This window comes from Centropristis striata, chromosome 2, assembly GCF_030273125.1.
Source record: "Centropristis striata isolate RG_2023a ecotype Rhode Island chromosome 2, C.striata_1.0, whole genome shotgun sequence".
NCBI classification, from domain to species: domain Eukaryota; kingdom Metazoa; phylum Chordata; class Actinopteri; order Perciformes; family Serranidae; genus Centropristis; species Centropristis striata.
The window spans coordinates 11038238-11182416 of NC_081518.1; the positions used below are offsets into that span (position 1 = coordinate 11038238).

General features: G+C 41.1%; 5 protein-coding genes across 16 annotated transcripts in view; 2 read left to right on the forward strand and 3 right to left on the reverse strand.

The window, feature by feature from the left end:
• Window positions 1-4110: 4110 nt before the first annotated feature.
• On the reverse strand, window positions 4111-21341 carry immp1l (inner mitochondrial membrane peptidase subunit 1). Its single transcript, XM_059356003.1, has 6 exons — window positions 21278-21341; window positions 13551-13661; window positions 13337-13425; window positions 13003-13129; window positions 5623-5733; window positions 4111-4249 (listed from the first exon to the last, which is right to left on the reverse strand). The coding sequence occupies exons 1-6, from the start codon at window positions 21311-21313 to the stop codon at window positions 4169-4171; spliced, it is 555 nt and encodes a 184-aa protein (XP_059211986.1). The 5' UTR covers window positions 21314-21341; the 3' UTR covers window positions 4111-4168.
• Window positions 21342-21463: 122 nt separating this feature from the next.
• Window positions 21464-80254, forward strand: elp4 (elongator acetyltransferase complex subunit 4). 2 transcript variants are annotated; one of them, XM_059355983.1, is made up of 10 exons: window positions 21464-21641; window positions 23328-23363; window positions 28801-28922; window positions 30174-30308; window positions 31771-31907; window positions 35400-35484; window positions 38447-38635; window positions 42771-42879; window positions 45595-45701; window positions 78751-80254. In XM_059355983.1, exons 1-10 carry the CDS (start codon window positions 21464-21466, stop codon window positions 78877-78879), a joined length of 1227 nt encoding a protein of 408 aa, XP_059211966.1. In that variant the 3' UTR covers window positions 78880-80254. The 2 variants fall into 2 exon arrangements, with proteins under 2 accessions (XP_059211966.1, XP_059211974.1); XM_059355991.1 differs by lacking the exon at window positions 78751-80254 and adding an exon at window positions 63145-63222.
• Window positions 80255-83575: 3321 nt separating this feature from the next.
• pax6b (paired box 6b) lies at window positions 83576-104659 on the reverse strand. Of its 8 annotated transcripts, XM_059356784.1 has the most exons (15): window positions 104517-104659; window positions 98224-98423; window positions 95606-95679; window positions 95332-95385; window positions 94557-94580; window positions 92124-92254; window positions 91778-91813; window positions 91477-91692; window positions 91059-91224; window positions 87899-88057; window positions 87401-87483; window positions 87144-87294; window positions 86457-86569; window positions 86016-86157; window positions 83576-85304 (listed from the first exon to the last, which is right to left on the reverse strand). In XM_059356784.1, the coding sequence occupies exons 4-15, from the start codon at window positions 95342-95344 to the stop codon at window positions 85219-85221; spliced, it is 1320 nt and encodes a 439-aa protein (XP_059212767.1). In that variant the 5' UTR covers window positions 95345-95385; window positions 95606-95679; window positions 98224-98423; window positions 104517-104659; the 3' UTR covers window positions 83576-85218. The 8 variants fall into 8 exon arrangements, with proteins under 8 accessions (XP_059212767.1, XP_059212750.1, XP_059212746.1 ...); XM_059356767.1 differs by lacking the exon at window positions 95606-95679; XM_059356763.1 differs by lacking the exon at window positions 95606-95679 and having other exon boundaries at window positions 94557-94592.
• A 17291-nt stretch (window positions 104660-121950) lies between these two features.
• On the forward strand, window positions 121951-128411 carry rcn1 (reticulocalbin 1, EF-hand calcium binding domain). Its single transcript, XM_059359298.1, has 6 exons — window positions 121951-122425; window positions 123889-124082; window positions 124180-124358; window positions 127251-127311; window positions 127467-127666; window positions 127840-128411. Exons 1-6 carry the CDS (start codon window positions 122202-122204, stop codon window positions 127945-127947), a joined length of 966 nt encoding a protein of 321 aa, XP_059215281.1. The 5' UTR covers window positions 121951-122201; the 3' UTR covers window positions 127948-128411.
• An 8054-nt stretch (window positions 128412-136465) lies between these two features.
• wt1b (WT1 transcription factor b) overlaps window positions 136466-144179 on the reverse strand; it is an 8772-nt gene continuing 1058 nt past the window's right edge. The window contains exons 2-9 of one of the 4 annotated variants that reach the window (XM_059356573.1): window positions 142487-142609; window positions 141031-141130; window positions 139466-139546; window positions 138854-138956; window positions 138581-138728; window positions 138318-138407; window positions 137763-137846; window positions 136466-137590 (exon numbers count right to left, since the gene is read on the reverse strand). In XM_059356573.1, coding sequence (XP_059212556.1) covers window positions 137469-137590; window positions 137763-137846; window positions 138318-138407; window positions 138581-138728; window positions 138854-138956; window positions 139466-139546; window positions 141031-141130; window positions 142487-142609 — 851 coding nt within the window. In that variant the 3' untranslated portion in view covers window positions 136466-137468. Of the gene's footprint in view, window positions 137591-137753; window positions 137847-138317; window positions 138408-138580; window positions 138729-138853; window positions 138960-139465; window positions 139547-141030; window positions 141131-142486; window positions 142610-144179 lie in introns of all 4 variants that reach the window. The other 3 variants (XM_059356556.1, XM_059356565.1, XM_059356548.1) reach the window with 3 other exon arrangements.

Here is a 144179-nt window from a genome sequence, read left to right on the forward strand (position 1 = left end):
AGCAAATAGATACTGCCTGTCTTCCCGTCTCTGCCCCATATCCAACTATTCTCCACTCCAGTTCCGTCCTTGTCCCTCGTGCCCCCTTCAGTTATTTCTCATCTTCGTCTTGTTTAACTCCTTTTTTTTTTGTGCAGCAGTTTTAGTAAACACGGTAGAAAGGGCAAGTATTAGGACCCTGTGCAGATTAAATAATAATAATAATCATCATCCTCATATAGTAATACACCGATCAAAAATGTTTATTTCAAAGGAAATCCTGTGAAATGAAGGGCCAAACCTGATATTAAAACCACTCAAATCCTCTGAATCTCGAATTCATCTGAATGTCTAAATTGCTCAGAAAAGATTAGATAATTGTTTCACAAAAAAATGGTAACTTCGCTTTGCTTTTTTTTGACTCATTACTGGGCTCTTTGTAAAAATATAAAAACAAGGCCAAGACAATAAACCTACAGCCACTGTTCATTAACTTAACATAATGAGCACTTTATCAGGGTAATTTGCTGTGCTAATTTTGTCACTTTAAGCAATAGGATTACAGTAGTTTAGAGAAACCATTGTCTTAAAAAGCTCATACACAAACTGACTGTGGCAGGGAAGCAACAAAGGGATGCATTTGTAATGACTGATTTGCTGAGGATTTGGACACCAAGTAAGTAATGTTGTGTATTTAAGTATATCAGGAATTATAGCCAAATGCAAAATGGCATGAAATATGAAGTGCCAAATCTGAGGAAACTGGCTCAAAACGCCCCCATGCCAGTGATTATTATTGTTCAAACAATATAAAGTAATTATAGCTTAAAAAATAAATAAAAAAATTCAAAAACTTCTGTTGAAACAGTGAAAAAAGTTGTGTAATTCCTTATTACCTACAGAGGGAGCTACACATCATCTGATAAAATGTCCCAAGTGATGTCACTTGAGTCAACATCAGTTAGGTCTGAAGATTACAAGTCAGAAGATGAAAAACTCTGGAGGTGTGCAGTTGTGGGGGTGTGAGGTTATCAGACATACTGTATGTAGCCCACTCCTCATCCTGCTTGAGGTAAGAACTAAAGGCTCAAAGCTACATTAGCTACTGCTAGCATAGCACAACCTTAATATTTTACTGAACTGTTGGTGCTTGAGTTGTATTGTTGGTAATTTGTGCATCAGGTCTTGACAATAGACTGTATAAAATAAATTAACATAGTCAAAGTGATGTCATCCATTGGTTTGTGGACTACTGATTTGAAGCCTCGAAACTGGCATTTTGGTCGTCATCATGATTTGTGGAACCAGCACATGGGTGGAACAGATATGGCAGCCAGGAAGATGCTATGTTATCAGCTAATGCTAGCTAGTTAGCTAGCTAGCTTGGTGTTTACATAATTCAAAATGAACTACTAACACCTAAGAGTGTCCTTTAGTCCAGCCAAATGCTGGAAAGACAATTTTAAGGGCATTTTATGTAGCTTACTGTAAATGAGACCATTATAACTGACTCCTTTTTGCAACCAGTGGAGTCGCCCCCTGCTGACCTTTAGAAAGAATGCAGGTTTAAGACACTAAGGCATTGGCTTTACTTTTCAGACCCAGATTGACACTTGAATGACAAAGAAGATTGCATGGAATAGAGAAACATGGCAACTCTGGTTCTTCTGCATCAACTTTGTGTTTTTGACTTTTTTTTCTCTCGATCATGAGTGCAATTCTAAATTGGTAGATTTACTTTCTTAAAGCTTTAGCTAAGCATAAACAAGCACTAAGAATTGTGAAGAATTTGCTTTTCACTATTTAGTTAAATTACATTTTGAAAATAGTAAAATGTTTAACACAAGATCTAACTTTAACTATGCGATCAATCTTCATGCCCATAAAACATCAGATATAGAGTATATTTTACTTAAACAGCTACATACAAACTGCAGCAACATTATGACGGTACACTTGTGTTCTGTCCCTGTTCTGTTCAGAGGCAGCAGACACACTTCAGCCCTGCTGACAGCCCACTGTCTGACTCTGTGGTGCTGCATAGCTCAGCACAGCTGTCTGTTGTCCGTTTCTTCCGATCTCTATCTCTTCCTGCCTTGCTCCCAGCTTTGTGCCCACTCAGCATGATAACGATATACACCTCTGCCCGGTCATCTCTTTGAAACTCTGGTCTCCTGACACAACTCAAAGCATGACAGCAAAAGCAACATGGGATGTGTCTGTATACTTCAAATGAAGGTACTATATGAGGAAAGTCTGGACAAGCATAATAGTGAAAATCGTCTCACTCTCTCATTGAGAACAAAAAATAAGACGTTTTTTTGTTCCACACTTGTTCCACACGGGGTTAAACCTTGTTAACATTACTTAAATCATAAACAGCTTTTCATCCACCAGTGCTTGAGTTACATTAGTAAACAGTCAGAGCTCCCTCTATGGGGCAGTATCTTTAAAGGGGCATGCTAAGATTACTTGTGTCAGCATTTCATCTGAACACTGGCACTGTGTTGACATGCAGCAGATGAATATTAAACCTTGAGAAACAAAGATGTGCTTCAAGCAAAACCCTGCATAAATATTTTTCATATGCACACACACACACAGACGCTCACACAATCTTGAGCGTCCCTCCCAGCAGGCACAATCACACTCAGGCAGATAATTCAGTGTCACAGGGAGCCTTGTCTCTGACCCTCTGGCCCCCTCCAGACAGAGGAAGCAGCTGGACAGGGACCCACGGCTGCCTGGAACTCACTTCCCCTGGGGAGCTCTAAGGAGAAGAGTCCCTCTCTGCCTCGGAGAATGACCAGCTGAGCTTCCACAGCTTAGTATGTGAATGTGCTGTTATGGCACTGTGTCCAGAAAGGTCTGAGCAGGCCTTATAAACAAGCAGTGTGGCTGGGCTTTTTGAGAGTTAGCAGGCTAATAATAAAAAATAGTATATCACAACCAGCTTAGCTTCTCCCTCTGGTCAGATTTATGTAGTTGTCGCTTCTTCTAAGTCCCTATGCTTTAGTCTGGGCTTTATTTTAACAGTGTGTGTTCTGGTGTATGAATTTTACCTGTTGGAAAACTGCAGACTTATTTTAGCTTTAGATTATTCAGATTTAGGATTTAATTATTTTGGATACAAAACAAGGCTACAGTAATGCTATATTTTTGCCACAAATAAATCTTCATCATGCACATGTGCTCCTATTTAAGTCCCATTTAAAACCTGGTAAAACATTTATATGACCAAGAAGTCAGGTATCTCTAAGGTAGTTGTGTTTACCAATTTTGTCTTTATCCCAAAAATGGAAACCATGTTTACATGACGTTTGGTTTCTACAGAAAGCTGACAATAATGCTGCAACTAAAGTGCATGTAACATACTGGGTGTGAGACTCTGGGTTTGGTTCCTTCCACACGCACACGCACACACACACACACACACACACACACACACAGTGTTTGCAGTGGTGAGTGAGGCCCTTACTAAGTGCTTATTAATATTGTATGGTTAAATGGGAAATGTTAACATTTTTTCAATTGCCCTGGCAGCCTAATGAAATATTAAACAATAAAAGAGCTTTTGTTTTACCATAATACTAAGAAAGGGTAAACATGAAATTAATAACATTTTTTTAAGGAAATGAGACACGTCTCTTCTGACATCATAGCTTATAAATTTAGACTGATATCCCCATTAAAAGCACATGTACACACATATCCAGCAAATATGTGATTTAAGTGCATTTCACAGCCAAAAAAACTAAATTCAACCACAAGTTATCATCCCAGTATATGTACTGTTAGGTATGATTTTAATGTGTTTATTTGTGTCTTATTAATGGATAAGCACCAACATAAACCTTGTGCATTCAATCTTTGCTACTGCCCACTCTGCCATTAGTAGTTCCACAGAGACACAGCTTTACTTGCTGCTCACGCAACACTGTTCCTATAGTGCTGCACAGCTACAGCCAACATACCGTACGCCACAGATGAAAAGGCTTTGTCAGTGATTAAACAGTAAAATATTCTAGAGATGAAGCATGTATGATTGCATGGTGTTTCCCCTTTCAAATTCTGTCCTGATTTAATCAGCATGACTAAAGAATAACCACGTTTCAAAACACAATATTAAATAAATATCAGCTTTATTCAAAAATGATTGGAAACACACTAACAATACAAAGTGAATGACTCAGTCTGAGTCACTTCGGGACTCAGTGATCCGTCTGGTTGGGCTTTCACTGAGAGTCCCAAAACTATCAGGCGGCCAGAGCTGTATAGGACAAAGAGTAGAATCAATGGGTTAAGAGCGAGACAAGACTCTCATAATAACAAAATAAAAGCCTTACAACCATCATATGCAACACTTTATCTCACATCTTAGACACATTTGCTAATGTGGCTTTTAATGATGTGTTTGACTTCATAGAAGATCTTGTTATTTCATCAGCTGTCGCAATAGGGCCTCCAGTGGAGTGCCGCTGTCCAATCAGATGGACAGAAGGTTGGCTGACCTGTTTCCAGGGTCGTGGTTGCTATGACATCCAGTGACATGACAACACAGCAGAATGGAAAGCTAGACAATATGTTGTCCAGGCTTTGGTCAATCAGACACACTTGCTTTGAACTTCCAACTGACTCACGTCTCTGAATTGTGCTTAAAAATGGCCATACGGGACTAATGAATGAGCAAATGAAGAAAAAATAAGAACTCAACACTGTCAGCACCCAAATATGAGAGATTGAATTAAAACTATTTTCTAGGGCTGTCATCGATTACATATTTAATCAAGATTAATCACTTGACTGTCCATAGTTAGTTCATAATTGTCCCATCACATATCTTTATCTGTTGAAAATGTTGTTTATTAAGTATTAAATACCCTTAAAAGGTTATTTTTATGTGGCCATTTACAGCTTTATTGATAGGCGAGAGACTAGTCGAGAGTGAAAGGAATGCAGGTGTGCCACTTGGATGCAACATTGGAGTGGACAAATTGATTTATCAATTGGAAATCAATAAACAACACAGTTATTAGAGGGCAACTTACAAATTGATAGGAATTGGATTTCTCATTTCTGGTCATAATAATGTTCTGTCACCCCGAGGTGACTGAGTGGAGTCCAAAAGGCTTTGGTGAATCCAACTCCTCCACTACTTGAGTGGTTCTTTATACAAGTTGCGTATCTCTGATACGGTATTGGTTTATTCACCCTCGTTCTCTACAGTGTTAATTGGCTACACACCATATGTTTCAGGGCTAATGGGACTGTCTGCATTATTAGTTTGGTATTTGGCTAGTTTCAGAACTCTGATGGTAACTCAGATCATATTGACAGTAACTAAAATAACTTTGGACTTGTCGATGGACTCATCTGGCAGGGCTTATAGCTAAACCTACATTCAGAATATCTTTGTTTTTAATATCAATTTCTTCTTGCCATCCTACTTAGGACAAAGGGTTTTCATTACGCAACCCCTGTCATGCATCAAAACAATTGGTGGAAAATTATTAATGTCGACATGCTCTTATCATGTAAACTTAGAAAGCCCTACTATTTTCTGCATTTGGCAAAATAACAAATTTCTTGCTAAAAACAAACAAACAAACTACATGACAACATACAGTACACCTATGCCATTACCTTTAAGCAAACACGCCCTCGGATGAGTGCATAGGGAACTGGGCCATAGTTCCTTGAGTCAGTGGAGTTCCTAAGGTTATCCCCTTCTAGCCATACATGGCCTTTTGGAACCTAAAAACATCACCACACACAGGGAAACAGGGCAAAAAATGATTAACAAGTAGACTGTAAAAAAAGCAATCAAATAGAATAGACATTTTTGGAATTGCAGGATTTCTTAACTCAAACATGTAAAAGTGAGTTGATTTATTAAGTAGTAAGTATCTACCTTAACCCCACCCCCTACCCCCAACGAGTCGCCTCAGCCATCCCTCCCTCCTCAGCCTATCTTAACGTCAACCTGCCTGTCCCTCCTTAACCCCGAACCGTCTTAGGAGAGGGGTCATGGGTAACAGGCAGGGTCGGGGGGGATTTAGAAGAACTTCAAACGGGGTCATTAGGCTGTTGGCTGAAATCTGCGCCCCTCTTACCCAGTGAGGGCAAAGCAAGAGAGGGGCCTGAGATAGCTGGGCAGAGAGAGAGAGAGAGAGAGAGAGAGAGAGAGAGAGAGAGAGAGAGAGAGAGAGAGAGAGGAGAGAGAGAGAGAGAGAGAGAGAGAGAGCTAAGCTGCGGCTAGCAGCAGTGTCCAAGGGTCTCCACCGCGGTCCGACCTGCCAGTGGGGTGGTCATCCAAGCGGGCTCTAATTCACAGTGACACCAATTATGATTAATCTCATCACTTTAGGAGAGTAGGCTTGTCAAGGCCCTAATTAAGTGCGCTGTCCCCCCTATATGTGCAGACAGGATCAACAACACATTATATTGTCATAATGGGCATCACAATCCACGAGTCTATTTTTGTGTTGCCTAACTTTTTAACGGCAAAAGTCTTCTGGAGGAAAGAGAATAACATGAATAAAGGAGGAGAATATTATCCACACTGAGGTGACGTCACGTCTTCGCCTCTGCTCGTGTTTCTCTGTCCCATCACCCGGCTCTCTGATTAGAGTCTTCAGTCCTACTGTGGGATGCTGCGTTTCGTGATAATTGAGACAGATGATGTGACATAATCACGAGCCAGTGACATGTTGACCTAACACGAGGTAAACAACTCACTGAATAACGACGACACAAATGAATATCATTAAAGGAGTCATCTGAGAACCATATGTCAGCATGCTGGATTCCCACCATTACACCTCATTAACATGGTAACATATGCTGGCTCCCAAGCACAGGAAAAAGAAACACCACCGTTTGTCATCTGCCAAACCAGAACCCCCTGTTTCTCCTCATTTTTTTTTTTTTTTTTTTTTTTTTTTTAAAGCATCATCTATGTAGTCCTCATCCTAAAGATGATTGGTAAGGAATTCCAAGTGGATGTCCAGAATTGGGAGAAACCACTGCACATACATTTCATTCTTTGAAAATAAGAAAGCTTTTCATCACTGCTCTTGACATCACTTCTGTCCTATTTAGGATCCACCCTCAGTAATACCACTATAGGCTCCATTTACACCTGGCATTATAATGCGTCTTGCATCCAGATTGTATCTAGATATGATTTAACCTGATTACATTACCACCTGGTAATAAACTGTGTCTCCACTGTCCACATTGAGACCTGATTAAGATCCAATCTCTCTGTCCAGTAGAGCTCGAACAGGCAAACGTTGCTCTAGTCTTAACTGTCACTTCCTTGTCTTCCCTGTCCTTCTGCTGTGGCTGTTGGTTGTTTCAGAGGCGAGGCGACTGTCTGGCTGCTGCCGCCTCACTGGTGATCCTTTTTATTTTTTAATTTCTCCGACTTTTGTCTTGTTGCTGCATGGAGATGTTCTCCCTGTCTGGGCTGTTTTGCACTGCCCGGCCGACTGGACCTATTATACTTCTTTTCAACCAAAGTAAACCTAGTTCTAGAGCTGGGCTGGTGCTGTTGCTGGTTCTAGCTTGCTTTTCCACAGGCTAGAAAGCCCCGTCATTACGTAACCGTATACGTTATTATGCACGTCTCCTTTCTCAACATGCATAATAACAAAAATGGCGGAATACATCGTCTCTCTGCCATAGTTGCTCATGGCTTTGTGACCCTACATTGTCACCAAACAACATGTACAACACATTTATGCTGCTTTTCTTGACAGCTATGGACAATGATTACTTTCTTATTAACACTGAACGTAAGATGTTAATGTTAGCCTTTGTTGTAAGCTAATGCTAGCCTTTTACGCGATCCTGTATGGATCACATTGCAGTTAAACAAATAAAATAACCTTTCAGTGTGGACGCTGCCACAGGCTGCTTTTTCCTCATCTGGATCCTCGGTGCCTTGCCATGTCTCTACACTGTCAATCAATATGTGCTGTGTGTGAGTCTGAGTGTGTGTTTGTGTATGTGCGTGTCTATGTGCGTGTGTGTGCATGTATGTGTATGTGTACATACAGATGTGTATGTGGGAATGCGAGGGGTAGGTTGTCATTTTTATTGTCTGTTTTAATTCTTATTTTTTGCAAAGCACTTTGGGTTGCATTTATATGTATGAAAAGCGCTATATAAATAAAGTTTGAAGTTTTGATTTGAATGATATACGTTTTAGATGGTCTTATTGGTCACGATAATCCGGCCCCCAGCCCCTGACTTAAGTGGTTCGTGGTTCAAGACCAGCAAAGAGTTGATGCTGCTCTAGAACCAGTTTTCCCGGCCGAGAGCCGGTTCTTTGGCTATCGAATCACGAAGAACTGGTTCAAGATTAGGCACCTGGTCCAAACCAGCCCTGGAACAGTCTTGGTCGAAAAGAGGTTTTGAGAGACTGGTGCTGGTAGTTGTTGTATCTGGATTGCAAATGCAGTTGCAGTTACACTTGTGTTCAATGTGGTCACTATGCATCCCTGACCACCACCAGAGGTGGTTTGGCCAATTTGAATACAATCCATCTTCAGTGCATTTTTGGCACATTTACAACTTTCATGTGGCCAAGTGTGGCCACTATATTGCAATTTGAACACAAAACACATTTTGATGCAAGGTGTAAATGGGGCCATATGGTTAATCAATCTAATCGACAATAGCTAAAGTAAGCACTTTGATTTTGAGTCCTTTAAAAGAAAAATGACCTCATAGAGAAATCAGAGCCTGAGTAAAGATAAAAGTACTTCAAGAATCAACCAAGCAGTATTTCAGAAGTGAGAAAGTGAAAAGGTCTGAAACTTGACCTGCTGTACTGTGGCCAGCACAAGGATAAAAGCTTATGTATATCACATTGCAAGTCGCAGGTGTGTGAACAAGGGGGGAAAAAAAGGCGAAGCTCTGAATTAAAACTAGGCTGATGCAAAGCAGCAGTGTAACCAGATAATGCACCATCCTTGACTCTGCTTTTCAAAGACAACTGCTGTTTCAAGCACCTGTAAATAGCCACAAAGCCATTAGCGTGACTCGATTTTTTTGCATGCACATAAAGGTTGTGTTTTAGAAGCTTCTCTCGGGACAGAGTGGAGTGGAATTACCCGCCATTTGTCCGTTTGGCTCATAAACAGTATAAACATGTGATTTTGACATTGAAACAGATGAAACTGTCATCAACAGATGTTTCCAACCACAAGTTTTCCAAAGATCCAGGTAGGTCTAACACGAGTTGTATTATTTAAATGTTGAAACACAGTGATTGGTTCTGCCAGAGGCTCTGGCGTGACGGACAGCAGAGGTTGCACTCATTCTGTGGTTGTAGGCTGGGTCGACGCGAGGCATTGTGTACCTGTCAGAGACGTGTCGAGAGGCAGTGAAACTGGAGCTCTCCTCGCTGTGGAGGTGTGTTGTTTAACAGCCAAACCATTAGAGTGCTCATTATATTAACATGATTGAGGTTGTGAATTATGTTCAGCTTAAATACATACAGGCTTATAGAGTTCATCTTTCAACATATATCTCTGTCTATCTTTGCCGCAAAGAAAAGAATGCATGGGGGCATTTTATCTCCCTCTCTGTCACCCTCTCTCTCCCTCTCTTTGCTGTAATATTAGGGATCAAGTGTCATTGTTTTGACACAATAGCTGAGACACAGAAATGATTCCTAAAAGGTGACAGGGCAATTAGTCTGCTGTTGGATCTCTGAGGGTGGAGAGGACCTGCCTGTCTGTCAGAACAAAAAAGGAGGTGATGACAGGGTCTAACACCGCCTTCCAAAATACATCTTTACAGGTCCACCCATATTGCCTCACACCATCCAACAGTCACACAGAAACACATACATTCTCTGGGGGAAAAAAACTCCCTGAGGGAGCCCAAACATTTATGTTAACAGCGGGTATTTTCTCAGTTACCTCAAATGCTGTCACACAAAACCAGTGATTTTGCTCCTGGGAGTTAAAAAATTAACATGGGAAAGCATATTAGGCTGCAGGATATAAAAAAGGCTTAGTGACAATCAGCATGTCTAGTGGATATTTCTCACCTACTTGGTTTGTAAAAACTGTGACAGTTTAGAGTAGCAAAATATACGAATACACATTCAAAAATGTGAAGAAAAACAAAACACAAGCTCAATTTCTTATGCCTATGAATGAGATCTCAAAGGGGAAAATTGTCCCAACCTGAAAACAAACAAACAAAAAAATCATAAAAACTGTCAGTATTTTTTTCCTCTCTCCGTCTCTCTATTCCTGCTGCATGATGCGCGCAACTCCTATTATCCACCAGATACAAAAGAAAATCCAGGTTCTTTTCTTTTACTAGTGTGGAATTTTTTTTTGTTCTTACGTTGGGGGTTTAAAAATAACACTTTCAGCCCTGCATTATTATTATTTTTTACTGCAAATGAAAACCAATAATCAACAGATAAAATTAATAAAACATGTAGGGCATGGATGGGCAACTTAAATGCTGGAGGGGGCCACACTTTTTCATGGACACTACCACAGGGTCACATATAGGACCGTGCACTTAACCAGATATGATGAAACTGCAATTTTAAATATGTTTACAGTGCGGTAACTTAACATATTTCATGCTCAAATGCATCAATAACCGTATAAATTGGAATACAAAAGGCTTGAAGCAAATAAAAAATAACCACTTACTGTGATTTCTTTTTTTTTTCTGTGCAAGAACAGCAGACCAACATTAATTTTTTTGCATTTTTACATTGCACCTTTAAAATTTCATGCTCACTTCAAATGAGGGTGCGGGCCGTATGCGGCCCCCGGGAGTCCAGTTGCCCACCCCTGATGTAGGGTATAACGACTTGAAAAAAAGAGAATATTCATATACAATGCTACAGTGTCAGGAATTGATACTTATTCATATTAAGCAGTTTATCATTAAAGAAATTAGTAGTAGTCTGATGTAACAGAGGTTACAATACAAAAGCATTGTGCTGTCCGACAGATTTATTTCTGTATCTACTTTAATCTGCAGCAATTTGATTATTCGATTTAATTGTTTTAAGGTATAATATGCAGCATTGCAGCAAGCACAGATGCTGTTTGTTAACACACAGCATTAAAAGTTGGACCCGGGAAAGAGCAGTGGTCGAGTGAGGTAGACAGTGAATGAAGAGAGCGAATGGCTCTGGCAAAAACAAAGCCGTGTCTCAGAGGAATAAACGTAATTTTCTGATTGTTTCATGGCTGTTATGTTATAAAGCACAGATAAATACATATAAAGACACCAATATCTCCACACAACCCTGCAGGAAGGTTCTGCAGTGACCGTAAACTGAATATTGTTACATTTTTGGACTGTTAGAAGAATAAAACAAACATAATTTTGGACACAGAGAAGTGGGTATGCACATTTTTGAGGATGTGTTAGACATTTACTCAACTAAAATGATTAATCAATTACTCAAAACAACAACAGAAACATCAACAACAACAGCTTAATATATAATAAATAGCATTAATAATTGCAACCTCATTCTAATTTAAAACCACATTGAACTGTTTAATTCACCACATGTATTGACTGAACCTTTGTATTAAATTCTACAATACAATTGTATTGATTTTAACAGTTGATTTGAGACAAGTTGCCACATGAGTTACATGCATGAGTGATATTTTTATCCTTGTTTTATTAATGGTTGAAGAAATAATGCATAAATGTGTTTTGTTTAGAATTTAATTTCACACTGGCTGTCTTTCAAAGTTTAAAAAGTTACATTTAAAACTGTACAAAGCTACACAACATTGTTTGACAAACACAACAGAGGTTTATGAGTTATGAGTGTCAGTAGGCGTAAGTTGTGGATCCCTAACACATGCATTAAACTGCATTCAAAACGAGTGTGAGGCAGATATCCATGGTCTTGACTTGGATTAATTGCATTTTAAGATTTACAGAAACACCTGCTACTACATGCCATCAAAATCGAATCATCTATGGATTGGTTTTCGTAGCTACAAGATAAAAGAAACTTAATCCTAAACTTAATGTACAAACCAAAAATAAAGCAGCTGTCCTACCTAGTGAGAAGTTTAAAAAAAGACTCAAACTGAAAGATCTATCACTACATCCTGGGTTCATGAATCACAACGCAAGATGTTACCTATTACAAGTTCAATCCTCTGTATGTGGGGGTGAAGCTAGTAGAAGAAGAAACCTCTTTAGTTCCTATTTCATTTGTTGAATGACACTTAGAGGTTTGGCCTTATGCTATGTTTTGCTGAACTCATTCAACAGTCTGCCCATAGTCTATAAAAACACAAGAAATTCAAAAACGTGCAACATGCGACGCAACCTTTGGTTTGTGAACGTATGCACACACACATACACACACAGACAAGCACAGACACACTCTCTCAGATACATACACCCACACACACACACACACACACCTCCGCCCACCCATCAGTCTGTCCATTCGCCTGGCACTAACTCTAACAGGCTTCAGAGAGATTGCAGGCCTGAGCTGTGGGCGTTGGGGAGAGTAGTAATAGAAAAGCAATGACAGTGGTTTCAGCAGCAGAACCCCTGCTCACTCTCTGGTTTTATCACTGTTCTGAGGAAATATAGGTGTTGTCAAAAGCTGATATTTTGACCAATGACACAAAATGGATGTGTGCGGTCTAAAATGTAAACAACTATGATAGTCTATAGACTGCGGCACACACACACACATACACAAAGAAAACCAAAAACCAACTGAAAGACAGTTTTGCATTATGCATAGAGATCCTGTTTGTCATTTTAGGGTGAAACAAACTATCACGTATTTTGCTGTAAACACATTCTTCATTTATTCTCTTTTTTTACTGTATCCTTTAAACCTTTTTTCTTTCAAAGAGACTCTAAAGCGGCTACCTGGAAGCTTCTTTGGTAAAGCAGGTAATCACAGGATACATCAGAAAAGCAGGTGGAAATAATGACACTTTTAACAAATATGAGCTTGTGGGATGTAAACATACTCACATATGTGTGGGCCTTGAACAGATCTGATGGGGAACTTGTGCAGACCTTGTCACCCTCCAGTCCAATTACCCTTTTACAAATGTTAATTTTTGGGTCAGATGGACTCTTTGCAATTACTATATCACCCCTGCAAAGAACAAGATAAACACAACTACTTAATTTGCATCAACACATTGTGCAGTAATTCACAGAAAATGATAAAAAAATATATCTTGTTTTGCATATAAAAATAGTCTCAAACTTTTTGCACATTTTGAAATGTTTCTACATTAACTACAACATTAACTATAGCCTATTTTGTCTAGTACATATGGATCACCTGAATGGAACTCACTTTCTTATTTTGCAAAGCTGACGGCTCATCCGTTCAGAGAACACAATATCATGGTTGACAATTGTGGGCTCCATGGATGGACCAGAACACTGAGGCAAAACAAACAAACAGAAAAAACACACCCCACAATTATTTTTTAATGCACAGATGAATTCACATAATTTGAGAATTAATAAATAGCAGTCATTAATTCTGGAATCCTGATAATACGAACCACCACAACTTCTCCAATGTATTCGAAGGCACAATGTGCAATGCAGCCATACTGGACTGTGTAGCCCACAAACCCCAAGGTCTTCCCCAGCACACTGCGGAACATCTCCACCTAGAGCACAAAACACAACCACAGGTTAGGGCATAATGTCAAATATGTCACTTGTTTGTAGGTAGACTTATTATCCCATATAATCACAATTTCAATGATCTAAAAACTTGGCAGCACATTCAAATTCAAGTATTTTCAAGGATTCCCAGCACCCGTAAGGACCCTTAAGAACTTTGGTGCAATAGTTTCAAGTCAAATTATAGTAATAAGTAGATGAATATACATACACCAGGTTTGTATAATTATCTATTATGTCCTTGTTGTCAATTTAAATGACGCAAATGTGTTTTATGATATCTCAGTATTATTTCACCACAGAATAAATCCATTGAAAGATGATTTGATCACATTCAATTATCGTCCAGGCCTGCTTCATACATACAGTGGTGAGGAAAGGACTCCGTGTTTGATCCATTTATGGTAGGCTTATGTCCTTTACAGGATTTCTAAAAACAAAAGCTGTTTGGGGTTTAATTTCTAAGGTGTGGACAAGGTTGTCACAGTTGGCCTACTGCTAAGATGGCACATTCCCTGGTGTTTCATTCTCAGAGGCTGAGCGGCCAGTTCACACCAGAAAACTGCCCTGAACTTTGATCCTGTGTAGGACGGACCAATCAACACCTTGCGCTCAGGTGATGGACAAACACAGGGGCTGTGACACATCCAGCCAAGCAGCTCCGCAGCGTCTGCAGCGAGTCCCTGACACTGTGCTGCCTCCGCTAGCACCACAATCATTAGAGCAGTTATCAACTTCTGTCAGCACCATAGAAACACAAAGACACCCCTCCACCCGCCCTGCAAACACTCTATCACACAAACACACACAAGGACTACCCGCGTGTCTTCTGAGCAAACATCCCAGCCACACTCAGGTTATTGACTTTAACTCAAGCTGCAACCTGTTGGATGGACAGAAGAAAGTAAGTCAATCTTTACACACTGTCGTGCACCGTGTGTACGCAGGCACACCTGCACACTAACACATGCAAATACACAAACAGATTGAAACGGTATGTTTTTTGAAAAGAAAACATACAGCTTGGCTTAGAGGTTAGACTGCACTTCAAACATTTTTAGCTCAGACTGCTGTCCTGCCAGTCCACCACAGGGTAAAGAAATCTTTTTCTCTGTCTCCCTTACTCCTTCTGTCTCTTTCTCTCTTTCTCTCTCCATGTCTTCTCTCCCTCCCAGGGTATTATTAACAAAAGCAAGTAGAGCGGAAACCAAAGCCCCAAATCCTCGGAGCTCTGGGAATGACTTCCCAAAGATGGACACGGATTAGACCCCCAATTTCTCCCTTGCCCCACCACCTCCAACCCCCCTTTCTCCCCAGGTCCCCAACAGACCGGGTGTCAGGTGGCTCTCCCAGCCCTGCCAAAGGTGTTACCCCTAATCCCATTACCCCCCCTCGGCTTTTCTCACACACACATACAAACACACACACAATGCTTTCTCATTCATGCCAACTATATTCCACCGATTAAGCCCTCTATATATTCTTTCATCCCTAGCATGGTTTGTCTCTTTGGCCCATTCACCATCCTCTCTGATCCAAAAAAGACCAACTCCATCCTTTCACCTCCCTGTGTGCTGCTACTCCACTCTTCCCCATATTCCCTGATCACCCTTGGCAACCCTCTGCTTTTTGCTGCCACTGTGAATAACAGCGCTTGAGCAGGTGAAGGGGGACACATACACGCTCAGCACAAGGCCGAAATGAAGTGCCCCTTTCCAGTCACATTCTGCTCTGGTCTCTTGCTCTGTTCCACAGAAATATAAACTCAGTCCTCCCACAGCTGGTACAATGACACCTCTGGCCCTATAATTCCTCTGTTGGGAAGCAAGTGGTCTAGAGGTTAATGTGAATCTCTAGGTCTGCACTAAGGCGACATGTTCAGCTCTATTTGTCTTGCCCTCAGCTTCCTCCACCAGCATCTCTGTCATTGCCGTACTGTAATGCACTCTCAGACATGATCTCACATGTACTCTTCCTTCTGCTAGGCTGCGGATCAGGAATCTTTGCTAGCACTCATTCGGGAAGCACAGTGGACAGCCTCCCTTACAGCTGCCCTCATATCTCTGTTTCAGCTCCCCCCTCCATTCCAGCCTGCATTCATCATAGGTAGGGATTAAGGGACTTTGCATAACAAGATCACACGGCCAGTGACTGATATCAAGAGAGTCCATATGCAGCCGCCTGGTTTTCTGAGGCACCCTCTGTCATTGATAGTGTGTGCCTGTGTGTGCGCATGTGGTGTGACTGTGCACAGACAAAAGCATTACCTATGTGTTTCATAGAAAGTGTATATATGAGCTGCAGTGACTCCTTTGGGATTCAGAATGAGGTGGACATCCACAGAGACCTCTGATTGGATCTCTATTAGCTCTAACTCCCCAGAGCAAAGAGTCAGGCAACCCACAATATGTGTTGCCCCTAATACCCAACACATGTGTGTGTTGGGAGCACCAACATTAACTGAATGCTGTATTACAGCTGTAAATTAACACTAAATCTCTCTGTTAATCCTGGATTACACGCCAAACATGTTCATGGGAAAACAAAGAAAGTCAGCGCAGCCCTCTCTGCAGAACCATCTGTGGCCACCGGCCTCCCGTGGTCACAGCACAGTGCTACAGTGGGGACAAGAGGGGGATCCAAAATGAATAGCTGTAGATGGAAACACCTCATTGTGTGTTTAACTCTGTGATCCGTTTACTGAGGGAGACTTTTTCACTCAGGGCAGAGTGATCACAAGTAGATGGATGGATTCGTTTTATTTATTTTTTTTGCATAAAGTGCAGCAATAATGGGGATGCCTATCACTGTGTCCACCCTGCTGTCAAAAACACTTTAAGTGTACAATTTGAGACACTGCAATAATAAAATGTGTACAAGGTGTATTTCTGCCATCTGTATTGACATGACTAAAGAGGCTTCCTGAACGTCGATATGACAGACGCTGCCACGAGAAAATGGAAATAGTTTATCTCAAAAGTTGATGAGCAAGTTGTTATTTTGTCTTTCAGACCATCAAAAGTGACACTTCTTCAGGATGAAAACAATGTAATGACCTTGGCAATATTATAATGTTTAAGTAACTTTTCATATCATCTAGATGCAACAACACATAAGACACATTAAAGGTTGAGATTTAAAGATAAATATACTATTGCTAATGCCATTAATACACTTTCTACATAAAATAACTGTCTTCTTTCTACCAATAAAAAAGTAAAATAAAAATATTTTTTTCTGCCGAAGTTATGCAGCCAGTTCCATTGCATTTTGCTAAATATGATTGAATATGATTGGAAAGTAATCTAATGTAGGAACAGCAAGAAAAAAAATAAAGTCAATAAATATAGAAATAATATAGAAATTTACACCTAATGTAATTGCAATTGTAATTGAAAAAGGTTTTATTGAAATCACAATATGGACCAGCACAATACTGAAATCAAAGGAGCCACAATATTTTTTGAAGGCAATATATGTGCCAAAATACCATTCAATTTTCAATCTTTATTCAACCTTAATTAAGTATTTAGGTGCTGCAGAGATGTCCAGGCCTACAAATCGTATTCTACAGATTAATCTTTTTTTAATTAAATAGAGCTCCTCATAAAAAAATGCACCATGATTTCTATGTATTTTTTAACTTAAGTGAGAACCATGATGCAAAAAGGAAAATTCTCTACATAATCGTGAATCATATCACAATTATACATATTTTTCCAAATCGTGCAGCCCTTATTCAAACACACATTATCGGAGCCATAAAGAAATATTCAAAAAGGAATTATGGCTCCTGGTCTCAAGAGAGTTGAACCTGCCACTGGCTGAGTAGTGTTAATTGATAAACATGGCCAGTCTATTAGAACCACAAAGAGAATCACAATCCAAACAGCACATAAGGGCCTTGCAGTGGACTCCTTACACAACTAAATTAGGAAAACATGGGCTGAGAGAGAGCTGGGCAACAGGGGGGCTAAGAGGCTTACAAGCCCCTTGTCAGATATTCTTTTTCTCCCTGAGGATCCCAGATGGAAGGGAGTCTGGAGGAGCAGGCAGCACCAGAGAGGGGACGAATCCCACCTCTGATGTCTTCCTCTGGGCAGCAGAAGGCAGAGTAGGGTGGGGCATTAGTCCTGTTGCGCAGAGCTTGATTTGATCTTAATGTGATCTATAAAAAGGAGGAGGTTTGGCGACAGGGGGGTCTGTTTCAACTATCAGTCCAATCAGAGATAATCCTGCTGATTTAGACACAGACACCTGGCTGGATGGAGAGTGACAGATGTAAAAGTCCCAGTCACAGAGTACTACATCTCGCCCCCAACTCTTCGGAGTCTGCCTTTTATCAGAGGCTTAATTGAAGCAACTGATCTCCATATTGCTCTTTTCATTGTTGCTAATGGCAACATAGCCGTGAAACAGCTGAGTGAGGTTACTATTTGAGGAGCTGAGGGTTTAAACCTACAATCAATGGGTCGGCCAGAGCAAATAATAGCCAAGTGATATGAATACAACTGCTATGAATTGAAAGGAAGTGTGGGTTGACAGAGTCCCCAGCCAATTACATGGAATGGAAAAATCAGCCACTAAGCCTTATTGTATTGACCACAAGCGAACGCATGGTGCTGGCCTGGTGCGGAGAGAATTGAGAGATCTTATCTGATGTTGTATCAGATTCACAAAGGACTTTGTGTTTTGCACTGACCCGCTCATGACAAAGCCTGATATATTTTCACACTAGCTAATGACAGACACCTCAACCTTAAAGCAAAGCAATGATATTTAAGAATGTGATTTCCTCTCATTCATAATGATACTTTTTCTTTCCTATAGGTCAAGCTAAATATGGCTTGGTGAAATTCAAGCCATATGAACAAAAAAAATCTCAGGAAATCAAAATAAAGCCATTCAGAATATGGGATGTTGATTAAATGGAAAGGCCCAATCCTTAGACAAAATTAGCTGTGTACAAAACCCATCCTGCGCTCATTGTACTTGTGCCCTTAGACTATTGCTTTGCTTTCAGCACTAACAAAACAAATATAATTCATGTTGATGATAATCTTGCATCCCCCGGACACAAGAAGTCTATTGCTTCTCGCAGTTGCACACTGATGGCAGCATTACACTGAAGAAACAAAAACAATCTGACCAGGAAAGGTCTGACATGTTATGACTGCTGCCATTATATAGCTCAATCAGATACAGGGACTGATAAAAACACTACAAAAAAAAGCAAAAACATGTACAGATGACACATTGAAAGAGGGGGAAAATTATGTTATTTTTGTACAATTAGGCTGCTGTATTTACACTACCACAGACTCAATTGTGCAACAGAGCCAAAAGGTTGAATTGGGATTTGAGACAATTGGAAATGAGGTGACTCTGCAGAGGATGTGGACAAAGTTTCCTACATCCTGCACATTGCACTGTTGAAGCAGGCTCTCCTCCATCTGAGATGCAGGTCAGTCAGCGCATCTTATTTGTTTCATATAGGCTTTCTACAATGCCCAGTGTTGTCAGTCATGATATATTCCCTTGGTCTCCTGTCAGCACATATAAATCTCAACCATGCTGTCAAAACAGCAGGACTGCCTCTGCTGAGAGCATTTGTAAAGTGAGCAGTTGGGCTATTGCCTCCTCTGGAGCCTAACAGTGTCCTGCGATCTTGTGCTGCCTCTGGCCTCTCTCTGCCACACTAAGCTTTTTTACATCTGTCTTAAGGAATACACTGATCGCTCATCAGTCAGACAGTATTAATAGTGGACATTATACAGTACAAAAGAAACTGGCCTTTCCCCTCCCAGCGGTGTGCCTGATCCACAAGAACATTCAGAGTTCATGGAATATATGAAAGACATTTTCATCCTCAGTGGGCCTTTTTCACTGGACATTTTGACTTGTCATATTAGGAAACGCACATTTGTTACTTATAACAATTAGTTTGAAGTACTTTAGTTTTTGGTAATGTTGGAGACTTCAGCTGACAGAAGAGCATTTAAATGTGCTCAATTATTTTAATTTCTACTGCTGCAATACTTGGTTTTGTGTTGTAAAAAGGGGTTTGAATTCCAATGCCAATTATATATTGTGTATTTGAAAAAGAAAATTGCTCAAAAATCACTTATTATGTTATTACCAGTAACATAATTGTATTCCAATCTATCTATTTCTGGAAATTGATAAGAGTTTAGGATGTATATATATATATATATATATATATATATATGAGCATTATACTTCTGCCTGTCATTTATTGAAATCTCACACTATCTCACTGTTTCTGTTTATACCATCTAGATAGTTGATACCTATTTAGATTGTATATTGTATGTAGCCTATACTGTTTATTCTTTTGTGTGATGACTGAATAAAAATACTACTACTTGCAGTGCTCTGAACGTTCCTCCCCCTCACCTTTGCACCTACCGAGCCTTCGCACACATTGACTTTCATTGTCGACTTAAAATCACTACAGTGTATATAGCCACAAATAAACATAGATGCCAATTTACATAAAGCTGCTACCGTGTGCACAGGCACGTGAAGCTGCTCTATATGATGCTCTTGTGCAACTGCAATCGATGACCTATTTATTACATTACATTACATAAGACCGACCATGACCTGAGGATGTAAATTAGCAGACCGGCTGATTAATTTATCCTTTTTTTTTTTTTACATGCCATGCCTAGCAAAGGAATAGAATAAAATAGAATAGAGGTGGGATAAATGACCAATGCAGCTTTACTCTAAAATAGTCTCTTATATTGAGACACTGCAGCTAAAATCACAATATACCTCTTTGCCATTTGTCATTAATACACTGGCACCAAGCATAGCTGTCCTTTAAAAAATGTTTTAAAGCAAAGGTGTTATACTGTAGTAATCTGCTATTTATTGCTGTGTTTTATTAAACGTTTTTTATATGTGCACATACCCTGATTTATAAATGCAGACTTCATCCAAAACAGTCCATTTTCTGGCAGTTATGGCTGCTTTACATACAGGTGTGAGTAATGTTACTCATTTACATGTTTACATGAGTGTGTTAAAGCACTCAAACTGTATCAATCACTTTTTTTAATCACAAAAAAATCAGTTTTAGAAGGCAATCTATTATGCAGTGAAGCAATTTAGTGTAGCTTGATTTCTGCTTATTGAACAAAATGTTCCCATTCACAAGTGAAGGCTTGGCTCTCCTAATTTACATCTAATATGCTAAGTTATATAATAATAATAATAATAATAATAATAATAATAATAAAGGGTGGTATCGTCGCGTGGGCCATGAACATAATTTAATGGAAAACAATAGAGAAGAATATTGTGCGGACAGCTTGTTCATTGCAATAAAAAACAGATTCAAATTCAAGTTTATTCTACTCTGGTGATTGTAAACGAGGGGGCTGATTCTGTAAAACAATATTCAGGTTCTGTGATCTTATGCAATGAACCAACAAGGTCACAGCGACAAATAAAACATGTCTTAGGTGACTTTTTTAGGCACGGAAATGCTGCTGGTCAGTGCCAAAAACACATAAGCTCCCATTTAAGAAAACAGAATAAAGATATGACAAGCGGCTCCAGCCTTACTCACCTGCTGACTGAATGAGTCAATGCTCCGACCATGCATTCACCACAACAAATTGAAAATACCCTTTGACAGCTTCCTCAAATCGCCCCGTAACAACCGCTGTCCTCATTGGTCGAGTATCACCAAAGTCTTCTCTGATTGGTCGACACACTCCAAAACATCAAGAGGCGTCGCCACGTTACTTGCAGTATGGCGGCCCCCGTAAGCGGTGTGGGCAAACCCTCAGCTGAACGTTTACCGTTCAATACTACGAGTTTTCAGAAGAAAACAAGGAGCAAGTTAATATCCATACCTGGTACCAGACCCTCGGTTCAAAATGGACAACTCCTAGTGTCGACTGGTGTCACGTCACTCGACTATCTGCTCGGTCAGTCTGCTTTTGAGATGTAATGTTAGCGCTAGCTACACAGGCTAACTGTGTCTATCCCTCTAACGTTAGGGAGACACACTGATGTTACAGTGTAATTACAGAGGACATGCATGAGGGACACAGGATATGGAGTTTTGTCATTGTCAGGATTGCAGCACAGTACAAGCTGTTCTAAATGTGTGAAATATAATGTTAGCATTGTGGATATGCAGATTTCAGGCATAGTTTTTGGTAGCCATTCATGCTGTTATTTAGTTATTTGTCTTGTCTGTAAGTTAAGTGCATTTAAGCTGATGCAAGCAATGCACAAAGGACCAAAATAGCACAAAACACTTTGATTTCCCTGTTTAGTCTTAATGTATTTTCATGTAACAGCTGTCATAATAAAAACAATAATATATATGGGTGTCCTAAAAGAATTACCATGGTATGTTGTAGTATAAAGGCAGCCAAAAGATACCTAAGTGGTATGAATGACAGCTTCTTCATGCTGTAATGAGGTGAGACTGATGATTTATAACTTAAAATCAGACAAACGTGTGTATCATAAGTTGACACAGTTGTGGGTTTATGTCCTGTGCACAGGGATAGATAGACAGATAGATAGATAGATAGATAGATAGATAGATAGATAGATAGATATTTTATCCATCCCCTTGGAGAAATCCAGCAGCAGTTAACAATGCAGTGCAGACAACCAAGACAATTAACAGGTCAGTACTAAATAATAAAGGTCAATGGAAGTGTCATTAAAAAGTGATAAATATAAGACACCGTTAGACATCAAGACACTGTCCAGAGAGAGAGAAAGAAGGAAAGGGGGAAGAGGGGTCATGGGCTATTTCCCCCCCGACTGAGAGGTATTTGTGAACCCAGAGATTCTAATAACAAATATTAAATTGTATGTGCCCTTGTGTATTATAAGGACAAGGTTTTTTTTTTTGTATAACTCATATATTAGGATTTCTCACAAAAAAAGTAAAATGTGTCAATGAAAACATTTTATCTAATGTCAATTTTCTTGTTCTCTCAGCTTTCATCTGTTAAGACCACAGTAGCCTCAGATTACGAGCCATATACTCTCCTGCACTGGCATACAGGAGTAAGGTCTAGATGAACAAATTTACATTGCAGGCTTGATTAAAAAAATATTATTATTGATTAAAATTGATAAAGCTGTCAGCATTATCAAGAGCTGGTATGAGTAGTGCTTAGCTTACCAGTGGGTTAATGACACTCCTGCCATAACTAGTGTGAAACAAAACATGTGAGACATCTCATCATATATCCAGTTCTCAAAGAGGCAATTTTCACAGAAGACATAGAGACACAGTAGGAGAAGTACAGGTGTAAGAAACAACATTATTGATGGCTGAATTCTATTTAGCAGCTTCAGTTATAGGGTTTTGTTGCTGTGCTCATTGTCACACTGGCATGGCTTACTGAGATAGTTTAAAAGAATGGAGCCATTGTTACTGTATAACACCTGTGCTTTTCCAACTCTGACAAGTCAAAACGCCTGATTAATAAAAAAAGATGAATATACAACTGTAAAGAGCAGAAGGGAGAGTGAAGAAAGCAGCAGTTGCCAAAGAGAGACTCATTCAGAGTGGGATACTTTATATTATGTGACTGATAATATTAAAAAGTGATATTATTAATATTTTTTGTCTTCACAAACAGGTGGCGGGTTAGCAGTTGGAACAGTACTTCTTATAGGTGAGCCACTCACTTGACAAACTGATCACTGGTTTAAAGGTACCATTACATGGAATGATAACTTCCTCAATTTAATGTATTTCCTGATGAAAAAGGCTGTTTGGGCAGGACATGATGCTGCAATCCATTGTACTCTCATCTCCAACACCGTAAGGTCTAATGCAATTCATTCAAATCAGAATTCCAAGTTGGAAACTCTGAAGTAAAATACTAAAGTTTTACAACATAAACACACGTGATGTCACAGCTATATGGCACCTCACACTTTTTCATCTATTTAGAAATCAAACGTAATGCTTTTTTAAATGTTTATTCTTGATCTTGACAGAGATAATGTGAGAATGTTTCTAAAGCAAAACAAATGTACAAAAGTTATATTGGCTGAGGTTCACAATATTACGTTCAGGACCTGTTTACATAATGAGCTGTAGTACACAATTTGAATAAGCAAAGACGAGCAAGACACTTTCTAGCATTTCTATTTGTTAATGGTGCTGTGGTCACTGATGTAGGTCCTCTGTAGAAGCTTGTGAAGCTCAGAGACTTACATCAGTTCACTGCAGGAGTTGGGAATACTGACTCAGAAGTACTGACATCTGGGTTGCAATGGAATGCATCATAAGAAAGCGAGAAATCAATTGTAAGTTCAAACCTGTACACGATCAGTGATGGAGATAAAAGTGTTGTAATTGGAAAGAACAGCCTCAAGGACAGGATTGTTAAAAAATGTTTGATGACTTTTGTGTTACCCTCAGTAATGCAGCATGAGTTCCCTACTGAATATGGTCTTTCCAGAAAGTTCAAGTACACCTTTCATTGGATACCTAATAGCATAATATTATATTAGCAGATATTATATCCTCAGGTGAGTAATTATGCTGATAATTTGTTAAATTGTTAGAGGACACCGAAGTCTTGTCTTATAGCAAATTATAAATGAGAGTGATGTTTACCAAACATTACACGTCACACAAGTTACACAGCCTGAGTGTATGTGACTCCATGGTACACAACAACAGTTGACTCTTACTTAACTACATTTAGCCCTTTCGTCTTGAGGCTTCATGAGCAAGTTTGATGTATTTATCATAGTTCTTAAAGCAATGTTTTGATACCTGAAGCCATGTCATTTTTATTTGCTCTGACTGGAGCCATGGAAGAATAGCTGCATATAATGAACTACTGTTACAACAGAAGGTGCCCTGGTTGACCTCAATGCATTAGTATTCATATACAACATTAAATACTTAAAGCCAAGAAGATGCACATGAGCTAATCTTTTCTGTAGCATTATATCCTTTAGCTTCAAAGTTGTAGATATTAACGGCCCTGCAGTAACCCATCAGTGATATTATATATTCATGTACATCCAAATATCAAATGCATCCCAGAAAGTGAATTCAGTGGCACTTTTTAGCATTCCACAGCCATAATGATACTGTCCGTCTGTTCCCGGCTCTTTGTGGTTAGCATGTAACCATCTAGCAGAACGGCAAATAGACTAATGACCTGAAGGTCTCTAGTTAGAATCCCAGGTGTTCACACGTCCACTGTGAACCTTAATTGATATGCTCATCTGCAGATGTGTTATAGAAGTTTTCGGAAGTACATTCAAAGCAAGTGGCTTTTCTAGGCACATAAATGTCTTCCACTGTATTATTATTGTTATTATCATTCATCATAGGCTAGGCTATATGCACTGGTAGACAGTAAGGTTAAGGTATTCTTGTTTCCTCTTGAAGCTGTAATTTGTGTGTAGCAAAGGCCTATACCAACTGATGATATTGCTTTGCCCTTTAATTCACCCCCCCAATCGATGCAGGAGTCAGTGATTATACACTAATGCGTTCTTCCCTTCCATTTTGTGAATCAATGTACGGTTGGTTTCATCTGGTAATGAGAGACACAGTAAAGGTGAAATGCGTGTGTGAGCTCTCTTGTGTTTGTCTCCGAAAAAGCAATGTGTGTGTGTGTGTGTTTTGTGCACTCTGCTGTCTGTGTGTCTGTTTTGTTTGGTGGGTGGGTGTGACGGGGGGAGTTTGGAGTGTGTGTTTGTTTGTGTTTGTTTCAGGCAGTCATATCCTACAGTCTGCCCCTTTAGCAGTGATGGCCTGTTTGTGAGACACAGACATAAAATTATCAGACTGGTCGTTGTCTGCCTTTGAAGTGTCTTGAGCTGTCCATCCTGATTTGTCAACTAGAGGGGGATCAGCTCAGTATGGCTGCTGTCTGAAGATTTCTCATCTCTTGTGTTTTTGTAATAGAAGGAACAAAGCTTTCCAGCTCTTATTATGTTGACCATGTTTACTTTCATTCCATTAGTTTAAGTGAAATTGTTTCTCGTTTAATGTACCCATAATAACTACTATTAAATGTGGCCTAATTGTTTTATATGATAAAATATTTCAAAGCTCACGAGCTGGGTGCCTTTTTTCTACTAAAATTATAGCACTAAGACACCTATTTAGATATAATTGTTTTTGTCAATTCTTTGCTAAATGTTTGTGTATGTATGTATGTTGATCTTGGAAGGGATGGAAGATGGGACTGAAGAGGGCAATTTAGAATAGGAGATGTCACCTATAACTTTGTATGTATCCATATGAATGGAAAAATCAAAATAAAGTGTACAAAAAAATTATTTCGACCCTTACTTACACATATAAATGTAGGTTATATTATATTCAATGACAGTTAGTTTAATTCAGATTTGTATTATGAGGAAAACATTTTCTCAGCATAAAAACAATAAAAATACATTAAAGGTGCAGGGAAAAAAATAAAATGTTTGTGAAAGGAATAAAAAAACAATAAAAATGGGGATAATGATATGTTTACATGCTCATTGGATGGTTCCATTGGGCGAGTTGGGAAGTTCATAATGTCATAACGTGGAAACAAAAAACACTACAAAGAAGATATGTTATATATCTATATCTTTTTTTACACAGATCGTTTAAATAACACGTTGATTAGCCACTTGATATAAAAATATCATCTAGGTCACTCCAAGTGGATGGTTACAACCTTATTCAAAATTACAAATGATATGTGAGCAAAAAAATGTAATAGGTTCAGGGATTCCACAAGGAAACACTAAATAGGTCAGTCCACCTCAAACACACACTTGCTAACATTATGAACACAACCTACACATTGAGTTATTCCATGAAGGAGTTTGCTACTTGTATAAAACAGTTTAGTTTAAAAAAAATCTTTATCTAAAGATTCTAATCTACAATCTAATCTAATTCTAAAATATAAATAAGTTACTTACCAACCCAACATTTGGAGTTTCTTTAATTGAGGAGATATTCACATGAATTTTCCCAGCCTGAACTAATTTCTCCAATTATTCCTTCACCACATGAATGCAAGGTGAGATAATAAGTAGGACTTTTCATCTGTAACTTTTACATGTGAGATGTGAGCTCCAAAGAGGTCAAGTCATCTGTTTAATAACTGCTGTTTTTAATATGTCAAGGGTCAACAACAGTCTCAAGAATCACAACATCGTGTGCCAAATACCGCTAACTGAATTGATAAAGAGGGACAACGGTCACAAGTTGAAGCTTAACAATAGAGATATGTCAGGCATGTACAGTATAAGGGACTCAACAGATGCTGCTAATTGGCATTTAACGGTAACCTAATAAAACCCACCATTGTAGCATTATTTACAATGGCGTTTCAGTCATTTTGAAGCTTAGGTGCTTTTTCATTGTCTGTATTTTGTTTACCTGCCTTATGACCTAAATGGATTTCAGCTGCTCAGTAGAAATGATATAGACCAAAGATTCATACAAGGGGGAAACACCCTGACCTAGATATTTTGTCTCCTCCCCCTGCAGCTTTAGCAGATATGATTCAGGACTCTCGCACTTCCCTGTTTGAAGGCAAATGAAGTAGAGGCGTCTCCCCCTTTACCAATCCTTAGTCAGAATCTGCAGAAAAAGAAGAGGAAAAAAATCATCCCATGACTGTCCAGAGTGACGGATCTCCCTCAAAGATATGACCGTCCCCCACCCCCTGTTGCTCGTATACCCCGCCACCTCCCACCCCCTCCCTTACCCCCCGCCTCAACAGCCTAATGACTCCTGGAGGTTCCATTTGTAAGGCTCCCATAGAAACATAGCCACAATAGGCCCCATCTTGAGAGGGCCCATCTGGGAGTCTTTGTGGGGCCTGCTGAAAGCCACAAAGGCCTGCTGACCTAGAAACCCATCAATAAGAGAACAGGGAGCCCCACCGACAACAAATTGAAGAGCCATGGAATTTCCTGTGCCATCCTAAGTCCGTAGGTGAGGACATAGACCGAGAACGTGGGAGGGGGAATTCTCCGGATGTTTGAGGATGACACGTCAGGATGTCATTCCCAAGCTGTCAGCTGTATGCCCATTACCTTAAACTGTCACTGCTGCCTTTGTCCCTGCGCCCACTGTTTGTCATTGTTTGGAGAGGCCTATGAAATCTTTACAAAATGACGATTGTGACAGGAAGCAGCAACAGCATGCTGGGTAGAGTTATGTGCCCTGCTAGTGGGGGGAGTTTATGTTGATGATGCAGGCTTTTATTGTGGGTTTGGGGTGTGGAATGGCCGGGTGGCCTATTTGTGTACACAGAAAAATGCTACCTATGTATGTTAGATGTTAAGAATCACTTGCCTGTCAATTCAGTGCTGGAGGCATTCATACAAATGAGCCTGTATTGTCATCACTCCAAGCTGAGAATCGCTCTTTCCATTTGTGTTAAAAGTCTCTTGTATAACTTTTGACCTACCTTTAGGATAATAAATTCACCTGATGTGAATGACAGTAGAAACATGATAATGAAAGGATGCCATTGCCATTTTAATTCACACAAAAAGTAGAGAAATTCAAGTGAACCAGATGTCGGGAAGCATTTTGAGGACAGGCACTATCTTATCTTGTTTCTGCCTCCTCTTGTCAGTTGTCCTGGCAGCTGGGGTACCTTTGTGTTCAGGGGGGAGGTGTCAGGTGAATGCTTGAGACAGGTGTCTCCCTCTCACCTCTGCTGCTGGTTGGGGATATGATGGGGGGAAGTGGACAAGGATACTATGAAGACCTTAACAAGAGAGCTGAAGATGTCAGGTCTCACTGTCACACCTATGTTTCCGTGCCATGTCGATTGCCACTTCATCCGTTCCCTACCAAAGATAGCCTGAATCTGGTCCTTACGTCAATTACAGTTAGCAACTGTGATGTTGTCATAAACTTCTGTTGTCTGGATGGTTTGAATGCAACAAGAATCCAATGATGGGCTGGAGGTTGATATGTTTTTCATAGGGAAGAGGTTGTACCTATTCTATCACTAAATAATTTACTCATCCCTTGCAGATGGCATTGAGTGACAGTGTGTTGAGTTTTCCACTCCCACTCAAATTCTGATTGGTGTTGTCTTTTGTTTCTTTTTTTAGAGGAGGACCGATATGATAGCTACTCTCGTATGATCTTAAAATACTTCCTGGCAGAAGGAGTGGTGTGTCGACATGATCTTTTCGTGGCAGCGGCTCAAGATAACCCAGATGACATCTTACAGGTATGAGAAGAGGGGGCATCCATTCTCTAAGCTTTTTGGAAGGAAATTTGTTGTACTGCAAAGTATGATTTTTTTTTTTTTTTTTAGGCCACACGTCTTGACAAACCATCCACAAATAAGCAAACATGGCCTCAATATGTCTACTACTAACATCCTCCCTGTACAACTGTCAAAAATACATTAATGACAAACTTTTGTTTACCTTTTAGTCATCAGAAGATGTTGGAAATGTTCTGCCTACTTGTATAAGTATTTTTTGTCACAACATATCAGTCAGCTTCCGCTGTAAAGTATTCAGCTTGGTTCACGCTGATTAGACCATGATTAAGCAGGTATTATTGGCGCACAGCTTTCCCCAAGATGTGTCAGGGTCAACGGGGGTATCTGAGAGGTCGAGGGTGGCATGGTTGTGGCATTGTTGAAATGTTTCCCGATGCATCATTCTGTGAAGAGGACCGTAGCCCCAGAAGCTGACTGCCACCCAGCATACAGGAGGAGGGCCTCTCTCCCACTGATTGATAGTGGGAGGGGTCACAGCCTCACCCTCTCTTTACATATCAAAGGCTTATTAAGAGAGGGGGACTCCCAATGGGGATATATCACATCATTTAGTGTTTTCACAGCTACATTCACAGTATGCTAATCTTCAGATGCTATGGTTGTACTTTATGCATTATGTTAACATGCACACAAGAAACAAACTTATTGGACGAAATCATTTACAAGCAGGAAATTTGAGATCACGTTTACATGCACTTAGAACACCAAGTTTACTCGCATCAGCTAATCAGTCAGATTTAACACCCACCCTACCATGTTTTTTAACCAAGGAGCAAGATTTGTTACTGGTGGTTGCACAGTGAAGAACAGGATCTCTTTTGAGGAAGCTCACAGTTTTTTTTATTGTGCGCATCACATTGACTTTTACAAATAGTCTACTTTTCAGCTTTAGAATCTGACTGACTTATTTAAGGTCCAGTTTAAGTCAGGCATTCGATCTAAATATGTTTTATCCAAGGACAAGGATAATTTATCTCTCTTTACAGCTGGCACAGTGGTACTTTTCCTGTGTAAAGACACTGTCATACACGTGCTATTTTCACAGTTTTATCTGGGTTTTTTCAATTTCTTTAGCACAATTAAAGAAACCAAGTATACTGTTTGTTTACATTCAAGAAATCAGGATAAGGAGAATTAAAATACCTCTTGACCATCCACAATCAACAAATTTTAACATATTATTTTGTGCAGGAACTTCCGGCTCCCATCTTGGATGATGTTGCAATCCACAAACCAGTGGAGCAGCCCAGGTTGTCTTGTGAACCTCAGGACAGTTTGGATGCCATGAAGATTGCCTGGCGCTATCAGAATCTTCCAAAAGTACAGGTAATCCATTGATCACATGGCAGTTTATATCACCTATTATTATAATGATTGCAGCATATTGGCGGAATGGAATATTCAGTAGAATACAGGTAACTTCATAATTATGTTCTTTTTATTATGAAAGTCCAACATGTGTCTCTGTTAATGATTGTATGAGAAAGAACAGCAATGGCTCTCTGGTCTTAGTGGTTTGGCAATTGTCTCTACCACTAAATCCATCAGCTTCTAAACTCCTTTGTGGAGTGAATGAGGCCTCAGCCTCTCCTTTCAGAGCTGGACCAGATTACTCACACTTAGCTGGCAATAGGTAGGCTTTTCACTGGTCCCCAACTCACATATACACACATACACACACGCCTGCACCCCTGCTTAGCCTGGGAAACAAGAGTACTTTGCAGCCTGTGCATTGACATGTCTGCTCGCTCAACCCTATGACCCAGACCTGCGCCTCTGTCTTCCCCCAAATCCCTGCCTTTCCCCCTGCTAGGGTCGGCAGCCCTACACTCTTTCTTCCGCTTTGAGTAGAGGTGACCCTCCCCTTCTACTTCTCTGCAGTCTCCCCCCTTCAGTCTATAATCCATATCGCTATGTGGATTAACAGCACACAGTGTGTCCCTGGGGATCCTCTCCCTCTTTCTCTCTCCCTGGAAACTTCTTTATATCTGTGTCCTTTGCTCACCTCTCCCCCTTCCCCTGTAAAATCGTCTTTACAAACCACTAGTAAGCCCCACTAGAGGATTTGCATCCCAAATTCACCCCCAGAGTCAACGCTTACTTTCCCCTTACACACACCTCTCCTGGCATAGCCCACTGTGTCGCTCTCCCGATGAAGACATCAGATCAAAGGTGAGGCCGTCAGGGCGGGGATGGAACGCTAAGCGGGTTGCCTAGCTCACAAAGAGAAGATGAGCCCCTGACCCCCCTGCCCTGCTGACCCCCTCGTCCCGCCAGGAGAGGGACACACCGGGGGCCCTAATCCAGATTAGGAGTAGATTAAGGGCCCCTCTAACAATGGAATCCCTGGTTTCACTGAGAGAGAAGAGCTAAAACTCTCTCTTTCAGCTGCAGGAAAACATCCGCCTTCCCCTGCGTCCCTGACACGTTTGCTTTCACAGCCAGAAGTGGACATTTATGTGAAGAAATGATTAAGAGCGTGGTCGTAGTGGTTATTTAACTTCTCTGCTGTAGGAATGTTGAGGAATGACCCATAAACAATGCAATTGCATTACCATAGTATTGTGAAGCACACTCAGTTAACATATTAGAAAGACAAATAAGATTAATTTGCTTTGTGAATTGTTTTATTGTTAGCTGAAATGAGTTAAGTGCACATCATTTGTCATGAGAAGTTTAAAGCAAGCAGTATTGTCAGACAGATTGAAAATACATTTAAAGGCTCATTTATTAAAGGGCTTTAGTGTTCATATGCTTTAACATGAGTTTGACTTGTTCACCTGCTCAGAGTGCACTGGCCTCTTCATCCCGGTTCGGGCACTACTATGACGTCTCCAAGACCATGGAGCCAGAGATTCGCCAGGCAGCCAAGTGCCACCGCTTCTACCTTCCAGAACATCTCACCCAGTCATCACCCACACACAGGTAAAACGACAAGACATCATCCACAGAATGCATGGAAACCAATGAGACACCATCTGCAGAACACAGGCACACAAACATGACATCATCCACGAAATAGAGTTACACAAATAAGACATCTTCAACAGGACACAGGGAAGTAAACATGGCATCGTTTGCAGAATCCAGGTAAAACAACAATGCAGAGAGGCCAACACGTTTTAAAGAGAGCATACTGTATAACCCCTGCAACCAGAGGGACTGCAAATTTCATTATCGCTTCTGCGTATTCGATCCTTTATTGATTCCCATATTGATTCTGATCAATTTTCTGTGTGGAAAATCGTAGGCTTAAACAGGTTTTCAGCATCGATGTAACTGCTTCATTATCCCCGAGTCTGAACTGCAACAGTCAGTCTGTCATCGTCTAAAATGGATGTAATGGGAGAATATTTGTACAGCATTCATTTTCATTTAGATTTTCTTTGTCAAAGCTGCTAAGCCAGCCTGTGTGGCACAAATTTTGTAATCAAAGGATATTTACCTTTGATAACGGGTGTGATGCTTATTAAACAGTGACACATGTGCATAGAGTTGCAAATACATAGCCTTCCTGAAATGTAAGCCCATGGTGGATAAAAAGATATTTCAACATATTGCTGAGTTATCATTTTACAGCAATTTCAAGCAGCACTCTTGGCAACTTTCTTAATGAAATGAAGCCAAGCTATGGAGCCTTTGTTCCTCTCTGCCATGACGCCTTCTTTATGCAAGTTTCCAGTAGACACATGAGTTTGATGTCATTGTTTTACACTGTACAACTGTCACAAAAATATTCTGGCATTGGTAAAAGGAATTGATAAGCTCGGAGGCATATGATTTCGATGGATCAGACAATTTGAAACTTGTTCTCAACTGGAACTGGTTCTCAATTGCCATCCATGCACTAGCATGTGCATGAGAAAAAAAAATCAACTTAGCTCTCTTAGCTCATTACTGTGTGCAGCCCTTTGAGATACTCATTTATGAGAATTTAATAAACTGTACAGCTGCAACTTAAGATTGTTTTCATTATCAATTAATATTTTTGACTTTAAAATGGCAGATATGGTGAAAAATTACTTACCATACTTAATTTAAGTTTTATGTAATACAGAATAAACAGGAGGTACTTTCTTTTCAGAAGCAGGAATCAGTTAATGTGTGACATTTCTACTTGAAAAATTACATGACATTACTCAAAAGTTATTAAAAATTGCAATAGTTAATTGTTAATTTTTTAAAGATCAGCTAATTGATCAAGCAATAGTTTCCGCTCTAACACAGTACAGTGTAATTTCTTAGTTTTGTATAAATAGTTAATGAGAATAATTAAAGTGCTTAAAAATCAGAAAACTTTATTTATCATTACAGCTGAACTCTTAGCATTGATGGTTTTTTTTTAATCATACTTAAATAAAATGTTAAAAATTAATTTTAAAAGCTCTGTATTCTTACCCGTAAGCCAGCTGTTATAAAACAGTTAAAACCAGCTTGGTTCATGCTTTACACAGAGTAGTTTGCCTTTGGCCTAAGACATTCAGCCTCTTGGAAAGGTTGTGTATGTCTATTCAAATAAGGGTCTTGTTTGCTCAGCGTCTGTTTGATTTCTCCTACGTTGAGTGTATTTAGGGTTCAGAGGTCATGCAGGCTCTTTACCAAGAGAGTGCTGTTGAACACACAAGGGCACACGAAGGCACACTCACACACACTGGGTAAATACAGCAATCTGGAGCACAGAGGATGTAGAAGAGGCTTTATAGAATCCCCCTTCCTTTATTTCAGCAAACAGAGACTGTTTAACAGAGCGCCCATGCAAACACATTAAATGTTGCAGATATTCAGTTAAAAGTTTTTCACTAGTGTAGACCATGAATTCACTGTTTTACACAATATCAGGTCAGAACTTAATAATGCTGATTAATAGGCAACAAATAATAATCTCCATTGATGCTGGCAGTGTTGTATGGCAGTGCAGTGTGTACGAGTGGCATGGTGGTACTGTTGTGCCGTTGTGGCGTCTGAGCGGGTTATAAATCTTACAGACATTTTGACAGCAGGAAACTACACCTGCACCGCACCATTGTGCCTCCAGCCCCGCCCCAAAACTGACACGCATACACACACGCGCACATACACACACTCAGCATATTACACACGCACATGCGCCACACAAACTCCTAAGCAGGCTACTCCCCCTTGCACGTGTCCACAGCCCCATGTTGATACCCTAGCTGTTAAATTGCTCCGTTTCACTTGAAGGCATAATTGGCACAAATTGCTCTCTAGGTGATACAGATCCTGTTGTTTAAGACCAAGCATCCCCCTTCTCTCCTCCTTTCTTTCCTCAGTGAAAGAGGAACGCCAAGATAAAGAAGCTTCCCTGTGTATGATCCTAATTAGCCGACGCACTAGCCCCTGTAGCTAAGCACCTAGACCTTTTTGGTACCTGAATGAGGGGTGCTCAGTAGGGGTGGCTAAAACACAATGCCGTCCCACACAATGGCTGCCAACCAGAGGCAACCTCCTGCTCAACTGCATGTCAAACCATCCCAGCCCCCTACCTCAGAGCAGGGGCATGGGCAGAGAGGCTAAGGAGGGTAGGTGTCCCTCTTTCACCAAACCAGCTCTATCATTAGCCCCAGCAGGGTCAGGAGGCACCATTGTTGGGCTGAATAACTGAAATAGAGTACATGGATGTACTTGGCGCTAGTGTAATCAACACGAGTGTGTATTACTGTTCTTTATGCAGGGCTATTGGCGTGTGACCAATCTATGTGTATCAGCTTTTGTAGCCTGCAGGTCAAATTGACAACTGACATAGCAGCCCACTGTGACTCACGACAGAGTGGTCATTACAATGGTGGGGCGTTCTTAAGTTGAGGGACCTGTGTAAAAAGATGGGGTTAACATTCCTATTGGCCATCCTATGAGCACATGATGGACTCAGCAGTAATCCATCCCTTGACTGTTGCTAAATGTAGCTCTGATGGTGCTGTAGGCCCTTTGTCAGTAGTGCACATCTTACCCCTGATTACACACCAAAATGCTGTTCCCTGTTAATTTCCGATATCAGCCCATTAATCCCCCCCCCCCCCCCCTTCTCACTTATTGTCTTTGTTGTGTGTATGTTTGTGCATATGCACGTCTCATCTGTCTGTTTGTCTGTCCGTCTCGGCACAATCAGATCCTCGGGGAGCTGACAGAGAACCAGTCATGTTGTAATTTAATCAACCAAATAAATTAATTGGATCTCTTGATATGGATCATCTGTCTGCTTCAGTGGCTCCAGAAAAGCACAGTCAGGAGGAACATGCTGCAGTCATAGAGGATTAAGCTACTGCGGTGAAAGGCTTGGCCCAGTTTTATCAAAATGGTTTCAATTACAGTTAACATGTCCTAAGTAAGCCTTTTGTGTCCTCTCTCTGGTTGTCTCCTCCACTGTGTCCACTCTCTCCACTGTCCTGTGCTTTTCAGTACCATGCTTGAGTCCTACTCTGCGTTGCTGAAGTCACTTCAAGAGGTCATACACAGGGAGGGCTTCGATGTAGCAGCCCCCATGGTAAGAACCAGAAGTGGATGACTGTTTTGCATTTGTTTCTTTCAACCTCTATTCAGAGCGGGTTTGTCACATTTTTTCTGCAACTACAACCTTTTGAAATGTGTATCTCCAATTATTGTCAAACCATTTTAAGCAAACCAACACAAAACCACACACTTTCCTCCAACGGGAAATACATTGCTCCTGTGGCGGGTTTCCTATTTTGTTGCATTACAACAAACTTTTCTGATCTGTTGCCACTTGCTTGTTGGTGTTGTAGACTCTGGGGCCTTTAAGAACAGGCTTTCATAAACTGAGATCATGTGACCTACCTGCGTACTTTGTTTAATTAGTTATGTGACTTCTGAAGCCAAATGGTAGCCACATAACTTTTTAGGGGCCTCATACAAAGGGGATGAATACATATGAATGAACCACCAAGACCAATTGCTGGTTCAGCCCATTCAACCAGTTGAGTTAGAGTGAAGCGTAAAATGGCTTCAGTTTTGTTTCTTGATTTGACACTACATTAGTAACAAAAGCACCTATCAGTCCTGTTTGATCATACATTCCCAAAATCAAATCCACAATTTATAAAACCAGGCCCCTAGTGCTTGTGGATTTATTTTTGTTTTGTTTTGGCCCCCAATTGACAAAATTGCGGAACATTGCGGAAATGCAGTAGGCAAGCAGTAAGCTGTTGCTTGCAGTGATGCAAGACAAAATTCCAGACAACATTTTTTCTTTTCATTCACTAAATGTCATTAAAGGTGAATTCTTTGAGTTGCAGGTGCTCATTTTGTGTTGCAAATGTCCGTTGTAGCCCCATTAAGTACGATGAGCCCATTCAAACTATTGTGCATTTAAATTGTTATCTGAGATGAGATATGCTTCAGAGAGCATAGAAGCAAAGAGAGAAACCAGATCTGCATCTGTGACCCCAGAGCTCTTCTGTCACATTCCAACCACCACTTCTCTCGAGTCTGTTTACCTCTCTGTCACCTGCTCAGTTTGGCCTCACCTGTGTATCCCAGCTGTGTGTGTCTTACCTTTGACATACATCTTTTTAATAATCATCAGTTCTCTACAGAATGCCAGAAACATCCATGGCCGCGTCTGTTTCCCACAGGACCTAGTGTAATCCTTTTAACACTGTGATGTGCCTGTATGTACTGTATGTATATATACTGTGTGTGCGAGTGCGTGTCTGTGTGTGTGTGTGTGTGTGCGTGCGAGTACGTGTCTGTGTATGTGTGTGCACGCCTCCTGCACCTTATTCACCTACTTTCAGTGACCCCTCTGCTCGTCACCTGGAGCCACCTCTCCCCTGTCACTCACACACAGGAGTTACCTCCAGTACCCCCCACCCTCTCTCCCAAGCGCTGTCACTCACACGCCAGATTAACTGCTGACATCATTAAAGCACTGTGGCCGCCTGACATGCTGTTGGCACAGTCCAGGAATGCAGACCAGCACGGAGCGACATGGGCACTGGCACAAAAATGCCCAGTATGGGTGATAGTCACTGTGTGTGCGTTTTATATGTTTATTTGTAAATCTGTCATCATGGCTGGTAACAAGATGCAGCTATCATATAAACTGTGTTATATAAATAACAGATTGAAACACGGATTCATCCCCCGGAGCATATTTTTGGGAGTGGGACAGGGGTGGCAGCAGGACTGTGAGTCTCCGAGAGATTGGCTAGTGATTAGGTTGAGGTCCCAGGCTGGCTGTAGTCTATATGGCTGGCCTCTGGTCCTTGGCTGGACTCGATTGGCACTGTTCCCTGATTTTTCTATAGGCTAAACTATAGGAGTTAAGTTTGGCCTCTCCTCTTGATGCCACAGCAACAGTCGTGTTACCACAGTTCCCCCCTGCTGGGCTGCAGACATAGAAATTGAAATCTAATTCTATGGCCCCCAAGACCTGCGTAGGCAAAGCCTGTTAAACAAAGAAAGGGCATATCTAATAATGACAAAGGCGTGCACACACACAGCACTAATACTCAAGTAAGTTATAGAGATGTAGCACTGATGTTGGATGGTGTAGAAGAGGATGAATGTAAAGTCTGGTGTGAGAGTACTCCTCGAGGAAACTGTGAGCCAACAGTGAAAAACTCCCAGAAACAATGGGGTTTATTTTTCTAAGATGCCTGCGATTTAGATCCAGATCCAAACGAAGCTTAGGTCATACTGTTGTGAGAGGAAGCAATGGGGAGTGGGGTAGAGGAGTTTTTGGGAGGGTTGAGATAATGAAGGGGGAGGGATAAAAGAGAGGAGAGGTTGGGGAGGGGGGAAAAAAAGGAAAAAGTGAGCAGATTTTAGGCCAGAGCTTTGTTAATCACTCTTGGCTCTCACCTCAGTAATCAGGAGCCATCCTGAAGAAACCCCAAATAAAAGGCAATTGTAGCAAAGGTTAAAAACCTCTCACAGTTTGGACAGGCTCCTCCATTCTCTCAGTTTCAGTGATATATATCCCACCACTGTTTGCCCACTTTTTCTCCGTCTTTCGTGAGAGTGGGTTACTGTTGATCTCTTGTGGTGGTGGTGGTGGTGGGGGGGTTTCAAGGGAAGGCACTCCACCCTTACCCAGGCCCCCTTGGCTGCAGAGCATCGCTGTTGTGCCAAGAATGTGCTGGGGTTTCTGGGTGGCGGCCATATTGGAAGCCTGTCTGACAGGTCCATTGTGCGTGTGTCAGATGGCCTCTGTGATTGGGCAGTTGTGTCCAGTCACGTTTGGGCACTGTGTTCCGATCGTCTGTGCTGTTAGCAGACTGTCCAGTCGCTCTCTCCCAGAGTTTGGGAATACTACTCAAAACAGCACCTTTCCAAAATAATCTAAAAGCAGCAGTCTGTTAATCGTCAGATGCACTTTGGGAGAAGTTGAAATCAAATAAAACTGTAAACTACTGTTAGTGTGTGTGAGCACATTTGCATGATTTTTAACACATCCCCTCCTTGTTGCTTGTTCTTTCTTATAGTCAAAGTCGCGTAACATCCTGCGCATTGGCCTTCACTCTCTTGGCTCGGCCCTGTGGGGTGATGACCTGTGTTGCCATGACAACCCTAGAAATAGCCACGCCCTCACCACCTTTCTCTACGGACTGCGTGCTTTGCTGAGGTCATCGCTGTCAGTTGCAGTACTTACTGTGCCTTCTCATCTCATACAGGTAAGACTATTTTTGACACAAGAACAACTCGGCACAGTTCATGAGCCTCAGCACGCACTTAGAATACAACTTATCTGATAAGCAATTACTTGCTGAGCCGTTATAGCCACATAGCTAGTTTCAGTTAGTTGAGTTGAGTTTGCATTGGTTTCTGGGATTTGTGGTACTGCAAGAATACCATTATATGCAAGGTAAGTTATAACTGCAGTGGGCTCTGCTTAGGTCTCTTATTCACCTCTTTGTCTTTCCTTCTCTGTTGTGCACTAAAGCACTTATTTTTGTGTGTGGGTTGATGTTTGGCCTGTGCGCTTTTTCTTTGTCTTTTCCATTAAAGGGGAACAAAGTTTGAAGTCTTTTGTAGTGGGGCCTCCTCTTGACACTGCAGTCCAGTGTCACCCTGGTATGACTCAGGCCTGCACAGGGCCTCTTCCTCCCGCATTGCTCCCCCAACAGACCCAGTCGAGTGCACACTTCATTCAAAGGCCTCTAAATCTATGTTTGTTTGTTTGGGCTTTTAATTACTTGAAGCTGTTCACAATGAGAATCAGTGCCTGTGTATGCATTTTACTCTCTTACAAATATCCCTCCGTGTGTGTGTGTGTGTGTGTGTGTTTGGGGGGGTATGAGTCCGCGTGCGTGCGTCTGTGTACAGTCTGGCCTCTCAGTGTGAAGGTGGAGTCATCTGCTGAGGCATATGGCAAACCACAGCCCTCCCCCAGACAGTCGACCATAGAAGCACACTCACCAGAGAAGCCATCTGAGACTTTCTACTAAAATGTTTTATCTCGCCTACACTTAAAACGCCCTACTTCCTTATAGTCCTCCTTCACAGCATGTAAGCTGCATTGTCTCTGATCCCTTATATAAAGATATAGGTTGATGCTTAACTTTCAGAACAGCTGTGTTGTCACAACATGCTCTGGCTCCAAGCCTATATGCTCAGTGCACAGCGGCTTTGGCCTAGTCAAAAAAGGTAGAGTGGCTAACTAGCAGATGTCAGCTGTGGTGGGAGCGGTCCCCCTGTCCCTCTCTGGCCTGGCCTCCAAACCCTTAATCTGTCCCCTCCTTCTTCTCCACCCTGGGGAGTAAAGTGAATGAGCGGGGGAAGAAGAGGAGAGGGGGAGATTTTGGACTGAATCAGGTGTTTGGTGACTAAGCCAACATAGAGGTAATGAGAGGCTGTTAAGATGGGCATCTATGAAATGACCTTATCATTAGTTAAATCACACTTGGTTTGTCAAAAAAAAAGAAAAAAAATTCTAATTGATCAGCTGAGGTCACCAAGGTGTGCAGGCTGCTCATTTTAAGTTAATAACAACAGTGCGCCTGGTGTTTTAAGAGTTGACTGGTAGCAGAGCTTCTTTCTGCCAGTGTCTTTGCTTAAATAATTAGCTTAGTTAACAAAGTGTGGCCTTTGGAAGACTGTCTAGACTAGTAGCAGTGGGCTAGCTGGCCGAGACCATGCTGGACTTCCTATCCATTATTGAGCAGCTTGGGAAGTTGAGCAACTCGCTGAAAGCCTCCTCACAGCAGCCCAGCGCCACAGTCCATCTGAAACATTAATTAGGCTTGTCCTAGTCGGGCCTCCTCCATCATACTATCTCCTGCTACCATACCCACTCTCACGTAAACACACACAAACACAAAATACACAGTCTTCCTTCAAATTGATCTAAATACACCTCACCTGCTGCTCTGGCAAAGTGGTGTTCTAACCTATGCAAATATTTAGACTCTGGGTTTGGACTGGTCAGTTACAGTCATTTAGTACTCTAGTGGGGCTAAAAAAAACAACCTTATTTTTCAGTCCTCAACAGAAATGCATCATCAATATTCAATTTTGTTTTTACCTTAATAATGATGAGTTAATGTATCTATTTATAGCTATATAACTGCTGAAATTATTTAGTTGTTTAATTATTTGTTTAATTATTTATTAGTTAGTTATTAAAATTAGTTAGTTGGTTATTATTTAATTATTTAGTTTATAAAATAACAAAAAGATGGCCCCGGATAAGCAGAGGAAAATGGATGGACGGATGGAATAACAAAAAGTTATTAAAAACAGACATTACATTTTCCCAGAGCCAAAAGCAACGGCCGACAGTTCAAAACATTAAGATATGTCAGCACATCTTTGGCATTTTTCCTTAGACTACTGAAATTAGCAATATGTCATTAAATATATATTTCCAGAATATTCCAAAAATAACAACCTTGAACAGCATTTTATTAGATATCATTAAAATTCCTGAAACTGACCTGACCTTATTAGCTGATCAGTTAATGTTACTTAAACCCTTTTCCCACTGGACAGAAACACAACTAACATCTGTCTTTTGTGGGAAAGGTTACAATTAGTATTCATTCCCGGGACACTGCAGTATCATGGATATTTATCAGCTGTGATTTTCAGTGATTGAAACATGACAACTGGATTGCTTTCTACTGTTTACTCACTCTGTTTTCCAGCATGTTTGTGACTTTAGAACGTGACACACACCCAAAAAAATGTTTTGGAAATGTTTTTTTTTAATGTATGTTTACACGACAAACTCCTGCTTTCATTTTAAGCCTTGGAAGTGATGTGCATTTATTTTGTCTTATATATAGACTCTACTCTCCCAAGACATTACACAGACAGAGAAGCATCTGCCTCCCTCAGAGTGATGCATTGAATTTTGGGTAGACTCTGCACTCACCATGCTCACAAACAAACACAAGTAAAGAGAGTCGTACTGCAAAGCAAAACCAATTGAGCCAAAAAATGCTGAAATTGGGGTTCATCAGTAACTGGTTACATGAAGGGACTATGGTTTAGATACTGCAGGATGAATGAATGCTGAGCTCTCCCTGTGACCTGTCAGTCAGAGATGGTCAGTTGAGGCACAGGATGTTCAGAGGATTTACACCGATAGAATCTGAGCTAATTGAGCCAGCATACTTTTAATGCAGAAATTATGTGAGTCTTGTTTGAACCCCCTATCAATTATAAATAAGATTTTTTTTAAAGATGTACACCTCCTTCAACTCCAGGAGCTGTGGAGCATGTGCATGTCTTACTGATTTCGTTTTTCCCTTTTGCCACTGTACTGAGCAGCTCTGTGTGGACACTTTTGGATTCCTCTGACTATGAAACTTTTGAGTGTTTGCCAAGAAGCCTCATCTGTGTATTTAAGTAAGCACAGAATCATTATTATGGCCCAGACAAACTACCACAGACAAAGTTTTAGACCCTCTCTCTCACACAGACACTATTGGCCATACTGTACCATTAGTGTTCTGAATAATTTGTTGTAGCCAAACTCTTACACTGGCTTTAATTGCTGTATTTTGGGTGACCTCAGATACCCTGTAAGTGCTGGCGGTCCTGACTGGTGGGATATGCATACTTTAAAAGTAGGACAAAAATGAAAAGGAAGAAGAAAGAGTGGGGAAAAGACATGAAGGCATGAAAACTGCATTAGGCGGTGGCAGCCAACACAGAAAGAAGGATGTGAATGATTCAAGAGGCAGAGAGATTAATAATGCAGGACTCCCTCTTTCCCTCCATCCCAGTGTCCCTCTCTCTCCCCTCCTCTCCCTTTACTCTCTGCCTCCACCCTTTTGTATGTTTCGCCTTCCTTCTAGCTACTGTATTGGCCCCTGATGTGTCCTGTTTGTTGTGAAGTCACTGACCTAACCAGTAGGGGGAGCTCTCCCCATCAGGCCTCTGCTGCTTTCTCCCTCTTCCCCTCTGCCCTCCCCTGCTGTGTGCAGGTTTGAGAGTGTGCACCAACTGTGCAGCTTTCCCTAAAAAATGTTGTTTGATGAAGTAAAATAAATTCAGTGTGCTGCCTCTGACCTTTCCCATGCCACTTTTGTAAATGTATGCACGATGTAAGGTGTATGTCCATTTGCCGACCCCGACATCACCTGTGTCACCTCTATCAGGGCTCTTTCCCCTCTATACTTCATCACCCTCACCTAAGCCATGGGTAGAAATGACCTGGCCACGGGACATGATGACCTAATTTAATTGCAACACTGATGGCCCGTCAGGAGGCTTTTAATTACCTGCTCATGTTTCTCTCTCTGTCTCTGTCTCTGTCTCTCTCTCCCTCCCTCCCTCTCACTCACTCTCTCGACCCTACAGGACAGAGCTCTAATGGGCAGCATAACCAGGCTATGTGACAATGCCATAGCCCTGGAATCATTCAAAGGCTCTGAGAGAGAGACCAACCCACTCTACAAAGATTACCATGGTAAGAACACACACACTCGCTTATCTTTCTGTCTTTTTTTTCCATCAGATACACACATACACACAAGCAGTGCATTAAGGCTGGGGCTGGGCTGTGGATGGAGGCAGGGCAGCCCCCTTGCAGGCCAGGCTGTCAGTGCGTGTTAGTGTGCTGCTGCTCAATCAGACGTGCTCCTCAGTAGACAGGCCGGGGGGGATTCAGCTGCCACGCTGTACCCCCTCTCCCTCGCACCCTCACCCCCTCCATCCCTGCCTCCCCCCCTCCAGCAGAGCCTCTCTCCCTCTCTCCCTCTCGCCTCGCCCCCTCTCCATCCCCAGTCCCATACCCCTGAGGCTCTGGAGCAGAGCAGACCAACACTGGGGAATCGATATTCTCACCATCACTCTCTCTTCCTCTCTGCCTGTATCTCTCCATCCCTCGCTCAATGTCTCCATGGCCAGCATGCTCTGCTAATAAATGGAGGGCAAGGCTTTCAGTAGGGGAAGAGGACACCGGTAAGGGACGACTGGAGAGACGGAAACTAAAGAAGGGCGGGGGGGGGGGGGCAACATAGTTTGTCTACTCTCCCTCGGTCCTTACCATCACTTTTCCTTTACGGCTTTACCATTCCCTCTTTCTCCCGTTTGCTTCCCTCTTTTCTATCACACTCTTCGCGCATAAAGGTCAGTTTAAGCGAGAGCGGTATTTTTAGCCGTGCCTCTCGAACTCTCCGACTCACTCTTGCGCTTTTCCTCTCATCCCCCCTTCCTCCCCTCCTCGGGTTAGACAGCCCCGGTTGTGACAGATGAAGGGATGAGGAGTAAAAACATTCAATGGCAGATTTTGGTTTCATCTAACAGCATGTTTTATTTAGATAACACGTCCCACAGTGATCACATTCCTCTGCATTGTAAAGGCAGGTGGTATGTAAACCCACTCAACATAAGACCGTTGTAGTGCTTAATTTTTAAAATAATTTTGTAGAGCCAAAATGTTCTTTGGAATTTGCAATTAATATTATTTGAATTTCTTGTTCAAGAATATATTTGCCCTCTGTTTAACCAGCCAGAGAAATTCTGGTTGGGTTATGAAATACATTTATGTGCATGATTGTTTTGATGTGTGTTCATGAGTGCAAACGCATCTGGTACGAGTGTGAGAGTGCGTGCGGATGCGCGTGCATGCGTGTTTGCGGCAGCAGTTCAGGGCTGCTCAAAGCATGCTGGGAAGCCTGTCACTGCAAATCAGGCAAGGGGAAATCACCCAAGTGCACAGAGGAGAGAACCCACCATCCCCCACTTTCTCTGTCTGTCTCCCTTTCTCCATTACTCCCTCGATCTCTTCTTTTCTCTCTCACGCTCATTTATACCACCCCACTTTACAGTACTTTCCTACTTTTAAAATGAAATGAAAATATAACTTTGTGGGTGACAAGAAAAGACAAGCAAAAAGTAAAAACTACTCCAAAGCTTCCTTCTATCCTTTGCAGGAATCCCGAGCCTGTATGTTAGCTTTGTGTCCCTCGTTGCTCTAATGTGTCCTTTAATTGGCAAATTTTCTTAACAGTACACCCATCCTCCAGTCTGTAGAGAGAAAGAAGACAGCAGGATTGCTGCTATTGATGTTTATATAGACGTTGTTTTGGTTATAGATATCTAATAAGTTATTTTTTGGTAGTTTTGTTTCAAGTATTGCAGGTGAACAAATCATATTTAACTCTTTATTTACCTTCCACTATGTTCCTATTTTCTGTCAGTGGAGATTACCTACTGACCTTACTCACTACCTAACTGTGCACTGAATGTAGGTTGATTCACGTAATATGGAACCAAAGTTCTTAATTGCTAGTTCTACCTGTTTTTAGCTGTAGCTGTTCTACCTGTTTTTAGCCTAATTTTTAGCTGTGTACCATTTGCAACATGTGCTGAGTTTAGCACAACATGCAGATTCATGTGTGAGTCACACTATGAAAAGCACAACTTATACACCGGAGCTGGAAGGCCTATTCTGTGGGTTTACAGTCAGGTACAACAGAAACAGAGAGAGTTGAGTATAAGACAGTTGGTCGTTGTTGCTACAACATCGTAGGGTCTGTGAATGAAAACACAACCAACATACTAATGCACATTAAACAGCTTCACCCAAATCTGCCGATCACTGTGATGATAAATATTAAGTTGCTTTGAATGTTTAAATATAGCCATGGTGGAAGTAATTCAAACCAATGCAAAGGTTTTTTTGTCATTATTCTGTGTTAATTCAATAGCCTAGAGATCATATTTTGGTTCTATAGCCTGATGTGACCTGTTGCTTTTGGAAAATTGTTTGTTCAGGGTGCTACTGAAAAATTACCCTATTTTTAAAAATAAAAATTGTTTACCAAAGTTGCCAGTCGGTAAAATGCTGCCTCAGTCTTTGACACTTGGACTGCTGTCTATTCAAAAGAAATGAAAAGAATCGTATAAATCTTAGCAGTTGCCACATTTAAATAGAAATTGCCTGTTGTGTGTAAAACAACAAACAAATCTTTCATGTATGAAATCAGTTTGAGATCAGCTCATCAGCTTTGTAAGTTGCACTATTTTAAAAAGATGTTACACTTTAAAAACAAAGCACACAACTTCTGGCCAGTTTATCATAAACTGTGCACATTGTGGAATATCTTGCTTCCTCTTCTACTGTAGTTTTTATGCACTGCACCATCCAGTTTTAACCTGCTCTCACTTTCCTTCACAGGACTGTTACATGTACGCCAAGTACCTCACCTGAACTGTCTGGCGAGTAAACTCCCTGACCACAAGGACCTGGCCTTTAAGCTCAAGAGGAAACAGTTCACTATTGAGGTAAGTTGTCAAGGTTACTCAACATAGCCAGGATTACTTTATAAACAAAACATAGTGTTATGGGCTTTATTCTCTTGTTGTACTTGTCTCTCAGTCAGAATTTTTTTTTTCCTCTAATGTGCTTTTTTGTAACTGCCATGTAAACATTAACCTAAAACAAGAGCTGAATTTAGATAAATAATTACATTAAATTTGTTTCCATTAATAATGTTCATAGCAGTGCTAAAACTAAGTGTTGATGATAATGAGAAGTCTCTCGCATTAGTTCTGCCTGCCTGTGTTTACTATTGGGTGTCAACATCAAAGGTGAAGCTATTGATTATACACTGTTGCAGCAACACTTACTTCAGAGTAGTGTCAAGAGGCGACAGAGTGAGAAAAATGTCTGTCTATATTCATGAATATGCAATAAAAAATACTGGTGCCAGTTTAAGTTAAAGATATAGTTCACATTTTTGATATGCTAAAGCAGTATGAATTAATCACTAGTCAAGATTTTAATGCTTGGACATGTCCTCAGCCATCCGTGACAGACAAAAATGAAGCAACAGCAACAAGCATGGTTGCGTCAGAAACATTTTAGGCCACAATAGCTCTTGGGGAAGTAAGTTGCTATAGATGGTAGGTGCTGTGTACTTTGTCTGGCAGGTCGTTGATCATTCACTCCCTAGCCGACAACACCTAAGATCTGTTGAGAAAAAGGAGAAGTAGATCACAGCTTTACTCTATACTATTGCCTTTAAGCTCATTTGAATGGCAGTGTGATCAATGGTGGTTTTAGGTAGAATAAATGGATAGATGCAAGACGGGGAAATATTTTTTTTTTTTTTTTACAATATCACCTAAATCATATTCTGACTCGTCTGCAGTACAACCACAAGTCACTGCACAACTAAGTAAAATATGGCTATGTGATTGTCATACAAACACTGTATGTTTGAACTGAATTCGAGAGGGAGGAGCCCAGAGGAGGACAGGAGAAAGAGAAAGGGTATCCTCGGGCTGTGACGGTATATACATTTTCTCACTGCTGTGAAAAAGCAACGTATCTCCATAGTTTTACGGTTCTCTGCAAATGCTTCCAACGCCCCAACCGCTGTCGCCTTTGTAAAATAAGTCCATTATGATAAATCCAACGCAGAATCACTTTTTATTTATGTTCCCATGTTGAAAAGAGTCATTGCTGTTGTTAGCCATCCAGTAGCAATCAAATGAGGCTATGCGTTCAGTCTGTTGACCAATCCGAGTGCTCCTGACCACTCTGATTTTAAATACATTGCACACTGGAAAACGAAAAAGATCGGTCCTACAAAATAAATTGCAATGATGATGGTGACGACCTTGTCAGGTATTGTGGTGATGCAGGTATTGTCACAGATTATCCCCATGACTAATTGTATAAGTAACTCACTATTCACAGGATTAAACTGTTGAGCAGCACTTAGTCTTTCATTAGGGCCACGGGGCAAGCCCCGAGCACTATTGTTATACTGTGGATTTTTTCTTCTTCCTCTTCCGGACACAATTTCGTCCCCGGACAAATTAGCAACAGCCTCATTGGCTCCCATATTAAAAACGCAGGTAGATTTCTGTGGAAAAGCATATTTAACAGTTTTTCAGATCGCTCTTACAAAGCTATTTCTTCATTTTTCTTCACAAAAAACATATGTAGCTGTTCAGGAAGGACTCAGGACGCTCAAAGTGAAGTCGGATCAATGATAGGTATTATGGTTTTGCCAAAAATGCTTTCTGTTCGAGGCCAGAAATTCCAGTCTGTCCACCTCTGGCTGCTGTCACTGTGCCAGAAGATTCCACAGCTGTTAATTTCCGTTGATTGCTCTGCTCTGATTGGTCGACCGCAAAGCATTTGATCCTTTGATGTGATTACAGTTACAGATACACGCATACACGCACACACACATGCATGCGTAAGCGCACACACTCCTCCAGATACACATGCTACACACACACACACACACACACACACACACATTTTGAGGATGAAAGGGCATAGGTTGCTGTATAAATAAATACTTGAAAAGGAATGCTTGTTGTAGGTGTGCTCCTTGTATATAATATAGTATCATAACATTACTAGTATTAATTGTTTGTAATCTCTGAAGAATCTCATCATAGTGTACACACACCGGCAATAGCCCCCAGAATTTCCCCAAAGGAAATTTTCTAGTTAACAATATCGTCCTACAAGTATTAGAACAGTAATTTAATGAATAACAACAAGATAAACAAAATATTTTACTCAACAATTCAAAACTCAGTTGATGACAAAGGGGTCCATGAAAGTGCCATGAGGTTGCAGGTTTTTGTTCCGACCAAGCAAGAGCACACTTGATAAAACAAATCAACTGAGTGAAGACAGCTCAGATGATTGAATGAGTTGAAACAGGTGTATTCCTGCATGGTTGGAATGAAAACGTGCAGTGACACCGGCCCTTTTAATGAATCAGTTTGAACCTGGTATAGGGCATGTGCATGGCACAGGCTTGTATGGGCTTATCATTCCTTCATTCATTATGATTTATGATTTCTTATCCTCTTTCTCTTTCTCTTCCTGTCACAGACACATCCATTTTGCATGTGTCACATCATCACTCTCGCTCGGAGCAATCAATCTGTCACTGAACTACCACTCTAGAGACAAATTAAGGGGCCCTCCTCTTAGCTCAGGCTCATGATTGGTCCTCATTACATTATCATTACCTTATCACACCCTCTGGTCCTTGGCTCTTAGTGAGCCCTATTGTCTCAGCCAGGAGGTGAGGGGGAGGAGAGGAATGCCCCCCTACCCCCCAAACCTTTTCCGCATCCTACGGTCAACCCCTTCTCATTTTCTGCAAACCTTCACCATCCTTCTAACCCTTTCTCCTGTCTGCATTGGCCCGCTCCCCCTCCTTGCTCTGACCTCCTGAATAGGCCACTCCAATATAGATTTATATGGTTCGTAAAAGTCAAGGTGGTTATCCTCAATGGTCTTTTAATTAGGCCTCTGTATTGGGCAGGCCAGGGGGCAGCGGCCTAGAGCATCCCTGTAGCTCTGTGGGGCCTGCATACTGTGTTATATATCCCAGCAGCACATTGTAAAGACCAAGCTTTGTCTGCCTTCCTTGTTTAAGGGGCTTTATTGGAGTTTTCTGTTGAATGGTAACCATACCCTTGAATGGCCCTCATGCACATAGTATTAAAAGAGTGATATCCACAGAGGACTTTTTTAAAAGTCTAATATGGCTGTGATTGTTGACACAAGAGAGTACATATTATGAAATGTCAATCACAATCCTTGGCCATGACACATTTCTATGTGTCAGGGAATTTCCCAAAGAACATTGTATCTATCACCAGTCATGCATCAAATCAATCAAAACACGCATTGTAATACCCTATTACATTCTCGTGTTGGATTTATCTGGCACCGCAATTGGCTGTCATTAATTAGTACATCACCTTAGATGGAGATGTCACAAAGGTATGAGTGCATGTTGGCTCTGCATCCCTCATTGCAGAGATTGGTTTATATCAGTATATCAGTGTATAACTTTGCATGCAGGTCTACCTTTGTGCTCTGACTGTGTGGCTCATCATATACTTTGTTTGACCTGGTGGCCAACTGCCTCGGTGGGCCATTGATTGACACATGAGATGGTGATTGGATTCTAAGCCCAGTGTCTGATGTGTGACAGCTCACACCATCCCTGCTAATCACCTCATTTACTCAAGCTACAGGACTCCTCTGCCTGGGGCCACATAATACAGCATTCTCTTACCAAGTTTTTGTGCTTACAGTCGTTTTTCTTCCACACATCTATCACGGTGGTGATAAATCACTCCTCCTGCTGCTGTGCTCTTCTTTCAACTTTTGACTCCATATTTTAAATGCAGCGAATTCTGCCTCACTCTGTGCATCATCTATGTGGATTAAATTGTGACGTTGTGGTGGTGGTGAATGACATGTGATTGACAGCGCTGGCTTCTCACCGTTTGGGTCAGGCGGCTACATGTCACCCCAACTGTGAATGGAGTCATGCTGGTAACTAATTTCTTAACTGCTGTTTGACTCACACTTCTATCACCTAGTGCCTCAGGAATGAGAATGTATTTGTTTGTCAGCACACACAGGGAGTACAGGTTTAGTCAATAAAGACTTGCTTTTGTTTTCAGTTGTTTGTTATAATTCATTTTTCCTAATGTGATAGGTGTCAGGACATTAATTGCCAGCCCCACACTCCGCACCATCATTAGGGTTCTGTTGGTTCCGTGATAAGGTTACCTCGAGATCAGTTGACGGTTCCAAGAGTTCAAACTGCGGTTGATGAGTGGTTATTAGCCAGGACGCCTGAAGCCAGAATTAACCCATGGCCCTGTCTGAGCAGGTAGGAGAGTGTTAGGTGTTTAGACAAGATTAACACATACTCATAGACACAAACATTTCTTACTCCCACACGCAGAGATATTGACATTCATGCAACGGCACAAGCACATACTTATTGAGAGACGCATGCACACAGATCACACGCAATGTGTGTGAGAATTTTCCTTGCTCGCTCATATTAAGCCGACACAGGCTTCTGTCACTGCTTTCACAAGGCAAGATGCTTTGAGGATGAAGCTCTGAAGAATGCAGGTGGTACGCAATTACATTCTGCTTACCTTTGTGTGACCCTTTAAACTGACAGGCAATGTGCCTGTGGGGTACCGGGGTGCCAGAGGGAGGTCACAGGGTCAAATACAGTATAAGATGAGGATTTGTGTCAAATTAGTCTCGTCTTAGACAGGCTATTTGGAGGCGTCACTGACGAACTCTGTCACTTGGATGTCTGTGTGTATGTATTTGCTTCGAGGAAAATTTGGTAGTTTTGGAGAACTGTCAGTTTCATGTTGTTGTTTTTTTCATTTTATGTAGTTATTTCAAAGTAGCTGTTACAGACACCTAAAAAAAGTTATAGGAGAGAGGAGGATGATTTGCGATAATGGTATAGGCCAAATTCATCCCCAAGATATCACTGTGGCTAATGCAACATTGACTAATGTAAGCTGTTTAGAGTGATGTAAGTGTACAGTTATTGGTTCAGAGATATAAATGCATGTTCATAGGACAAATACGTCAAATTCAACACCTGCAGCTGCCGAACAGTGAGGTCAAGGCTTTACTGAGCACATATGTGACATGGGAAGCAAAAAGCCTGCTTACTTATGTCACTATGTTCATATCAGCGGTGTAAATGTAAACAGAAAGAACAAGCCCTTCAAGTTATGTAGTTCTCGGGTGGGCTCCCCAGTGGGCAGTTTCTCTCAGGGAGTCCCCAGAATTGCTTGGTCGGAAAAAGCCCCAAGTCAGAATTGCAACAGAGAAACTCAAATTCTCCAGAAATTTTTTAGCAACATTTTTTTTACCAGGCTAATCTTTAGCCAAAATACAGCACATGTCATGCATAATAGAACTCCGTTGGTAAATCAAATACAAACTGTGCACTTTCTGTGCAATCTGTGCAAAGATGAACACAATTATTGCCACAGAGAGTTGTAAAAACCTGTTTCAGAGAGCTGTAAATGGCTCTGTGGTGTTGTAGCAGATATCTGATAGGCCTTGAAACTTCAAATCTTTTATTTCCTGAATTTTATTTCATCATCTCACCAGTACCTGAAATAACACGCCCCCACAAGCGACAGGCTGCTTTTAGCCCGATCACCCACAAATTAGTGTCCAAAATAGCAAACAAACACAAATGCTTAATGTCAGCCAGAGTTAAAAGTAATTAAATGCTTATTTAGTTTATATAGTGATAGCATGACAATTCACTTTATCTTTCACTATCACTTGACCAAGTCTGCTCTCACACAAACTTTTGTTTTCTAATGACCATCCCACATGACATGAACTTGACATCAGCTGGCTGAGTATATTTTTAAGCTGAGTGCAAGCAAAGAGGGAGCAGAAAATGGGAATGAAGAGGATGATGGTGCTGAGTAGAAGAAGACTTAAGGATAAAAGGAAGCCGAACTGAAAGAGTCCGAGGGAGGTGTATAGAGTAGGTTAATGTTTCTTGGCATGTCCTCAAAACGTCTTTAAGACAACGCCTGTGTCTGCCCCCTGTTGAAGCCTGTGGGTGCCGAGGGAAGGGTGTTAATGGACCTATGTGAGGAACAGAGCGAAGGCTCGGAGAGGAGGGGGGAGGCATAAGCGGAGAGGAGCAGTTAAGTGATTCTCAGGTCAGGTCTAATTAAAATGAGGGCTTTTCCTCAGAGGCACCAAACCGTCTTATTGAGAGCGAAATAAAAAGGGAGGGAAAGAAAGAATTGTAGAATGCAGAATGAGTTAGACAGAGACCCGGTCCTCAGGGCTTGTTTGTGTATTTGCTTATATGTTTGTTTGTATTCCATGCCTGGTCGTATATCTGCTTCCCCATGTCTCAAATAATGCTTGGTACTAAAGATCAGAGAAAAGCCAATGTTGAAAAGAACTCATATGGAGAAAGAACTGAACTGGGTCATTTAATATTTACTTCCATTAGTAGATCACAATGACTATTCACAGACTGAAAGTAAAGCAAATACAAACAATAGGCCTACTGGATGTCTTGAACCTATTAGCAGCTTACAAACAATCCTTAGGTTCTTCATACATCTCATCTGTGATTCCTACGCCTGCCTTGGGAATCGCGATCAGATGGGAATGGACCTTTTGGAATAATATTCCAATTGAATAATTTATACTTCCTCCCTTGGTGCACACCAGCCTCTGTCGCATTTTGGAATGAGGTGTGCTTATGGTTTGTGCATGTGTGAGAAAGGGAGAGAGAGAGAACCCGGCGTAGGCCAGTCAGTGGCACGCGATCGGACCCCTCAGCCGAACAATATTCACAACATACATCAGATTTGCATCTATTATTTAACAGGGATTTTATCTATTCTGCAAATGTGCATGTGTGTTTGAAAAGGCCCAGTTTGTAAGGTCGCTATGCTGAGTCTTGGGTGTGTGGGGGGGTGCAAACATGTGCATGTTTTGGGGGTTTGTTTGTTTGGGTGTTGTGGTAAGTGCATGGACTTCTTAAATATTGATCTTTGGTAAATCTGTTGATTGAGAACACCAAACCCACTTCCCAAACAAAGAATGACCTCTTTTCTTGGCATAGATAATCTGATGTGAAGTCAAAGTATCCTGGGCATGGAGGGTGGGAGGCTTGCCCTGCCCAGGTCAAGGTTCAGAATAATTAAGGACACTGGCTATAACGATCTCCAATGAGTTCAAATGGGTATTTTTATAAAGGTCAAACGCCTAGAGAGAAATAGGAGCAGCAGTTTTGTTTGTAGTCTTGTCAAAGCACAGTTAGAGAATATCTGGGACTCTGCCAAATGTGCTGCCCTCTATACTATATCAACACAATGCCGAAACGTTTCTTGCAAACGAGGAGTATTAAAGGAAAACAAAACAGGGCATATGTGCTCCTCCTGCCAGACTGTGTAAGAGTGTGGTCTGCCTGAACTCGCCCTGGAAGTGAAGCTGTTTCATCAGTGAGCAGTGAACCTTTAACATGGTCCATGCACCACTCAGCCCCCATCAGACTAGACTGGCCACATTGGACTCAGACCTGATTAAAGTAGCCCTAGTTGTCTTCAGCTTCCATTAGAGACAGAAAGGGAAAGAGGCTGTAACTTGCATGCCACCCTACATCCATGGGGTCTTGTGGTACTATAGGGTATGTGTAAGTGTGTTCAGAAAGGGCTCGCTATTAGCATAATGGTAGTGACTGAGGAAGCATAGGCCCCTGGTGCTTATAAACTGGGTCTTCACTGTATCCTTGGCTTCTGAATCTTTTTGTTATCTTCTAATTTAGCCTTAGGTCCATGCACTTTTGCGCAAGTCTTAAAAACAATTTCTTTGTTTATTTGTTGAAGTGGTTAGTGTATTCACTGTAAATCCTGTGCAAAACCTCTTGTGTTTTTCCTCACAGTCGAGCATCATTCATTGTCTTCTTTTGATTTTAAACCTAATACTTGGTGTTGGTGTTAATAGAAACTGGTAAATGTGTGATGCAGCAAATAAAATGTCTATTAGGCATGTTAATTATTAACCGTTTAACTGACAATAAGAATTTTGACAAACAAATGCTATTTTAAAACCTTGCCTTTGTTGGAGTAGCTTATTGGAGGTATAGTGCTAACTGCACAAGTCCACAGCTGTCTGCGTACATGGAACCTATGTCCGAGCTTTAACTCTCCCGGACAGATGAATTGGGACTCAGTCGCCTGCTTGTGTTTTAAGGTTAATGCTCGGTTAAAGGGTCAGCTATCAGGCAGAGAGAAAAAAAATCCAACTCAACATCCCTAATATCTGTTGAGTGTTTCATTTAATAGACGTTTAAATAATTAGTCACTCTACATAGTAGACTACACAGAATATGACTTGTGCATTTTCAATCATGAATATGTTTTTTAAAAGCTACATGTTGGTATTTGAAGGTCCAAACATTCAGTGCTCAATAATCCAAACTTTCAGTGCTCTAAACAGTCTACTTTCCATAATTACACTGAAACACTGTTAACATCATTATTGAGAGTTGAATAAATAGTGGTTAAAGGCATAAGTTTTCCTGTTTGGGCTGGTGTAATTCCAAAGCATCCAAAGTGAAACAGTCCCCTCATTGCTGTTGGTCCACAGAGAAAGTTAAAATTGCCATCATGGGCACAAACGGCTCCATGGTCGGAGTGGTTCAAAGGTGGAATGTTGATCCGGAGCAGGAGCATCAAACTCAGGAAGGCTCTCTGCTTGGGTCCTAAAAATAACTTTCCCACACTCTCGCTGCTCAGTGTCCTGGGGGGGTCAGGAGGAGGAGTGTGTGTATGTTTTTCTCTGTGTGTCTGCTCAGTGTTTATGTATGCTGCTATAATGTGAACACGTTTCATAACACAAATGACGTGTCAAGTGGGATGCTATCCACACACATTTTGTGATTGTTTAACTAAATATTGATTATTTTTTTAAATCTTTAATAGTTTGGCAGAAAACAATTTGTGCATTTTATCGTCATTTGCTGAAAGAGTGGAATTGAATCGACACAAACATTTTTATACAGACCAGGTACTTTCATTGTTGTAAGGACCAATTTCAATTAAACTGCCATTTTCTGAAACCACATACTATTGACAAATGGTTTTATGTTGCAAATACTAGTCATCTGGTCAAAGGACTGCTCATAATTGTGATTCCCTGCACTGTAACAGATTGCTGTAAGAAAACAGCCAAATTGTGACAGTAACATATTGTTTTCTATTAAAAAGGTATTATACTGTAGAAAACAATGCATTCTGGGCAATATTTGTAGGTAGCTTGCCGTTTCCTATAAAATATAGGATGTATATATATGATATTTTCGAAGTCTCTTCTTGTTCACATTTTTAATGGCTGTATTTTACTTAACTAACCCATTCAGTATATGGTATATTAAGATTACTGAGGTTATTGTGAAGACAGCGCTTCATTCGTAGTAATTGGCTTTCAGACAGTAATATGCTCTATTTACAGAAAATGACTGTATTGTATACTGCAACATTATTGCAACTAGCTTAAGCACTATACTGTGTTTAAGTCTACTGTAAAAATCAATGAAATGCAGGATTTTACTCTAATTCAGTATGTGGGTTTTATCACAGTAACATACTGTAAAGTAGATAACAGTAGATGAGCTGTAAAATTAACAGTAGAATGCTGGCAACCCTGCTGTCAGTATTTTATTGTTAATTTACAAGACAATTGTTTACAGTGTGGCTGCAGCATAACATAAAGTACCAAATGTGAGATGACGGATTGAATTGGAGGTAGCAGAGAGTTGGCTCCTTAACAATACTGCTGTGTAAAAGTCGTCAGTCATGTGTCTGAAGGTTAACAATCAAATGTCAACATTTTTTAAAAGCTTGATGTTTCAGTGAGACTAAATGGTAAATGGGGTGCACTTATATAGCGCTTTTATCCAAAGCGCTTTACACTACACACTAAGCTCATTCACCAATTCGCACACACATTCATACAGGTGGCCGAGGCTACCAGGGCACACTGGTGCCACCTGCCACCATTGGGAATTAATTCACAATGGTGATGACTAATGTCTTCGGAGAGCCTGTTCATATGGGGAGTTGGTCCATCATTTCTAAACTCCTCACAACAGAATATGTTTGCTTACTTCATTCATTTATTTGCATCACAAAAATGTAGGCTTAGAGAAACCAATCCAGTTGGACACTTAGTCTTTTTTCTAAATGTTGTCTCTGTCAGCAATCCTTCAGTGAATCCCTGCTTGATGAAAACAAATCGGGTGTCCTGATCCTCTTTCTTTCTCTTTATCTCCAAGCACAGCATAAAGGCATTTGTTTCAGCTAATCACAGGAGCTACTTAACCCCTGCTACTGTGAATATGGTCGTATTTAAAAAGGATTCACCCAACAGTCAACACAGAGTTCTTTAAAGTGGTGTTGGCCATTGAGAGAAGTTGGCCGGCCGCTGAATGTAGCACTGCTCATGAATTTTATGAGGGCAAGTGTCCCTGTCCTTCAGAGTTCACAGGTGGCTATTGAAAGGCCTGGCCAGATGATGGAGGATAGTTAGAACACATATAGAGCCCTCAATAGACTTTAATTACACTCAGCAGATGAGTCAGAGGGCCATTCGAAGGACAAGCCTGCACTTCAAAAGGCAAGTTAGAGGGCAAGGTGACGGAACTTATGGAAAAGTTTGCGACCCCTTCCATGAATTAAGGTGCGTGTTGTAGTCGATGGTCTTGTGTTTATGTGGCAAAAATAGAACCATTTTCTTTGTGCTTTCGTCAATGTGTGTGTGTGTGTGTGTGTGTGTGTGTGTGTGTGTGTGCGCTACCTAACACACATATGTGAATGTGTGAAGGTGGGGGAGGCACTGGGGTGGGAGAATACTCCAGTGTGTGGCTTAACCAAACTTTCCTTTTGTCCCTAACAATGATGAGTGATGATGAGTGACAGGGGTGTTAGGAGTGGGATCTGGGGAACAGAATGCGCCTAAGCAGCGCTCACCCGAACTCACACAAAAGGCAGCAAAAGGTCAAATCTGAGGCAAGCTTCTTATCCACAAGCATATAATATTGCACCATTTCACAGGTCACATAATAAGCTAAAACATGTTGTTTCTATTGCTGTTCTCAGGCGGCCAGTATTATTATTTTTATGCAGTTTCACTACCACCCTGTAGATCAAATTCTGTCAGTTATTGACGATCAAAACTAGTTCTATTGGGAGTTCTATCACATTGAGCCCCTGAGATACCTCTTGCCTTTTCTTTGCCCTCATTTGAAACTTTAATAACAACAGGTTTGCTTTGAGATCTCTCTCTCTCTTTCTGTCTCTCTCTCTCTCATCCTTTTCTTAACCCATCCAAACGGCATATCAGTATATCCCCTCACTCTGGAGCAAGTAAGAAAACATGCACAGTTGTCCTTTTGTTACGCAAAATCCATACATTCTGCTTACACAGCCCAACTCTGCACACAGAAACCCCTCCCTTCACCCCACACACATTATGCCCCGCCGCAAGCTAGGGATGAGGAGGACTTGCGTGCAAGTGTTTCCCAGGAGGCAGTTGTAGACTGAGGGTTCTGAGGCCCGGGGATGGCTCTAGATGGCGGTTAGCGAGGAACCAGTATTTTTTTTTTTTTTTGCCTGCTCTCCTTCTACCCCTCCCCCTTTCTGAGCTCAGGCAGTGATCATAATGGGGGGTGACAGCTCACCTCTCCCTAGCGTGCCTACGGTCCTCGGAGCGTTAGACCCCCCCGCATAACCGCACCACCACCCCCCAAGTCCCGGAAGGCCACAAAGGTTACTCCATATGTTAGTCTGAGGATTCTTATGAATCTTTTTTTTTTTTTCTCCCTCAGACGAGTATATTTTCAGTCAAGTCTAGAAAGATTTGTATGAATCATATCAAATCAAGTTGATTTTTGCTTGATGCCCTCCTCATAAATATATCGGCCCAGTGTGGGCTCACTTTCATTGTTTTAGATTTTTGCTCCGTCATCCTCTTCCTCTTGTTCTTCTGTGTGAGTTGCGACTCAGTGGTGTGAAAAGATCCAGAGCCTGGAGTTTCACATCTATTAAAGGCTTCATGTTTGGAGAGGGAAGTGATCTGATGGCCTGATGTTGTACGCTCACTTACACAGACTGTTTGTATGGGGACGTCATGTACGCTTGCTTCATCACCCACCGTGAATGTGTGTGTGTGTGTGTGTATGCATGTGTGCGCCTGTGCTAAGCGTGCATTTAATCCTTACAGTGTATCCTTACATGCCTTTGCAGTTTTCTAACTTAAGTTTTAAGTAAAACAAACATTGCTGCATTACTTTATTTGACAGAAAGTAAAACATTTCAGCTAAATTGTTGAATTCAAAAAAGTTTGAAGACATTCAGTAGTTTGGTATGATGGGAATATTTTATGCCTCTCTTGCAGATTTCAAAGTTTTCACTTCTTGAGTGACTTAATTTACTCATATCAGAAGTAACCTGCTTACTTCAACAAGAGGGAAAAATCCCAATGAACGTCCCTCTCCAGATAAATCTCATAGGACATGAAAGCTAACAGCCTCCTTTGATGCGCATCCTTAAAAACACTCTGACATTCAGCAGTCATCGTTTGAGCTTTCTGCATCAACAGAAGTCTTGCAAGGAGACAGGAGATGTAATGCACAAAATTATAATTAAATCAGCACGCCGAATTTCGTGCACCCCTCAATAGATAAGACATCTTTGTGTTTGTGTGTCTTTGATTCCTTGAGTGTTAATGCTTGTGCAAGTCTCGGATAACTGGCTAGTGAAATTGTATAATGAGCAGTGTGTGTATGGAGAAAAGGGTTTGCGTGCTGAGATGGGCGAGGAATAGCGCACAAAAGCATGTGTAGTGGTGAATATTAGAGTAGGCAGAGTGTTAGCAAGGTCACTCTGTGTACAGAAAGAAGTGCTTTCCCATCTCAAACTCACTCCCTCTTTCTCTCTCCCTCTCACTCTGTTTCTTTTGTCGGACGCTCCCTCCCTCTACTCCTCTTCTTTTAATCATAGTGAGCTTTTTAAGAGTGTTGCTCTCTGTACATTCAGAGCCTTTTTTCCAACTTAACAGCCTTCACATTCACCCTTTTCACCTCATTTGCTACCAGACACAAAGTCAGCTTGGCATCTTATAAGCTGGTGCCTGTTTTAAGATGTTTTAATCAGGGTGAACATTCAAGCTAAACTCAATTGCTGAACCTCAATTGCCCCCACCCCTCCATCCCCCTCAAAAAAGATAGCCAAGCTCATTTGGATGTTCGGACAGAAGTGCTTCGACATGGCATCACTGCTGTGGGAATCAATCTGCAAGGATAGAATATGCAAGATAAGTGCCAAAGGGGGAGTGTGCAACTTCCCGGCATCCTTTCCAAAAAACCCTGCAGGCTAAAGTGGAATCCCAGCCACGCCCCACATATCACCCCATGCGATGTTTGGGAAAGCATCCGACACCTTCTCCGAACACGCAACATTTTCTTGGAGTCTTTTTTTAAAACACGAGTCTTCTATTTTTTCTCAATGCAGTGTATAAGTGCATCACCGCTTCTGGCCTTAATGGTAGCCTACATATCAGAGAGCAGGCACTGGTCTGGTGTAATCTGACTTGTCTTAATTACAGGCAGTATCCAATAATAGGCTGCTTCCATAGATATCAGCCATTAGAGCAGTGTCTCTGACGGGAGAGGCCTGATTGGCTACGAGGTGGGTGATAAAGAAGCCATGCCTCATTTACCTCCAATTTTTTGTTCACACATCCCTGTATTAAAGTCAAGCGTGAAGATGGCAAAGGACTGTGTTAAACTGATTTATGTGCTCTCCTGTGTGGTGGTAGCTAATCTGCTGCTCCTGATTGCATTGTCAGCAATCAGTGCTGCTCTACGACTAAATGATTTAACTGGATGGAAGTTGTTCCAGCAAAGTTTTTCATTAAATGCTCCCTTTTTCTGGACTCATTAAAATTGATATCAGAAGAAAGCTGTGACACACTGTATATTCTTTTTCCTGTTGTGAGCTTGTAAAAGGAGCCTGCCCAGGCTTTAGGCTTGCCTGTGTGGTTTCACATCCAAAACCTCAAACCAGCAGCTCTTGTCTGCTAATTGAACGAAACCACAACAAGTTTTCTCAGACGAACTTGAACAAGAAGTTAGTCTTTCAGCTGGCTTTTACCGTTCCCTCTCAACCGTCTGCACTTGTCTGCCTTTCTTCTCTCTCCACACGTATACACACGCCCTCTGACCGACACATTGTGTGCTTTCCTTGAGGCTGAGCTTGGATGCTGTGATTAACATTGATATAAATGATGACCAGAGGGATATTGATGATCCATTCCCAATCCTTCCATCTCGCCCATTCACTTTGCCTTTGTCAGCGCCAAAGCAGCATGTGATCCGATGACATGATATGTTTGAGTAATTCCACAGATGGCTTCACCATCCATTTCAAATGCCATAAAACAAAGTCAAACCATTAAAGATAATATACCCATTATTAGTATGGAAATTAGAAATGGAATGCCATAGAGAACTGAAAGCTTGTCACTTGAGTGACAGTTAAAGACACTCCTGGTTCAGTGCACTGTATTTAAGATATGTTTGATGTTTTTCAAACTCCATATTTGGCATATTATCCTCGGGTGGCAGCTCACACCTTGTTGGTATTTAAGACAGATTTCAGCGGATATTACCGGATTGTGGTGGCGGTTGCATTTAAGGGTGCAGCTCCCTCATAACAGGGAGGTGTCGTCTGCTGACAGATCACTGTCTGGATGAGAGAGCACAGCAGCATCCCACCTCATTACCGTAGCAACACACTAACCGAGGGACCGACACACTGCTCGCTGTGATTAAGATGTAAATTTCCTCTAATTGGAATGTAAATTCATACATTTATATGAAGACGTCAGCTGTCAGATTGCAATATTGTGTCCTTTTTTCTCCCACTCCCCTGTTCCCCAGGCAGGGACTAGGTGCCTGTAATCTGTATCATACTCCCGCAGCCCATCCTGGGATTTGCCGTTTGTTTAATGTCGGGCCCATTGTCCTGCATCCAGCCCGGCATTGTAATGCTTCCCATTCATGTTTCTGTGTTTTGTTGCAGTATGATTTGCTCTCGCTACCTGTGTTTGTTCCTCCATGCATGGATGAGCCGCCAGGGCTTTGGGGACGGGGAGGGACTTTGAGACGGGGCTGGGGTCATTGGGTGGCCGTATTTTGTGTGTGCATCGATTACTTCTGCTGAATGTTCCTCAATGCAAATAAGTCTGCCACTTTGAGAGGAAGCACATGTATCTGAAGTAATTAATTTTACCCTTGAATGCCAGCTGTGGTGTTTGTGTGACGTGCTCCAAATAGAGCTTTCTCACCAAAAAGGTGTTAATTTAGGGATTTGGCAGATGAAGTAAGTGTGTTTGCCAATGTATATGGCCCATATAACAAGGATGCGTCATTTTTGTCCTGCTAATTCTGAGACTGTGCCATCATGTGGGATTGATTACATTGTGTTGTGGCACACTGAGACCCAATCACTTTTAAACTGACACCATACACAATTCTACCCACTCAAATGTTACCGTAAGTCTTGCATAAGTTATGTCATAGTGTGCCTACCACAACCCTGTAGCCAAATTGATAAATTCAGTAATGTTTCAGTCTTATTCCAAGCATTCCATTGAGTGGATGGATAACATGCATTCAAAATGTGTGTTAATGGTGATGAAATGTAGTTAATCTAACTGAGCCTGGCAAGAACTTTAAAAGTACTTTAAAGCAACCATGAAGAACTTTTTAGTTGGAGACAAAGTGGACAATGCCGTTTTCATTCCATGAACACCACCTCTTGTCATAAAGCCCTTGATCTGGCGAGCACATGCATTTTCTTTGGAAGTAAGTAAAAGAAAAACACAACATTTTTAAATATTATTTTTATCTTTCAAATACAGTAATTTAGAAATAAAATAGACTCAGAGAGAGGGTCAATTCAAGATTGGTTTTGAATCATTTTTAATCCCACAATTCTCTCTCCCCCTGTCAAATGACCGACCAAGGTTGACTGTTGTTTTCGCACATGCTGTATCACTGTAGTTTTTTAGCTTCTTTTAGGTTCTTTGGTCAATTTCTTTCTTTGCTTATCCCAGTATCAGCCATAACTGCAAAAATGATGTTAAATGTATAATTCTCTAAAGGAAAATCTTCCTTTGCGGAATCAGACCCAGTGCCAGATATTTAGAATAACTATAAGGAAATAGACATCTTCTTGCAAATATTGATGCTAATGTAGATGCATCAATATTAATCTGAGCATGTTTTATCACGGGTTAAAAACTCCTTGTGGTACTTTTGCAGTTTTGCATACCTCAGAGTTACCCTTTAATTGCATATTTTCTACATTTCTAAACATTTCCCCACTCATTAGGAGAAGAAAGAAGAACAATACAAGTATAAGTATAGGAAGTATTTATACGTAGTATGTTTTATTTATATGCATTCTGACAGTTCAATAACTTCAGACTGCAGACTAGATACTAATCCTATTTTCACACAACAAGCTTTACCAATACCTGTCTCAACAGGTCATGCTCCTGAACTAATCAGCATGCACAAGAACAATAACAAAGTGTCACACCTGGCTCATACAAAAGCAAATGAAATGTAATTTGCATGAGGAAGTAGCTGCGAGCAAACGCTTTATTAATGCCTTTTGGTGGAGATGTCCACCATCATGCCTTATGCCATCATGTGTCAGATTTACAAAAGGCTGCTTTGGTCAAGGTGTGCTACTTCAGGTACCAGTGGCCCGAGGAATGCAAGTGCAAAGTAAACAGTAGAAAATTAAATAATTTGCATTACAAAATAATTTGACTAGAATATTTCCTTGCATGTTTAATTAGTTTAATAGTACTGTATTCGTAGCTGTTGTTCTTCATAGATGTTGATTGACACATTGCATGTGTCATAGCGAAAGCTGAACTAGTTTGACCTTTTTTTCTGCATTGGCACACACGAAAGTATCCTAGTAAAATACAAATGTATAAGAATCCATTATGTGTGCTACTTAAAGTTGTGGCACAGTGCCAAAGGCTAAACATTGCAGCAATGAGATTAATTTTTCACAACCTACTTAGCAGTGTTCAGAATATTAAGAATTCAAATATTCTCAATGGTCTTAAAGATACATTTAATCCTTTTGCAGTGAATGAAAGTTTATTATTCCCAACTGGAGTGACTGAGTTCATCATGACTGAATAATATAATTTCCATTTGTTGTATAAGAGACAGAACTGGCTGGCATGCCACATCCTGCCCAAAGGACATGTTTTGATGAATACAAACAAAAGCAGGACGATTTCCTTCTTGTATGTTTGTGGATTGTACAGATGATCAACGTGTCTGGGTGTGTCCTCGAGGATCCTGCATATCTCCTGTACATTCCTCTCAGGCACAGGTAGCGTGTGAAATCTCACAGGTCACGCAAACCTTTTGACGGAAGGAGCGTCATGTGCGGGATTTGCGCGAGCATTTTTCTTCATTTTTCACACGCTTTCTGAGAAAATGTTAGTGCTTATATATTTAATGTTTGCACATGTGTGCTTAATCAAATAAAAGCAAGACATGCAAACCTTAAAGGCAATGATGTGTTCACAGTATATCAATGTGTGTGAAGGGTGCTGCAGGGTTTGACAACAGCATGTGTAGGTGTTGGAGGGTGCAGGAAATTAAAAACACTGGAGGTCCCAGCAGAAACCTCCAGGCCACGGCAAGCATGGAGGGAGAAGGGAGAAAGGGTGAAGGGACTTTTCTATTTTTATCACCATCTGCAGGTCATACTGAACCTGTGTAAAAGACATGTTGGTTAGTTAAAAGTCTTCACAGGATTCCCATGCAGTCTGTTTCCAGCTGAGGGTTGTGCTGTACACCAGGAATCCTGACTATGCTGCCACAGCATGTCAACACTACTCCACCCACCTGTGGCACCAGACGTTCTCGGCGTGCCCTCCCTCAATTAGCCCTCCATCAGGAAGGAATCCTAATAAACCTGCTCCTTTCACTTCCATTCCATCCATCACCTGCTGTTTATTATCACCGAATCAACAGCGCGGAAACCTGACACGTTCCCAGCCGTTGTTTCAGTTAACCAGGAATCTGCCTCTGGTCAGGTGAACCGGTCGGCCCTGGTCATGTGGGTTATTTTCAAGTTTGGGATGTGCTCGTGCATCCTGGTGACTGGAGAGCTGTCTATCAGGAATTAAATCCAGATGCACCCCACTTACACACCACCCACAGCGACTTACAGTGCCGCCCATCACCTGACTGTTCAGGTGTCACAAGAGGAAATGAATCATCTTTTTGCCTTTGGGTGTCATGAGAAAAGTGGTTTATATAATGTACAAAATGCTCCTTGACTGACATTTAGAATTTTACTTGTGCCATAAGCCTGCTCAGAAAGGACCATTTGTTGGCCTCCAGTATTGCTGCTTGAAGCTTTCTTGAGAATTGCTCATTTAAACAACGTCATGCAGGAGACTGTGCTTCCTATGGGTCCAAGCAACATCCTCCCGGTCTGAAAAGCCATTGCAGAAGTGCTTTAAACCTGCAGTCTTTCTAATGGCCAGCAGGGGGGCGACTCCAGTGGTTGCAACAAGAAGTCCAAATGTAGTGTCTATGAGTAAACAACCCTACTTCTCACTTTTTCCTAATTAGTTTAAGGTTCCAATCGCTAATTTCAAGTATTCTTCAATACTGCATGATGTTCATTTTGTACATTATGATCCCAGGTAGAATAAAATAGATGATAAAACAGCAGATGCTTTCAGGCTGGGCTGGGCTTCATGTTTTCCTCTTTCAGCTTTGTCCACAGTGTGTTTTCAATTCAACAAAATAAATCAGAACACTTCGGTGGCTTAGAAATGCCGTTTTCACTATTTTGTTGTGCTACAAGACACTCTAAGGAGTTCGTTTTTTAATTTGGAAATGCAGATGCACCTTGCTAACCAAGCTAGCTAGCTAGTGGTAGCGCTAGCTGCTGACCAAGTGTCTTTCCAGCACCCAATCCATTCTGCACATGTGCTAGTTCCAAAAAAACAAAACAACTGCAGCCAAAATGCCAATCTTGAGATGACAGTCCAAAAGCCAATGGGCAACATCATGGTGTCTATAGTTGGGACCTGAGCACACACCTGCCATGGCATAGATATATCTCTTCACAATGCTATTCCTGAGAACAAGTTCATTCCGAAGGTTACATCACTGATGTTTGAAATGCTTGAATTTGCTGCAGAGAAATCAGAATGACAGACAGACAGACAGACTCGTATATTTTTCTATATATTAAGGACTTTTATTCATTTGAATCTTTAGTCTTTAGTCCTCAGGCTCTTTTTCAACATATTGCCACACAACCAACCAGGCTTGGCTCACCATAGTCACAGCACAGACATACAAGAGGAGAGGTAGCATGGAACTGAGGGAGAGAGAGAGACAGACAGGGGGAAGAGAGAGAGAGAGAGACCATTGTGTCCCCCAGGTATGACAGAGTCACTCATGCGGAAAGATCCCACATGGAGGGAGGTGGGAGAGAGGGAGGCGGCATGAAGGAACTCTTGGCTACCTCTCCTCGTTTGTGCCCCCCTTCCCTGAAAACACATCTGTCTTCTTTTCTCTGCCACACACCTTTTCTGCATCCTTCGCTCACCTTCTCACTCCAGTAATAGAGACTTTTCACTCCTAACAGCTTCAAATGCTTTCTCGTATTTTGGACGGCCAGAAAGTGTATTCCTTTAGAGTGTTCCTTGTCACATTTAATGCCACCTGCCATAATTTGTCTGACTTTCTGGGGATCAGGCTGTTTGGCTGCAAGTCTGTTCCCTTTTTAGCCAGTGTTCTTTGGCCTTCGGACACACTGCTGTTACCGTTACCCCAAGCGGTCCGTCTTACATGCAAATATGTGTCAGCTCTACAGTGATCACCATTTTAGTCCGCGGCAGAGCTATCTCATGGCTGCATGCATTAAAACAATTAAACTTTGCCCCTCCCCCGCCACAACAATCATTTGCGGATGTGTTGGGTGAAATTTAGCAAGAAATTATCATTTTCTGAATCACTTCACTCTGCTTGCTCGGTGTTTGTTTCATTCTTTCTCTTTCTCTGTCTCGTCTTTGAGCTCTTTAAAAGACTTGGAGCCCCCTGCATGTCCTTCTTTTTGCTTCTTTTCTCTGTACTTTTTTTTCATCATTATCCAACAGCACTTTTCTGTGCGTGCAAATGCTTTCTGAACGGCGTCCTTTCTTCCCTTTCAGGCTGGATGTCATTGTTGCTGCCTGTGGGCTGGGTGTATTTATTTAGGGGTAATTGGTGTGTGGATGAGTGAGGTAATGAGGTGCATCCACACTTGGCTGCTCCCCTCCCTGAGAGCCTGAGACAGACGTAGCCTAGCTGGGCTCCGGCTTGAGCTGCACCACACTGCTGTTTCCTCCACACAGGCCAGAATGGCTCTTTCATACCCAGGTGGACAAACACAATCACTGGGGCTGATACCTCAATGAGGCGTCTGCAGTTTGAAGTGGTGTGTGTGTGTGTGTGTGTGTGTGTGTGTGTGTGTGTGTGTGTGTGTGTGTGTGTGTGTGTGTGTGTGTGTGTGTGTGTGTGTGTGTGTGTGTGTGTGTGTGTGTGTGTGTGTGTGTGTGTGTGTGTGTGTGTGTGTGTGTGTGTGTGTGTGCATGAGTACATATCCTTGTGTGTGTTCATGTGCTTGTATTTGTGGGTGGAGAGGGAAAAAACAGCGCTTGGTTGTTGGCCTGTCTCTGTCTTGAGCCCTTGTTTGTCTTGCGGCTTGTGTTTGTATAAGTGATTTTCCCTGTGTGTTTGTAAGTGCATGTATATCAGGCTGAGTGGGTGTTCAATGGAGCTCGAGGAGGACCTCTGGCTCTCATAGCCCCCTGCCAACCTCAAACTGCCCCTGATGTCCTGCAGAGTTACCTAATGATTTCACTTACACCTCCCTTATCTGTCTGGCCCGTGTGGCAGCAACCGTCTGACGCTTCAGCCTTTACATGCCATTTGCTGCCTCATATCCTGTGAAATTCAATTGCACAGCTCCAACTGTAGCCAGAGTAGGGGGATCTCCCTTTCTCTCCCTCTCGCTCTCTCCGTCCTCTCTCACACGCTCTCTTTCTGCCATCGCCCATATTTGTAAATACAGACATAAACAGTTTTACCATCACACTTTTTCCCCCATATTATCTCAGAGCAACATTGCATTTTTGTGTTTTAGCACTCTAAAGTTAACACTTAATTTCACTGCCGTGTGTTGATGACAGACTTTGAATGAGATGTAGAAGTTTTAAACCGGGAAGCTTGGATGTTTAAAGGCTGCCCACAGGTGTTCGGCAGATAATATTATGCATAGATTGTTTTGTTGTTATCAGGGTAATTGGTGTAGACCTGCCAGCCTTTGATAGACACACAATTACTGTATGCGATTCATAAGTGGACTCATTTTAGAGCAGGATTTTGAGTTGCTAATGGTGCATTATTCAGCTTTTGGTCTGTCCCCAAAAGTGCCGGGCCAAATCAAACACGCCGCTCCAGGGTAATTGAGGCCCACTCCGCACCCCCTGCAGTGAGCAAGGCAGAACTGTAATCCCCTGACAACTCTGACTTGGCCCCAATCTGGCAGGCCGCCCATTTCCCAGCAAAACGCCTAACTCGACATCGGGGAGAATGAAGAAGCTGATAGTCACATTTGGAACGCTTTCCGATTTTGTTATTCTTTTCAACTCAACAGCCCGCTGTAGCCATCTCTGTACTTACCCTTACTTTTTATTTTAAACTCTACTTTGTAGAACATAATTGCACTCTAATTACACACCGTCAAACTAATATTCTTACTCATTAGTCTCCTCAAGCTTTTGTGGTTTTATGATCAAAGGTTTTTGGCAAATAGACCTAACCACCCTAACCGCAGAAATGCTTCCACTTTTCTTTTTAAACTGTGGCCAGAAACTCTACTGCAAAGTAAAAGAATCAGCTATAACAGACATTTTGGAATTAATTTTGGACTGAAATTAAATGATTCTGTTCATTTTATCAAGTTTTGTGAAATCAGAAAAAGAATGTTATCTTTATTTTCATTAATGCTCACCTTACTTATCAACCTGCTACAGCAGCTTCCTACCTGCAGTTAAATCTTTATCTAGCAGCTTCATGATATACGGTTACTGACAATAATATAGATATTTTAAAAAGAAATAAGGATATCATACTAATACACATGTGAAAAATAATTTCCATTTCTTTCCAAAAAAATCTGATATCTTGACAACCCTATTTTGATCTTTATCATCATTAGTAGAAATTTTAATTTATGGTGCTAAATTGCCCGAAGAGTGACGTTGTTACGGTTGTTGTGGAAGAGAGTTTCTATTAAACCCTATGACATTTGCCAAAAGTCTACTTTAGACATTAGATATAAGTTATTATGCTTTATAAAAATACCTTTTGATGAAAAGTCTGCATTCTCAGTCATGTTGTAACCAGTCTTTAATGGGTGGAGTATTTAGCCTCCCTACGAATCTGTACATATTGCAAATTCATACCATTATCATTTTGCAGCATATCTATTCATTCTGTTTGTCATAATACCATTGTTTGTTTTTTCTCAAGTTAAATCTTCATATTTTTTCAATATGATACGTTTCTTGTCATTGTTTTAAATCCAGACGTTCTCTGCAGTGCCACGTCTTATAGGGGTCATGTGCAGAGAGGATATCACATGCATTTAGCACTGTCTCTCTGATTTTTAACTTTAGCATGCATCCTCCCCAGGCCCTGGCTCACTGTTTTAATGGCTTTAGTAATACTTCACAATTAACACTCAGCCAGCGCTCAAGGTTAGGTAATGGCTGATGTGTTTCAGGCAAAATTAGAAAACACAAAACAAGAATTGCCCATCACCCACAGTGCTTCTAGGACCTAGAGGTAACGGGGGAAATGGAAGGTGGTGAATTTTTTGACAGGGCAGCCGAGGTGATGTCTCATTCCCTCTGACATCTTGAACACCCTAAAGGTGGCTTTGCCAACAGTCTACCCAGGAAGCACCTCACCTAGCTGTGGCTAAATTTACACAACCACCTGCCCACAGGGAGCATACTGGAGAGGAGAGCAGAGGTGGAGTTGGGGTGAGGGTGGAGGACAAATAGAGGAAGAGAAAAGGAAGGGGTTGGGGACTGAGGTGTTTCTAATTGGCAAAAGTCAAATTTACATAGTTACATTTAATGTACCTGGTTATTTGAATGAAGAATTTTCAACAGTGCTTTTTTGTGTTTTGTCCCTCTCGGCTCAGCTTTTCGGTTCTGCATGTTTTCTCTGTTTGCATCAGAGTGGAGACAGAGAATAGGTCAGATGTGGGTTTTCCAGAGTGCCGTTAGGAGTTCAGTGGATTAGTGGAACGAAGCATTTCAGCCCCCAGCGATTCCAGTACAAGTCCACTGAGAGCACATCAGCTGTTTTACCAAATCATTTCACTGTGAAATAGGTGAGCCTCATTTCAGAGTGAAAGTGGTGTGAATACCTGAATAGCTAACTTCACCAGACTAAACATTAAACATCTCCTAGGTAGTTTGTCTAATGTATCCAGCTCTTTTGTTATTGTGCTATTCTTAAGCTAACTCATTTATTTTATGTAATGTTTTTAAGAGTTTTATTTCAACAAAATTGTTCAAGAAGTTGGAAAGTGCCGTCTGTAGACTGCTGTCCCACCAGAAAGTGTCTGGTATTACGGAATGCCTAAAAGTTTATGCCTTCAAGTTTATAGAAGTTCCTTAGCTACTATTGTTTATTACCCAATATAATATATTGGAACAGCTGTCTAATGGCCAGATTGACTAGATGCTAACCAAATTATTAATTGTTAATTTTTTGATATTGCCACACTATTACCACATTAATTGAATAGACTTTAGCCCTTTAAAACTGTAACCATGCTTTTTATAAATTTGCTCAAAGGCTGCATATATTAAAGCTCTCAAGACGGACAGTCCAATAGAATAGTAACGATTCTAGATGCTCCCCAGTGGCAGAGTTCAGGCTGTTTGCCTGTGGGCTGATGTGGAGTGAATGGCCTTAGAGGCTCTAGGCTGGTCTATGTGTGGCCCGGCTGGTCCAAGTCAGCAGTAATGACTGGCTTTGGCCAGCATGCCTGTTAATGTGAATGGGGTTACTCTGGGCAACACCTTTTCAGCTGGGTCCTATGAAGTCCCCAGTATGGTGGTCTTTGTCCACACAAGGGCTGTCCTCTCAGCAAAAAGGGCTCCTTTTTTGTGAGGACTATCAACTGGTGATGGATTATACCCACCCCCCTTTATTCATCCGGGCAGACCAACAGACACGGATGCATGCAAACATACACACACTCTCACGCATACGTACCACCACAAAGACTTTAACAGTTTTACAAACACATCAGGACGTTTTATAGATGCTTAAGATGTGCACATACAGATGGACACATCTTTCTCAAGGAATATTTCAGCCTTAAAATGACTGCTTGTAAATATTAACTTACCCCACGTTGAAATCTTGAAGAAAACTTCTTCATGCATGCCTCTCCCAAGAACGGATAATCTGAAAACCAAGTAAACTTTTGACAAACTGAGGTAAAAGGCAGCTGCAGACTCAGTGCATTTGCGTAAGCCTGAAAAGGTACGAAGTGTTTTAAATAGTAAAATTTTAGGCAAAATGCACATGTTTGCGAAGTACTGAGCACATGACTGGATAAATGAATCCTGTAAGAGTTTGTAGACGGGTGTTCTGATATATTTTTGCTGTTGTTAAATGCGGCCCTCATTTACTTAAATCCATCAATAATTTTCTCAGTTTTGGGATTGTTCCTTCACTGTGGAGGCCTGTGGGGGGGAAAAAAGTTTTCTTCATGAGTACAAGGTAACAACAGGGTAAGTACTTCAAATACAAATGGTAATTTTAAGGTCAAAGTACTCCTCACAAGTATACTCACAACCAGTCAACATTAAACGCTCACGCCATTAATTTACATTTCCCTTAACTTCACATAGACATTCAGATGAAGTTTCTTCTTAATGCATCTTCTCTCCCTGTTTTGAGTTACGGAGAAAGTGTAGTTACTTCAACTTTTTGACAATATTTCTGTTTACCCTCACAAGCTTCATGAATGCATCTACATCCAAGTTGTGTGTGTGATCCATATGGTTGCTTGGATAGTTCCTTTAGATTATAAACTGTTGAACTTGATTATGTGATCCCCAATGTGTTAACACATCTACACCTCTCTTCTACCTTATGGCCAGTCTACTTTACAGACGAGTAAACAGAGGATATATATGTGCCATGTTGCACTGCTCATTGTCACACCAAGCTGGTAGAAACATTACAACTCCAGCAGGACCAGTAGTAAGCAGCTGGTTGGAGATGAGGTTCACAGACGTGTGTTGGGAGCTTATGCTGTAAATATTTCAAATGACGGATATGTTGTGATCTTCTGCCTTCTGTCCTAGTATATCTTGTGTACTATTCTATCCTGATCTTTTTCTAGCACAACAGCAGACCATTCCTCAGTGAGTGTGTGCCCCCACCCCTCCCAAAGGGTCAGTCACTTACCCAGGCTGACACAGTAACCTCCAGACGACCTTTCGCTTTGCCAAACGTTATGCCTGTAAACTGCCTGAACTCCATCACAGTGCAAAAGTGGAAACAACAAGAGAAAAAGGGTGTTCTGTTGGAAGGCAGTCTCGGTTCAGAAAACTGCCTGGCTTTGTGCGCTCATGTTGTAAATACCTCCGTGTGACACATGCATAGGCAAGTGGCAGTGTGTGTCTGTCTGTCTGCCTTTGTACATGGGTGTATGCACTTGTAGACTGAGTGCAATACAGAAAAAAGAATGAATAATACATGAAAAAATATCCTTGGTAATGCTCTGGCTTTTATTTTTTTTGGTGACTAAAGCAGTGACAGAGCCAGCAGGAGAACGATCTTAAAGGAACATTTTCAACATTTTGGGAAATACACTTATTCACTTTTTATCTTGTTGTTTCCTGTTGGTTGCCAGGCAACCAGCAGAGACTCTAGGAAGTCACTGCTACCAGCCAATAAATAGCTCTGCACAAAACCCCTTGAAAAAGCACAACTTGTTTTTCCCCCATTTTTTATGGATTAAACAAACAAGACAAAAAGTGTCAAGTAGTAACTTTTACAGGTTGGTAGGCAGATTTCATTCCCCGGAGACAGAGCCAGGTCCCTGCATCCCCTCTTTGTCCAGTATTTATGCTAAGCTAAGCTAAGCTAACTGGCTACTTGATCCAGCTTCCTATTCAAAGGACAGATAAGAGAGTGGTATTGATATTCTCATCTAACCCAAGATATATACTGTTCAAACTGGGAAACTGCTGTTTTTTGTAAATATACATACTCCTTCTGAATTTGATGCATTCTGTTTTTACTTTCGTTTTAGACAGCTTTCCAAGTTTTTTAGAATAGGGGTTGTATGTCCCAAAACATCAAACTATTCCTCTGAACCATTACTGTGCAGCAGCGATGGGGTTTTTTGTAGGCCAACCCAGATGTTAGCATAGGTTGGCTCCATTCACATATACATCACCATCTCCATTGGCTTTTGGATTATTGCACAAAACAAACAAAACTTTGAGATACTTGCATGTTTTTAGCAAGATAATCTTCACAAATGAATTTTTGAAGCATAAATGCAATCTCCAGAAGTAAATAGCTAACATTATAAACAAACTACACCACAGTCAACATCACCACCAAGTTGCAAGCTGCAGATGATTAGCAATAATAATAATATTAATAAGATGCATAAAAGCTTTAAAAATCCTCTGTGCTGTATTTGCTGCTGTTGTAAAACAAAACCTAAAAATCCCCTAAGTTTGCGTTAACCACATCGTTATTTCAGGCATCTTTACAATAAACCATTGAAAAAACATTGACTTTGAGACGAGGGAACCAGAAGTTATTTGCGGGTATAAGAACTCTTTCCTACAACAATCTATTATCAGTCAGTTGATTTCTGTACTGAGTATGGTCATTTTGTTAAAAAATAAATACTCCAACTGACCTAAATAACCTTGGTATAATAACAAACTGGCTGCTTTGCCTATAGACAGTTTAACAGTGGGTCAAGCTATAGCCTTGTGCTGTTTTTAAGATAAAGAAAATGGATGTTTAGACATTTACTCCCGAGTGGAGTGTGATTATTATAGCAGGGCATCTATGTAGGACTAGAAAACCTGCTTTTACCAAAAGTGTCAGTGGTGTTTTAACCTGAGGACGTTTATATCAGAGTCATGGTTTGAGGCGTAAAATGTGTGTTTGAGGGGTGGAGGGCACAAGAGGTCCCCCAGATATGCTGTCATAACCCATGCAGCCGCACTCTTTGCTATGGGCCTATCTGTAGTGAAGGCAGCACTTAGACATGTTTGTACTCTACGCCCTACATCCCCCTCCCTTTCTCCCCAGGCATCATGTCACTCCAGGGGCGGACCAGCACTCCCTGACTGTGCCCAAGTCCATAACACCAACTAACCCCCCCTCCCTTACTACCCACCACCACCACTGGGGTCAACGTGCCCTCGCCCCCTCACCCTACAATGCCCACAGTCCATACCAACACTGCCCTCCAAAGAGAAACAAAACCGAACTGAAAAGAGACAAAATGGCCCCACGCTGCTTCCCCTGTCAAAGCTCTTGACAGGCCTACGCAGAGGCCCCCAGAGGAGGGTTCAGTTAAAGATGATGACGACGGAGATAACAAGTCAAGTTGTTGTGTTACAGTGCAGTTACACTTTGGCCCTTGTTTGTCCATTTGGTTATTCTGCAGCATCGCAGAGCTAACTGATTCCCATGCATGTCATGTTTAGTAACATGACAGATACTATCAAATGCTGTTCTACATCAGTCTGTGGAGCGTGAAGGGTAAGTGAGGAGCTAGCTATTCCAAAGAACAGTAATAAACATTCCATTAGGTATTAAAAAACCTTGCAATATTGTCAGCTAATCAATTTCCTGTTTGGACATGCTCCCTTTTAATGAAATTCAGTCAGTTATAAGTCCCTTCCCATTCTTCCAGTGTTTGGGAATATAATTACTCTCAAAATGCTTACTCATCCTTCTGCCTGCCTGCTGCCTACTCTGTCAGATGCATTAGGCATGAAGCAGAAGAGATGTGGAGCCTGGGTCTGTATCTGTCTATCTGTCAGTCCGCCTGACTGTCTGTATGCCTGCCTCTTAGATTATCCTGGATCAGGCGGCAGGTGACATGGGGAGCAGGTGACCATCACCCAATTAGCAAAAAAGAAACTCGAGATCTCCCATGTAGTGTTCATTTGTTTCTTTTTTCTCATGCCACCCCTTCTCTTTTTAGTTCACTCTTTTACTCTATAAACATAAACATTTACATAACATGCATGTCAGCAGGACAAAGTAAGGAAATTGTACTCATCCTTATATCCTCGAATGTTACAATTCACCAAATTGAATTATGTTTCTTAATCACTAATGTCAAAAGCACACATTCATATTGAGAGCTGTACGAAGACTGTCCAGACTGACCCAACAATAAATAAATAAATGTATAGATTTTTTCCCCACAAAATAATAATCACATGTGACAAAAAAATGAAATAACATCTTTTAAACTCTAAAAAAATGTCATAGTCAAAGGGATAAAATCTTCCCTAGTCAACAGGTTATTCATGGGGCAAGGTCAGGTATCGTGTTGCACTCTTTGTTATCACAAAAGAAGAGGAAGGAAGAGCTTCTTCTCAGCTTTTGTTAGGTGCAGTTGGGCTAGAATTACCAAAATCATGGGATTTTTGCTGAGTTGTTTCTGCATTTTTTTCCGGTAAGGTAGCGGAAGTATTTTGTGAAATATCCAACGCAAATGTGATGATAGTCTGCATCTCCAATAGAAAAGCACATCACCTCATTATGTGGTTGTGGGTGTGCTGAAGTTAATACTAGTTCCTATAGCTTCAGCAAATGATTTCCCACACAATGCAGTGTAACTTTAGAGGTGTGAGGGATTACAGCACTGGGAGGTGATTTTGCTTGGTTTAGTGACTGGATAGACCAGCAAGTCTGGGAAATTTCTGCCAATTTCATTCTGCTACCATTTTGACCCTTGGCTGGTGGCAGAAATGGGACTGGAGATGGAGGACATTGACCTGGTGTCATGGACAGACGTACACATTAGTTTACAGTGGCTGCACTGCAGGGAAATGGAATTGGCAAAAGGTATCACCTCTAATGTGACCACTGTCCATGAATACTGGACATGTGGTATAAAAATCTATTCCAACTATATTTTAAGAAATATCTTACTCTGTTCTAAATCAACACAAACTGTACTATCTTATTCATGCATTCAAAGCATATAACCAGATTGCTTTGTCAACATTTCCTCTGTGATTGTAATGACTTCAGCTTAGTGATACAATGTTCAGTTTCTCTCATTTCACTGACTTAATAGAGCTTATAATATGCTGACCAAATTACAACAATGATTGTGTTAAGTAGGTGTTTATGGTAAATATCGTGTCACTTCCATGAGCATGTTCCAACAACGGCTAATCTGATTGGAACAGCCAGACCGGTCGTCATGTGTTCCAACAAGGTGTTGGGTTTCCCATAGTTCTAAGCTGTACAGTGACACGGGCCATTTGAAAGTGTGGCTAAAACTCTATGGAATAAATGACTCGTTAAATTAGCACCTAATACTCCAGTCATTAGCAAGCCGTTACCACCAGTGGAATGCCTTTGATGGTGCTGCTTTGTGTGAGTAGGTCCTGTTTAAGCTCCAGTTGGAAAAATTGGTCCGTTTGGATCTTAGACTATAAAGCACTTACATAACATTGTTATATGCATAACCAAACATAATATAAATCATTAATACTGTGATTTGGTGAGCTATAAAACACTAATGTGATATCAACAAACAACCACTGGTGTATGGAAGATTGTGAATGGCCGGTTACAGGCAGCATGCAGCACCGTATTCCTTAAGAACCGGGTCTTTGGGGTGTTTAGAAAGCTAAAGGGAATTGTCCATTGTGGGGTGATATTAGTAACCCTCTTAGCCAAAGCTAGTCTGTGGGCCGGCCCTGAGGGCTCATTTCAAGTGCTTAGCGCTCGTTTGGAGCTTTGTCACCCCTCACCCTGTTGCCAGCATGGCCCCAGCCCCTCTGGCTGTGGAGTGGAGCTGAACCACGGACCTTTACCCCTGCCCGCCACCAGGGAGGGAACACTAACATCACAACTCACACACACTCACTCGCACCAACATCGTGGCACGCATCCATTTTCACAACCCCCCCACCTCCACCAATGCACCACAGCCAATGGTCTATTTTCCCGCCGTCCACTCCCATCCAGCACCCCCTCCTCTCTTATTTTTTTTCCTCTTTCTCCACCCTCGTGAAGGTTGCCAGGCAGCAGAGAAAGACTTCACACACACATACACCCCACTATGCCTCTGAGGGTTTTCCGGATGTCCTTGTTTACATCATGGAGTGTGCAGGTCGTAGGGAAGCAGACTCACAGCCTCCCTGGTTATGTCTGTCTAAGTCCTACACTGACCTCAATTCATTTGGTGTCAATGCAAATGTTCATGTCAGCCCACAGTTGGCTGCCATCACATATTTGGGTGTAAATTTCAAAATCAGGGTTAAAATGGATCCAAATGTTCGTCCTCATCCAGTTTACTTGCGTTGACAGTGTTATTAAAGTGTAAAAGACCGAATATAAAGTAAGTTTTCGTGGCCCTGACAGCCAATTACAGATATCAGCTGTAATATTGGCTGTCACTGATGTGCGGGATGGTTGCTGATTGTTACTAGGCTCCCTTATCCCACTGTGTGTCAAACCGATCGATTGGTTTCGTCTGCTCCTCCCTCCAACTTTGATGTTAGCATTGATTGTTCTCATCTGCCCCTGAACTCAAAGGTTAGAGGAGCTGAGCTGCACTTCTGGATTGCTTTGACCTTCGTTCTGCACATGCTCAGTGGGTTCACAGCGCTCAGAGCCAAACAGACACGGTGTAGCCAGGCCCGTGGGTGCGTGACAGCCAGACAACGGTGTGATGTCTTTTTTTTTTACTCACCCACTGAGGGTGATGTATATGTGATTGATTTTTCTCCTACCCTTCTCTCTACCGTGTTTCCGCTGCAGTGCGCTAAGCAGGACTGAGTCCAGGCTTGATCAATGCATTGTTTTTCTTTTTCAATCACACTCGAGTGAGCTGAAGACACGAAAGGTTACACAGGTGAGGTTTGGCAGGGGTGGAAGCTGGAGCTTCTGGAGGCCCCCTCAAGGCCAATATATGAGTTTGCATGGATGTTTGTGTGTGTGTGTGTGAGAGAGAGAGAGAGAGAGAGAGTCAGAGAAAGAGTTATACAGAGAGAAGTTTAACTTAATTTATCATGTGAGTTTCTATCAACTTGATCATTCATTCTTGCGGTGTTAGTTGAGTTAGTCTATGCTCATTATGTATCTCATCTTTTCTCGCTGTGGGATTTTCCTTCCATGCCTGTATAAGTCCTCTGTAACCTTACCTTTACCATCTTACATTAAATTATAGGTCCTTTACAATGTCTCAGAGCTCACCTGCACCAGATAATCTGCCGGGCTGCAAGAAGACTACTCCTCTTGTTTCCTCTGCTTGCTTGTCACACACACAAAGGCAATGTGTTGAACAGAAAAGAGACCACTTGGCGTGCCTCTGACCTGTTAGCCGCAATCTCCGAAGCACCTCGTTTCATATCAGACCTGAACATCAGTGATGTAAAAACATTTTGCAGTTTAAATTGAGGCGTTTCAATGCTCTGAAACAACAGTATTAAGCAAAGGGTGGAAGTCGTCTACCCTAGAGGGGTAAAGAGTGTCGCGTAGTCCTGAATTATCTCTTAGTAATGACGCTGTTAAACCCTGTACCCAAACACCTAGTCATTAAGAAAAAGATAAGTATCTGTGGGAGTGGAAGGGCTCTCCTAAAGCTGCATGTCTGGAGGGGGTAACGATGTGGCGGCAGGGAAGGTTTAGAGGGCTGGGGTGGGGTGGGGTGGAGCCCAGGCTTTGACCAGTGGGTGTCAGATGTCATGGCAGATTCTTTTAGGGGCAAATTAAAGGGTTTAACCTCTCTTGTGCACAGGATGCCTGTATTCTGATTAAACTTCCTCGATAGACACTCGAGCAACATGCTACTCAACACCATTGTTGGTCGCACACTTGACTCTGGAGATACTCCACCTCCTCTCACGCTCTCAGCACCTCTTCAAGACTTTGTTCATGGAGTACCATTGGCGGCCTTTCTTGCAGCTTCAAGAGCGAGCAGAGTAGTGTAACCCCTCTTAAGCTTTATAGTAGTTAGCGTGTTGGTGTTAGGGGGCTTTACACGAGTGGCCCTCATTAACCTCTCAGCGTATTTGTGCTTTGAGTTGGCACAGGGCTGTTCCATAGATAAGCTTTACTATGAAACAGCTGAAACACTTGATTCTACTGACTCTGGTATTAGCTCAACATAATCATCAGTGTTACTTACACAGCAAATCAACAGAAGTGCAAACACAGATTCTGCATGCACATTTGTGTCTGAGCACACACTTTCTCCCATCTCACCTCATAAATGCATGCTGTTGTGTCCCATACACAACTTCTCAACACACTCTCACACACATATTCCCTGTGAGCTGTAACAGACCTAAAGCTCTCTGAAGCATTTAGCAGCACGCTAGCAGGTTTACTCCACGATGCCAGTGCTGAGGGGAGTGCTGAAGCATCTAATGCAATTTCAACCGAACATGGCTCGCTGTGAATAAACATCACTGAAGTGTACCATCTACTGTATGTTGATCCACTGTAGTGCTTTCTTTTCTTTCTCCGTACGAGCTGATCTAATGCCCCTCCCTCCCTCTTTCTCTCTCTCTCTCTGATTTCTGTAGAGACTGCATTTGCCTCCAGACTTGTCTGAGACGGTGAGTCGTGTGAGCAGGGGGGAGCTGGCAGGAGCGGCCACGGTGGCTTCAGGCTGCGGCTCTGGCACTTCCGGCAACAAACACCTGGACTTCTAGCGCTCCCACACAGTCGCCACGGGCAACCAACACCTGGAACGCTGCGGCGTTGTCCTCTTTACCGTGGTGACCAGGTTGTTCCCTCACCCACGTAATGTCAACCTCGATAACCCTGCCAGCCATTACCACCTGCCAACTGTCCCAGCCAGGGGTGAAGATCTAAACATCCACAGTACCTCCTCAAATAATGGACACATTTCATCCAATATGTCAAGTCCTTTTTTATATAAAGCTACAGTACACTCTTTGTTTATCACTAATAACTGATATTTTCCCATTCTAAACTGTCATGACAAGTTAATTTAACTTATATATTGGCCAAGGTTTATACTCACAGCTTTATTTCCACTGTAAATAATTGACCCAATTATAACCCAAGATGAATATTTAGGCTATTTAAAGGGATAGTTCGTATTTATTGAGTTGGGGTTTTATGAGGTACATAGTTTGTGTATTACCTACAGTAGATGGTGGGAAGCACGCCCCCAGTTTGGAATAACAAGCAGAAGTACCGGCACAGAAGTTAAGTACCGCTAAAGACGGGGACAGCAGCAAAACGTATTAAGGCCGCCTAAAAAAATCAATATTGGTTCAAATGTATGCTCACCACTTTACCTTACCATCAAACAGCCCTGTTTCGCTTGGTTTGTTTAACTTAATGTGTGATGTAAATGTTTAAAAATCAGATTCACCAAGGTCACAAAATAATACAAACAAACTAAACAATCAAGGAGGCGATAGACCAGCAACTCCTGTGATCTGTGAGGTTAAATAACTGTTTTTTTCAATGGAGTCTGGGGGCCTCAACGAGAAAAGCTTCAATTCCCCATGGCGTCAACTTGAACAGTGCTGTCTGATGGCAATGTAGAATGGTTAAAATATTCTAAGTATAGCATACACTGCAAACAACATTTTGTTTTGTTTTTTTAGCTGAGCCTTGTGGCTAAAATATGTTTTGCTGCTGCCCCCATCCATGCAGTACATTGCTTTGCTTCCATGTTTGTACTCCTACCTTTAGGGACTGGGCCGACCACCATCCACTGCAGGTTATACACTGACTATGGATAAGTACCTCATACAACCCCACTTTAATAAATCCAGACTATCCCTTTAAGATTTCGTACATTTTGTTTGTTTGTTTTTTTGCTGTTTTCTGTCTCTGGGGATTTCACTTACAAGTAAAGTGTAATCATGAAACATTTAAACATTTAATTAAATAATTTAACTGCATTCTCCCAACCTCCTTGTGTACTGCACAAACATGGCCACTCCTGACTAGCACCGCCATGTACTACAGTGGTTTATTTTCTTGGATAATGCAATGAAATGTGCTTTTGTTTAGTTAAATAAAAGAAAATAAATACACAGTACACAACTTGTGCTCTTTATTTATCATTTTTTAACACTTCTCAACACCAGGTCTGAAGGGGAAATTGACTACCTGTGAGACTGCGAGAGGATGAAAAGTGGCCGCGTTATGAATGACTGATCTCTGGTCTGCCTCACTGGTTTCAGGTTGGAATAGGGATCCCTCCATCTGACCCTGAGACTGTGCCGGTGAATGACGTCTACCTCCAGTAAGCTGGAGAGCTGAGCAGGAATGTGGGCAGAGGGTAGGAGAGCTGGATTTGGGTGCAGGCTTCACACCTCATCAGGCATGTTTGCTGGATGAGCTGCTTTGCCATGACAAGCCCAAAAGAACAAATTAGGTCAAATGGTGACATGGAGAAACAGAGAAAAAAACAACATGAAAAATTAAATGTTTCATTTTTGTTTTCCTCAGTGTGCTGCTGATGCCAGTTTGAATAATTTTGCCTGTGAAAAGTGGCAGTATTGGTAACCATCTGCAACACGTGTTGGGAGAGGGTGGCGTTACCTGACAGTTTCATGCATGGCTGCAGTGCTCTTATATCGGATGTATGAGAGAGAGGGAGATGACGTACACAAGTCACTTATACAGGTGAACGAAAGCTTGAGTTGTCAAGATAAAAAAATATTTTCAAGTTATCGTTGTCAAAGAGCTGACATATTCAGGGTACACTTTTAAGGTAGATTAAAATAGAATAAATTCATTTTGGCTTTTGTTTATGCAGACATACTACTGGTACGACTGTTTTTTTATACTTGCCATGTCTCCATGTCACCATTGTCCTGATTCACTTTTTGTTCAATCAGTTCAGAAAGAGCATTATTTTTTTTAAGTTTTAAAACCGTTGTAAAAGTTTTATATGTCAGGTTCTTATATTGTAAAGAATGAGTGTTCTCGCATTTCTATTAGGGCTGCGTGATTTGAAAAAAAAATATCTCATTGCAATTATTTTCAATGATGATATTATATTAGAGGGAATGATCATTTTTGCATCAAAAAGTTTATGTTAAAATAATTATGGTGTGATCTGTTTGTGAGGATCTGTACCAAACAAAGATGATTAAGTTTACGGAAAATGATTTGTAGGCCGGGACGTCTCTAAAAATACTTAATTCAGAATGGTAATTTTGACACAGATTTTTGCCTTTAACAAATATTGCACCTCCTCTGATTTGCATATCCCACTAGTCCATATTGGGATTTTGATAATATTTAAATTAATTGTGCAGCCATAATTTCTATGTACATTTATAATTTAGTGAATTGATGCTATTCCCAGTACTCAAATTGAACCAGGGGTCATCTTTATGCACATTCAATTTACATATATTTTAAATGTAGCTGTACACTTAAATTAAGGTTAAAATAAACAACATTTAGACAATGACGTCTTATACTTCTTATACCTGACGGTTGGTTGCACGTGGTTAGACAATACTGTGGGTCATGATTAGTCACACATGCTTCTGTAATGAGTGTGAGTAAGTAATTCAGGGAACCAGGAAATCTCAATTAATTAAAACCTCTGAACACAGTAACTGGAACAATCAGGTCGAGAACGTGTTCTTTTCTCTTCAGAGGGATTTTTTTTTTTTTTTAAATAAATGGTCATATGAGGCTCTTTAGATGCCCTCACCCCACCCACAGTAGGGTACATACAGAGGATAACCCAGACATAATATATTTAATTTTTTAATTTTATTTCTTATTGCTCCAATCTCAGTAATGATTTAACATGTTTTGTGTTTTATAACAAATCATGGTGTCTGTATTACATATGAGTGTTTTTTTGTTTGCATTTGATCTTAATGAAATCTGCAGCAATAACACATGTAGGATGAACTCTCTGCTGCTGGCACTTTTTAGAGGACCTACTTCTTGAAAGCCTCACTTGGCCTTTAGCAGAGCAGAAAGCCCTGGGACCGAGTGTTGAGAATACGCTTTTATAATCGTGTCTTTTGGCAGCTGCCGCTCATGTCCTATTGATTCCTGTCCAAAGCCAGAGTTGCTTTCCTACAGTAGCTTTAGCTGAGGTCATATGGATTCTATTATTAAATGGCTGTCAAATTGCAGCAAGTAACACAATGTGGGACAGTAGAGTTTTCCCACATTAAACATCTCTTTCAGATCTTCAAACATCTGTCAAATACAGTTTACAAAACACACAAAGCTAGAATATTATGTATTTACAGTGTGTGTTTGCTTAAGGCACACACACGGAGCACAGAACTTAACTGCTGAAACTAAATAGCAATAGGGTCAGCTTCTGTTAGCCGCAGTGGGAACTCAGATTTCCAGGTCAGACTTTTTGTGTCTCATTAAAAAAAAAAAAAGATCAAAGAGCACAAAGTTTTCAGGAACTTTTCCTGCAACTTTTATTGGCTGACTTTGTTTCTGAGCGAGAATTACATTTAAACCTTTTTATCCCGAAGCTGTGTATTATTTAGACTTCCACTAATTGCAGTCTTTCTTGCATTTTGAATCTCTCTTTCATTCTCTCTCTGCAATTATTAATGTTCTTCCTCCTGTTTTCCCTTCGCGTCGCCATGCTCTCATAAAGGTCTGTGTGATGAACTGGCTTAAATGAATAGAGAAATTGTATTATCTCTCAAAAAAGATTCTTCTTAAAAATCTGACTGACCCCCAATCCAAGTTCTGATTGGGCTATTAAATATTAAGTGAAACAAGTAAATTCAATTAATCAGTTTAGCAAGATGTTTGGTGCTGTTACATGCTGTGTGAATGTTACCTGACCTCACTCTCGCCTGGACATCCTTCCCTTTTAGATGCTCTCTCTCTCTCTCGCTCTCTCTAACACACCCCTCACACACACACACAGACACAACCCCCCTGCTGAGGCAGCAAGTGAAGCAAAATAACTCACTCTGCCACACAATCGCTCCTTTGCCTCGCTCTAGGCACTGACTGCTTTATTCCATGACTTTTTTTTCCTCTCTTCTCTGCTCCCTCCTCCTCATTGGTTCTGGGTTTTTTTTCATACCATCGTAACTCTACTACAACAAGAGCCAGTGATGGTGAATTGCTTGACCTTTCTCATTGTGCGGCGGTGTTGTGCTGTGTGGTCTGTGTCGACTTGGTTCAGCCCATACATCAAGAGAGGTTTGTTATTTTGGACACCTTTGTTTGGTGGGAATTGGAAGTGTTGTGTGTATATTACAAGCCCTTGTACTGGCATTTGTCAGCGTTTATATATTTGCAGCTAAGATGCATTATGTCCAATTTTTTTGTCTCTACTTGCTTCAGTAAAGATTGACACTCTATAAGACACAGCATTGAACAGGCAAAAAGGCTTTCTTTAAGACACAATTTTACTGTACAAAATGTTTTATAGTTTTCACAAAATACATTTAGAAAGCTCCATTTTAAATAAAATTAAATTGAAATATTTAAGAGACAGCGTGTAGACGTTTTATCTCAGAAGCATTGCTCAGACGTAAACCCAGTGTGTGTCCATGTTTCTACGTACACACTGAAATAAAAATGCAAAACTCAAAAGAGCATGACAGATGATGCTAGAAAAACCCTCCCATGGTCTTCAATTATAAATAAGGACTGCGGGGTTAGACTGCAGTCTTACGAACTCGAAGCCAATGTAATCGAACAGAACGTGTTTACAAAATTTTGCAAGACAAGACTAATATCTTTAAAAAAACATTGTGTACTAGATGAAATACAAAGGCTTTGGTCTGTTTTACAATCAACAATGATTAAATCTGATATGTACTTGTAAACAACTGCCAAACACTTAAGTTTAAAACTCTGTCAAGCAATGTTTAATCATAATTATAGGAATTAAATATTTCTAGTTGCACAATTTTTTTTGACCATAGGACACTATAATACAACTATACCTAAGAGACAAATTGTACCTGACCCTAAAGAAATGTATTTCATGATGCATGGAACATTTATAGAATATTCTCGGGGATATAAATGAAATCAACTTTTATTGGAGAAATCTTTCTGGAAGATTTCTAGGGAAGACAAGTACTTTACATTTTGACATAAACAAACTGGATTATATCGAAGACGCAGTCTACCATTTACAGACTACAGGTTTTCTTTTACACCTGTTTTCCACATTTAATGTTCTTCGTGGTAATCTAGAGTCAATCCAACCACCGAAGCAAGAGGTCCAAGTTGTGTCTCATGTCACGCCGTCTTTGCACACTTTGAGCTGTTGATAGTGATCCGTGTTTAATAAGCCGGCAAACGCAGGCCCATGTCAGAGGAGTCAAGACCACAGCCTCAGTGGGTGGATCGAGTTTGAGTTTCCTCCGCTAAATATCCATTCATAAGAAATAAGACCAATAAATAGTTGTTTTTTTTGACACAATAAGAGTCTTCCCTCCAGCTTTTCGTCTTTAATGATATGCAACAGCGTCCAGAGACCATGCAAAGGCTGGTAGAAAGTCTCGATATAAGCAGATCAAAAGATAGTCATGGCAGAATCTCTCAGGTTCTCCTCTCTCAAACAAACGCAAGACCAACATGGTTTTCTAGCAGTCCATCTATCAGTACTTGATCTTGGTTTTTCATATTAACATACAAATGGCCATTTACTAACACACCAGAGAAAAAAGGAAACAATGACTGAAGTTGGAAATAGAAAAAAAAACAGATAAGTTTTTGTTCCATAAAAATTTAACACCGGGCACTTTACAGAGGTCCATTTTTTTCTGTTTTTCCATCGTTGTTCTCTCTTCCAAGTCCTCGTTTGAATGTGCCTAGAGCTACAGAACAGCACACAGTCCCACTGGAAAAACAAAGCCCAGACGTCCCAAGGCTCTCCCAGAGTCTCTCTCTTTCTTTCCTCCTCTCCTGTCCTTTGCCTCTTCACAACCCTCTCTCTCTCGCCTTCTCTTCTCTCCTGTGCCGTGTGTGTGTGAGGAGCACTGCCGGAGGGCGATGGTGGAGTGGGTGGTTACAGGGTGAAGTAGCTCTTCTCTCTACTGTAGTCTTGACCAGTACTGAGACATGTCAGGCTCGCTCCCTGGGACTTGGACAGGGACAGACACTCCAGGAGAGATGAGTCCTGCAGAGACAAAAAGAGAAAAATGTTAGTAAAAAGAAAAAGAAAAGAGAGCCCCAGAAGTCAACATGCTGAATTAGATGAGTAGATGCACCATGCACAGTTAGTGTGTCAGCTAACACTAGTTAGCCTCATAGCACAGAGCATTGTGCTTTAAATGCTTTCAAATAGGTAGCTGAGCAGTGGAGCTGCAGTGAGTCACAATGCTCTGCACATGGTTGCACAGTAAAAGGCTTGCAAGCTCGATAAATTGAGGCTTTGGCAATGGCATTTAAACAGAGAGAGTAGAACAGCAAATGAATCAAATTAATTAGCAATTTAGCACAGAGGAAATGTGGTTATGCATGATTAACTCTTCATGACTATAACCGGTATATATGGCTCTCAGTAAAAGCATCCTAATGGGGTGGAACTAAACTATGGGCTGGAGTAGTGGGATTGACATGATGGCGTAGAGCGGCAATGAAATGAGCTTCATGCAACTGTAGAAGGAAAATGATATGGAATGTATAGATCTGTTTAAAATAAAAATAAAAAAACAGGAAGTTTCTCAAATAGAAGGAAAAAGGAAAAGTTGCTGCAACAGATCATGAATCAAAGATGGCTATGTAGTACCTCCTAATTTACAGGAGAGGTGGCAGATGTTTCAAAGAGTGCACTGTTTGGTTGGATTAATTCCCAAGCATGTTGGTAAACAATGAACTGTCTGCCTACCTGTTGAGGTGGTACCAGAAGTGGTCATTGATTGGCTGTTCATATGTGCCTGCATATGAGGGGGCGTGTATGTGTCGTAGCTCCGCCCGTTCACAGGCGGACTGGTAGGCAGCATGCAGGAATAAGAGGAGGTCTGGCTGGGCTATAGATGGGGGGAGAGAATGTTACATTAGCTTAGCCAACCATAGTTGTAGTCTGGAATACTGTAAGGCACACGTGTCTTGATTTTATTTAGAATTTTAGATCTCTGATAAAGCTACCCTTTAAGGTTTTTTATTATTATTATTTTTATAATTATTATTATTATTTGGCCAGGAAACACAAATTACTCATGGTGTGATTGAGTCCACTCTTACAATCATATCAATCATCATAAAATATCACATAAAAAGGTTTATCTTTAAACATCATTACTTGTGATTATTATGGTCTGTTACTTACTTGCATAGGTAGATTGTTTGCCATGGTGAAGCTGGGCATGGGGGGCAGCGCACTGTAGGTGTTTGCGAGTGCAGAGTCAGGTCTACCCAGCATTGACCCCGAGGTGAAAGACACTGTGGATGAAAAATAGAAAACGTGTTTAAAACCTTAAAACCCGCTGAAATCACACACACACACACACACACACACACACACACACACACACACACACACACACACACAGAATCCTCCGCCTCATTAGCGTTAAGTAGTGCGTGCGTGAGATGACGCCTTATTTGACAGACTGATGGGCCCGGACACATACTGTACAGTGTGTGTCTCAGGTGATTGACTTGTGAGCTTCAGCTCTGCCGGTGTGCCCTCGTGCCTGATGCGGTAATTACGCAGATAGTCAGCTGAGAAGTTTTGCTCAACCATCCATCAAAAGGAAACCACCGGTGCTTCTTCATGTGAACTAGAGCGCACAGGCATCGAGGCCTCTTTACCCTCTTTTATATTAATCCGCGGGCTGTCACATAATAATATTTAGTCATATTTCATCCTGTCTGGCTCGAACACATGGGCATTTAAATGTATTGTTGCTTACATTATTACAGTAATAATGCAATGTGACGAATTAATGTGTGCAGCATTTATGCAATACAATTTTATTTTAATACAAATGTTATTTTAATGTGCAGGACCTACCCGGTGTAGTGGGCTGTGGGATGGCCTGGTAGACGCTGGTGCTAAAGCTGCTGCTGATGGGAATGTGACTGGAGGAGTTGTTGGCCTGCCGGCGCTGGTTCCGCAGCTTCTCCTCTCGCCTCCACTTTGCTCTTCTGTTTGAGAACCATACCTGTAGTGGAAAGTGCTTATTAGTTTTCAAAAATGAAAAACATATTTTTTTCAATTTGTTTCCCCACACAATCGTGGTGGTAAAAAATAAAGTTCAGATCACTCACTTGTATTCTGGCTTCGGGCAGGTCGATTTTCGCTGCTAGTCTCTCTCGCGCGAAAACATCTGGATAATGAGTTCTTTCAAATTCTGTACAACAAAACAAAAGTGTTATTAAATTAATTATATATTTAGGGAGAGCGGTCGTTTCATTTTTGCATGACTGCGTTGATTAGATGTATGTCAAGAGCCATGTGTGACAGATATTAGGCCTAATCCTTATTCGTTTATTATAAAATATATATTATAATATTTATTATAATATAAAATATTTTTAAAATAATGTAGCTCTCCTAATTCACATTAAATAGCCAGGGACACGTGTTCTCTTTTTTTAAAACATAATTTTGTTAATAAACAGGCCTGAATAAAAATAGAAACTAAAATATTAAATATTATAATAAAAGTAAATATTTCTCATAATAACAACAACAATAATAATAATAATAATAATAATAATAATAATATACATTATTAGGGCGGATGTTAATGTATAAATTTTAACCTTTTTCCAGTGCTTCGATCTGCTCCTGTGTGAAGGACGTGCGGTTTCTCTGTAGTTTCCTCTTGAGCTGCAGGCGCATCTGTGTCTCCTCTGAGTCCTCCCCGTTCGAGCTGATGGAGTTTGTGTTTTCTCCTGCGCCGTCTTGTTGTTGGCAGCCATCTGCAAAAAAAAATGGAAATATACATTTAATTAAGTTAATTGAATAATTAATTATCGGGTCTCGTGTTGTATCTGCAAACAGCTAATTGTACAGACATCATTAATTAAGGCCTTCATCATGGCTGATTAAATTCTAAATCAGAGGAATTATTATTGTAGTTTCTTATTAATGTTGCCAGATTACAGACGTGAAAAGAAACAATATGGAGGGGGGGGAAAGGTCTTCGTGGTTTAAAGTGTTTATAAAATATTGTGGGAAAAACAGAGTGGCTCCGTGTACTTATCGCTGCCCAACAATGGCGTGTGTTCTCAAAAGGTTAAGAGAAATGTGACAAGATGTGGCGAGCCTCTTTTCAGAGCCTATGAAATGTATTAAAAGCCCAAACTCTCTAGCCCCCTTTTTTAGGGCACAGCAATGCCTCAATGGTCGTTCCCATATGGGCGTTGGTATAGCCATTGAGGTGACCACCAACTTTTGAATAGGAGAAGACGCTTTTCAGAATGATACAATGCCTTCAGGAGTAAGGGAAACCATTAAACTATGGACACAGCCAGGGACGAGCAGCGAGCCCTCGGTGGGTGTAATATATGGGAGGGGGGCTATTGGAGGAGATGACAAAAGGATCCTCTCTCTCTGGAGGCGCACAGGCTATAGTACTTTGGCATTGTGCGCACGAGGATCCCAGTCAACAGAGCTTTGAGTCCAGTGTGTTAACCCTTATCCACTACCATCATTAATCACGTCCCCCGGCCAGCTACACGCCAGTCAGGATTTCTATCTTCAATTGGAAACAAATGAGTGAGGAGAGAGCATGCAACCCCCTGAACAACCAAAATAAGGCCAATCTATTCACTGCCCCTTCAGTGGCAGGGCGAGGCTTATCGACTAATGTCTGTCTTGTTGTTGGACATCATTATCACACCGAGAAGTTAATGCGAAAGTAAGCAGGGGTGCGTTATGTCATATCTCACGGAGCCTGATTCATAAAGAGGAATTCAGCTTTTTGTATGCAGATTTTGTTGATGTTTTTAACCGGATTGGCTTTTTTTTAAAACGAGTGGTGCCTTGCTCAAGGACACGAGGCTTTTGCAGGGGTGGAACAGGTGCAGCAGGGCCTGGATGTTTGCATGCACCAGCCTTTCTAAAATATGTCAATAACATGCACAGAAAAAAAAGTTTGTGATATTCTTTCTTGTGTGAAAAAAATGTAGCAGTTAATTTTCTTTTTTAAGTTTCCATCGTGAGTTAAAGCAAGCTGCACGGTCGCTTCTGCAGGCCTGGAAACATATTTGCTGTATCTAAATGTAAAAGTCTTGGTTCACTGGAGGAAAAAGCTGACATATTTCTTGACAATTTCCCCCGCTGCAAAATAGACAAAAGTATTCTTCTATAGGCCAATAGTTTGTATCCACGCTATTTGTTTCTTCCCTCTGGATAATCCATAAAAAGGAATGAATGTGCAGCTATTATCCGTCTGCCAGACCCACTGACGCTAGGATGGGATTTGTTTTCTTTATAAAAGCGCTGGGAAATAAACTCATTCTTTAGTATCACGATGTCTCAGCCAGTGAGGCGGAAAAGCAGCAAAAAAGAGATACCGAACCAATTGCGGCACCTTTCAGCTGCTGAGACCGGATCAAAACACTCTTGAGAAACCGCTTAGAACTGAAAGAGAAAGTGAGAGACTAAATCCTATAGACGGGATTTAGAGCCATATAGCCAGCGACTGAGAATGAGAAAGAGATAAAAGAAGTTTTTTATTCGTTGCTCTTTGGATAGAGTTGTCTTCTTTTGGGGCCCTGTCACTCTCCATGTAGCCTTTATTTCTGCTTACTCGGCTGTCGGATGGAAAACATATTTTCGTTCCCCTGACACAACTGCTTAAATGGCCTTTGAATTAAAAACACTATAAATAACTCATTATTATTATTATTATTATTATTATTATTATTATTATATATCTGTTTATTATAATACATATTAAAAATGTGATATTTTTATATCTGGTGTTTTCATAATAAATATTTATAATTTGCGTCAAATATAATATTATAAGATAATAATTATAAAAAGCTTTATTATAAATCTAACGTGTTATGCACAGTAAAAACTCAATAATCCGGATTTTATTATGATAAATAATAATAACAATAATATTAATAATATTGTTATGATTCCGAAATAAAGTTAATCATTTAGCGGTTAATATGATCGTTTCCGCTTTACTGCTTGTTGATAACAGCCCCACGTGTCCAAATGGTCATCAAACAAATGCAAATCATACGAGTGAATTCCAGCACTTTTCTGATGCATATTAATCAGACTCCATGCTTCATCGCGATACTTGTTTAGTGGATGAATATTTAAGAGGTAAAAAGGTGGTGTTTTCAATAAGAAACGGTGCTCGGTGTTCGGGCTGCAGTGAGCCGACAGGAAACCCTCTGAAGTGGAACATTTCCACAGCAGCCTTACCATCTCCACACTCCTGCATGTTGCCATAATGAGAGACAAAGCCCTCTCTAATGAGCAATTACACGTAGTGCGGAGCGTTCCCATAACCAATCATTGCGTGTGAAGGAAAACATTCCTTTGTACTAATATCCCCAGCTCTGCCTCCCCATCAGGAGGGGAGGAACATGCAGGCTGCTGGGTGGACACCTCTGCTGAAAGGACAAGCCGCTGTCACGCACATCCATGTCTGGGACAGTGGAGGCATTCAGACTGCATGCATGGCCTGTGGCTTCCTCTAATCGACTAGTCTTAATTGGGGGTCTTGCTCAGGGCATCAAAGCATGCCAATACAATACCTTCCTGCAAACAGAGCCGTGGACCGGAGCCACTGGAATAGTAAGAACTATTCATATTCGGGCATTTATGGTGACCTCTCACATTAAGTAATCCATCTTCAAGTCAAATTATGTTTCTATGAGAAATCAAAACCGCCCGGATGTACCCTTCTTTTGCGTCAAGGTGTCTTTATTGTGTGATAATGAGGCTCACCTTGGTTGGGCTGCCCTGGCACTGATGTTCCGGGGTACCAGCCGGGCCGGGTCCCCCAAGTTCCTGTCTGACCGTTGAGCATTCTCAGCTTGTCATACATGCCATCTGCGCCCATCTGTTGCTTTTCACTAGCCAGGTTGCGGAGGACTCTGTTTATCGATGACACCTGAATGACAAATTACATATGATGAGAGTAAAGATGAGATGGAGCGCCGGAGCAGCTTGTTTCCACACACACGGTAATCATAATAAATGTGCACAGCGCACACACACTTCTGATTGACTGTATGTTTGGGTGATCACATATGCAGCAGTGTATTTAATAAGACTCAATGCTTGGCTGCCCATCTCCTTTTCCTTCACTGCATGAGAAAAAAAGTCACTTCATGTGGCAAATTAAATCATGCACACAACTTACACTGGGTATATTGTCGTTGGTGCAGATCCCCTCTGACAGAAGTCTGTCACGGATCTCCCACGCAAAAATAGACGGACACTCCCGCTTGTACTGCGCGATTTTCGCGACCACCTCTGGAGTGGCGACCCTGGGCTTGCTGCCGCCTATTGCTCTCGGTCTTATGGAGCCAGTTTCATAATACCGGCCCAGGATCTTGCTCACACAGCCGTTGGATACCTGGATAGAAAACAAAAGACACAATTCACATACATTATTTACGACTATTAACGGAATTTCTAAGATGACGTCAAATAATTATCACCTTTTCACTGTCCAGCACTTGGACTTCATCATGGGTCTATAAACACAAAAAATATGCCTTCATTGGTACATTAGGCATTTCCTACAGAAGATGTATGCTATAAGAGCAGGCAGATTGCTTTCCTTTAATCGGCCTTATTACATTTCCAGTAAACGGAATGATGTAATTATTAAATATTGATTTTACTGACTTAAAAATAATTGTAAATGCTACAAGAAATATTGATATAAGAAGAAAATCATACCGTTATATCTCTCGTATTTCGCTTGGTAATTTTATTTTAAATCAGTTTGTATCCATTGAAAACAAAGTGTGTTTTCTGTATAAAAAGGAGTGAGATGGTCACCTGCAGTATCCTGGAGATGTCGCAGGGTCGAGCGCCACTGTGAGCAAGTTCAACTATTTTCTGCCTGGTGGAATCCGGCAGCGGTCTACCATTAACAAACACACCACCAAGCTGGTTTACGCCACTGTGACCTACATGGAGACAAAAGCATCGCAGTCATCACATCGTATTAGAACTCTAATTAAAACATATGTGATAAAGCAAATGAGTTTCACTGAATGGAAGAGGAGAATGGGTAAAAAAGCGCTCAGGAGAACCGAGTCAGAGATGGAACATGGAGACAGAAGAACAGCTGACTGTCATATAAATGTGTTTAAAACCAAAGGAAGCAGATAAAACAATAGTTACGGTACATTCCCCTCTGAAGACAAACACTTCGCAGTTATTCACATGCACAACATGGATTAATATAGCTTCACATAAACTAAACCACAACACCTCAATATGCTTTTTATACAACAATAAATTAACAACTCGTTTGCCCCGAGGAAAGTCAGTCAAGCTTTTATCAAACCGGCAAAGTTCAGTCTTAAAACGCAGCGTTATCCAGCCTCCTATGTACAGCTGCGCATCACCAACACCAGCACATCTCATAAACTATCCTCTAAATAATAACCAGCAAACACCGAAAATCAGACAAAATACTACACATGAAATAACATGTAAAATTAGCTTTCATTCAAAAGTATCGCTTTCTGAAAAGTCACTTTAAATCTTTCCAATAAAAGTCATCCAAATTACGCATAATTACGCATGAAAAAGACAGACACCACATAGAATACTAGCTCTAAAATAGCCTTTTTCATGCTCGCTTATTGTCTATAAAAGATTGCTTTTTGGAAATTATTCCCTAAATGATTCTCTGTTATTTGTCTAAAGCGCAGAATAAAGTGGCAAACCTGCAGCCTGCAGTGAGAGCTGACTCCCCGGAGTGCCTGCTCTGCTCTCTGTGTCTCCGCTGCCTTCCCCTGCGCTGCCGCCCGCTACATTGACTCCGGGAGCAGAGGCTCCTTAGCAATAAATAAGCTCCAAATATAGAAGAGGGGGAAAATATGATGAGCCTGCCTGACATTTGTCTTTAAAATAAAGCTAGCTGCACGTCAAGTTTGAGCTTAATTTCTGGAAATAGGCGGAAGTCGCCTCGGATCATGCATGGGAGGCTAATTGAAAAGATCAGTTGGAGCACTTGTGGCAGGCATGTCACTTTATGACACCGCTCTGCTTTTGAAAATCGCATCGTCACGACAAATAGTAGCATGATAAAACGACCCTTTCTGTCTGCATTTGGATATCACTCAGACAAAATTGGACGCTACTCGTTTACCCTCCGAGGGAGACTTCGTTTTAAGGTGGCCAGGGGCTACGCGCGGTCACAGGAACGAGGGCGCGCCTGGATTCTTAACATATTAAAAGTGACATGCAGTTTTTTCCCCCCTTGTTTGTATTTGACAACAAATGCTCACAGCCACTGCAGTCCTGTTGTGTGCAGTCGGTAGGAAACATGTCACAGGACTCTGCTGCTTTAAACTGCACACTTTATTTTAGAGAAATGATCATTCTGTGTGAGAATGCACCTGTTTAACTGAGTAGCAGATCCCTTTTGGCCGCTATGTATATTAATCTGACTGATAGTAAATCCATTATCATCCCTCCTGCTCTTTGGTTAATTCCAGGATTAAGTGGAATTAATAGACTTGTTACGCAGAAATTGGCCTACCCGGGTTAAGCAGCCCTGCTCTGCGGGCTCTCCAGGGCCGCCTGTGATTTATAGCTATCATATAAATCCTCCGGATCGATAAAACCGTCAGATAAGGACATCACATAAAAATCAAACTCTCCTAAGGTTAAGTCTTAATCATGGCACAATTCCCTCAAGTGCCCAGAGTCGATCTCGCCCGCTGGCGCTGATTATGCGCCTTGTATTCTATTGCAAGTCGACTAATAGGAAAACATATGGTGTCAATTTGGACGCTCCCCACCATATACACCCAGGAGTTATTAGCACAAAAGCCACCGAGGCCGTCGCGACCTTTAGACAACCCAAAGGGCCGGGCCCAATGATATCTACTCGGCAATTCGCACCAGACATCACACGCCAAGCCAGGGGAGCATCCCATTATCATCAATCCGCAGCAAAGCAGGGGCACTGGGTATTGTACACAGCTTTGATAAGGCCCCATCAGCTTAATAATGGAACACACACAAAAAAAATCACAGCGCTAGAAAATAAGACTCTAATACCAGCAGTTTGTAAAAAAATATTATTTTGTTTTCATCACTTTAATTATTAATCACACCTCTTGACATCAAACAAGCCAGCTGTCAAATTGGATTTAAACATTATTATTGTTTAGTCACTAATGCGCACAGATTACAGCACAGACACGTCATCAAGGTATATGGAGAATAATATAATAAAATCATCCCACACACCTTCATCACAGATGTCATACACCTCTTGTCCAGCAGCAAGAGAGAAAATGTTTCATGTTTATCTTTTTTTGTTTCAACACACACCAGGAATAAGACAGATATTCAACTCAGAGGCCTATACTTCATGTACCATGTTTTTTTGTTTTTGTTTTTTGGATTGGCACCCACGACAATATGGTTGTTAATATTTATTTTCCGCTGTGAGTTCAGCCTGCACCTAACAGTGAGGCCTGCGGTTATAATATGAGCATTTTCTTTCTAGTTCATGCTGTCTGTCCGTGAAGAATATGGACTCATCTACATAAGACATTATTGCTATTCCTCATGTTTCATGCAGGGCTCTTCTCTACGCAGCTAATCTTGTATGCAGCCTGGCAGCCAGCTCTAACGCTAATGCAGACGGCTGTGCAATTATTTAATACCAACTCAAGCAGAAACAAAAATCTCCCTCTCAACCCAACCCCCTCTATTCTCCCTCTCTCTTTCTCTCTCTCTGGAGCAGGACGACGTGTGATTAACTTGTTCAATAATAACTTCTCTACCTATCATTGCAAAAAATAAATTAACAGCAATGAAACGGCCATCAAATAACTGAGGATATTCGCCCCCTGCACCTCAAAGTCATGCAAATTTATGCCTGCACATACATTTTAAAGTTATATTGCGCTATAACAACCAGTGCATAATGTCAGTGGGTGCTGCTGCCATGCAACCACATTAAACTTGCGGTTGTAATCAAAAAGTTTCAACACAAATAAATAAGAATACAACTTACTGTTCTGCATCATTGAGGCTACGCCAGACTCCCACGTGGCTTGGTTGTGGTATTCTGAGCATCACAAGGAAAAAACAAAGCAGGTTAGCATCATGGAGGCCACACAGTTATTTTTCACAAATTATTTGCAATATTTAATTTTTTTAATAAATAAAGTTTCTCATCTGATCGTTCGTTTGGAATGTTTGCGGATTATTATTATTATTTGTGCTTAAAACATTATTGATGCATAATGAATTTCCTCAGTGTATGTATGGATTTTAATTAAACTTGCCTGGAAACAGAGTTGACTGTCCACTCTATAACAATTTAGTCAATCATCTGCCGTTTTCACTACTTAATGTCTCCCTATAGGACAAAGCAAAACAACACATTAGCACAGCCACAGCTATACTGATGCACGCACTGTATCTGCATTTGTGCCCTACATTTACTATTCACCTAAGTGTTGCTGTCAAAGCACACAAATGAAAATTGACGCGAGACAAAAATGATTTGAGCATCTCTGTTAGGCCTGTTTCCTGTGAGCAATTTCAAAATAAATGCAAAAAAACTAACAGCCTAGCCTGGAACTATTTCTTTCAGCAGCCCTCATCGTCTCAGCAAGACGCTCCTTTATTATTATTAGTTTTAAGCTTGATATCCCTCCTCTTGTGGAGTCTATAGTGGGAAGTGTACAGTGACACACGTTGTCTACCTCGCCTCACTGCTCTGCAAAAGTCCAGACCAAGAGGGGGTACAAAGCTGGTGTACAAAGCCTGCTGGACCCCAAACAATGCACCCCCTTTTCTGCCTCCGTATACCTCAAACCCGGGGCGAACACTCGGCCTCCGCGACTAGAAACACACAGCTTCCCCACTAAACACACCAACAAGTTCAGATTAATACAAAGAGCCGGAGGCATGCATCCACCCCCTCCGGGACCATTCACACACACACACACACACACACACACACACACACACACACACACGCACACACACACACACACACACACACACACACACAAACGACCGTGACCCCGGCGCTGCTAGTGCGTGAATGTGGGTTTTGTTGGCCCTGCTTTTATAGAAGAAGAACATTTTTTAAAAAGTAATTTCTTGTTACAAATATTTGGTGGTGATTTGGTGCTGCTGGTGCGGGTTGTAAAGCGGGTTTAAAGACACAACAGCGCAGTAGGGCGCTCAATTGGAAAAGACAAATGCATTAAAGAAGCTATTGACTGGGGGGACAGATAAAAAGGGGGCCAGGGAGGGAGAAGTCTCAAGTTTTTCGTTTTCTCCCTCCATGCAAAGTTGTGTTGTGTGCAGAGCAAAATGGCCTGATGGCGACGTCTACACCAGGCTGTGTTTAGTCCTCGGCTGGTCTGTGATGCACGCAGGGGCCGCCATTGCATTTAGATTGTAGCTTTCTTTCATGTTTAACAAATAGGCTGCATTAATCACATTCAGATTCCATCACACGGGCCCATAGAGCCGAGCTCAGCCTGTTTAGCACCGCCGAAAATTACCTCAACAACCACTAATTCAGATATTATTAGAATTATTATTATGAGCCTGATGTCATCATGTTTAAATTAATGAAAATAAATTTAAAAATAATAGTAATAATAATAATAATAATAATAAAAGCAGCCTTGAGCCTGAGCAACCTGAAAGTGCTCTGCAGTCAGTAGCTTTTAGCCTGTAAGGTCCAAGTGGTTAATCATTTATTTAAGGTCGAAAGCTCAAACGTTGTTGTTCCCGAGGTTAACTACATCTAATCTGCATTTCTTTTCCTTTATAATCCGGAACAACAATGTCTTAATTCAACATGCGCTCACAACATTCATATGCACAAATAGTGCATGAAGGCCTCCACTGCATGGATCCGGTGCAAGCTGCAGGCTAACAGTATAATATATATATATATAAGACTATTTTTAAATACATGGCTTAAAAAATGTGTTACATATTGCAGATTATATTTGGTAAATTAGGTATTAGCGTGCATGTAGCCAACAGGTTTTAATCTCAACTCAAAGGATCAACTATTTTAATGCACATTTTAAACCACATGCCTGGTGTGTTTTTGCTCTCAGTCTCTTTGAATTTTGTTATATTTTAGGAGGAATTGTGCAAAATTGATATTTAAAATTACACAAGAAAATGCTACTTATAAAAAATGATACATCTATTTTATTCTACTAATTAAACTGGCTGTTTTGTCTTAGCTGTTTTGACAAACTAGTTTTAAAGCAGCAGCAATTTGTCTCTATTTTTCCCATTTAGTTTTTTTTAATTATATATTGACATGATTAAAAAGCGTATTCACTATTATTGGCTGATAGGCCTGTCAACGTGTGTAACTATTTTAAATTACTTATAACTAAAAGTGGAAAAGTATTTTAACTCGCTGTCATTAAAAGAAGCAGTTTAAGGGGGAAAAAGTTGAAAGTTGCATAAACACAGTAAAACGGGCCTCCTCCCCGAGTGCTTCATGGAGCTTTTTTTTTTTTTTTTGTACAAGGCGCTTGGGTGACTCGCCTGCATGAATCAATCTGACACCTTTCCTCAACGGGTCATTGCGCCCCATTCTCCACGATGATCACTGTCCTGGCCCAACGTGACTTTTTACTCTTTACTGTCATAAATAAGCGGTAAGCTATCCGTAGGCCTAAACACACCAACAACATCCAGCAGATAAAACAGACAGAGGCGCTAAAGGCTGAGAGTCCAGCCGGAAGACAGGCTGCACAGTCCCAACGATCAAACACCCACAACCTCAGCCCTGAACCTCAACCTATACAGCCGAGAATAATAATTATGCACAACTATAAATATAATAATAAATTATCATAATATAATAATTCTACAAATATTCCCACATATTAACTTTAAGTTAGGATCTCACCTTTTTGGGGCATCCTGCGTCGTTGTCAAAGTCCTTGGTAAACTATAGGCTATACAGCCTAGTTCTCCACACCACAGAAAGAGCCAAAAAAAAAAAAAAAAAAAAAAAAAGCCGACCAGGATCACTCTCTCTCGGGAAGTTTAGAAGAGGAAAAATTAGTTTCCAGTGGTCTTCCAGTGGCGGAGACGGAGGGGATATCCCTGCGAAGGGGACAGAGATTGACAGTGAACTCAGATGTCAGGACGCACGGAGTTTGGCGAGGATGTGCGCTGGCGTGTGAGAGAGCGAATGAGAGAGTCGGAAAGAGAGAGAGTGGGGAAGAGAAAGAGAGAGAGAGAAGAGAGAGGGGGAGGGAGGGGAGGGGAGGAGGGAAGGAGGGAGGGAGAGTGGTGGTGGTTGTAGAAGGAGGTGGGGGTAAGAGAATGAACACACCTATGCTGATTGGTGATGGAACAAGTGTATTAATGTATGTGTTCCTGGTCTGCTGTGTGCGCCTCGCCTCGCCTCGCCTCGCCTCCCTCCGCCGCTCTTCACTGGCCCATTAGCGCGACCCGACCTCTGTCATCATCCCCCATATAAACACTTCCCCCTGCACCACAGCCAAAGCGGGAAACGGGGCCGAGCCACAGCGACACAGAGAGAGAGAGAGAGAGAGAGAGAGAGAGAGAGAGAGAGAGAGAGAGAGAGAGAGAGAGAGAGAGAGAGAGAGAGAGAGAGTCTTCCCAACCCACTAATCAGCCCACGCATGCAAATACCCTGCGCTCACTTGCTGAATATTGCCCTATTGCAAAGCAACTGCCTCGGCAGTGCCCATTGGTCGGAAGACTCTATTCTTCCAGGCTGAATTGGGTCTGCGCAGGGAATCTGAGGCATGTTCAGCTCCAACCTGAGGCTAACTAGTGCTGCAAGGGGGAGCAGCAGCACACGTGAACGCTGGAGCTCAGAAATGAACATTACAAAGAGCTGCAGCGCTGTTTATGAAGCGAGGATTTTATAGACGCAGGAAAATATGATGTCACGTTGAAAAGTTTGGTGACATGTTGCAAAATATCCCCTCAGTTTGTTTGTTTGTTTGTTGTGTGGTTTCTGCATCCACGTGTTAAATGTAGCCCTGCAGGCAGTAATCATCACTGACAGATAACAATTTTCACTTTGACAAAATGCTAAATAACACATTTGCTTTCTTAAACCAGCTTAAAACGAGAATATTGCTCTAAAATAGGAATTTGAAGCCACTCAAACCCCCATGACAGGAGACCTGTGGTGCTGCATGGAGAGTTGGGGAAAGTTTTTTGTTTTTTTTTTACTAATAGAAAAAATATTTTGCATTTGAAAATAGCACGCCCCACACACACTAAAAAAATGTCCACCACGTGCTTTTGTTGATTCTTTTTGCTATCACCTTCCCCTGAATGGCCTTACCCTCCTGTCAACAAGAACACCATGCGTAAAGAGCGCAGCCTTTAGGCAAGCTCCGCTGCTTTTTATGGACACATTTGCGAGGCACGGCGACGTCACTCCTGCGACCTGACAGCAAATAGCACGCGTAAATAAAGTAAAGCAAATGACTGTGTAGCCATGGCCACACGCTCCCAAACTGCGCTGGTTGAATGACTGGCTATTAACGCACACCTCAACGCACCCAAAAGCAACCCCTCTGCGCCCGTGTTTGAGCATACACCCGGAGCTTTGGGCAGCACCAGTCTGAGCACTGAGGAGCCCCGCCGCTTACTCCAAAAGGAGGAGAACCGAGGGGAAGAGAATGAGGGTTGTATGGATGTGGAAGCCAAAAGGGGGGTGCATGAAAGGGCAAAGGGGGAGAGAGAGAGAGAGGAGAGGAGAGAGGAGAGAGAGAGAGAGAGAGAGGCATAAGCAGGGGGAGGGGAGAGAAATTGCTTCTTTTTTTTTGGATGGGAGGCAATGAAATGAAGTCATGGAGGCCTACACTTGACTTTCTTTGACATGTGAAAAAGTAGGAGAAGTCAGAGCTCATCAATAAAACACTTCGGAGGTGAAAGAGGGCTCCCTAACAACCATCGCATTCCTGACTATGGGTTCAATGAGTAGACAAACGACGCTGCCAGAGAGAGAGAGAGAGAGAGAGAGAGAGAGAGAGAGAGAGAGAGAGAGAGAGAGAGAGAGAGAGAGAGAGAGAGAGAGAGAGAGAGAGAGGGACTGCCCGGCTTGAATGGGGCCCTCAGTGGGCCGGCGAGATAATGAGCTGAGAGGACCGGCTCAAACTGTCACCGAGAGTCCCGCAGTGAGGAACAACACTTTGGCCAATACTCCTTCATCAAACAACCCGTAAACTAAACGAGCACATTCATCTGTTTCTCCTTCCTGCATTGTTTCTACTCACTTAGACTGGTGGCTCAGCCTATAGGCCTACCGTGAATGACCGCAGCTTATATCAGCTAAGGGGAGGGAGGGGGGTTCCCAAACATTTTCACGTCAAGGACCCCCCTATTAGACATGCATTAGACCACAAACACCCCCCACCCTCCTGCCCCCACCCGAGAGGAGTTTGTGCAATGAGGGGACCTCGTGTTGGTTATGATTTACTGTAAAACTCCCTGACTGGACGCGCTGAAGGTGGAGTTTCAAGCTATTGTTATTCGGAATTAACTTTTTTCCCCCTACAGGATAATGAAGGGAAGCTATTTCTGGTCAGAGAGCAGTTATATGACAGTTAGATACTGTGTAACAATTGAGAAAAGTATTGATTGCAGGACTAAAGAGGAGTCTTAACTCCTGCAGTGTTGACTAAACTATGCGTCCTCATGTGGGTCAGCCAGAGTGAGTGCATGTTGATTTAGAGAGCTGCATCAGAGCTGTGGCAGCTAAACCACAAACACTGTTTTTAGTTTAAAAAAATAAAAAAAGTAACGCAAGTGGGGGTTTTTACATTCTGATTTGGACACTGTGACAAGATGCTGAAAAACAAGTAACATCTCATCAAATTAAATCTTCAAATGTGAGCTAAATTGCAATTAAATAATTTATTTGAATCACCAAAGCCTCCTTCCCTGTCTTTAAAATACTTTGTGGTTACAGCCTACTTTTGTAGTGCAAATGTTATTGCCACTCACTTGTCAGACTGCAGCTGTCAAAAATTCACACCACTAACCTGCCCTCGCTGAAAAGACAGATTCCCCGATGAGTGTGTCAAGTAGTTTTCTTTGGAAACAATACCTCCAGTAGGTTATTGATTTCTTTGGTTAAGCTGTAAATCCGCTCCAGGAGCTAATTCGTTGTCTCCACTCTCGGGAGATTTCTGATTTTTTTTCTTTTCTTTTCACAACCTTCACTCGCATGCCAAGTATATGCCTTCATCTTTATAACCAACAAGGAAATATAAGTCCTATATTTTTTCTGTTTTATAAGGTGGTCTGGATTTCTTTGGCAGTAAAAAAATTAAAATAGGGATAGGGATAGGGATAGGGATAGGCTGATGTTGGGAAAGCAATTAGCCCAATTCGGATTAGCAGCAACTAATGCCACAGGCCTTGAAAAGAAAGCCTAATCTGGTCGCTATTTTCCCCTGAGGCAATGTGGCATTTGTACCCATCTAGAAACTTTTAAATGCAAAAAAAGAAAGAAAAGAAGGAATAAAGAAAAAACATAAGGGGAGGGAGCTGCAGTGGAAAACAGTGCCATTGTTTTTGGACAGGGAGAGGGATGTAGTGCAGGCTAAACCTCCCTAATTTACTTCTGATTTGGAATTACAGTTTACCCTTTACAGACTGATACACATTTACACCAGATCAATCCAGCATGTGTTCAACTGATTCCAATTTGTTTTCCTTTTTCCAAAAACCTGGTTCATTTTATTTTACTTTATTCATTAATACTTGTTTGCCTTTGTGATGATCCCAAGTGGAGGTCATAGTTCACTCACGTTTTTATATAGCTGGACATCTGGAGGTGTCTATTAGAAAATGTTACAATATTGTTACAAGATTGTTTATAGTAAATAAAAGATGGCTAAACTCAATCAATTTGATTTATGTGGAATTTTAAAGCAAAAATCTGGAGCATTGTCCCCTTAATTTTTATGTTGTTTTTTTAATTTTTTTTTCTTTTTGAAGGGAAGATGTTATTCCTCCAGGAAGTTAAAGCATTAAACTTCGTTTTGTTTTGGGGGGTTTTCCAGCACACTGCTGCGTGCACATTACACATCCTGTATAACTGTTATTACCTCCTACAAATCCCAGCTCTACCTGCTGCTCATTAAAAGTGATAATTTACAGGCCTCCCATTTTATGCACTTTAGCAAATAATCAAATCTTTTTTTTTTTTTACAATTGATCTTAACTATTATTATAATTATTGTAATGTATATTTCGGCTATTTGTTATTATTATTTCTACTATTACAATGGTTGATTATTAATATTATTATTAATTATAAACTGGAAATTTTAACAGTTTTCTTTCTGATAATATTGTTTTAGTGCTTAGTGCTATGAGAATATGACAGTTAATATAAAAAAAACTATTTGGGGTTAAAAATTGGAATTGATAGTTTTTCAAAAAAATAAAAATAAAACGAACCTACAATAATGATCAAATTATTATTAATAATTATTAAAATTCATGTTTTTATTTTTCAGCGTATTATTGTTGATATTATTAATTAGTGTTATTCAGTTAGTAATCTCAGTGATTAGTACAAATGTCGAGTTGAATCTCTGAGTTGACCTGTCATTCATCAAACAGCCAGATTGTCACATTTATTCTCTCTAAACAGATTCATGAGGTTTCACCGCCGCTTTATTTGCATAAATTATTTGCACTTTTACAATGTGTGGTTCATTTTTATCAACAATAATTAAACAGTCACATGCTTGTTTGACTTTTGCGCAGTTCTTCCATTAATCAGATTTTTTTCTCTCTAAAGCGTGCAGCACATGGAGCGCGCTCCGGAACAGAGATCTCTATTAATGTCGACTTTTTTTCTCAGCACGTTAAGTGATGAAACTTTATCAGGAAAAACAAAAATGTTATTTTGCTATTCCGGAGACCTAACAAGGATCTTTTAAAACATGTTTCATAACAATACAGATCCGCATGGCTATAAATGTGCTGTATTTGGATTGAATTAGTGTGCAGCCTTCTCCTCCTCCTGGGGCAGGATTTTAAGGGATTAATAAATTCGTACAAATGTAGTTTTTTTTAATTTAACTTATCCGTAGTGCACGATCTTTGAGATCTGTTGAGAGACTAGGAGAGGATTTCTCGTGCAGCCCACAGAAGGTGTGCAGTCCACAGAAGCCCTCTCCTGGCAAAAGGCTGAAGGCTGGGATAAACACCGGGGCTAATGGTGTCACAGCGCTGCTCGGCAAGCGTGACAGAAAGAAACACTGGACCCAAACATACAAGAGCCTGGACCTCAGGCACCTAAAGTCCCACAGCTACTGTGTGGAAATCAGGCTGTATCTTTATTTTTATAGGCTGAAAATGGAGATTAAAGGTGGGACTAAAAGAGAAAAATACATATTAAAATGGAATATAAATCTAATTTTAAATACAAGGTCCATGTCTTTTGTTATTTAATAAATCTAAATAAATCTAAAAGCCCTTTAGAGCGCACGTCATTTCCCTGCATGCTCAGTTGGAAATTTGACACTTTGACACGATAGTGTCACACGTAGTGTGCAAAAAAAATAAAAAATAAATGCACTCAGACATTTTATTTTACAACCCGACCAATATCTTATTTAATTCAACATTTAAGCCTAAATATCTTTAATTTTCATAAATGTGCAAGTGGATTGCAGCGCGATGGAGAAGCGCAGCCAGTAAAGTGAAGCATTCCGCTGATGGACAGCGTCATTTCCAGCGCGCTGATGGATCGAGCAGAGCTAAATAGAGTTTACTGTACAGGTTTCCCCCGGCGCAAAGCTCCCAATAATAGGCGCTTTTTAAAGGAGTGACGTGCGCTTAATTCCTCAGTGAAGATCGCTAATTATACGCTGTATGTGTGAGATAGATGACAACAAAAACGAAGTCAGCTTCAACTTTGTGTGTGTGTACACCTCCTGTAGGCTGCACGCAGCAACGTGCAAGGACTTAACCCATAATTTTACCTCACTTTGCGCATGCATCACACTTGGAATCAGTCTGTGTTCAAGTTTTTTGCTTTAAATTTTCTCTAGTTTTAAAGTTTGTGGAGATCAGGAAAATTACGCACATTTACGCACAGTAGTTAAATATTCGTATAAAGAGAACTAAACAAGTGTTGGTGCTTTATGTTTTAAAAAATGAATTAAAATGTAGTCCGTCCACACTCACCGGATGAAAGGCAGCAGCTGTGTGTGAGCGGTATCCTGTGCGTAAAAGTCTCTTCTCCCCTCCCCGGGTCTCTCCTCCGCGTCACAGCGACAGAAACTTATAGGTCCAGATTAAAATCTATCTAGCTTTGGATCCGTCGTGGAGTTGAAATGTCAATGAGAGTGGGAAAAAAATCTGCGGCTCTTACCAGCAACTTTCCCTTCAGCATCAGCCTCAAGTTGGCAGTGATTGGCTGGAGCGACGGATCGACGTCATACCTTGGACAGGACACAGAGAGCAGAAAGAGGAAGTGCACAAAAGGTAGCATATATACATGTGGAGCACACCGGCCTGTTTACTGTCCCAGTGTGCTGTGTGCAGGAACTGACAGCTAACACCTCACTCTGCAGGGGGACACGTCCTATTTTAGATTTTTGTTTCGACTTATTTTACTTCATTTATTTCATTTTTTATTTTATTCCACACTGTCCCCTGTTATGCCAGATTAATCGCCTGGTTTCTTAAGGTGTTTCTCTGGTGATTTTAAGAATAAAAGTCATACATGGAGAGATGTTCTCTGCGTATCCTCAAATATGAAACACATATGTTTTTTCTTTTAAATTATATGCAAAAAAAGATGCATGGACTTGGATAATGTAGCCTGGAGGGTTTTTCAAGTTTTGCAGGATATTAGTCATATAACTTTAAATGCATGAACATGTGCAATCACCACGATGCTGCATTTATCCTTAAAGTCTGCAGCTTTTAACATTACTTAGTATAAGGGTAATAAGACATGAGCAAGTGGATAAAGTTGTTGTTGTGCTTTTAAACCTGAGCATGCTCAGTGAGTAACAGGTGTGGGCAGAACAGGTGCAGGCAAGTCCCGCTCCACAGACCTATGAAAACGCCTCTCTCTCTCAGTTCTTCGTGATATTTGGGCAGGAGGCCTAAACACATTTCCAAATCTCTGTTATTATCCTGGCACTGCTCTGTTTCAAGGACTCTAAACTGTGATCATAAACATGAATTATGTTGGAGACAATTCCACTGTTCCAGTCTGCGCTGAAAACGTTTTATTTCTACAGCCCTATAAAAGTAGTCGTAATGGGGCTGCGGCTTCCCTTTTACTAAGGCGGGCTAAAAGCCTCCAATCCTATTTCACAGCCTCTGATGTTTGTGTCAATTTGAACAAGACGGTGAGTAAATGGGCAACCGCGCCGCCGCCTGTCTCTCAGGAAGAGACCGGGGCAGCGCAGGTACGGGCCAGTCAGGACTGGCTGTGTTTGGGCCATTATTTGGAGGGACAGCCATTAAGAGGCCTTGATACTGTGCAACGCAGCAGGGTGCTCGACATCCGCGCTGGAAACCGCACGGCTTGGTCCCTGCTTATCAGGCTGTCAATAAAACGAGATGGGATACAGCGGTCGAGCCAGGTGCTCCCTTTCCCTTCCCACACAGCCCTGCTCTCCAGAAGCAGATCAGGCGTAAACGCAAATCTGTCCAGCCGGTTTTCCCTCTGCCGTCACCACGCTGCTGCACAACGCCACCTCTCTCTCCCTCCCCTCTCTCTCTCTCTCCCTCTCTCATACACACACTCACACTAAACCACACTGACAGTTGTTTCTGATTGTTTGTATGAATATATGGAAACTACTTTGCAACTCAAACACTCATCATAATAAACATCAGCCTATTTTTGCATGTCATCTCAATCTTCACCACTAATGCATATTTAGCCACCACATACATTTCAATAAAAGTTAAATATCTTGCATTTTCTCCATGTTGCTGTGGATGTGAACAGGCCTGCGTGGATACCGTGTTTGAAAAACTTATGGGGGAAGTCCTAAACCTATGGGAGCCCAGTGCGCCAGCTTTCCAGGGATATGCCAATCTCTTGCTCGCTCTGACTGATCAAATTTGAAACAAATTGTGTAATGATCGACCTCCCCTCTCTAACCATGCAGAACATTATGCTGCCATAGCCTACGCCTCATGAGCTTATTGTTTACTGCCGCTGTAGCAGACAGAGAAAAATGTCCAGGGGACCGAGCACGTTACCAGAAAGCAGAGGGTGCACGCAGAGTTGATGCTGCGTCCAAAGGGGGCATATCATCCAGCTAAATTAGGATTAATTGCAATGGAGACGGGGAGGTAAGTTTCATCTCTCCTTCAAGTTTAAACTGGCTGTGAAATAGGCCCTACTTCTGATTTAGGCTTTGCTGTATGCATAAAGTTATACGCTTGTAATTGCACTTTTAGTTTTTTTTGCGTAAAAAGAACTTGATTGGTCTGAAACAGTGTGGAAAATATAAAGGCCAAAGTTGGCATGGAGTGGGTAAAATTGTCAGGCCTGTTCCTGCTGACTCTGCCACTCAAGCAGCAGGCATGTAGTGTGCAGAGATGTTTAGATTGGTCATCTGATATTTTCAATTTAAAATACAGTGTCCACATAGTATAGCCTAATTACCAACACTGCACGCGCGCACATGCACACACACACATACTCCTCTCCTCTCTCTCCCTCTCTCTCCCCGTGTGAAATGTTTTAATAAGCCCTACACGCTCTGTGTGCAGAGTTTGATTTGTTTTCTCTCCATGCTCCCCGGCCCTGGATCGAGACATTAGCCGAATTCCCCCGGGGTGATTGGATGCAATTTGTCCGGAGTAGACAGGCACGTCCTGGATGTTAGGAATTCACTTTGGCTCAACGTGACAAGTCTGACTTCGATCTACAATTGCATCTGAAAGTGCAGCGAGCGGAAAGATCCCATGCCATTAAGTGTTCTTCTCCCCTTTTCCTTTTCCCTTTTTGTGTGCAAAATAACAAGATCCTCAATTTGCTAACAAAAATTCATAACAATTCTATTTGCGACACCTCTAATCTGCTAGTGAGGCCTGTGTGCAGAGTGCGGTGCTGTGTCGGCTGTGGTTGCACATGGTCAGTCCTCCGAGTTAGACTGGAGAGAGAAAGTCCAAACGAGGGGATATTATGCCCCAAATCTATGACCCTTTAAATTAGATTAAAGATTGACAGTGGGCTGGATCTGAAAAAGAAAAAAGCGTAAGAGTGACACCTGCCACGCAGACTTGCCTGTGATTGATTCTGATGCTTCGTGCTGGCAACAATAATGCTGCTGTTTTGCGCAGGGCTGAGTAGGCGCATTTATCACTCGCTTGCCAGGAGTGGCTGAAGTCAGTGTCCGTGTCGCGCTGTGAGCTGACAGGGGAAAATGGGAGCTAACGAGGTTGTCAGATGTCCTGACAAGACAAATGAGAGCTCGTCACTCCCTGCGCTTTAATAACGTTTAATGGAAACGTATTGCACCGTTCAAAATAAAGTGTTACACATACAGGGGTCTGGCGGCGACGCAGTTAATTACGCACGGCGAGGTAAATTACGCATCAGCTAAAGGGTGTTGGCCTGGATTCAGCACCACCAAAGAGGATTGTATCTATGTAACACCTATGATTTGTAGTTATCAGACCGTCACGACCTTGGACTTTGTGTTACTTTCAACGAGCTGTCAGAGTCACGTTGACCAACAAATAATTAAAACAAAATTAAGGTAATGTGGTTTAGTCACAGTTTGTGCAATTGTCTTTTTAGGAGCTCGTCTTTGCAACATTTTTTTTAACATATTGGATAAAATCTCTAATAATGGCGCAACATATAACAAACAAATCAAAGACCTGACATATGTCAGAATTAAATGAATGTTTCTGTTGCTGACTTGTTGTGCATTTTATGTAATGAGTATATTTTCATCTACCCAAAAGATCATATAATTAGCAGTTTTTAAATTAAATATTTAACCTAATTCTCAATGTCTGACAGTGCACCAAGTCATTATACGTTTGCCTTATTTAGTCGAGTTTATATAGCCTATTGACTGAGTAATGCTACTGGAACTTCCACAAAACTTGATGAATTATTTGTCACGTGTAAACGTTTAGACGTAATGTAACTCTTAATCACCTGTCACAACCTCTGCAGCTGTCTGCACACGGAAGGATTTCCCCATCAGGGCTGTGATCTGACTGATTTTTGTGAATAACGTGGAGCGCTGAGGTTGTGCATTCTCCTGTGTAATTCATGGTGTGCGATATAGCCAACACACGGTATGGTAGTTATGGTCATGATACATAATCCCCAGGGCTGGGCTGAAGCTGGGCTCTAACTAAAACGTGCTGTGGGCTGTATTAGAGACTGCCTACCATATTATATGTATTTGATCGTATATATTTGTCAGTTTATTTGTTATATTTTAAAAGAGATGTGTGGTACATCTTCTAAGGATATGCTCTTATTCTAAGTTTGTATGTTTTCTGTGTAATCAGCTGAGTCAGAATGACTTAATCAGCACCCCCACCCCACGTAACGATCAAATGAGCAGGGGAAACTGAGGAAATTATGACACAGATTAATTTGACTGACAAAAATTAAAGCTTTCTCAACGGTCGAGTGGGCAACATGACTTGAACATCACACTGCAAACAACCGGAGCAGTAAAACATTAGAGTTGTTTCCCCACCGCCTCGTTCACACTGAAATATTTTACCCACTATCAAATGTATAATTATAGCCTATGCTGTATGGCAGCCTTAAAAAGGAGTGTTCCGGATCTCTCCTCCACTAGCTGATGCTAACAACTCATTACTTTGTATAGAAGCTCACCTCCCCACAATCCAACAAGCCTGGTGAGTGACAGGTGATGGGATGGCATTTGTAAAGATCTTATTCGGTCCCTGCTCCTTTCTCTGCTGATGGAGGGGGCGGGTTGCGCGCGTAAAAATAGACATCATTTCACTAATGCCATCACCTGGCCTCTGGCACTTCTCTGTGCAGGGTCGGAGAGGCCGGAGCACCTGCTGCAGGAGGAGATCTGACGAGGAGAGGTAATTATACTGTCGGCATGATCACATTGTGTAGCGCCCAGCTCCACACAATTTCGGATGGATAAAGATATTTTTTTGTACATAGAAGTGCCTTAAAAAAGAGGAGAGAGAAAAAAAGTTAAAATGAGCGACTAAATGCGCATTTGATGGCTGTATTGCGCACAGGCCAGTGGGACAATCTACAAACAAGCCTATAGCTCCAAGCAAGAGAGGAGACAGAACATAAAACACCAAATGTGACAAACTCAACGCAGATCTGTGTGATATGTATAAATGAATGCAGCGGCACAACGCTGCAACATGAACTCACACAGATAACTGGGCTATGTAAAACAACACACACTAAATCAGGCAATAACGACGACAAACCGTCTGGAAAATGGACGCACATAGTGCAGCAAGAAATCACTTCTTGTCCCCTCCCTCCTTCTCTGTGTCGGGATGACAAATCCTATCCTGGAGTAAATATTTTGAGGATAATTGAACTGATTGTTATTTGCAAGTTTCTCTGTCTTGAATATAAAAGCGGCGGCGTGCCTGTGCGTACTCATAATGACTTTCAGACCATTGGCAAGATATATTCATAATGTGGCGAATCTTAAATCGCTAATATGCAATTCAGCGGAATATGTCAGGATGCATTATTGATTTGACTTTTTTGTTTTTGCTCTTCTTCCCCACAAATGTTCTTTTAACACTAAAAAATGTGACTGAGATGGGGATCCAGAGGCTCTCAAAGGTCTTGAAAAAGCTCGTCGTTAAAATGTGACATAAGCTGACCTCTTCACTGCTTTTAAGAGCTCACTAAAGGCTGCCAAACTGTGAAGGGTTAGAGAGAAAAATGCGCAAAATATAATGAAAGGAGAGAAAGAACAGTGAATGTTTGTGACTCTTTCTGGAGGCACTTTGTTGTACCTTGAGCATATAGATTATTGAGGACTTCTGTGAGAAAAATAAAGATAACTTTCGGGTCAGTGCGTCACTATTGATCTTATTCACTCCATCTCTTATAGGCCGGTTATTCAGCAGCACCCCGCTGTGGATACACACTACATTTCAGCCTATACAGTGTTAAGCCTGCGTACTGGCAACAGAAAGCCTCTGTATAGACCACGAAACGTTTCTAAATCTAATCACAAACGAACCGTAATTAGACAAGTAATTACCGGCGTAATTAACAGCCTCTTTCTGCTCGCTGTGCTTTGATATGGACGGCTCTGCGCTTTATGGCACACAGGCAGCAGCAGCAGCGGCAGCGGATAAAGTCTTTATTATTATTGCTGGAAACCCATCTGGTAATAGTCTTGCCCGAGACCTCCTCCCCCCTAATCAAGGTTTTAATTAAAGACGGTTGAGGGCCATGGAGAACATGAAGGCCAGTAATTAAGACTAACATTGGACCCTAACAGATGCAACCCTCCTCCTGCGTTGGTGCAGAAAAGGGAAGCTCACAAACCAAGACGCGCACAGTCGTTTATGCATATATGTAATATTAAAAATAGAGATGGTTAAACTGTGATTGGACATGGTTAATCGTCATAATACATCAAAACACAAACAGGAAAATAGCCATATCATTTTCTTATAAAACTTGAACCAGATTTAAATCATATCAAAGGTGCATTTATGTCAGGCTATAAAAGGGGAATAAAGTCTATTCCATTTACAGAGGAGAGTCTGGGTGTTTGTTTTCACATTTCTTGGACATGTATTGATCTGTGGACAGCTCTGGGGTTTAGTCGCCCCCGGTCACCCTGCATTAGTCTGATGCCTGTGTAACATCTCCCGTCATGTGAGGGTCCAAATAGGACATTATCATCATTATACACACACTGGATTGCGTCTGAACGCGCGTGTAAAAGTTGGTGCCACACATGACATATTATTCCACTTTCAGGAGTCGCGCTGGGATTTAAAAATTAAATATTCTGAACTTTTTTTTCTAGTAATACATTTATCTGAGGACATTTACTGGATACGTAACCCGAGCTGTCAGCAGGAGACAAATCGTCTCTTGAACAAAACTTAAATAAATCGATCATGTTTCAGTAGGTATCACAATAATAATAAAAATAACAACGCAGCATAGTGTTGTATTTGCAGATCCAAACGTGCAAATATACAGATTTCTAGGATTATTTAGCATATGTTATGCGTAAAAATGCACCCGGAATCCATCACGCACACCACGTAAGACAAAAAAAATAATACAATTGTCATGTGTGATTATGAATATTCATCACATGCGCTTCAATCAGTCCCTCATTTCCTAAGCACGCACGCGCGCTCTAACACACTATGAGACTTCCTCCATAAGTTGCATTGTGGAAGTTAAAGATTTGCCCCTCTTCAGATGGGCCAGCAGATGGGCGAACGTTTAGCCAAAATCCCCCGCAAAGTTCCCTGCCTGCTCAGCCACCACTGGAGAGAGAGACTACAAGGAGGCTGAACTTTGGGTTCTCGGCCCCTTCGTCACATCTCCCTGAACAAATGGCACACCTGAAACTGAGTCAGGATTTAGCCAAATATAATGACACGACACCAAAGTTGTCAGGTGGGCCAAAAGTAAAAACACTCCACCGGGAAAACTCTTTCTCCTACATGCAAGAACATCAGCTACGCAAGACTAAACAGTCCGTATGCTCCTGTGATGTAGACACATAAAGGAACTGTGTATCTCCTGTGACATAACTTTAACATATAGTAACTGAATTCATGGTTATAATGTGATGTTTTGTGGAAGGGTATGCTTTTTGTTTATAGGACTGCCATGCAGCTAATAGTATTGATATCTAAGAGCTCGCATAAATCACTCATAATGATCTTTGAGTACTTAATGGGCGGGCCATGCTTTCAATTAACAGATAATTATGAAGTAGAAGTGTGAATCCAACCAAAACCGAAGTCCAACAAAGTCATCTTCAGATGATCACAGAGAGGAGAAAACTTGGCCTGTGTGTTGTAGCAGTTCTCAGCCACACTGAGTTCTTCATCATCGCTACTTGTGGAGCTTTTCTGCCCCCTAGCGCCCAACCAGAGAGAGACACACACACACACACACACACACTGAGCGATGCTGGAGAGTTAAATATCAAAACATGCTGCTGGGTTAATTTGCGCTCTGCTGAACAAAAAGTGACCTGGCGCTGTTTGTATTCAGGTGAACTAGTTTGCTGAATGATTACTTTCACTGTTTGAGTCCAATACACACTTTATTATTTCTGGCATCAATAAGAGTGAAGGTAATGGAAAATATTTAGTTGATTTGTAAGTTGTGTTTATGTATGCTTGGCAATACGTGACTCAAAATCAGAGTATGAGGATATGGTTTTATCTATCTATCTCACTTAATTCAGTTTCATGATTGTATTTTATTTTTAAATAAGCAATACCTTATCAAAAATGTGTTTTTTGCATCGAAATTCATGACAAATAAGGTGTCAGAACAAAAGTAACTTCATAGGTAACATCCCAACTGATTTGATTCTTTATCAGGTTTTCTCTGTTACACATTGGAGCTGTTAAATGAAAAATATTTCCGTGGGTTTATGCAAACATTAACATCCTAATGGCTGCTGACATATATTGATGTTTTTACAGTCATTGTCACACATTGTTCGTTGATGCAGTTAATGTATGTATGGAGTCCCTGGTATGTCAATAGAGATGACCTCTCATATCTCTGACTTCATGTTGGCAGACTACGTCCATCCATCTACTTACAGGGTTCTAATACTGCTATAAATGCCACAGTATGTGGTCTTAAATATGGTATAATATATGAGACATTATCCAATAATATAAAAATGAAAGTTAGGTTGAAGAAAATTTTGTTTTACATAAAGTGTGTATTATTATTATGTGGAGCATAATTGAAGAAAGCAGGCTCATGTGTGTCAGCAGTGTCAGGTTATCACCCATTGGCTTTGTACACGAATCACAATTCTCGTGATCCATGAAATAATAAGTTATTTTAGAAACCATTAATATATAACTAGTGTAAATAATTAATACAGATTAGTCTTTAAAAATTCATTTGAATAGACACAAATGTTGCCACTTTGAGTTTTGGGCCAACTCCAGAATCAGACCTAAACCTTTAAAACAATTGTCAGCACTGAGTGTGATTTTATCATTTTAGTATAATTTCATTATATCACTGATTTCAGATTGTTCCTAAAAGTGAAAAAAACAAAACTAACAATTCTGAAATGTAATTCAGTTGAGATTGATATAAAAAATAGTTTCTACAAAAGTACAACTGATTTTCCAATGTATTTATAGCAGCTTTCCTTTATGAGCAATGCTGACCAGAGGCTTTAACTAACCCACCTATATCTTCACCACTGCATCACTGGTTACAGAGCACTTTTTTCAAGCTTTCTGCTCCAGGTACACAAGTAGGGTGCAGGCAATTATATGTAATACCCAGTAATGTTAAAAGAATGAGGCTTAATTTTCCATCTGATTGCATGGAGTGAAATGTCAAATGTATTGGATTGAGACCGTAGTTTTAATCAAGGGCGCACAGTGAAGGTTGATGAAGAGGTATTACGGTTTTGATCCTCATGCATAATTTAGCCTATTGATCAGGTGGGCCTGGAGAGCATATGGACAATATATTGGCTTTGAGGATAATTGTGAATCTTCCAAAGTGAAAGAAAGTGTTTAAGGCTTTACAATGAATACTACATCATCATAGAGGTCATACTAACTGTGTATAACCTGCATTATTTGATTTATATATATATATATATATATATATATATATATATATATATATATATATATATATATATATATATATATATATATATAGATTAATATTTCTTGCTTGAGAGATAACTCTTAAATTAGCTAACAGTTGTGGCATCTACAACAGACGATGTGTGTGGCAGTATTTTGTCTTGTAATGGAAATGTGTTTCCCTTAGAGAATCTCTGTCTTCCCTCTCCCACTCTCACTCTCTTTTTCTCTCTATGCATGGAGGGAGGTTGGCATTTACTTGACAATTTCTGCCTTTAAGTGCAGGCTTTAAGTGCAGTGTTTTTATCTACACCTAAGATAGCTGCGGACCAGGACAATTTAACAGGCAATTTAACTGACCGTGTGTTAGTGAAGCTGTCTGAGTCGCACTCTCTGCCAGAGCGCCATGGCATGATGGATGTAGGCAGTCTGGGCTAGGTGAAGACACACACACACACACACACACACACACAAAAACACACACAATCCTATTGAATACACAAATACACAGACACACCGCCCTGCCATATTTTCCCAATACAAACGCATATGGGCCAATCCAGAGCCAACCCCCTTCCATTAAGTCAACATCTTGTGCTGGCGGTTGGAACAGTGCAGGGCTGGAGTCAGGTCGTCCAAATCCGTCAGTAAGAGGAGGCAGAGGCGTTTGTCATCCTCCTCTCTGGGCACCATCCTCCTGGAAGAGAGAAAGGGGGGACAGAGGGTGGTGGAGCTACGTAGCATCTGGCTGTGCTAGCTCCAGCTGCAGAGAGAGAAGGGGACAGGAGCTGCGCTGCAGCCCAGGGGAGACACTCTTTCTGCAGCCAAAACCGCTCCAGTACCACCCTATCTGCTTGATGGCAGAGTGGGGGAATCAAGTCAGACGATACAGAGAAAGAGTTTGCATGTGTGGTCGATAAGGGTGGCGATGTTGTACAGAGCAAGTACTGACATTTGGTTTCTTGATTGCTGTTTTAGGGTTTTAATTATCACACCGATTTGGAATTGATCTCTTGACGTAGAATTAGGGTCATTAAACTATGGAGACAAACCTCTTTACATCACATAATATTAACATCTTTGTGGCTACACTTAGCTAGAGTGTCCTCTGTCACAGAACAACCCTGCAGCGACAGCACAAAGGCTGGAAACGGCGTCTGTGGCACGTGCACACACTCTAGCACAGTGTCCCTCAAACATGCCACAGTGCAGAGAAGGTGTAAAGAAAAGTATCGTAACGCCAACTGACTAGAACGTTGGACCAGAGGAAAATGTCACCCAAATGATGACCCATAAATCACAGGCCACAGTCACGCAGCCAAGGCCTAGAGACAGTCTTTAGCATCCAACGTCAGCACACAAATGATGTTTAGCCAGTGGCGCGCATTTAGCACCAGACTCCATCGCCTCTGAGGCCACTTTGTCACAGATCTATGGATGATTCAAAGCCTGGGGACGGCGTTTAGTATAAGCCCTTAATGTCCCAGTGTGTTCTGGGGGTTTGTTCTCGGGCGATATAGTCACGCTGATTGAAGGAGGGAGATCAAATTAGATGTTTTGAGGGAGAGGATGAGAAGTACTCAGAGGGGCAACACATGCATTGTCTTATTGTGAAATATGACCTTTATGTGGGGGAGATCTAGGGGGCTGAGGAGCCCCTCTCCTCAATCTGAGATGTCCTCTGGGATTAATTAACCCCATTCTCCCATTAGGCCTCTGGGATTTGCATTGCTTAGATTCAGAGAACTCTGCATGAGGAGTCTAGCTACACTGTTCTTCTGATCTCTACCTGGTGTGTGCACTTCCTGTGAGTTTTAAAAGACATCCTACACCCCATAATGTGTCACAGTAGGGTTAAATCTTTGAGTTTGGGGTTGTTTTTTTACAGAACATGATTTTGTATGCCTTACTCCCCATGAATGATGACTGTGTAGCTCAGATCAGATGCTTCAGATGCTGGAAATGTGACAAGTACACTTAGGGTCGGGCAATATGGTCAAAATTCTCACCCTGAAACAGGTCATTTCAGACCTCAATAAACCTCAATATTGAAGTCTGAAATGATCAGGTTATAGCAGGTTCTCTGGTAATTCCAATACATATAGTCATACATATAGTCTAAATGAAATCACACTAATAAAATATTTCACATCAGATTTTTGAGCAGTTGGAGTCAGTAAGTGCAAGTTATCGATTTATCTGCATCATTTTGAATCATGATCTCTTGTTATATCATTTCCACACGATACAATTCTATTGAAAGGCTATAAACTGTATTGACTTAACGAACAGGTCTATATATAGTAATAAAGAAACATAATTCAGTACCAAATATCACAAAGGAAACAAAAAACATCTTAATTTTTTTCACCTCTTCCTTAGATGCAACACAAGCCTTTACCACAGTGTTGTGGTTAGCCGGAGAAGCTAATGAAATTAGCGGCACAGATCACAAGCATCTGTTTGATGTCACTAATGATGTGTCAAGGGGACTGCCATGTGCTATTGTTCTGATCGCCTATAGATGCATGTCTGTGTAATGTGATAAATGTCATATTCTCAAAAGACGGAACACGAATTTACCATTCTTTCCGAAAACCGGACCATTAATGTCAATCATGTGGACGGCTACAGAAAGCCAGAGGGGTGCCAGCTCACACAACAAGCACTGGTCCCCACAGCCTCATGATGAAGGTCCCCAGACGGTCTGCTGTTACAGCTCCAGCTAATCTTCTTTTCATGGTCTTCATTACGACCTGTCAGGACATAAATTGACAGTAAATTGCCATGTTTATTAACACAGCACTAAAACAGCAACTGTTCTGCCCCCTCGTGCAAATGTTAACGTTTAACAGTGACCAATGGGATCAATTAAGGTGCGGCATAAATGATGCTGTGCCCAAACAAATCCCCCTTTCACATGCACACACACATACACACACAGGGCTTCACATTCACAATTCCACCTTAATATGCCTCCTCAAACATTATGTCCTCTGTTGATGACCTCCTTTGAAGACCTATTCAGACAGACACTTGCTCGCCACATATTTGCAGCTCGAGTAACGATGGGAAGGGCCATGCTTCACGGAGCACTGCATCAACAGTCTTGAGTCTGAGACTTGCTGCGGCCTTTGCCATATAACACAGTAATTACTAGATCAAATCTGTTCAAATTGAGGCAACGCTGTTCTGTGATCCCTCCTATACTAATCAGCACGCTGAGGTATGGCTGTGCGACTATAAATTGCTGACTTAATTAAAACCAGGACCTCTCTGTCATCTAATTACAGGGAGAAAAGGTTATTGCTTCAATGCAATTTTCCAAATATGATTCCTTCACAGTTATTAAAGGCTCAGGCGTCGTTTATTGTTTCAGATTTTTCAATATGGAAATGGCCCCGGTGACAGACGTAATGACTCGGGGAAAACGCTTCATCTCGATAGTGGCCTGGCACGGCCATTTGTCTAAGATAAGTGGAGCGGACAGAAACGGGGAAATGTCATGGGAGGCATCCCATGATTGCCTCCACTTTACAGTTGTCATTAAACAGAGCAAAGGTTTCTTTTCTCCTATGTGGCAGCAATGAGAAGTTTATTAATCTATCCAGAATAGTAGGGGCGGTGAGTTATTATAACTATGAAAATTCACAAGGGAGAGGGAAATTGTGGAGTGTAATTGTGTGATGAGAGACTCTATATTCCCAGTTATTGTTCAGTCAAATCCATATTCTCCTTCAACTCCTCCGCCAACCTAAAACCTGACGGGAAACTGTTGTAGGGAAGGTGACACAAAACTCATGTTCATTAAGAACAGCACTGGGAAAGCCCCAAAACACAATGCAACCCCAAACAGGACTTTTGATGGAATAACTGTTCCCTGGAGAAAATAAAGCAAAGCAGTAATTATGAAAAAATAATGGCATTGTAGCTTTAAAGGTCACAACAACAATAAATGTTCCCAATTCTCTTTTTGAATGAATCAGCACATGGATACAATAACAAGTGATTGTTTTAGTCCAATGTGCTTTTTGGCCTCTTTGGTTAACATCTTATTTTGGGGAGTGTGGGAAATGTTACCCATCACTTTTATTGAAGCATTAAAAATACATTTTGACCCATTTTATACATGTTTTTTGTCTTTAATCTGAAGCTGCAACAATTACTTTCATATTGATTAATCTGGCAATTATTTGGTCAATTAACTGATTCATAATTTGCTCTATAAAATGTCAGAAAACAGTGAAAATGCCTGTTTTTAATTTACCATAGCCCAAGGAGAAGTAAATTTATAAATTTGATATTCACTTTACTATCAAATGTGATTAAGAAAACCATTAAACCCAAACATTTGAAAAGTGTGAATCGATAAATGGTTTTGGCATTTGCCATGTTTGCTTGATAAATGACTAAAACGATTAATCTATTAGAGCTGCAATGATTAGACGACTCGTCGTCCATCAGAAATCAATTAATTGTTAAAGTAATTCTTCATGCAAAAATTGCAGAAAATACTGTCGGGCCTCATGTGGGGATGTCCTGTTTTTATCTTGTATATCATAATAAACTGAATATCTTTGGACTGACTGATCTTTAAATACATCACCACTAGGACATTGAGAAACTGGGATGGATATGTTTCACTACTTTCTGACATCTTATGGACCAAACAATTAATTGTTAACTAACTAATCGATTTTCTGGAATGCAAATAGTATTCAGCTAAAGCAACTTCTCTAAATTGGAAACTTGTTTTTATCATATTCCTAATTTTTGGCATAATTCTAAAAGTTTCTGTGCCTCAGATCAATCCTCTGTGCCGCCGTTCATTTAACAGTAAAATCATGTCATCTGTGATGACAACCATCTCTGCTCTCTGGTTTAAAGTTTCAGCAGGGCAGCTTGAAGCTAAAACAGGAAGATGAACCCACTTTCCCTTTTTTGCTGACTGACAGCACCGAGCAAAGCACGCTCCTAAGTTTACCTCAATGGGTCAGATCCCTGAGCAACAAACTAAACTTTGACAGCAAAAAGCTATAAAAAGGCCTTACATATAGCTTCACCTAAAATAGGGGTCCAGTTTTACAAAAAGGGGACTAGTTATATTTCTATGAATACTGAATAAAACATTGCTGGAATATTTTACATCTTGAAACAAAATGCATTTCTTTTCAGGTAAATACTTAGCACCACCACTAAGATTTTCAAAAAAGATGATTTTTGGGGTCAAATGTACTTCCATAAATTAGTGTTAGATCTGTTATTCATAAGCACTTAAATATTCAGTTGTTCAGATTAATTTTTCACGCATAAGCAAACTACAAAGCTTTCTTTGCACCAAAAAAAAGAAAGAAAAGCGAATCAGATAAATACAGTCTGTGGCTGTGAGCGTGGGGCAGGAAAAGGCCACAACAAAACTGTATATCCCGGACACTAATGCTCTGTGTCTCCCACCATAGGGTTTTCTTAATTACATTAACCAAATGCCTTCTGCAGTGTGTGTAATCTCATGGTTAACTGAACACCCCTGTAGCTGCACCCCCTCCTCTTTCTATTCCTCAGTGAAATATTCATGTTGAAAGCCACTCTTCCCTTCTAATTTCTCTCTCCAACATGTTAATGCCTGCAGTTGTTCAGCCATGCTACTATTGTTTGAGATTAATCCAAACTTCCCAATAACCTTTAATCCATACTTCAGAGGCTATACATCAAAAGAACCCTCTATCACCTGGTAATGCACTGATATAATGGTATATATTTGAATTCAAGTAAATTTAGTCTGAAGGTTAAACATCTAATATTGATAAGCGAAAATATTATTTCCTCTTGTAGATTAAGCTTGTGAGATTTATGTCAAATATCAATACGTATGTTATTTCAATATAGCACAGATTTGATAGAATTTGTGTTGATTTAAACATTTTTAGTACATTTCGGAGCTGTATCTCACTGGGAAAACCACATTTGTATTTTTTCATGTCTGCGCAACACACTGATTCAAATTGACCAGGCAGGACTAATTTAAATACATTAACTATTCATTAATTGAATAAAGAGGCTAGTTAGCCCCAGGGCCCCTTTATAATCATAAACTGGGGTGTACTATTTATGCAAAACAGCAAAGTGCCATGTGCTGGCTTATTATGCTACTGATGAATGGCAAAGTACATGTTTCTCCTGCCCACGAAGGAGAATTAGGCACGGCAGTGTCAGCAAGTTGTTTCCAGGGTACAGAGTCTGCTCTTCCATATTACAGCATGTTGAGATGCATCCGAGTAATGTGATTCTTCTAGTCATCTTCATGGAGATATGACTGCAGCGCTCCCCCCTCCCAATGCAAATTCTTTGTGTGTCTTTCTCAACACATTATGTCGCAAGCATGAAGTTTACAAAACCAGGACACCTCCACACTCTCACAGTAACACACTCAGTTTAATACCAGTTAAAGTTTTTCTTTCCCAATACCTCAACTCAGGATATCTACCATTAAAGTACAATGTGCTCTCTTTAATCACCATTTTCATCTAAGTTTCTTATTTGTGTTTCCTGGTTATTTCTTACTCTGCTATATTGTAGAACGAAGAGTTAAATCGTATGATGCCCAAGATGCATGGCCAGACACGTTGGAGACACCGATATCACTCACACTTGTATCACTGTCTGTACATTAAGGCTGTGTGTGTGCTCTCACTCTGTGGTACTGGTAAAGTGAGCAGCTGAGGTGGCTTTTACAGGCATGGTAACGGTTGTTATTTCAGAGTTAAATAGGTACAGGCCCAGGTCACATTACAGAAGTTTAAAAAAAACAACCTAAGCCTAGTAATATAGAAAACTGGGACAAGAACAAAACATTTAAGACTCCCCCTGCTTTTCCAATAGACTACCAAACAAAACATGTCCTACATATCTACCACTGTTTTGACTCTCCCTCCCTCCTTGTAATTTTCCCACAATCCCTCAACAAAAATACTACACAATAGCAACTTCAGTGGAAACAACTAACTATGCTGCAAGCCTCAAAATGAAAAGATAGCGGTTATCATTCTGTGTTTAAGAAAATCATTCCCACATTCAGATGGTGGAGAGTTCAGTAAAGAACTTTTTGGCCCTATTTTCTTACTCCTAAGAAGTTGCAGTGTGTAGAGTTTATAGGTCCACGCCTTCCAGTGTTAATATGCAGCTTTAACATAAGTATACCCTTCAGTTTGTTCAAAAGAGACTCATAGCCATGCCTCAAACACAATGAATGAATGAATGAACGCGTGCTCAGGCCTTTCCTTGAAACACCGAGAAGATTGTTAGGAGTCACGTTGTTTTTCCAAGAACTTCCTGCTTGCTTTGCTACATTTAAACTACAGCCGAGACAAGATGCTACAGGGTTGCATATTTGTGGGTGACAGTGCATAATTAGAGCATCAGGGGCTTGATACGTAATTTTACGTCCACATACCTGTCGGCTCGACACATTCACACACATACATACTGTCATGGCGGTTGTGTGACAGCACGAGCAGAACACGACCACCTGTAGCAGCTCTGCAGTTTGTAGAGCTGTGACAATTTTATATTTCCCTCCTTGCTGGTTTCACACTGACCCATGCTGACTCCATTGAGAGCTGAGTTTGCGCGTCAGCGTGCAACGTGGCGCCTAAATCACTCTCATGTTACCGACATCCTGCGGACCAATGGCTGATATCCTGTCGGCGGAGGAGGCTGGACCTTTCCCGAAACGGACAATGCGATTGGCTGTACGTGAGGCGGCAGGAAATCCCAGTTTGGTTGCATCCTCCGCTCAGGAAAAGGGGGGACAGGATTGCCTAAAACCATTTGAGTGGGGTGTTCTCAGTGGACCTGTGTACAGGCTCAGGTGCTCTCTGCAGGTTTGGTTATTACGTAGCTGCAACATTGTTGCACAGCGCTGCTGAAGAGAGGAAGAAAGGTTATTGTGTGTCGGCACTAGCAGTGAAAGTGGCCACAGAGCCGCTTGCTCATTGTGCATTGTAGCATCACAGGCCTGTTTAGAAACAACTGAGAGCCTCCCAGCTTCATCCCAGACTGATGGATGTCTTCAGCTTCATGTGTGCAGCGCTTCTGTGCACTGTTATGGTGCACGGTAAGCCGACGTTAAGGAAAGAGAGAGTCCTTTACCAAGATCCAGAGCTGACCAGACAAGCCCACGAAGACAATAAAAGCTTCCAGTACGACCATGAGGCCTTTCTTGGCAAAGAGGAGGCCAAAACATTTGATCAGCTCACCCCCGAGGAGAGCAAAGACAGACTCAGGTAAGCACACAGAAATACAACTCTGACACAGAAGCAGGTTTTGATATTAGCATTGGTGTTATTGTCACATTCTCCTTGGAGCTTTTGTTTTTGTAAATCACGCACACTCACTTCTCCTGCTGGAGTCTGTTGCGTGTAACTGTTCAGGCTAAGGACATTAAAATTTAACATCATGAGCACTTGTGCCTGAGAAAGATGTGCATGCCAGCAGATCTACAAGGCCAGATAAAACGGTGCATTATTGCGCTACCGGCACTGTTCGCACACATTCCTATACAGTTAATTGCTCAGCCGAAATGTTAATTATACATCGTCATTAAAGAACCATTCGTAGGTGGTAAAGTTTGTGGTAGGAGTAAAGGAGTAAAGTTGTGTGGCAGTAGACCGTTTTCATATAGAGCTGGTGAGTACAGCCTATACACTTCATGTGCTACTTGGTTATGTTTGTGTGACTTTTTCACCACTGCCTGGATGACAAGTTGGCACCATGTGACACACGTCGGCTAAGTGGGCTTTCCTCCCCAAAGAAAGCTCTTTCCTGTGTTGTTGAGAGTGGGAGGACCCCTGTAACATCACAACGTGGCAACCCACGTCTAAGAATACACCCCAGCTACACTGCATTCTTTACTAAAAGGGTTTTCCTGCTCCTCCCTGCCAGAGTAGTCCCATCGAAGCCACGTCCCTCGTAGTAAAAATGGTGCTACCAAATATTTATTCATGTTTTCTTTCCTGTCTACTGGTAAGAATAGCAGCTCTGTGTTTTGAGGTGAGACCACAGAGAGACTTGACTTCTGTGCTTGTCAGTTTTCCTTGCAAAAGGTGTCTTTATTGGATCTTCACCATCATGTTTCAGTATTACAAGTATCCTGTATTGGCACAGACCAACACCAAGGCATGCCCTATCTAGAAATGTTAACCAGGGCTTGAGAGTAGCAGTTGCCATTCAGAGAATTTGGTAACCATTCCTTGGCCTTTGCTTGGCATCAGTGGTAACCAATTTTGAACAAACCCAATACAAAAGACAGCATACAGCAAAACATGCACCCCAAAATAAATATATATTTAATAGGTGTTGCATTGATGATATTAAAGCAGATAATGTTGCTTTGGAGACGGTGGCAAAGCAAGTTAAAAAAAAAACCCGAAGTTGAACTCACCCAGCAACATCACAAAATAATGTGCAAATTGATTCAACTGACAAATAAGTGATCATTAGGCTAATGTATATATGTACAGAATCTTAACTACTGAAAATACAATGTATATTTTCAGTTTTGGCAGCCCAAAGCTGATGCCTGTTGAGACCTGTTAACGCTCCAACTTGAACAGGCATTAAAGGGAATTTTCCCAGTTGGGAGCTTATTTTTCTGATTATTCTGACACCACATGAATGCAGCACAAGTGCCTTATCTCACAATGTTAATGAATGGGAAACAACCTGCCTTTATTCTCTTTCCTTACAGTAAAATAGTGGACCGGATAGACGGCGACACCGATGGCTACATTACCACAGCCGAACTCAAGGCTTGGATAAAACGTGTACAGAAGCGTTACGTTTATGAGAATGTGGCCAAGGTTTGGACAGATTATGACCTGAACAAAGACAACAAGATTTCATGGGATGAGTACAAGCAAGCTACATATGGATACTACCTCTGTATGTGACACTTTTCTCTTTTTTAACATACAGTACAGTAATAAAGTAGCTATTTCTACTTGTACTGAGTAACCTGATTTTGATTCCCTGTCTTTAGCCAACCCGGAGGAGTTTGAGGAAGCAACAGACCAGTTCAGCTTCAAGAAGATGCTCCCTCGTGATGAGAGAAGGTTTCAAACAGCTGATCTGAACGGGGATCAAGCAGCAGACAGAGAAGAGTTCACATCCTTCCTCCACCCTGAGGAGTTTGAACACATGAAGGATATTGTGGTTCTGGTAAGCCTTCTGTAACCACACAGTGATTGAGTATGATTAGAAAGGGGCAGGGTAATAATGCTCGTCTGTCTGTGGGTGCACTAAACATAGTGTTAGACATTCAGATCTGCATGCAGGAGAATATAAAATGTAGAGTTTTGTATTTTGTCTGTCCACTAAGAAATATGATTTCATTGCAGGAACAGATTTGAGTTTCTATTCCATGTCTTTAATCTGATGGGCCACTTGGATGAATGTGCTACATTTGGATAACTCCTTAATGAAATTTTAACTGGGCCAGGGAATGATTGACTTTCTGTATTTTTTTTGGAACAGGTCCAGTGGGATGGACTGACTGTCCCATTTAAGGCTCAATCTTTAAATATAAATTTGGCTGCATGGAACAGTTGCGTGGCAAATGTTAGCAGTGATGCACTATGCCGCTCTGTTCATAAAAGTTGTACTACCCATTTGACAGAGTTAATTATTAATCTCTCATTTTTATGACGTCATCGAATGTCATCAAACTGTTCAGCCAGTGCCGTCTTCACTGATTGTGGTGAAGCTGTTTCTCACAACAGTAAGGGGTTATACTTCTTTTTTACAACACAGATCTTTCACACAATCATGCATCAACGAGTAATTGATGGTTTATGGTGTCATATGACGAAAGAAGAGAAGGAGACACTTTGCAGCTTTAGAAAGACATGATTGTAGGCTAGCAGGATGGATCACTGAAGGTGCTTGTGGTGCAGCTTCAGGCAGTAACATGAAGTCATCTCACTGAGTGCCAGCTGTGAACCTACACACTCATTCACACAACGGAGCACTCTGTTTAAATGTCCAGCTTCATTTAACCTGCTGGTATCTGCTTCTGTTGCTGCTATCTGCTTTCAGAGGCCACGGACCTCCACTGCATTACACTGCAGGTTTCTTTCTTCTTTGTATAGCCTCCTCAGTGTCCCCTAGGTATAACACAGAATGGTTGTCTGGAAAGGCGTATTATTGTATTGTGCCAGAAAGGCGTTAGTTTAGTGTTCAACTCCAGGTCGCCACAGAGCTTTGTTGGTCACTTTTCATAGATTCTTCCAGCTGAAATCTCTCAATACTCAGGAGCTAATGGTAGTGCATTGTGTGTACATTGTTTGTTGTTTTTAATAGAAAACTTTAGATTTAGCTATATTTACCGTTTGCTTTTTATGTATAGCGTTGACCTTCCTCTGCTTTCCCCAAAGGCTTACAACAAGGCTTTATGACTGTGATCATCATATTAAGGACAGTTGTATTGTAGGGCTGGGTGTTATCATTTAAAATTGATGTTACAACACATTTATCTAAACAATGATAAATGTGTTTTTTAGTACGTCAACACATTTATATTTTATATGTCTTTGAAGGTAATTAGAGTATGAACCATAAAAGATTCTAGACGGGAACTATGAACTGATTGGTTGGTTGAACATTTGGTCAGATGCCATTGGTAGTGGCATCATTCTTGGTTTAAGGGTGCTGTACATGACAATTGGAACAAAATTCGGGCTTGGCTGCACAAAGGTCTCACCTGATGTCACACTCATATGGAGGTAGCTGAGCCGAAAAAGTAGTGCAAACAATGCTAACGATGGTGTTAATGGGGTTTAAAGAGCTTACAGTGCTGTCAGAGCTAACAGTAATAATGGAGGTTAGCTCACACTCATCAGGGCGAATCTGGTTTCTGTGACGACAATGTCCTGATCCAGTGGCGCAGTCGTTTTCATCGATAATCGCCGTATGATTAACTATCACTAGTGTAGGCTCAACCTAGGTAGTAGCAGTATAGAGCGGCTGTATTTAACTAGTGGGACATTAAAACAAGGAGGGAAACAGTTTCAAAGGGAGGGATTCACAGGCACTAACATGCACGTGCAGCCGGACCAGCTACCAAAAGAAATGACAGAGAAGCACAGATTACAGCACACACAGGGAGGTCAGGATGCTATTATTACTATTACTATTAACTCAACCCTTTTGTATAGTTTTGGCTGTAGTTATAAACTATGAATTAAGATTAATATTAATTACTTCATTAATCCCACAATGGGGAAATTCAACCTCTGCATTTAACCCATCCTTTTTTACACACAAGTGAACACACCATGCAAGGAGCAGTGGGCAGCACATTACTTTGCTTGGGGAGCTGTGGAGGGGGGTTATGAAAAGAATGTTATTGACTGAACTTAAAGTTATATGTATCCCTAAATAGACTATTGTGATGTGCCTCTCACATACATCTGAAATGTACAGAACATCTCTCTCACTGTCAGTGTTTACACTGCACGGGTCTATAGGTTTTATATTTTAAATGGACATATCCCTTCTTGTTTACACGCAACCTCTTACAGGTTAAGTGGGTATAGGAAACGGATGGATGGATGGATGTTCCTGTTTATTATTAGTCAGCTATTAGACTACAGAAGCCACATCGCTATAAATAATTCAGCAGGTTCAGCAAGGGCATCAGTGATTTCAATCTGTGTAGCTGCATGGGTGTGTTATGCCCAGGTGCAATGCAATTAGTGTACGTGTGTGTGTGGTTGTGAACTAATGATCAGCTCACACTGCAAGCCTTCAAGCAACCATTCAGTCAAACTCACACTCTGTCCAATCCAGCATGTGAGAGAAAAAAAACATCTAGCAGGGTTTTAAAAGCCAGGGTTTGCTAAAGTGTGTATCATCTTTTAATGTGGAGGGTTTGGCTCTCATCAGCAGGGAATCCTGTAATTATGGTGTCAGTCTGCCAGCCCAGCTTTAAGCTGACCCTCATACCTTCACTTGTCCTGCCTGGGGCACTTTTTATTACTGAAAGTGAAAGTTCCACTGTTGTTGACACTCCTGTCTCCCTCTAATGACGTCATTAACTCATTCTGAATGCAGGAAACCCTGGAGGACATTGACAAGAACGGCGATGGACATGTGGATGAAGATGAATATATTGGTGAGTTGAAATGAATTAGGTCGAATTAATAAAGCTTATATGCTTCATGCAACAAAACCATACAGTAAAATAGTAACTTGAAGAGATTAATACAAACTGCCAAAACTACCTTAAAATTCAAAGTTTTTCAATTCAATTGTCCTTGGCTGTTTCAGCTGACATGTTTGCACATGAGGACGGGGGTCCGGAGCCAGACTGGGTCAGGACGGAGAGGGAACAATTCTCTGACTTCAGAGACTTGAACAAGGATGGTAAAATGGACCAGGATGAAATCCGCCACTGGATTATGCCACAAGACTACGATCATGCCCAAGCTGAGGCCAGACATCTGGTGTACGAGTCTGACCAGGACAAGGTGCGTTGTTTCAGCTGCATCAACACGTTTAATATCTATTACTTGACACCTTGTGTATATGAGGTTTCTACAACTTGTATGTTGACTTTTTAGCTTACTTTAGAATGCGACAGATATCGACATTGTTAGAAAAAACTTAATTATGATGCAATTCTGTTATTCTCCCTCCTCAGGACCAGATGCTGACCAAGGAAGAGATCCTTGAAAACTGGAACATGTTTGTGGGAAGCCAGGCGACAAACTACGGAGAGGACCTCACCAAGAACCACGATGAGCTCTGAGATCTCAGTGCAGCTTCTGACGTGTGTGTTAGGAGGTTTGGCGAACATCTTTTGTCTTCAAAGACAGAATCACAGACACCAGCACCTCCTCCCACCACCACAACCACCACTCTATCCTTTCCTCGTAGTACTGGGACAGATGTCAGAGTTGGATACTAATCCAGCACTGCCGATAATAAGAACAAGAGGAAGGTTAAGAGTCGGTCCGACCACTAACACTAAGGGTCCATCTCGGTTTTATATCGACACTTCTGCTTCTGACATTCAGGAGAAAGCCAGACCCAGTGGACTTACTTTCAATCGATGGTGCCTTCCAGCTGCCCTGCCGGCTCTGCTGCTTCAGAGATCTGTGCAGATAGATAGTCTTTAATAAAACCTGTCAAAGCTGAATGACAAGCTTTAGGTCAATAGTCTAAAACAGGATCAGTTTGTGATGGCGGTGTTAATGTGAAACTACAGCGCACAACATTGTTTTATTATTATTATTCAGATTTTATTTATTTATCAAATCTCTTGTGAACTTTAGATTTGAGAGCAATACAGTGTTTAACTAGAGATCGTCTTCATTCACAAATGATGTTTCTTTGTTTACAGCTTTCTTGGCCATATGATTTTAATGATTTGCATTTTTTTAGTTAAGTGCTTTAAGAAACTGTTAATTAACTGATGTTTAATGGCATGGTTTTTGCACGCATTTGGTTTTAGTGTAGCCTGTGAAAGATTTTTTTCTTCGTACTTAGTTTGAAATGTATTTATTGGTATACTTCAGACCAACGGTATGCTCCATGTTAGATTTTTATTGACTTTTGCTGATGTTACATTTGAGCTTTACCCTTTTACAACTGTTGAATTTAATTAAGGCTGTTTTTTAAGGATTGGATGTGTAACTCCACATGACTCCCTTGCTTCCTGTTACGTCACTCCAGATCTGGTGTTTTTGAACATCAGAAATTCATCTTTTGTCCTTTTTTTTATCACATTATTTGTATTTTTTGATGGATGGTTTGTGTGAAAAGTGCATAAAGCTATGCAGAGATCAAATTATGACAAGAATTTATAATTTTAGTCAAATTAATGTCACTAAAACCTATTTTGTCCTTTTCATCTTTTCTGGTTTGCTTTGTTGTACAAACTTCAGTTGCAGTAGTCCACACCACACATACACATCACAAAAACTTCAACATCATCATCATCTTCCTTTTCCACAATGCACATGCTCATGAAGTGTGTTGGAACAAAAAAATAAAAAAGAGAAAAAGTATTGTGTATTTTGTGTGGTAATTGTTTTTTTCTCTGAGGGCATATATCCCAAATGGCACAATTTTAATATAATGCTATTTTTTTACCACTCACATGGGCCAGTTCTTAACACATCATTAGTCGCCCACCCCACAGGCTCCATTGCAACCAAACTTACTGCACTGTCCATATTTGCACCCCTGAATTAGATATTATGAGTTATTCATTGAACTTTATATTTACCTTTTTCCCCTGTCGAGTCTTTGTGCTAAAATAAGCTAACCAGCTGCTGGCAGTAGCTCCATATTTAGCTAACACCTAGTATGTTGATCTTCTCATCTTACTCAGGACAAGAAAGCAAATAAGGTAATTTCCCACTATGTTACAATTTCTGAATTCCTGGTCTATGGCTTCAAAATCAAAATTATGCAAATATAAATAACTGTAAATAACATCTAAAAAATGGCCTTGTGTCTGGATTAAACAATGTCCTACTAACGTGTTCAGGTGTTATGAATACCTGTATCACTCGCAGTCTGCAGCAATCAGATTCCAGACTACAAGACTTAATGCTTGAAACACTTTTTGTGTTTTCTAGACTGATACACTGAGCTGGTTTCTCACAATTTCCTTTAGCTCCTGATCTTAATACTCACTCTCATTCTGCTTCTGCTCACAGTTGCTTTGGTTCTCCTTGCACTTGCTTTGTGTGCTGCATGTGCTTATACTTTCAAACAGGCATATGTATACCTCAGGTTGCTATATTGGGCACAGGCCATTCATATGCTCAAGACTGCAATCAACTTTTGACTCATTGAACACCAGGAACAAGTGGATGCTGTTAACACTTCTCATGACTAATTGCAGCGTGCACACACGCACAGCAGAGATGGAGTTAAGCTGACTTGCTGTTGCTGCTGGCTGTTGCAGTAAAACTCTCAAATGTAACTGAGAAAGCAGCTCTGCCACCCAGCCTGTCCCCTCTGCTTGCTCATGTGGAACATATGGATATATGTGTGCCAGTTAGCAAGACAAGTCAAGCGGGACGAATGCGATAAAGCTCATTAGGAACAAGGGACAGGGCGATGTATGTGTGGGCTGTGTTATTCTGTTGTGATGTAGGACCTTCTTCAAACACTCTGAGATCATGACTGCAAGATGCCAAAAATCTCTGGAAAGCTATTAAATATTCAGGTCTTGTTTGATATTTTGACTTGTGTGTAAATTTCTTTGACATCTTCCAGGTTTAAATAACTCTGTAAGAGGGCAACATGACAATAACAATAATTACTTCATAAAAATTAGCAGAAGTAGGTTACCAAAATCTGGCCTGGCTCCACTTGTACAGCTTCATCCAAGAATACAATAATCTTTATTAATCTGACAAAAAGCTCCAGGTCTGAGGACGGGTGGAGGTGTTGCCTGTGGTGACATTTGAAGTTTTAAGTTATTTTTGGTCTTTATAATGTCTGTCGGATAATCTAATAGTTGCTCTATTGCCTAGCTAAAGAGTGTGGGGTCAGTCTTGCATCATGCATTTGAATAATTGGGAGGCCTAAAACACTAAGTAGCTCAATGTACTTCCTCCAAATAGCATATGAGGTTTGTCATGTGTCAGGGTGCATCTGTGTGTCCGGGCCAGTGTGTGAGTGAAGGTGGATGAGTATTAGTGGTGCACGGAGATGTAAAAGAACCAAATGTGTGTTTGCCTGAGCTAGATGGGGGCACATGGACTATCTGTGCAGCATGCCTCGCGGCCATGTTTAACAGCCTGCCCCTCCTGTTTATGATATGCTCCTAATCATTCACACTGGGGGAGTGTGTGTACAGTAATGCCTTCAGACAGCTCTCATATGAGTGTCTGCGTAGATCAACCCCTCTCCACTGATAATAATGAGCCCTCTGGGTGCGAACAGGGTGGAGACAGTGGGAGAGGAGGGTCATAAAGTGTAGAATATTAATGTCGGAGACTATAAGCACCCCCATCCAGTATCATTTTCACTTAGTCGTGTCCACCAACAATCTCCCTTTAAAGAGCTTTTTTTCATATCAGCAATTAACAGCAGCACAACCAAAATGACCATTAAACTGCCTGCATAACAAACTATACAGTGCATCCCCCCTTAGCTCCCCTTCTCCTCTCCGACTCTTATCATCACGATGCCCTATTTTTCATCTGAATATATCCGCACTCCCTCATCTTTGTCTTTTATCTCTTGTGTTTGTTCCTTGTACCCTGGGGATTTGTAGCCCACTGTGTTGTTTGTAATGATCTTTGGGACATCTGACCCATCCTGTGCTGAGGCTTTCATAACAGGCTTTCTGCCCATTATATAATAACATGCATAATGGCAAAAGAACAGTACAATCTCCGTTCATTATTGAGCTGTTTAGACAAAACATTTTATATTCACCAATCTCAATGGGAACGTTATAGGATTCTTTGCCTTAATGTGACAGCTTGAGAGAGAGGCGTTCTCTTTGTCTTCTCAGTGGAGGTTATTTTACAGTCTTACTGCTGAATTTGCATACAAGCCACAGACTGATTTTTCTTTCCTTTCTTTTTGGGGGGAATTTGGCAGTTCTACCAAACTAAAGAGAGGGCTTTACATCCTACAGCCTTCAACTTGCGCATGGAAGTTATCTTGAAGGCCAATTCCAGTTAGTTCCTCAAGTTCTTTGAGCGCCTAGCCCTCATGGTCTTACTGTACATTCCACCAGCACATACTGTTGTAGTGGTAAACATTTGACAGACATGAACAAAGGCAAAGAAATTTGGGATGTCAACACACCACTGTACCGTGACACATAGACACCACAATGCCTCCAGTAAGTAGACAGTGGCAGTGTTTGGCCTTAAAATCAATGGTTGCAATCTGCCATAAAATGGAATGAAGATGAACCAACTATGCACGTTAAAGCAGGAAATGCCTTGACATTTCCACACAAAATTGATGAATAAATCAGAAAAAAAAACATGAAAATGAAGTTTTTGATGGTCAAAATTCAATAAAAGACCCACAGGTCCTCCAAATGTTAAATAACTAAACTACTTTTTACCTCACATTATAAATGTAAAAGTGCAGCCCTTAAATCATCACATAACGAACAATAAAACATGAAATGAAAAGGGAAAAATGTAGGGAATTGAACTTGGAACTTGAACTACGGAAAATATAACTTAAGTCGGGAAATACACACAAAAAATACGAGTGATAACAAAACACTGACCCTCTTTGTGGTGTGTGACGGAGGAGCTGCATTGGGTGAACTTGGACCTTTGACCTCAGCTTTTCTACAATGCTGGAGACAGCCCTGGTGCTACACAGAGAACTCCTTCTGTGTTTGTGCAAGCTGTGTGATTGTATGTGCGTGTCATGTGAATGTAGGCTAATTCAGCGCCTTGCATGTTTCTACTTCTGGACAATGAAGCTTGAAGGAATCCATCAATCTTTCATGTCATCTCACAGAAAGTGGTTACCCCCCCCCCCCCCTCCCCCTCTCTGCCATCACAGGACTCTACTCCTCCTAGTGGTGATGAGACAGAACCAGAGACAACCACTTCTCTTTTTAACAACTGCACTCGTGCTCGTCTATCATCATGAGTTTTTATGTGCCCATCAACGCAGTGTAGATAGGGAATCGGCCATTAATGACTACACAATTAGAGAGAAGGTTTTAAAGAGCGATACATTTCAATTTAGGAACCATAAACCTAGTGAGTTGGGAACTAATTGTAACTGCCTTTTAAGTAATGGGAGCCCTTTGGACTGAGGTCAGGCTGACTCAAAATCATTTTCGAACAGCTTTTACACAGCTGCTTCACTGCTTTGGTCGCCCACTCATTGTGAAAGGCTGCAGCATATCTTATAATGATATATGAAGAGAGAAACTTTTCAAGTTTTAATTAAAAGACAGGCAAAGTGGCCCACAGTGGAGTTGTTTTGGAGTTCATGACAGTGAGGGTGGAGACAATGCTATCCCAGTGAGACTGATATCTTTGGACAAAATGCCTCTCTCGCTCCATTTGTCAACATTTGTCTCTTTCCTTTCTCTGGTCCTCTCTCCCCATGTCCCAGCATCTGGATACCTTTGGGATGGAGGGGCGAAGAGGGGAGACGAGGCCTTGTTTCATCCCTCCCATCCCGCTGTTCCCTAGGGGGCTTGGGGTTGGTTTGTGATCTTGTGTCTCACATGATAGAGACACATCTAATCCTGTTAGGCATTAATATCTTCCAGCGGAATAGAGGAGACAGCAGGAGGGAGAAGAGAGGAGAAGATGAAAGACGGGATGGCTGAGGAGAGAAGGGAATATTTAAAAAGCTCTGCCTCTATTTGCCGGCCCACATATTGGTTTTGGAGTATACATACTGTACATGTGTTTGTTTTTGTTTCTGTGCCTGTGTACCCTCATGGGATCTTCCCGGCTGCTGCCTGCATATCTGACAGACTCCTCTCAAGGTGTTTTCCCCTCGCTGTCTTTCTGTATCTGCTCCATCTCTGCTCCCTGAGTGAGAAAGTTTACCCTCTAGGCCCCATCTGAGCTCCAGGCCCCCAAGGCCTCTGCATTCCCAAAGCTCCTACACACCGGAGCCCCTCAGGCTCCCTGCTTTACCACAGGGAATACCCCCAAGAACCCCTAGGCCCCTCAGACTGTGGAGCAGCAGCTCTGCACAAGAGAGCCAGCCTGAGGGGAGGGGGGGATGCTGTCTGGGAATACAACTAAAAACATGCTTCACTTAACACTTGAACAGTCCCTGACAGCGCCTCCTGTTGGTGTAGCTTTGTTTTTGCATGCAGGCCTCCTTGTAACCCCCTTTAGTTTGCTCTCTGGGGCCTTGACCTTGTTAGCAATCCCTTGGGGCTTATAGAGGCCTCTGTGTGCTACATGTGCATTGACCTTTCCTGCTCCCGGAGGTTAAATAATGTCTTTTTGGCCCAAAGAAACACAGCCGCAGCTTTATAGTGATGTTGGATGCACCTGGGACTTCACTGAATGACATATTGGCAAATAATATCACTCCTTATCAGACCTAGTAAATAAAAAGAAAGTAAAAGTTGCATATATGGAATGAACTGTGCTTGTTTCTTGGCTTTCATTGCAACAGTGAGGTTAAATCACACTTGCGTTCAAAAAGAAACCTTTTTGGGGAGTTGCACGTGGATTTCGAAGGCTGTGAAGCTAGCAGGCCTGCTGTCCTACAGATGTCTTGGGCTGTGTGTTACCAGGTGTACGTCACCTGAGATTACCCACGCTGACACCCCTTAAAGGCAAACAGCCAGCAGTACAGCTGAGGGGGCATCTGGTGGCGTGTGTGCAGGCGAGTGTGTGTGCGTGTATATGTGTGTTCATGCATTCAGAATGGTGGTAACGTTTGGCAGAACGGGACTGAGTGCAGACATTTGCGGTGTTATCAGATACTTCCTCCCACTATTACCAATCAGAAACAATCTATTGAAGGAATGAAAATCAGGTAGATCAACAAGGTCAGTGTCTCTTTGAGTGTGTGTGATAATGATGGCAGTCATAATAGAGGATGTTTAAAGCATAGGTTCCTCACGCTCCACACACACTTGGCAGTCTCCAGTTAAGAGTGAACTGGAGTGAGTAAAATGTTCAACTCTGCTGTCCCTCTGATCTTCCTCCGCTTCCCGGGGCCCCTGCAGAGAGAGAACAAAGAGAAGCACTTCTTAATCAAAGTGCATTGGATTAAGAAGCAGAAAAAAACAGAACATCACAGAGATACTACTTCGCAGCCATTAAGTGGATTGGAAAACAACCTGAATCACCTCTTCAAATAAGCGGTCTGTGACCCTGAAATAGGAGAACGGCATTTTAATCTTGCTGTTAGTTTGGTAAGTGTCAAGATCTGCTGTGGAAGTGAAAGCAGCAGTGAAGCAGCAGATGTATGTGTTCATACTGTACGTGTTTCTGAGTATGAGTGAATGCCTTCGGTGAATCTGCACCGTGGTTTCCATGTGTGAACATGTAGCCAACAGCTAAATATACCATGTGCGTGTTTACATTGCTTTTCCAGGTATGTGACATTATTAGCTCATAGAGCCATGCAACTGCTCTATTCTCCCCACATTGGGTCATATTTTATTAACACACCTGCTGTAGCTGAATCATCCCATCTCTTATAGACCTTACACACAACTCCATCCACAGCATGTATATTTGATGGGCCAGGGCATGCTCTGAACGTGCCTTCCTGTTTCTCACTTTCGTTTATTTTAACATATTTATTGTGGTCAGTCACATGAGTGGATTATGAGTAAGCGGGCCCCTGGGCACAAACATGCAAAAGGCCTCACCAGCTCTCCTACATAAGCACAAGACACACAGACTTTATCATTATTTAGTCTCTTTTTGCAATTTCTTTTTTATGTTTTGTGTCACTTATAATTGTTCTGATCTTTTTGTAGTTATTTTGTCTGTTGATATTTTCCCCTTTATTTTAAGTTGTTTGTGTCTATTTGCAATCATTATATGTCTCTTTGCAGTCATTTTGAGTTGCTTTGTGTTTGTTTGTAGTCATTTTGTACCTGCCTTTCACTTTGTGGTTGTTTTGCTCCTTTTCATAGTCGTCCAAAGTCTCTTTGCAGCAGTTCTGTAATGGTTTTTCTCTCTTTGTCATCTTTTTATGTTTCTTTGCGTTGTGATTTTTTGGGTATCTTCGCCATTGGTATGTGTCTCTCTCATAGGTGAAAGCCAAGAGGATCCCTGCACTTTCGGCCTCTGTGTCTGTGCCAGCTAGGGCTGTTCAGTAATACATCCATGGCTAGGACAGGTCAGGTCAAGACTGAAGTGTAGGAGTACAAGCAGTTTGATGGATTCAGTCACACTCACAGCTCGGCCCATCTGCTGGACTGAAAAGGCTCATACTGCCATCATGTGGTTTGAGGATGTAAAATGTCTTTCTAAACTGAAGCCATTACATACAATAGGGACTTGAGTGTGTCTTTGCTTTGTGTGTGTGCATGTGGGGCCCAGTCTATGCATAAGGGGGCGGTCAGTGAAATACAGCCAGCTGACATGGAGGTATGTGTCTTTTCTAATGAGATTTACTGGGCTCCAGATGTTCCTAGTTATGAAGATGTGTGTCAGAGATTTAGGAGGGTGAGACCTGCACCCTGTCAGAGTCGCAGTTGGGTGCTGTTTTACTGTCTGTCACCCCCCACCCCCACCACCACCACTCATAGGTGGCCTCTTAACCTGACAATACCAACACCTCTTCTCTCTCTCACACACACACATTCTTATCCTTGACAATAATGTGAAGCAACATTTTATAAACGTAGAAAACATTAAAAATACAAAAGGAATGTCTATAAAGGTGAGCAAATACACCACATATATACAAAGCAATTTAGTGAGTACATATACTGGGGATGCAAAATCCAACTGAAAAAACTGAACAGTTTGTTGAAGAAACCACAGCCTGGTTTGCATAATTGAGCCAAAAACATTATTACTGTCTTCCACTGTAAAAAACAAAACACAATTGATGCAACTATACTGAAAGTACTTTTTAAACAGGCTGAGTCACAATTTTGCTATTGAAAGAATATTTTTTGATATCATAAATCAGAGCTCCTGAAGAAAGGAAACATTATTCTTGCAAATAAAAAAAATACAGAAAGAACATTGGAAATGGTTGTTTTCCTTCTTTCTAATGTGGAAAAACAAACCAAAACAGAACGGAAACCATGACCCAAAAACTGCAACAGAAACCGAACCGTGGACTTGCTGAACCGTTGCATCCCCAATATATATTGTAAGAATATAAAACATTCACATTCCTTATAGCAAAAAAAAATCTTAATCAAACTAAGACATATTGTCATCTCCTAAATCCAGTTTACATTGTCCAGCACATTTTCAAGGTGACACAATTTTAACAAAACAAAATCAAGCCAGTGCAAGTGTACTAAAATATCCAAAATAGTGTGTCAACATTTTTCTCATCTCGCATGAAATAAATCTTCTTCTTGGCTCAGAGTTACTGTGGTGTTATACCCTCTCAGTCTGAGTTTTTATGTCAAATAACGAGAAGGAGCGCTAGCTGAGGTGCGTTTTGTAGATCTCGAGGATCATCAGAGTCTCTTGACGTCGGCTGGCAGAGAGGCATCAGCTGTGCTCACCACCTCACAGAGTCTGGCAAGGAACCATAACCGCTGACCAGGCTCCAGCGTCTTTCTCCACTAGCTGGCACAACATATTGTCCCATTCCTCTTCGTCCTCCTCCTCCTCCTCCTCCTCCTCCTCCTCTCGCTGCTCAGATGGCAGGCTGCAGCTTGGTCAGGTTCCTCTGGTGCATGCTGTGGTGGCGCACCAGCTCGTCAGAGCGGGCAAACTTCTTCTGACAGTTGGACCAGCGGCAGGTAAAGGGCTTCTCACCTGACAAGGAGGGGACAAACAAGGAAAAACAAGAGAAATCCTTGCTTTAGAGGGAAATCAAGCTTGTGTTTTGTTGTAGATTTATTAAAATCACAAGGTCTATTTTAACAAAAAAATCTCACTGGGAGAGGAATGGAGAGGTAGAAAATAAAGGTATACGCACTTGTTTTACCTGTATGAGTCCGAGTGTGCGTCTTAAGATGATCTGACCGTGAAAACTTTCTCTGACACGTCTCGCACTGAAAGGGCTTCACTCCTACACAGATGTGTAAACAGTTGTTGTGGAGGCAGAGACAGAAGTGAGAAGAGGGTGGGGTGAGGGTCAAAAGTTTAAACGTACATTTAGATGAAGCAATCATAAGGGACGTTGTAAAGTCTCCCTGAACCGTTTTTGGGATGATTTCAGTCTTAAAAAAGGTCCTTTCAATTTTTTTAAATTACAATTATTTAGAACCACTGGAAGAATCTCACTTAATCAAATCAAATTAATGTTCCTGTAATTTTCATTTTGCAAGTATCACTGCTGTTTTGTAATAAGAAGTTCAAAGAAATTAAACTGTTGAGATTATTTGGATTTGTCAAAAGTGTAAAAGATCTTTGAATCTGCCTAAAAATATCCCTTGTGCATACTGATGAGGTTTCTAAAATAAAAAAAAACTGAGTTCATGACCTCAGTGGTAGCTGCGGCGCTGGAGCCGACTCATACAGTAGCTTGACATCAGCGTACCTGTGTGTCTGCGCTGGTGCCTCTTTAACTGGTCTGAGCGAGAGAATCCGCGGCCGCAGTCTGTGAAATCACACGTGTAAGGCTTCTCTCCTGCAGAACAAATCACACACATCAGCAGCTTTATCAATAGACTTTTCACACCGCTATATACATCGACATTCCAACCTTGGCTTTGGTACTCAACTTATTTTTTCTTAGTCATTATTTTTAATTTATAAAAAAGTCTGGGCAAGAAAAAAAAGATATAAATTAGATCCTGTCACCTGTGTGTTTGCGACCGTGCATCTGCAGATGTGACAGTTTGAAGTATCTCTTGTTGCAGCCAGGATAAGCACACACAAATGGCCGCTTTTCGTTGGTCTCTGATGACTTCCCAATTGGTGGAGCAATACCTGCTACACGTCGAACATCCTTGAAGAGTCAGAAGTCAGAAAGCCTTTTAGTAGAGAAGTTCACTTAGGAGGCTATTTATGTACTGTATGTCTGTATGTCTGTACATGTATTTGTGTGTTTTCGCCTTGCGTGTGGTGACTGACCTGAAGTCCTCTGAAGACACCATGTGTGTGTATGTGGTACTGGGCACTGAGGAGCACAGGTGGAGGCGGGGTGATGGGTTCACTTTCATAGCTGGGTGCATGGCTACTGCAGGGCAAGAACAAAATTAAATACATTAATTAAAACATTGAAATATTTGAGTGCAAAACAAATAATTTGATAGATTTGTCAGATCCAGTCCTATGTATTATAGTAATGGGTAAAACCACAAAGAGTTTAATCTAGATGAGAAAAAAGTCTCTCTTCTCCACAGTGCACACACCTTTAAATATATATATATATATATATATATATATATATATATATATATATATATATACATATATATATTCTTTACAGCTCTTAACTCTAAACCCAAAGTGTGCTCACTTTGCATAAACTCAAATGTGTCTTTGAAACATACAAAAAAAGCACAAGACTGAACACGAGCATGCACATATGAATATTCTCTTTTTCACTTCCATATTTCCCTAGGCAGTAGGCCAACAGCCATCTGGTCAAATCCTACTCTTCCTCCCTCCTCTGCACCACCACAAACACTGGTCAACACTGAAGAATACAGCGTGTTATTTAAATAAATAAAAAAGGATCACCTCTTCATGGAAGATGCCAAGTTGTTCATTTGGTTCCATGTTACACATTCCAGCTGAGATGCCATTTGGTACAGGTTATCACTGAGTGAAACATAAATAAATAAATAAATGAATACAAAAGAGGCCTAGATTTTCACTTTTTATTTGAGGGATTAATCTGCAACAAAAACTGAATAATTTTGCACTCAAAAGAATCAATCAAACTGGTGGGTTTTTTTTATTTATTTTATTTCTCTTTCACTTAAAGAATGGGTTTTATCTGTTTTTGCAAATAAACAACTTGCAAAATTTCAAGGCAATGAAATATGTTATCTATCCATAATTTAATTGGTTTTTGGAACAAGGTTAGCTGAAGGGTAAACAATTAACTTTGTTCCATTTTTCTTTTTTTATCAATTTGTAAGGAAATCCTGAAATAAGAAAATCCTGACATTATTTATGGCACTGTGTGTTCTTCCCTTGTATGGATGATGAAGACGTTTCATTCAGGGGGAACTCCAAATTGCTCGCTTATTAACACATCCTGTCCACCCACCACACTCCTCACTGGCTTCATTAAAAAACATGGGCTCTGAGCCATTCTTTACCTTGGCAGATCACCCCACTGCACACAAACACACACGCACACACACGTTTGACAGAAACACACACACTTGGAGATGCGGTTGTGCACTCTGCGGGGGTGAGTGCCTCCGTGCCTAGTACACCATGGACCAGTGCATGACATCACTCTGTCCTCAGTATCATTAAAGTCGGGAAACAGTTTCAGGGGAATTCTGGACGGCATTCCTTGAGAAGTCCTTGAGGGAAGGACTGTGATGGCTCACTAATCAGCTCTGAGCTATGTTAAACTGTGGAAAGACTCACTGATATCTGACATTTATTCACTGTGTGTATGTGAGAGTGAGTACGTGTGCATGTCTCTGTTTGTTTGAGGGTTTCCAGTACATGCAATAAGCCCTAACAACAGCAAAGTCTTCCTTCCTCTTATCAACTGCTGTTCCAGTATTTGGGTTGCACATGTTCCTTTTCTCCAACAACATCGCAGGACGGCATTCAAAGAATTTCATCCTAATTTACCCGTTGAGATGTTTTGCATCAAAATGAAAACAAGTTGGAAACACATACAGAGGTTAAAATGAGCAGATTCCCAGCCTTAACTAGCCCACTTCCCCCACTTAACTTTCACTTTCCCTGAGCTTGTCTCTTTTACTTTTCCCCTCATTTTTCCTCGGGGTGGACTCAGGCACATCAGCAGTAGATCACTCACTGTTTGTTTTGGCCTGCTGAGCACCAGTGGGCAGCACTTAACCTCAGAACAAATTAGGATTCAGGATCCAGACAGTGCAGAGGCAGACGCAGGGCTTAACGTAGGATCAGAGAGAGTTCACACTTCTAAAAATTACCAGCAAGTGAGTGAGCTGCATGTGGTGTTGGTGGAAAGAATCTGACATTAATAGATGAGTGAGGAGTATGAAAACGTTTGGGAAGAGCCAACAGGGAATTCAAGGTAGCACGAGTCAAACAAAGCAACAATAAGTGCATGAGGAGACAAACCGTCGTACCTGTTGTAGTTTCTCAGCAGCAGAGCCTGGCTGCTCGGACAGGATTCTGAAGGATTGTGACACCCAAACATGGGAGGAGGAGCCGGATACTGCTGGTCAACTAAAAATAACAATACAAACACATTTAGAAATCGAGTTCATCTTTTAGAAGAAAGATGGGGGGAAATGGTTAAGGTGTACAACACACACAAGTTCTAATGATCCTCCTGTTAGATGCAATAGCTAAGAAAATACTGTGCTATTGAGGTCCTTTTCCTAGTATATGGGTGTACACAAGAAGCCGACTACATTTATACACAGTTGCCCATAAAGTTGGAAGATTTTTGTTTTCAGGCACAACCCTCTGTTAATTGTGGTTTTATTTTCATTGTGATATGTTTGGAAGAGATTGAAAAGTAAAGTTTTGAGAATATATACACTTTATTTGTCAAGAATAAATCACATTGTCGCAATCATTTCATGGAAAGAAGTAAAAAAAAATATTTATTCCAACTTTATGAGTGACCAGGCATTTATGTAATCAGTTATTTAATTTTCTCTTTTTTCCGTAGTTTCTTTGATGATTTTTGTATTGTATTTATTTTATTTTACTTTTATTTATTTATTTTATTTACTTTTTTATCTAACTTCTTAGAATGCAGAAAAGTTGTTTTTCTTATTTTCTGCATAATTGATTAATTGTTTGGTTAATAAAATGCATTTTCCCAGGAGCTGACAAATTCAATAGCTTGTTTTGTCCAGCCTACACAAATATAAAACACAAAGATATGCCTTTAATCATCATGGAATGACTGAGGAAATTAGCAAACATTTAGATTTTGGTTTAAAATACTTTAATGATTAATCAATGATCAACCTATGAACAAACAGTTTCAGCTTAATTTTAAAGTTGCTAGTTGTCAAAGTTCAGGTCTCCATTGCCCCTTTGTAAGCTTACAAACCAGTAGTGTGCATTAAAAGAATTATCCTTTATATAAAAAAATGTATTTGATTGTATACTTCATTTTCTCTTAATCCGAATGCAAAAGAAATCATACAAAAATATACTTTTACATGCACATTTCTGTACATACACAGACACACATCTCTTCTTTTCAAAGAGAGAACAGGTCAATGAGAAACAGTGGTCCTTTTCAGGTTCATATAGTATATTGGTCCCCAGACAGTTTTTGACATTCCAGCAGAGTCGCATAAAGCGGTTTCCTCAAGTTATCATTTCCAGAGTCATTAACCATACGTATGCTTAAAGAGCGAGAGGGAGGCTATGTTTATGTATGCCTGCGTATATGAATGTGTGTGCAGACAGAGACGCAGGGAGATGAAGGAAAAATGGATAATAGCGATCCTGTTGTGATATGAAAAATGACGGGTTACTTATATAACCTTGCTGTGACATGACAGTCTTCCAGTCTGCGAGTCAATTTAGTGAAAAAGGTGTCAGGATGCAGGCAGTTACCTATGTTGTTTGGCGGTGACAGAGTGTCCTCATGTTTGAAGGACAGGCTGGAGAGCTGAGGGGTGTGGTGAGACGGAGTGTGACCATAACTGGGGTTGCTGTCTAAACCCACCGCTCCATAACCTAAAAAGAGAAAACAACAAGAGAAGCAGCGGAAAGTTGAAATGAACTTATTCGCCTGGTTGACTCATTAGATTACCATCTTGCAAATGAAGCTTGCAAAGTCTCCAGTATCTGGTCACTTATCTGAATCCCCCTGGTAGTAGCTCTTAGTCCTTGGCAGGGTTACCACGGAGAGACATTCATCAAACTACTAAATCCTCTTTCCTTGTAACATATTCTTTTTTCCCCCCATCTATCTTTGGCCTTGTGGTTGCATTATTTATGGCAGGTGGAAAAAGAAATTTGGCAAACACACCATAGGCAGACTGAGATGAGCTACTGTAGAATACGCTCAGCAGAAAAACAAGATTGAGAAGTAATAAACTGCATGTATGCTAAAGCAATTAATTAATTAATCCCACTTATAAGACTGCAAAAAAAATGTGACAGTAAATGCTACGTCTCTTATTGTAATTAAGTGTTACTCATAAGGTGAAAAAGTTAAAGTTGCGTGCAGGCTATGAGATAAATGATGATACAAACACATGAATGTGTGTCCGCAACACTATTTTTACACGCACATCCAGAGCAGACAGGCTGCTTTATCCTGAGTCAGGCCAGAGAGAGATGTTGAAAAGTTTCTGAGAAAAATGACTCACAAACTCTTGCTTAAATTCCTGCACTTTTATCACTTCGTTAAAAAAAGAAAAGAAAATCACTCAATGCTTACTGACTCTGAAAGTCGTATCAGCGGACACATCCAGCTTTAAGACTGAACACTGAGCCCCAGTACAACATTCACATGCGTTGTTTACAGTAAAGGTAAAGACATATCCACGTTAACACTTGAGTTTGAATCCCGATTAAGATTCCAGATAAATAACAGTGTAATTTAACTGCTTTCTGCAGGTCTGATGGGATTCAGGAATCCCAGAAGAATTGTTTGTATTAGTAAATCAAGCTTATGATTCACAGTTCATCACTTCTACTTTCAATTCTTAGCTTTCCTTTTTAGTTCTACAACTTCTACAACTTTTCTTTTTATAGCAGAGTATTTTGTTTTGATTAACACTGATCATTTTATTTTTCTTCTTTTTTTCAGAGAACACACAGTCAGTAAGAATGAAGTCTTTTAAAAGTGCATGCAAATTACATTAACACTTGTCCATGCCAATCAAATCAAAACTCTAAAATGCTAAATTCCGAGGTTATTAATTCAAAATCAGCTGATGAGCGTACATAACCATTCACTGTGACGGATCAAGAGGTCATCATATGTATTTTTTTTATATGTGTCTGTGTTATTAACTTGATATGTGTGCAATACTGGATTACCATTACTATAACCACAGGTTACTTTGACTCAGATATTTTTAGATTATTGCTGTCAGCTCAAGTTTTACCATGAAACTATTGTTAGTTGCACAAAATGATGTGACATTCAAACTGCAGAGAGTATAGCTTAGTGTGTGGCTTCTAAGTACAAAGTACCTGAACATTAAATTAAGTTTGTGACAGTATGGGTTTTGCATTTGACAAATAAAAACATAAGATTGCGGGAATAAGACCGGGTAAAGCCTTATAAATGATC

Coding starts and splice junctions, on each gene's coding strand:
- rcn1 (XM_059359298.1), top strand. CDS start 122,202: ATGGATGTCTTCAGCTTCATGTGTGCAGCGCTTCTGTGCACTGTTATG. Junction 124,359..127,250: donor TGAAGGATATTGTGGTTCTG/GTAAGCCTTCTG, acceptor TTCTGAATGCAG/GAAACCCTGGAGGACATTGA. Junction 127,667..127,839: donor ACGAGTCTGACCAGGACAAG/GTGCGTTGTTTC, acceptor CTCCCTCCTCAG/GACCAGATGCTGACCAAGGA.
- pax6b (XM_059356763.1), bottom strand. Junction 87,484..87,898: donor GATCGAAGCACTGGAAAAAG/GTTAAAATTTAT, acceptor TTTGTTGTACAG/AATTTGAAAGAACTCATTAT. Junction 85,305..86,015: donor TTCTGGTACCACCTCAACAG/GTAGGCAGACAG, acceptor TTGTCTCTGCAG/GACTCATCTCTCCTGGAGTG.
- elp4 (XM_059355983.1), top strand. CDS start 21,464: ATGGCGGCCCCCGTAAGCGGTGTGGGCAAACCCTCAGCTGAACGTTTA. Junction 21,642..23,327: donor GTCACTCGACTATCTGCTCG/GTCAGTCTGCTT, acceptor CTTCACAAACAG/GTGGCGGGTTAGCAGTTGGA. Junction 23,364..28,800: donor TGGAACAGTACTTCTTATAG/GTGAGCCACTCA, acceptor TTCTTTTTTTAG/AGGAGGACCGATATGATAGC.
- immp1l (XM_059356003.1), bottom strand. CDS start 21,313: ATGCATGGTCGGAGCATTGACTCATTCAGTCAGCAG. Junction 13,662..21,277: donor TTGACTCATTCAGTCAGCAG/GTGAGTAAGGCT, acceptor TTTGTGCTCTAG/GTGGAGATGTTCCGCAGTGT. Junction 4,250..5,622: donor GAGGGCGTGTTTGCTTAAAG/GTAATGGCATAG, acceptor TGTCCTATACAG/CTCTGGCCGCCTGATAGTTT.